This window comes from Cnephaeus nilssonii, assembly GCF_951640355.1.
Source record: "Cnephaeus nilssonii genome assembly, chromosome: 3".
Classification (NCBI taxonomy): Eukaryota; Metazoa; Chordata; class Mammalia; order Chiroptera; family Vespertilionidae; genus Cnephaeus; species Cnephaeus nilssonii.
The window spans coordinates 8,293,384-8,422,287 of record NC_137074.1 but is presented as its reverse complement, the minus strand read 5'-3'; the positions used below and the strand labels follow the sequence as shown (position 1 = coordinate 8,422,287).

Sequence of the window (128,904 nt, the reverse complement as noted above, 5' to 3'; positions counted from 1 at the left end):
GGGCTCCTCCTGAACCCCCAACAAGGCCCGGGACGGCCAGATGTGCGGAGTGGCCCCTGTTCCGTTGGTCCTGCCAGGACCGGGCGTTTCTGTCTCACCGTCTGCCAGGCTGGGAAGTGGAGGGCTGCTGACAAGCTTGTCTTGTCTTCACCGTGGCCATCACACCTGGTGTCAGGGTTACTGGGCTTTTCCTGTAGCGCCCGTTAACTTTGCCAACACCCATCCCCTGCCCTCCACCACACACACACACACACACACACACACACACACACACACACGCACATCACGCACATCCCACCTATGCACACACATCCCACACATGCACACATATACAATGCCAATCAAAATCCCAAAGCTTGCCTTTTTTTAAAAAATGTTTTTTTTTTTTTTATTGATTTCAGAGAGGAAGGGTGAGGGAGAGAGAGATAGAAACATCAATGATGAGAGAGAATCATTGATCAGCTGCCTCCTGCATGCCCCCTACTGGGGACAGAGCCTGCAACCCAGGCATATGCCCTTGCCCGGAAATGAACCCGGGACCCTTCAGTCCGCAGGCCCGACGCTCTATCCACTGAGCCAAACCAGCTAGGGCCCAAAGCTTGCATTGTTAACTAATGAAGTGATCTACAGAGCATTTCAAAGAATTCACAGGCAGAATAAAATAAAATAAAACTTTGAAAAAATGAGGGAAAGCTTGGCCTCCAGGTATTAAATTATACTAAAATTAAACAATTCAACCTGATATTGGCATAACCTGGTAAAGTTAAAGTTACAGATACTGGAAAGCAAAAGGTTCTAGAATAGATTCCCGCCCCCCCCCCCCCCACCTCCCATTTGAAGGAAATGTTTTACCTTTCTAAAGGTGAGACAATGGAAGAAAATGAAAGGGAAGGTGGAGATGACAGAGGGATGGTTGCATATCTGTCGAGCATATGCTGTTATGTTAAAACGTAAGTAAGTGGAGGTGAGGCGCCAGCACAGATGGGTGACGCTATCGGCACACCCAGGGCTTGATTCATTCCGTCAGTCCTCGGTCTGAGGAGCCCTAACAAACACGGGAACCAAGGCCCACACGGGACCCAGAGCAGAGGGCGTGAGCAGACATTCCCAACAAAGACATCCCAGCGATGAAAACAGACTTAAGTTATGACGAGTTCCAGCCACAGTCAAGGCCCCTTATGAGTGTCACAACAGCAGGCGCCCCTGGGCCGGCGGCCGCGGTGACCAGGACCTGCCTGGGTCCTGCACGGGGGCTGCTCAACCGTTAAAATGGAGCCAGGCACTTCCTCTTGGTTTGCGACAAGAATGCCTCAGGGAAAACCGCAGTCTTGGCCTCATTGTTGTGACGTCCAGACCAACAGACTGATTTTTGAAGACGACTTCTCAGCTCAGGGCAAAGACAGGAAGCTTGGCAACCACTCTGAACCCTTGGTCCAGTGACTTCTGCAGGGGCTACAGAGAGACCGCAAAGCACCCGGGGGGGGGGGGGTTGGTGGGGAGCGGGGTCCAGCTGACCACCCGCAGGGCGACCCTCTGGTCAACATCACTAATTCCGAGATCTCCCACAGAGAGACCGCAGGACCCGGCCCTGGCGCCCAGAAGTGGGCGCAGAGAGGGTGGTAGCTGAGCCAGAGACAGTGGGGGTGCCGAGGGCTCTCAGGAGCAGGACAGCAGGTGCCAGTCCAACGGGGGCACCTCCAGCCCACCCGGTGGATGGGGAGGGTGCCCTGGTGGGGCCTGGCAGGGCAGCACCTGAGAGCTGTGCTGGAGGGCCTGGCCTAGCTGCCCATCCTGCACGTGGCCCCCTCGGGGAAGTCCAGTGCAGAGGTGACCGCTGCTGAGACGCCGCCGGGCCCTCGTCACTGACCTTCCGGAGGTCTGAGTGTGTGCGGTGGGCAGGGGTGGAGGGAGGAGGGCGGCAGGGCTGAGCAAGCGTTCTCATCGGTTCCCCTGCCCCGGGCTGGCCCGGGGGGTGGGAGTGGGTGTGACTTCATGTGATAAGACTTCAGTGGCTGACGACTCCGTCTCCTGACTGTCTGGGGATTCGCCTGCCACAGTACAAACGGGGTGAAAGAAGAGTCACCACGTCCGTAAATAAAATCACTGCGCTGGTCTCCCTTCGGGGTTTTCTCCAACTTCCTGCCTGGCTGCTGACGTCTGTCTGCTGACGTCTGTCTGCCGTCCACGGCTGCCTGCTACACCCCAGCTCAGCATTCACCAGCTCCTGGGACCTTGGACAAATCATCTCACCTATCGGTGCCTCAGTTTCCCCAGCTGTTAACATGGCCTCCGGAACCAGCTTTCCAGGGGGTGGCCACTCTCCCCCTACTCCCTGGTTTCTCCTTCGCTGCCTCTGTGGCCCTTCCTCCTCTCCAAGAGCAGCTGAGCTGGCAGGAAGGTCAGCCCGGGGCCTGTCACTCGGGGATGCTCTCTCCGCCTCTCTTTGCACAGAAAGCAGGCCAGCATTGTCAGCTGCGCCTGGGAGTGGGGCCTGATAGCCAACCCAGGTCCACTCCCTTTCCTGCCCGTGCTGTTGCCATGGTTACAGATGCAGCAACCCAGGGGCTCAGATGCAGCATCCCAGACTGGACTGTGAATCCGGCTGCCCTGCCTCCCGCGCTGGCCCCTCCTCGGTCTGAGGCTGAACCGAGGACTCACCTCCTTGTGTTGATGATGCTCCAAGGCTCGTGTTTCCTGAGTGAGAACTTGCAGGCCCAGACGTCAGAGGGCGGATTCCAGGCCAGCTCTGCCCCAAACAAACCGCCTCCTGACTCGTCATTCCCCTTCCAGTCCTCACAACCTCGGATTGAACATGGAAATACTCTCTACCGTGCCAGGCCACTGTGAGCGTGAGCCGAGGCCCCTTATGAGTTAGCCCGGCCCCGGGTGTGCTGTCCGGGGACTTCACGGCCGCTGCCCCCTTCCCAGTGGACGGCCGGCCCGGGGCCACCCTGAGGTCTGAGAGCGGCTGCTGACGTCCCTGCTGTGTCCCACAGGGTGTGCGTTTGGCCCCAGCCCCTCACGCCACGGGCTCGCAGGTCTGGCTCCGCTGCCCGGCCAGGTCTGCAGTGAAGGCAGGTCTGCAGGAGAGGTCTGGGTTGGGGGCGTGGGGGCCGCAGAGGGGCGGACAACAGAATCCTCTCCAGCCGACTGAAGCACAAGGAGGTTTATTGAGGGCTCAGAGAGTGGGGAGGACAGTGGAATCAGACTTTAGACGGAACTTCCAGGAGGAGGACTCCCGGCCCCACTCCAGGCTGCTGCCATGGCCGGGAACTGCCTCAAGTCCAGAACATTCCACCTCCCACGGCCTGTGCCAGCAGCCCTGCCTCCCCAGGTAACTCAGCCCAGGATCAAAGTCCCTGCAAACGCCTCTGTGAGGACCCGCTGCAGGAGAGCCGGTCAGCAGGCAGGGCCGGTGCCCAGCGCTCATGCGGGTGCCCAGGAGTGCCCAGGGGCCTCTGCTCACTACACCCCTCTACCCCATGAGGAACCCCAAAGTTGTCTGGCCTGGGCCCCCGGGCCCTGTGAAGGGCCTGTTACCTGGATGGCAAAGAGAGCCAGGGGCCACTCTGACCTCACTGCCCTCCGACTGAAATGGCCGGCGGAGGCACCCCTTTTGCCATGTCACCACCATTGTCAACACTGGTCCCCTGGACGGGGCCAGCCTGACCCCGGCCTCTACAGATGTAAGATGGGGTCAAACACTGGACCCGATGGTGTGGGGTGGGGTGGGGAAGGCTGCGTCAGCCCAAGGACCCAGAGGGCACCCAGGGGCCCATACTCAGTATGGCAGCAAAGAATGTGGGGGTGCAGGCAGGGCATCATCCTAAGGGGTTCCTTGAGGGAGAGGAAGGAGGCGGGGAAGAGGAGGAGAAAAGAGAAGAGGAGAGGGTTGTGCCCTGAAACAGTTCTCATGCACCAGGGCTGGGAGCTCCGTGAGCAGGAAGGAGCTGGGGGTCTTGGAGTTGAGGTCCTGGGGGTCTTCCTAGAGGGAGGTGTCCTCCCCTGGGAGACTCCATGAGGGGCGAGGACTCCAAAAAGGCTGGGGGTGGCAGCCCCTGACGGCTCTCGATGCGAGGGAGAGGGCCCTTGAGTGCTCTAGGTCCTCACCCACCTCCCCGCCCCCACAGGGTCCACCCAAGGGAAGGGGGCCTTGGGCTGGGGGCCAGCAAAGGGGTGGGAGGGGGAAAGCCCACCTACTCTCCATGCACCCCCGGAAGAGCCACGTGTGGTGGCATCCAGGCGCTGTCTGCTTTGGGGGGTGAGAGAAAATGGAGTCCCTCGCAGCAAGGAGGGGCCCCCCAAAGTGCTAAGACTGGTGGCGCCCATAGGACATGAGAGGCCTTGGCAGGACCCTGACACTCCCCTCTACCCCTGGGCCCGTGCTGCTCTCTTCCCCTGACCCAGGGGTCACATCCATCAGGGAGGCCCACAGGAGGTGAGCTCCCTGTGGGGTGGGACCTCTGTCCCCACCAGTGCACATGGGATGGGTGGGGAAGGGGACCCAGATCACCCAAGGAGGCTATGTCCTGCTGGTCACAGCCTTTGTCACACACGTGGACAGACTTCTTGGTTTGAGCTGTCACTGGAAAGGTGGGCAGGGCTGTGGGCTGGCGGCCTGTGGAGCAGCAGGTGGGCATTGATGGCCACGTCAGCCCTGCCTCCCATGCCCACTCTGGCCCCTCTCTTTACCCTTCACGTGCTGTGCACCCCCCCACCCCGCCCCCGTGAACACAGGCGCAGCGCCTTAGGGTGTGGGAGGGTATCTGGAACCTCTTGGCGGGTCCTTGTTAACACACCGTGGCTGAGAAGTCACAGCCGTGTTCGGACGAGCCTTTCGGGTCTCTGGTGCACGGCTGGGTCTCCGGATCAGCGTGTAAATGCGGCCCCACATGCGTTGCCCACGTCAAGTCACTCGGAACTTTCCAAGTACCCACCACCCGCCATCGTTCATCGCTTCTGAGCTTCTGCTTGATGAGGCTCCTGTCCTTCATCCCTTCAGTTCATAGCGATTTATCCCTATTTGCTTCCCCCCCCCCAAAAAAAATATTCAAAATAGTGTAAAATATAAACACTCATCAAAAGACAGTAACCTAAAAATGGGAAGATGAATCAGAGTCATACAGGTGGAGGGAACGTCTACCCTGGACGTGTAGCTATATAAGAAAACCGAGCACTCAATGAGCTCTGAGAGTCCTGGCAGCAAAGGTGGAGAGAGAGAGAGAGAGAGAGAGAGAGAGAGAGAGAGAGAGAGAGAGAGAGAGAGGAGAGGGAGAGAGAGAGGAGAACTTGTTGTTGGAGAAAAGGAGGAGTCCCGTTGATTGGCCTTGAAACATCCCTCATCAGTCCTGCCCTTTGAAAGGAGCTGCTTTAGGTGTTGGTGAGTAGAAAAGCAAGGCACGGCGGCGGCCAGCGATGACCGGCGTTCCCACAAGCCAGGCAGACAGCGGTGGAACTCAGGCAGGCCGAGCTTGTCCTGTGGAGTGTGTTTTGGTTTCAGGTTTGGGGTGTTCCCCCCCTCTCACCGGACTGAAGTTTGGGTCCAAGTGTTATTCCTCACCATCATTCTGAGAATAAACACGGTTGTTCCCTCCCTTCCCTCTCTAGCAAACCTGGCCTCTCCTACTTGGCTCTGGACAGATTCTGTGGTCCAATGGGTTCAGGAAATACTAGGGGGGCAGAGGCGAGTCCGTCCCGCAGTGTAGGGCCACCTGTGCCTTTGACAGGTGAATATGCACCCCACACTCCACCGGGGATATTCGTAGTCATGAACACGACAAGCCCTTCCCTCTCTGGCTGCGTTCACTCCCACGGGCGCCACACGGGAGAGGCTTGCGAGTGGGAGGGACATCTTGGAGGCAGCCCGGTTTTAAGTCCCGACCGGATTGTTTCCTGTGTCATCACGGGCAAGTCGGTCCGTCCTCTGAGCTTTCGTGTCTCCCTCCATCAGCGGGTCTGATGGGAGCATTCCCTGGCTCGAAGGGCGTTGCGGTGACTCAGTGCAGTTGGAGGAAGTGTTCGGCCAGTGTGCACTGCACAGAAGTAGCTGTGACTGCCCCCTGGCCGGGGGAACACCAGGGGCGTGAGTCAGTCACCACCTGCCACAGGGTGATGGCACTCCGCGGGCACTAGGATGCAGGGCCGAGGGGGTCCTTGGACACGGGGGTGCTGGGCAGGGATTTCAGGTACTCCAGGTGTCTCCTGGCATCCTCCTGGTTCTGACGCACATAGTACACGACGTAGGTGATCACCATGGCGAACCAGCCGAACATGGTGACCAGCATGGCCACGTCGGTGGTCTTGTGGTGGGTGCTGCAGAAGCTGACGCCGGCATCCAGGGCCTGGATCAGCGGCTTCCCCACGTACTCCTCCTGCACGGAGGTGTGGCAGGCGATCTCGTCCACTGAGTCGGGGTCCAGCTTCAGCTTCCACAGGACCTCCTGCAGGGCACACTCACAGTGCAGGGGGTTGTGGGACAGGCGGATCTTGGCGTTGAGCTTGCTCAGGGCGTCCTTGGGAATCCTGCGGATGCGATTGTGAGACAGGTCCAGCAGCCGCAGGCCCCCCGCCAGGCCCGAGAAGGCAGCGGGGCCGATGGTCTCGATGGCGTTCTGGGACAGGTTCAGCTCTCTCAGCTGGCTCAGGTGCTGGAAGGCTCCGTTGGGGACGCGGGCGATCTTGTTGGCGTCGAGCTTCAGGAACACGGCGTTGGCGGGGATGTCCTTGGGGATCTCCTGCAGGCCGCTCGCGCTACAGTGGACGGCCACGTCCCCATTGTGGTCGGGGCACTGGCAGCTCTGCGGGCAGGAGGTGCCCAGGCGAAGGCAGAAGAGGAGGAGGAGGCAAGACCCTCCCATGGGGGCCGGCTCCGACGAGAGGCTCTGCTTGCCCAGGGGGCCCATCCTGACCGCACCTGGGGGCAGACGGCACGCTCCTCTGGCCCAGGGCTGTGGGCCTACATCCTTCCCCACTTTCCTGGACGCTGCTTCCGCTACGGACATAAACTCTTGTCCTCGCCTGCCAGGAAAACGTGTTTTCTTTCCGTTCTAAAACAGAGGAGCAATCGGCATTGTCCACGGGGTTCAGCTGGCACCCAGGCACACCTTGACTTTGAGGAGACACCCACAGGCAAATTGAAGCCTCTGACCAGTGGGGAGGGGGTTCGGGGGGGGGGGTCTCTGTAACTTATTTCTGGGGACTCCCAATGCCACCAGAAGAGCAAGAACAGGCTCTACTCACCCCTGGTTGGGGGGGAGGCACCCATCAACACGGTGGGCAACCCTGCCACCTAAGCTGGACACACCCTCTAGACACCCAGGAGCCAGGGGCCTGGACAACACTGGGTGATGGCAGCCTGGGGCCCACCCCCTCCCCGGCCCTCAGGGTGGGAATCGGAAAGACTGAATGCAGAGCCCAAACCAACCCACAACCACGGGGAACCAGCGGCTCACCACTCCCGGCCAGGCTGCTGCAGAAGCTTAGCACTTTGCTAATTTTGACAACCCTTAAAAATCATAACAATAAATAAAGCTCTTCCCTATCCGCCCTAGCAGGAACAGCCACCCGACCCCTGCCCCGGGGTGGGCGCCTTTCATTTCCATTCTGCTTGGGAAGGAAGGAAAAGGAGAAAAGAGAAAAGCCAAGCCCTGGGCGCGCGCTGCGCTGGGGCGTGGAGTGGCGGGGCCGCGCGGGGCCTGGGCTGGAGGGGCTCGGACCCCGAGGACCCCGAGACCCCCGGGACCCCCGGGACCCTGGGAACCACGGGCGGGTAATAGACAGGGACGCGGTGTCCACACTCCCGGGAGGGGCGGGGGCTTTACCTGCGCGGCCGCGAACGGAGGCTGCTCTGAGCGAGGATCTCCGTGGCTCGGAGCCCGACCCGGCGCCACACCCTGGCGCGGCGGGGACCCCGAGGCCGGCACCCAGGGCTGCCTGGGCTCTGCCTGCACTTCGCGGGCGGGGTCTGGGGGCGGGGCCTCGGCGAGGCGGGGCAGGGCGGGGCCAGGACGACGCGGGAGCCTGAGTCGAGGGCGGAGCCTGGGGGCGGGACTAGAGGGCCCGATGGGGCGGGGCCTTGGGCGTAGCCTGTGGGAAAGCGTGGGGCGGGGCTGGGGTGGCTCTTTTGAGTGGGGGCGTCTCAGGGACTGTGGGCGGGGCCTAAGGGCGGGGCGGGCCCGTGAGCACACAGAGCCCCGCCCCTCCCGGGTCCACCCAGCTGCGCGCGGTGGGGAGTGGGGGGCGCGAATCCCCGCTTGGCGCTGACACCTGCAAGCAAGGGGCCTGAAGACCCCGGATCTGCGCGAAGCCCTTGCGGTGAGTCCCTCGGCCCCAGAAGCTGGGTACTGGGGTGAGGTCTCCACCCACCTGAAGCCCCTCCTGCCCAGGACTCTCACTCCACCCCCACCTTCTGTGTGTGAGGGACCTTGCACGTGGGCCTGGGGAAGGATAGGGAATGTGTAAGCGGCGGCATTTAAAAGCAGCTTTATTGTGGTGTGGTTGATATACAAGAAACCACACATCTAAATTTGGTAACTTTTGACATTTGTATACACTCGTGAAACCATCACCATAATGCACGCAGTCCATGCCCCAGTTCCACCCTTGGTACTCCCTCCCCTGCTTACCCCCACCCCAGGCCAGCACTGATCTGCCTGTCGCTGTAGATGGAGTTGGCATTTCTTAAAATGTATGTAAATGGAATCACAGGTATGTGCTTTTTTGGTCTAGTTTCCTTCACTCAGCATGAGTATGTGTTTATCAAGTTATTCCTTTTAGGACTGACTAGTCATTCATCCTATGAATGTTCCAGTTTACGTATCTGTTTGCCTGTTCCTGGACGATGGGGTTGTTTCCATTCGTTGCCTATTACAAATAAAGTGATACAAACATTGTGTCCAACCGATGTTTGGACAAATACTCATTTCTCTTGGGTAAATATCTAGGAGTGGAATGGCTGAGTCACCTGTAGCTGTAAGTTTAATTTGAAAGAAACTCACAGGATGATTGTACTAGTTTACATTCCTGCCCACGGTGTGTGCTCACACCCTCGCCGGCACTTGGCATGTCAGCCTTCTTAATTTTAGACACTCTGCTAGGTGTGTAGTGGAATCTCATTGTGGTTTGAATTTATACTTCCCCAGTGACTAAATGATGGTGAGCATCTTTTCATCTGTTTATTTGCCATCTGTCTTCTTTAGGGAAGTGCTCTGTTCAGATCTTTTACCCACCTTTAAACGGGTTTTCTTATTTTGAGTTTTGAGAATTCTTTATATATTCTGGATACAAGTCCTTTATCAGATACGTGATTTGTAAATATTTTCTGTGAGTCTGTGGATTGTCTTTTCATTTTCTTAAAAGCTTTTCAAAGAGAAGGTTTTAATTTTTATGAAGTCCAGTTTAGCAATTTTTCTTATATGGATGGTGCTTTTTGGGTCATATGTAAGAAATCTTTGCCTAACTCAAAGTCACAAGGGTTTTTATAGTGTAAGTTTTGCCTTTGGTTTTAATATCCAACTTGAATTAATTTTGATAAATGGTGTGAAATATGAGTCCAAGTTTATATTTTTGTGTGCATATGGATATTCAGTGTTCCAGAACTGTTTGTTGAAAAATTACTTTTTCTCTACTGAATTACGTTTGTACTTTTGTTGAAAATCAGTGATCCACATCTGTATGAGTCTATTTCTGTATGCTCTGTGTTCATTTGGTCTATTTGCCTATTTTTATGCAAATGTTCCAAGCTGTCTTCATAGCTGGATCTTTATAATAATTCTTTAATTCAGGAAGTATAAATTTTCCAACTTGGTTCTTTCATAACGTTTTTTTGGTCATCCAAGATGTATTTCCTCATCTTCCCAACTTCTTCTAAAAAAGCCTATTAGGGTTTTGTTTGGGGTTGCATAGACTCTATAGGTCAGTTTGAGAGAATTAACATCTTGACAATATTGAGTCTCCAATCCATGAACATGGTATATCCTTTCATTTATTTAGAGCTTCTTTTATTTCTTTCATCTGGGTTTTATAGTTTCTGATTACAGATCTTGCACACCTTTTGTCAGATTTATCTCTGATTACTTATTGTTAATGGCATTTTTGTTTCAATTTCTGGTTTTTAATTACTAATGTGTAGAAACAAAATGGATTGATCTTAACTTTGCCAAACTCGTTTATTAGTTCTAGTAACTTTTAAATAAACACTTCAGGATTTTCTACATATGCAATCATCTTCTCTGTAAATAAAAAGATTATGACTTCTTTCTCTACAGTTTGGATGTGTTTTAAATTCCTTTTCATGCCCAATTGCACTGGCTTGAGACTCTAGTTTAATACTGACCAGAAGCAAGAGATCTCCTTGTTCCTGATAGCAGGGCGAGAGCATTCAGTCTTTCACCATTAAAAACAATGTTGGCTGCAAGTTTCCTGTAGCTATCCTTGTCCCTGTGAGGAAGTGTCCTTCTATTACTAGTTTGCTGAGAGTTTCTATCAGAAATGCTTCTTGGACTTTGTGAAATGTTTTCTGCATTTATTGAAAATCTTTTTTTTTATTCTGTTAATATTATGGATTATACTGATTGATTTTCAAGTGTTAAGTCAACCTTGTGTTCTTGGGATAAATCACAAGAAATCTTTGCCTAACTCAAATTCACATCATGTACTATCATTTTATATGTAGAGATGGAACTTCTGAGGTTATTTTTTTCCTTGATTGAATGTTGATAGTTTGTATTTCTTAAGGAATTGTCCATTTATCTAAATTGTTGAATTTATCAGCATAAAGTTGTTCATAATATTCTGTTATTAATCTTTCAATGTAAAGTGATGTCACTTTTCTCAGTCCTGATATTGGTCACGTGTGTCTTCGCTCTTTTCTTTTACTCATCAGTCAGGAGAGAAATTTGTCCATTTTATGGATATTCCCAAAGAACCAGTTTTTTGTTTCATTGGTTGCTCTATTGTTTTCCCTTTTTTATTGACTTCCACTATGACGTGTATGCTTTCTTTTGCTTACATTGGGTTTAAGTTTCTCTTCTTTTTCTGGTTTCTTAAGGTGAAAGCTAGGCCACTAATTTGAGGCCTTCTTCTTTAGAACAGGCTACAAATTTCCCTCAAAGTCCTGTTTTCGATGCACCCCCGAAATTTTGGTTATGTTGTATTTTCTTTTTAAAAAAAATATATATTTCTTTTATTGATTTCAGAGAAGAAGGGAGAGGGAGAGATAGAAACATCAATGATGAGAGAGAATCATTGATCGGCTGCCTCCTGCACGCTTGGGGATCGAGCCTGCAACCCGGGCATGTGCCCTTGGCTGGAATCGAACCCAGGACCCTTCAGTCTGCAGGCCAGCACTCTATTCACTGAGCCAAACCAGCTAGGGTGATATGTTGTATTTTCATATTCATTGGGTTAAAAGTATTTTCTAATTTGCCTTTTGATTTCTTTTCTTTTCATGATCCATGGATTTAGAAGTGTGTTATTTTGTTTTCAGACATGTGGGTCTTTTCCAGAGATGTTTCTGTTTTTTACTTATTAATTTAAATCTATTTCTGTCAGAGAACATACTCTGTATGTTTTGGACCCTTTTACATTTGTTGAGACTGATTTTCTGGTCCAGAATATGGCCTGTGTTAATCATTGTCCTGTGTGCACTTAAACGTGAGTTCTATTGTTGCTCAGTGGAATGTTGATGAGGTCAAGTCTGCTGATGGTATGTTCTATATCATGACTTTCTGACCACTTACTCTATTAATTACTGAGAACGAGGTGTTGCCGTCTTTGACTCTGATTGTAGATTTATCTGTTTCTCCTTGCAGTTCTGTTTGGTTTTTTTTTTTTTTTTTTTTTTTTTTTTTTGCTCTATTTATGCATTTTGAAAGCCTATATTCAGATTATGTCCTCTTGATTAAATGGTCACCTTGTCATTGGAAAATGGCCCTTTTTATCCCCAGATTCTGTCCTGAACTCCTCTCTGACACTAACAGCCACCCCAGCTGTCTTTTCATTAGGTTCACATGGGCTACCTTTTCCCATTCTTGGGCTTTTAACCTCGAGTGTCTTATACTTAGTTTCCTTCGGGATTTCCATAGCATTCAAGTATCTTTTTTAATATGTTTGTTAACTACAAAGGTGAGAATAGTAACCTTACCGTGGAGAAACCCAGCAGAAACCACCTTACTCTGTGACCAAGGTCAAATCTCAGTAATAAGACGGACAGCCATCATGTAGCCTCTCGATGCGATGGCCTGAGACTCAGCAACGCTTTTGTGGTGTTCTTGCCCCAAATGCACCATCTGCCATCGTGAGAGCACTCCAGACACACGTGGAAGGACGGCGACCAAGGGACTGATCAGTTCGCTTCAAAAATGAAGGAAGCGGTCGTAAAAGACAAGAAAGGCCTGAGTCACTGTTACGGATTGGAAAAGACAAAGGAGAAGTAGCTAACTGCGGCGTGGGGCCCTCGAACAGACAAGGACATTCGTGGAAAAAGGAGGAACACGGGCTAAGGCCGGTCGTTCCGGGTCTAGTGCTTCCCCGTTGCCGACGTCCTGCTTCAAAGCTCATTGAAGGGATAATCGGGGCAGGCGGGCTCCAGTCTGTCTGCCTCTTTCTGCCCCTCGGATCCCTTGTCCTCTTTTCCCGACTTCCCTTGGATTGAATATTTTTAGTCCATTCTCTCTCCTTAGTTGTCTCCTGTCTGTAACAGTCGCTGTGTCGTTTCCTGCTTTTGGAGAGAGCGTCCAGCATCACAGTCCTTCGCCAGGCCACCCTGGGCCACTCGGCCAGTGAGCGCCCTGCAGCCGGTGCGCACCCCTGGGGCTGGGCTGTGGTCGCACGGTGTATGTCCACATGTGCGGGAACCCCACAAGACATTATTTCTGCCTTCCACAGCCAGCTGCCTTTCAGAGAGATTAAAATACTGTCAGCCAGGAAGCTGCTGGTATGTTATTTTTCTGGCAAATTATGGAACATTTTTAATATTTAAAGTAAACCAAGTATATGGCGACCACCAAGAGAAGTACAGTATGGATGCCAGTGAGTGCGAGGGGCCAGACACTCAGAGCTCACACTGTGTGTTTCTGTTTATGGGAAGTTCAAGAGCAGGTAACACTCCGGGGTGGTGGGACTCGGGATGGGATTCGGGATGGGGGTGGTGGGGGGCTGGGGATGGAGGGGGCTCCTGGGGCGGGTGTTACGGATCTGGATCTGGGTGCTGCTTGTTGACATAAAAAATCCATCGGCGGATCACACTCACGTGTGCAGTGAAGAATGTGTGCTCCGGACTAACGTGCGGAGCTGGCCTGCCGCTCACAGGGGAGCCCACGTGGGAATGACGTGCACATGGACGGGTGGGTGCATCTGTCAGTTCCAGGTGCCCGAGTAAGGCTGTCGAGCTGTCTCCCGGCCCTTGGCTCTTGGCCTCCCTGACTAGTGATGATGTCAGAGGGCCACCGCAGGCTCTGGCTGCCGGCCAGACCCAGGCTGCAGGCCTGAGAGCCTCGCTCGCTGTCCATTCCGGGCCGTGAGTCAGTGTTCCCAAACACACCAGCAACCTTCTGAGGCCATCCTGGCCACGTGCTCTGCCCACCAGGCCGCCCTTCTTACTGTAATTGGACTTCGGGCTGATTATCTGGCTTACCTATCCACCCGGAACCGGCTTCGTGGCCCCAGGGAGCGAATGCAGCTCTGCGGCTGGTTAATTGCCTCCCCGTCAGGGAGGCTGTTTTGCAGGGTGAGGTCTGAGTGCTTCTCTCTGGGGAGGAGTGAGGAGCCGAGCGCGGCATCGCCAGGGCCGGATGAAATCAGGCAGATGAACAAAACACCCCGGGAGGCCCAGACCCGCCCTCCCCACACAGAGACCCAACAGTGGCCGGGGGGGGCCCTCGCTGGGGCCACAGCCAGTGTCCAGGGGTGTGCTGGCTGCTCCCCCTCCTGCCCTTCCACTGTGCCTGGCTCGGCCCTCTGCTGCCCAGCCTCCACACTGTCCCCACCAGCCCATGGGACCCTCAGACAGAAGCCCAGGCCCGCTGGGCACCGTGAGGCCAGCCAGCACCCAGGCAGGGCTGGGGCAGCCACCTCAGAGGCAGGACAGCTGGCCGGGAACCCACTCGCTGCCTGGGAAGCAAAAAGCCGGGCCAGGGACCCCGCGCTGGCCCAGACCCTTCGTGGAGGGACTGCCTTTGGCAAAGTTGTCCCCAGCAGCTTTGGCCACACTGACCTCCCACTACATTCAGAGAACTCCTAGATCTCTCTGAATTCCTGGTTCTCTGCCTGCTCTTGAAAATCCAGACTGGAAACCCTGAAATAAGGCCGGCAAGGGTTCCCCTTCCAGGCTTCCCAAGAGCACAGGGCCCGAGCAGTGTCCCCCTGCCTGCACAGCCCCCGACCCCCCAGGTCCCTTCAGAACCACTGCCCCGTCCTGGCTGCCGTTCCCCTGCAGAGCAGAGGGCTGCCTTCACCTCCTCCCGCACTGCTCCCGGGGTGTCCAGGCCTGTCCCCTCCGCCGGCTCTCCCTGCACACACTCACACACACTCATACACTCACACATACATACACCCACACACACACACTCACACACACTCATACACTCACACACATACACTCACACACACACATACATACACTCTCACACACACACACACTCACACATATATACACTCACACATACACTCACACACACATACATACACTCACACACACATACACTCTCACACACACACACTCATACACTCACACACACACTCACACACACTCATACACTCACACACACACTCATACTCACACACATACACACACACACACTCATACACACACACTCATACAAACACACATACACTCACACACTCACACACATACACACACACACATACACTCACACTTACACACACTCACACACTCATACACTCACACATACACTCATACAAACACACACATGCACTCACACACACATACACACACAAACACACATACACTCACACACTCATACACTCACACACACACACTCACACACTCATACACACACACATACACTCACACAAACACACACATGCACTCACACACACAAACACACACACATACACACTCATACACTCACACACATACACTCACACTCATACACTCACACACACTCATACACACACATACACTCACACACTCATACACACACACATACACTCACACACACACTCATACACACACATACACTCATACACACACACTTACACACATACTTACACTCACACACACACTCATACACACTCACACACTCACACATCCACTCACACACATACACTCACACACACATGTTCACACACACATACACACACACATACACATCTATACATGTATACACACATATACTCACTCACACACATACACTCACACACTCTTACACTCACACACACACACACACTCATACACTCACACACATACACTCACACAAACACACATACACTCACACACATACACTCACACACACATACACTCACACACACACATACACTCACACATACTCACACACACTCACACATACATGTTCACACAGGCATATATACACATACACATCTATACATGTATACACACATATACTCACACACACACACATACACACACACATACACTCACTCACAAACACGCTCACACATACACACACTCATACATCCACATGTATACGCACATATACTCACACATACACACATGTATACACACATGCATACACTCACACATATATACTCACACACATATATACACTCACACATTTACATACATACACACTCATAAACACACATACACACATATACATCTATACATGTATATGCACATATACTCATACACACACATACACTCACACACATACATACTCGCACACTCACATATACTGTACACACATACATACACACAAACACATATCCACATCTATACATGTACATGCACATATACTCACACACACATCTACACTCACACACATAACACTCAGACACACATCCACGTCTACACATGTACACACACAAACACACAGACACAAACACACATCTATATACACATACACAAATATACACTCAAACACAATCATACGCACACATGTACATTCACACATGCCCACAAACACGGGGAGATGCCACAGGAGAGGCCCTCGGGCCACGGGAAGCTTGGCCGTGGGTTGGTAGAGGTTTCAGTGGCCCAGACACAGCCCCTGACCACTGCACCTCCGGAACTTTATTTGCAGGAGGCACCGAAGAGCTGGCCGGGTGGCAGGGGCGGCGGACTTAACGTCGGGCTTGACAACCTTCCTGGTCCTGATGCTCCTGATGGCTTATGCTGATGGTCTGTGACTCGCTGACACTAAACGGGGCGCCCCATCCACGCCCACGCTCCCCGGGCTCACAGGGAGGGACGGAGGGAGCGCGTGTGCAGGAGAGCTGGGTCCCAGGCCCTGCACAGGCAGGGACCCTCTGCGTCTCTGGGGAAGGCCTGCACTCACGGGCCTCCTGCCTCGGCTCAGCCCCGACGGTGGCCCGGGCTGTAAACTGGGGTTCCCACAGGGCCCGCCCCAGGCCAGGCGAGGGTCTGAGTCAGGCCACGGTGGAGGCCATCTTGGAGGCATGGGCCTGAGGAGGAGGCCACATGGGGACCCCAACGCTCCAGGGGACACAGGCCTTGGGCGGATGTACCTCCGGTGGGGGACCTGCTGCTCATGACAGCATTCCCAGGGGAGACTCGACTCCAGCCAAACGCCAAGGTTGTCAGGAGGCTCCAGCCCCTCAACCGGCTGCCTGCGGCTCAGGAGAGGCAGTGATGGCTGGCGGGGTCCCCGTGGCTACCACAATCCTGAGGAGATGCCGTGTCACCGGAGCCAGCCTGTCCCCGGCCTTGGTTCCCTTCCCAGGGCGCCTCGCCGGGTCACGAACTCGTCCAGTGGGGGCTCCAGTTGGCTGAGGGGTGGCAGGTCCCCAAACCCCATCACGCTGCGCCCCTGGCCTCCCCGAGGTCCACAGCTGCGCCCCCTGCAGCCTGATCTCCGAGGGGCTGGGGACAGACTGGCCCCGGGGGCCCTGGGCTCAGTAGTAGGCCCCGAACAGAGCGGCCACCTTCTGCAGGATGGCCTTGTGGTTGGCATACAGCGAGATGCGCTTGTCCACGACCTGCCATCGGACGGACATCCCGGGGTCGCCGGCGTGCAGGTGCTGCGAGGAAAGGCACATCCTGAGCCCGGAGTCGCCGCCAGCACCCAGCACCCCAAACGTTGCCCTGACCCCCATCTCTGGGCCTCCACTGGGCTGTTACCACACGGGAGCAACAACACCCACTTCGGACGCCCCTCGGAAAATGCCTGCAGAGCCCGGAAGCCCGCGGGTGAGCACAGAGCAGGCACCTCGTTCGGAGGGTCTGTCCTGCAGATAACGGCCTGGGTTTGTTCCCTGGGACCTCGTGGTCCCAGTTCTGGATTGGGGACATGGCGGGCTGAGCTCAATTCAGGGGACAGTATCCCCACAAAGGTGTACAAACCGGCCTCCCCCAGTGCGAGCCTGGGGGCTCCTGGAGGACCACATCTCAGGGTCCCCGGCAGCCCATCAGACCCCCCCCCCCCTACAGGCCCCGCATCCCCCCATCCTGGGAGCCTGCGGCCCGAGCCCCATACAGAGTTCAGCCTCTTCAGCTCCACGTCACTCTGGTCTGGGAAGTGGACACTGACGGCCACCGTCTCGATCCAGGCGTTGTCCGTGTTCCGAGGGTCGTCCACGTAGCCTTTGTACACCTGGGGGGCAGCGCAGGGTGAGCCAGACTCCCCAACCGACCCTGAGCCTGCCGGCTTCCTCCAGAGCAAGGGCCTCCCTGTCCCGAGCTCGGCCAGCCCTGGGACGCTCTGAGCACAGCTGCACGGCACCCAGGCCCCTGGCCTGGATCCCCGCTGCCTGTCCACTGGCTGCCACCCCAGCCTTCAGCCTTGACCAGCACCCTGAGGCGGCCCACGGGCTCACTCATGTCCCTCCTGGCCTCTGGCCTGCCATCCGGACCACCCCGCCCCCAGGACTGTCCATGGAGGGATTAAAAATGACAGTGGGCCTTGAAAATATTACAGTAAACCAGACACCAGAGACCACATGCTGTGTGCTCCACGTAACATAAATGTCCCGGACAGGCAAATCCAGAGACAGAACACAGATGAGGTGGCCAGGGGCTGGGGGAGGGAAGGAAGTGACCGCTGATAAGGTGCGGGGGCTCTTTTTGGGGTGATGGAAATGTTTCGAATTAGAGAGAGGTGATGGTCACACAGCTCTGTCAATGTACTAGATGCCACGGAACGGTGTGCTTTAAAATGGTTAATTTTATGCTGTTTGGATATCACCTGGATAAATAAGCTAATTATTTTTGCCCAGTAAGGAAACGGGAGATGGCAGTGTCCCGGAGGGAAAAGCATGGGACAGGGACGAACCTAAGGACCAGCTGGTGCAGGTCAGAGCCGTAAGTACCAGCCACCGCCTGTTTCATCCTGACCCGCGTGAAAACAGGACCGGTGGCAACTTAGATGCCACCTAGAGGACTGTTTAAGCAAAGCATGGCACAAAATATATAAAGTCTGCAAGACATTCTATAGTCGTGAAAAGCAAACCCTACGAATATAAACCTACAGCTGTGACTATCACCAATTAAGTGAAAAAGCAAGGTACAGAGAATGAGGCCAGCGGCCCGTGCTTACTGAAGACGTGTGTGCGTGCTCCCGTGTGGACAGAAAGCTGCAGACAGAGCCCGCACGGTGAACCTCGAAGCCACCTCTACCCTCACACGCCCAGGTGCCACCGGGGGCAGGAGAAGCAAGCAGGTGTCTGTGCCCAGTGGCACCTGGGCGTGTGAGGGTAGATGGCTCTGATGTTCACCGTTGACCGGGCTGCATTTCGGATGCTGTAGCAAACACATGTTGCTTTTGTAATTAAGAAAGGATTCATCAGCCCTAGCCGGTGTGGCTCAGTGGCTAGAGCGTCAGCCTGTGGGCTAAAGGGTCCCAGGTTCGATTCCGGTCAAGGGCACATGGGTTGTGGGCTCCATCCCCAGTAGGGGGTATGCAGGAGGCAGCCGGTCAATGATTCTCTCCCATCATTGATGTTTCTCTCTCTCTCCCCCTCTCCCTTCCTCTCTGAAATCAATAAAATATATTTAAAAATAAAAAAAGGAAAAGATTCAATAAAGCAAACAGGCCTGATGTGTGTGAGGACTCAGCCGCACGTTCCCGACAGGGCTTGGCGAGCACCCCCAGCCCTTCTGCCCAGGAGACACAGGTGCTGAGGGGCCCCTGGGAGCCAGCTGTGCTCAGGGCTGGGGTAAGTGTGGGAAGGAGAGGCCCGGCCCCACTGATTTAGAGAAGAAATGGGGACAGAGAGGGAAGGCGAGGAGGCCCCCAGCCACGGCCACGGCCACGGCCACGGCCCCTGGTCCCAGCTCCTTCCTCCAGGACCGGGGAGATGTGGGTCAGAGCAGGTTCCCTGTCGCCTGCTCATCCTGCAGCCTCACCGCCAGCGCCCCGCGGGCCCGGGACACAGAGAGCCACCTACCTCCGTGCCCTGCAGCAGCAGGTTCTGGAAGGAAGGCCAGAACTCTCTCTGGAGGACCTGCTTCAGCTTGCGGGGCAGCGTCTCTCCGGGTTCCCGGGAGCCCTGAGCAGAGAGGGAGGCAAGGCTCGTCCGCAAGGCCATCCGGGGACCCACCTCCACTGGCCACCTGCCCGGCATGGGCGGCCAGCCAGACCCCCGGAGCCGCAGGCCGACAGCGCCTGGCAGGCTGACTGTCTCGGGGCCAGAGTGACATTGCCCAGAGCCCACTGCCCACGTCAGCCCGCTCCACAGCAGGGGTGTGAGGCCAAAGGCACAGCCTTGGAGGAGTGCACGCCGGACACCCGTGCCTCTCGGCTCCCTGTGAGGGCGCCAGCGCCCTGACCTCCACCCGCTGGCCGCCATCGGGAGGACTGTTTTTTTATTGTTTGTTTGCATTCCTCAGACCCCATCTCTCACCTCTGTTCCCCATGCTGGGCTCCCAGCCACTCCAGAGACCACCTGTCCATGGACACGGCCCCTCCCTGCCCCCACCCACCTAGGGGACCCTGCTTGTTCGTCACAGTCCCTCACAGCCACGTCCATTCTGCCTCGGACTTCGGGACCAGTGCCGGCTCAGCAGACACGCCTCCGTGCCCGGTGCTCAGAGCCGCGCTCCCTCACGTGGGAGCCACGGGGCTCGGGGGTGCAGGGCGAGAGCTGCCCAGCGCCCTGGAATGGATAGGGGCCCAAAGACCTGCAGCACCGCCCAGTCCCCGGCGTTGTCATTAGGAACCAGGGACAGAGTCCAGAACGGCCGGCAGAGGCCGCAGGCGGGTGCCGTTCCGTTGGCGGGCGGATGGATGAAGGACGAGTGACGGGCATGTGGGCCGTGGTGGCTCACCCCTGGCAAGGCCCAGTGCTCTGCCAGGACGTGCTTCACCACCAGCACCTCCAGCACTTTCTTGATGCTTCTCCGGCAGATGGCTCCATCCTGGTTCCTCCTCCACCTGCAGAGGGACCGGCTCACACCTGCCCTCCCCGGCTCTGTGCCAGCCCCCCCCCCCGCAGCCTCCCCGGGGCCCAGCCCTGTGTCCTCCCCGAGGACCTGCTCCTGTCCAGCACCATCAGGGTGTCTCCCCGCTCCCGTGGAGAATATTTCTTAGGGACCCGGCTGGGCCACGTCTTGCCTATTTTCGGTTCGTCCGTGGCCGTGGGCCCTGGCCGCCTTGTCCCTCCTCCCACAGGCCTCTAAGGGAGGGGACCCACAGGAAGTGAGGGGAGCTCTGTTAGGAGGGGGAACGGGCCTGGGCTGTCCAGGGGGCCCCGACATTCCTGCCCTGTGTTTCGGGGTGCGTCATGCCGTGAGGCTGCCACCATGTACCCAATGGGAGTTGTCCTCAGGGCTCTCTGGGCGCATGGGGAGGGCCCCGGAAGTGAGTCCCTCATGCGGGGAGTGGGTGACCTCGTCCCTGGCGGACTCACCGAGTGACCACGGGCTGCAGCGTGTGGTTGGGTCCGAAGCAGCAGAGGGCCCCGCGCCCTCGCAGCCCCGTGCGGCCCATGGGGTTCCTGGGGTGGAGAGGGGTGTGCTCAGCCTGCCGCCGGGAGGACCAGCCCGTGGGGACCCCAAGGGGTGAGGGGGGGCTTCAGGGTACCATGGGGTCAGTTGGAAAAGAAAAGGGTGCCCTTAGGGGCCAAGGTCTGGCCCCACTGCAGATGCACAAGGTGTCCCAGTGGCCTTCCTGCGGCCCAAGGGCGCGGGACGGACCCATCTGCCACCCACACGTGTTGGGGGAGGGGGGGCGGCGGGGTCCCGGGCCGGGCACCAGAGGCGTCCAGTGGCTGTGCACAGGCCAGGAAGGGGTCACCAGCGAGGACCCCGCCGGGGAGACCTGGCCCCGGCACATGGCTTGTCCCTGCTCCCCGAGCCCAGGGCCCTGACACGGAGACCGAGCGTCCCCACTGGGCAGGGCCGACGCCTCCACCCTGCCCGGTCCTCTCAGAAAGAACGCATGCTGGACGCTGGGTGGGTTCGTGTGAATTCACCTCTAAAACAGGAGGGAAAGCCCATCACCCAGGTCTGACCGCTGTCCCGGTCCACGCGCCAGCCTGTCCTCCAGATCCCGGCCACCTTTTCCAGGACATTCCGCAGAGGCCGCCACTGCCTCCTCCCTCGGGGCCCGGATCCGCCTGCTCCTTGGGGTTCCCAGGTCCCCAGCCACCTGTCGTCCTCCTCAGACTCTGACGGCCCCCAGCCGGCCCCTTCCCCCTCCTCACCCCCCGCCCCCAGGAGGCCCTTCCTCCCAGGAGCCGGGCTGGCACGCGCCAGCCTTCACCAAGGGCTGCTGCCTAGTCGCCAAGAGAGGAAACCTGACCCCAGAAGGAACGCCCGGAAGGCCCCAGCGAGGCGGGCACTGTGGGTGGGGACAGGGCCGCACTCACAGGGGGAACCCGTCCTGAACCGCGTAGCTGCCGTGGAAGCTCCGGCGGTCCGTGGGCCCGTCCACGGCGTTGTAGGTGATCCTGGCCAGAGGGTCCAGGGCGCTGGGAGAGGACAGAGGAGCAGTCAGGTCCCGGATCAGAGAGGGCGCGAAGGGAGGGCAGAGGGCTGGGTGATCACACCTGAGAGGCATCGGGCAGAGGACAGGAGGCCCCACAGGCCGCAGGCGCCCCCAGACCCCTGCCCCTCCCAGCACGTCCCAGCCCCTGGGGAGGGCCGTCCTGGGGAGGGCCGTCCAGGCAGGCAGCAGGCCCTCGCCCTGGGGGGGTCCCGCCCTCCGGCCCTGGGTGTGAGCGAGGGGAGGAGCGCACACTCACTTTCCCACGGGGTCCACCAAGTCCTTGTCCTTCCTCTCGGCCGAGTAGAAGGGCGGGTCGTAGATGAGAAACTCTGTCTGCACAGAACAGGGGTCTCTCTCAGACTGTCCCCCGTCCATAGCTCAGGCCCAGGCACCCAGAGGACTGCGGCGGCGGCTGCTCCTCCAGGCGCACGGCCGGGGACCCGAGACCACGCCAGGCGCCCGCAGCACCCTGAGCTGGGCAGACCTGAGGGTCTTGCCACTCGGGGACCCAGGCCCGGGGCTGGAGACAGAACTGGTGTCCAGGGGAGGCTTCCCAGGTCGGGCGGGGTCTGGGCTGGACCTGAGAGGTGAGGATTCCGACTGGCAGGGCTGGAGAGAAGGCAATGGAGGTAACAGCCCGGAATGTTCCGGGAGGGCCAGGGACGAAGCCTGCGGGTTGGGGTGGATGCCATTACCTACGTCTCCCTCTCGTTCCCTCTCTCAGATGCTCCCGCTCACCTGGCACTCGGGAAAGGGGGCACTGACCATGCACTGGGGACAGTGGGACCTGGCTAAGTGGGGCGACCAGAGGTGAGGGGCGGTCGGCTCTCTGTGGATCAGAGGCTTGTGGGGCTCCCCAGGCTCAAGTCCCAGCTCTGCCACCTCCAGCTGTGTGGACCTATGCCTCGGGGGCCGCATGTGTCATGTCCCTGTGACGCTGCGTGGGCTGGGCCAGCCCCCCTGGTGCCCGGCCACGCCAGAGGGTTCAGGCCGGACAGCTCCTCCCAGCACCCCGGCCACCGAGCCTGGTGGGGGTGCAGCCAGGACAGCACTCACCTCCCAGGGCACCTTCTCGTTGGGCACAGGGAAACGCACGATGGGGGAGTTGGGGTAGAGCAGGTGCCGGGCGTTCACGTGGTGGGCGTCGCCCAGGTCCTCCGCCTTCTGCCTGCCGTCCAGCTCCGGGTCCTGCCCCTCCGAGGCCGTCTGGGAGGCTGGGGGTGGCCACACGAGCGTGGGCAAAGCTGGCCAGGCTCGGGCATCTGGCCCACAGGCCGGGGCACCCTCCACAGTCCTTCCTCCAGGCCCAGCAGGAGCCCTGCCCGGTGCCTCTCCTCCCCACAGTCCCCAGACTCAGAAGAACAGCCACCCACTCACCCAGGGAGGGGGCGCCCTCGTCCGAGCCAAAGCCGCTGTCTCGCAGGGTCTTCACGACCCAGTGCAGCGCTCTGGCTGTCTGGGCCACCTGCAAGGAGGTCCCACACAGCATCCGGTCAGCGCCTGCCCGCACAGGCCACCCCTGTGGCTGCCGCTCCCCGGCGGCCAGGAAGCCAGCAGAGCTCTGCCAGGAGGGCCAGGGCTGGGGCGATTCCCACAGCCCCCCAGGTCGGGGGACAGGCCGGAGGAGGCCGAGGAGGGGACGAGAGTTTACTCCTCAGACCGGCCCCTATGTGGTGCCGCGCAGTGCAGTGTGCTGGAGCCCAGCCAGGGGGCTCGGGCGGAATTTTCCAGAGGGAAAAGGAAGTGCTCTTCCCATGAGGAACAGGTGCCCCACGTTCCCCACCTCCTCTTGGTCGTTCCCAGGGTGCTCATTCTCAAACCAGCCGGGCACCACAGCCAGGCCCGTCGGATCTGTGCCCCAGAAACACAGGCCCCGGCCCGAAACCCACCTGCTTCTCCAGGGAGGCCAGTCTCTGCTCCATGGAGCCCGAACCCTTCAGCCGGTCCATTTCCAGCAGGTCCACCATGGTGTCCACCCTGAAAGAGTGCAGAGCTGAGCCTGGCAGGCCTGCCTGGGGCCTGGGCGTTGAGGCGGCACGGGGCCAGCTTGCCGATGGCGGCCTCCTCCGAGTCAACAGCCGGGGCTCTGTCGGCCTTAATTTCAGGCGTCTTCCTCTTAATGTGAAGTGTTTATAGTACATGTTTCTGTATAGACTGCCTGGTGCCCAAGGAGGGAGATGTCTTAGCCAGCCGATGCCCCAGGCTCCCACCGCCACTCCCACTGCCCACAGAGCATCCTGGCGGGAGATGGTGTGAGGTGCACCCACAGCCGAGCCCCTCCCCTAGGCCATGAGCTCCAGAACCTAAGTCACACACAACAAAGCTGCCGCTGGGCGCTGCTGGGTGCCTCGCAGTGCAGTGTGCTGGAGCCCAGCCTCCAGGAAGGAGGGGCCGTGCTGTCATTTGGGGAACAGTTGCTTGGATTCTGTCTTATTTAGCTACAATGTGGGAATCTCACCCAACGTAGGCTGGCTGTGTATATGGGTGAAATAATTCCACAGCCCAGTCCACCCAGACTCTGGCTGTTCATGGCCAGAGGTCTTCACTTCCTGTCTCTTCTTTAAGAACATGGGCAACCCTTTTAGTGACACTGAACCCTGAGCTGGGCTGCAGCCCACTGTGAAGGTTATCAAGGGAAAGGGAGACAGTTATCTCACTGAGGGCCCGGGAGTTAACTTGCGCCCTCGCCAGGTATTGCTTCATTTCTGAAAAGCCACGTGACTGCTCGGCACCCTGTCCCCGGCCAGCCTTGTGCGTGTGCTGCCTGGCTGCTGGAGGGAGGGTGACAGCGTGCGATTGGCTGGCTGTGACTCAGTCCCTACGACAAGCAGGAACTGTCCCCATCACCAAGGAGCCCCCTGAGGTGTGGGCGCAGCGGGGGCAGGCTCAGCCCGGGTGCCATGCTGCCTCTGGGCCTGGAATCCCTCGCCCGACGCAGGGAGAGAAGACGCCCAGGTAGGGGCACCATCACCATCACTCCTGTGCAACGGCGACATAAAGCCACACACAGCCGGTGTGTGCTGGCGTGTCTCTAGCCCAGGAAGTGCTCACGCTTCACACGTGCTCCCATGTTCTGGAAGTGACTCCAGGCGATGGATACTGTCACTGTCACCCTTTCACAGATGAGCCGAGAGATGGAGAAAGGCAGGTGCCCGTCTCTAAGGAGAGGTGGGGGGCGGGGGCATGCTCCCCAGGACGCCCTCTCTACGGCCTGCGGGAACCTCTGTGCCAGGCCAGGAGCTGCCATGACTTCATGTCCCCATGCCCCCTCCTCCTGGCCCACAGTGACACACACATAAGACCAAACTCTTCCACGTCTGTGTCCCTGGCAGCCAGGCCCTCTGGCGCCCACAGGGCTGAGGGGCGGGGTGGAGAGAGGGAGGGAGAGACCTTTCCCCCAACATGGACCTGGCACCCTGGAAGCAAGTGGGGTGGGAAGAGCTGAGCAGGAACTGAGGATGTGCTGAGTGGGCCTGAGAGTCGGGCGGGCTACCCAGGCCCTATGGCAGCTGCGGCGTGGCCACATGCCAGCGCGCTCACTGTCCGCCCTCCAGGCCTCCAGCTGGCCTCCGGCGGGCCCACCTGCCCCTCCTCCAGCCCACCCCACCCCGGCTTTTCAGGGTCAGCCCTGCCCACAGCACATGGCCTTCCCAAGACCCAGAGAGAGGGCTGTGGGTCAGCTGGAGGACCGAGGTCCAGTGCTGGTAGAATTGCTCAGGCCACGACACTGAGGTTTCCCGTCCCAGGTGACCAGTTGCTGGGCCTCCCCCAGGAGGGCCATGTGCCCGGTATGTCTCAGAACCAAATGGCCTCCCGTACCTGTTGCTAATATCTTGGATCTTCTGCTCTGTCCTCTGCTTCTGCTGGTACTGCTGGTTCTGCAGGTAGTTCTCCTTCAGGTAGATCTCCCAGGACAGGAGCGCGGCCTCCTCATTCTTCTCCAGCTTGTTCTCTGCGTGGGGAGGACGCATGAGGGGCTCCGGCCCACTCCCAGGCCCTCCCGGGGTCCTGCCCCTGAGCCACGCCCATCCCCGAGGGGCCTGCTGGGAGCTCAGTGCCCTGCACGGTCTGCGTTCTTCCCAAGCTTCTAGGACTCTAGAAGGAGTCGCCATAGCCACCCCAAGCCCACATGTGGCCCCAAGACCCCTGAGGACAAGCACTCTGGGAGAGCGGAGGGCGGCTCACTGAGCTGCTTGTGCCGCTTGGCGGGGATCTTTAGGATGACCCTCTTGATGAAGAGATGCAAGTGGCTGAGGAGGATGAAGGGGGGCGGGGCCGGGGGCCTGCCCTGGTACTCCTCGATCAGATCGTGGCGCTGGAACTTCCAGATCTGGTCCGTGTGCTCCTGGACCTGCTGGAACGTGTAGCTGGCGGGAGGCAAGGGGCACGCCAGTTACAGAGAAGGACCAGATGCAGTGCAACGAGGCAAGAACAAGCACACACCCATTCACTGCCCTGGGGGCCGGTGACGGCCCATAAACACACACACCTCCCAGGGTGACTCTAGGGGCAGAAAAAGACAGCCGAGCAGCCGGACGCAGAATTCACTCCTCGTTGGTGATAAAACAAAGCAGACATCGTGGGAGATGGACCCTGTCTTGGCGTTGAACTCTAGAAGGAGTCTATCAGTTCAATCCGACAAACAGAAGGGACAGTGTCTGCAACAGGCAGACACATTTACTCAGAAAAGCACATGCGCCCTAGCTGGTTTGGCTCAATGGATAGAGCATCGGCCTGTGGACTGAAGGGTCCCAGGTTCCATTCCGGTCAAGGGCATATGCCTGGGTTGGGGGCTCGATCCCCAGTAGGGGGCATGCAGGAGGCAGCCGATCAATGATTCTTTCTCATTATTGATGTTTCTATCTCTCTCTCTCCCTCTCCCTTCCTCTCTAAAATCAATAAAATATATTTTTTTTAAAAAAGTACTTGCTTTCCTTGCTACGGGACAGAGCCCCTGCCCGCTGGTCCCCTTTGGCCTCTGTATCAGAGTTCCAGCACATGTTCAGGGTCTGTCCCAGCAAATCAGAGTGACAACCTCAGCAACGTAGCTGATAAGGGGAAGGGGAAGGGTGCTGACCAAGCCAGGGCCCCGGGTCCCGGAGCAGCATTTTCACCAAGTGCTGACACGCACTCCTCCACAGCGGGAGGGCCTCAGACAGCCGCTGCCCCGTCCAGCCGTCCCGCGTCTGCACTTGGGAGCCTGCACAAAAAGGCTCCCACCCCCGGGGTCTTATTGCATGGACACCAACAACCTGCGAGATAGTGTTTTCTCCACGAGCACCGAGGCTGAGCGAGCGCCCTGCATGCGAATCCCGCTGCCCCCTGCATATGGCTGTGCCCAGCCCCTGGGGGAGATTCCTTGACCATGAACCTGGAGTCCACCCCCTACAGCCCCACTGACCCCAGACACAGGGAGGAGTGAGCCTTTGCCGGCCCCCAGCCACCATGTCCTCCTCCAGCCTGGCTCACGGGCTGAATGACCAAACTGCTGGTCCCCAGCAGCAGTGCCCTGGACAGATGCAGCAGTGCCCTGGACAGACAGATCAGTGCCCTGGACAGTGGCCAGGGAGAGTGGTTGAACGGGGCACCTCAGAGCGCCTGTCCCGGCTCAGGGTCCACTGGCACCGATGGTGGTGATGGCGGGGGAGAGGGGGGCAGCGAGCTGGGCCTGGACGAGCCCCCAGCAGCACTCACTTGAACATGGCGATGAGCAGGTTGAGCAGCAGGATGTTCGTGAAGAGCAGGTACAGGCAGAGCAGGATGACCGTCAGCCACTCGGGGAAGATGGGCCGGTGCCGGGTGGCGTCGCTCTCAGGGCACTTGGGCTTGTAGGGGTCGGTGCCATTGGGGCTGCACTGGTCCAGGTTGAAGTTCACGCCTAGCATGGGGAGGGGGCAGGGAACAAAGAAAGCCATGCAGGCACCAGGCCTGGACACCTGCACATCTGGGTGACCTCGGCTGGCAGCTCAGCCCCAAAGAGAGGCGTCCACCTGCACCCAGGCACCCCCTGGGGGCAGGACGTGCGGCTGCCAAGGGAAGCCCCCCGAGCTGGCCGCCTCTGCAGGCTGGCACAGGACCCTGCCCAGGACCAGCCATCCCCACCAGCATTTCCCAGCCCGGGCAGGGCTGGCTCCGGGAGGGCTGCCGTCACGGCTAACACACGGGTCCCAGCCTGGAGAGCCCCATGCGGTGGAGAGGATTCAAAAGGAGGAAATTAACAACTAGTGAAGAGAGAAGGAGGCATGAGAAAACAGGGCCACGCTGGTCGAGAAGAGGACATTTCATAAAGCATAAATTTCAGTTGTGCATGAAAAAATACCTAGGGAAACACACGAAGTTGTTAATAGTGGTTAACTGTGGGATGTGGATCAGGGACCACGTTTTTCTTTGTACTTAAGCTTGAATTTTTAAATTTTTTCAAAAATGATTATGCACTGGTTTTTTTGTAATCGAATATATTTTTGAAAGTGTTACTAATTTTCTGAGCTAGAAACTCACTATCATAGTTATAAATACCTACACTGAGTGGCCAGATTATTATGATCTCTGAACGCATAATAATCTGGCCACTCAGTGTGTGTGTGTGTGTGTGTGTGTGTGTGTGTGTGTGTGTGTGTGTATTAGAGGCCTGGTGCATGAATTTGTGCATGGGTGGGGTCTAGCCAGCCTGGCCAGGTGGAGGGGACATGGGCAATTGGCTGGCCTGCCTGCTGGTCGAACTCCTGGTCGAGGGGACAATTTGCATATTAGCCTTTTATTATATAGGATATACACTAAGTGGCCAGATTATTATGCGTTCAGAGATCGTAATAATCTGGCCACTCAGTGAATGTTAAGAAGAAGAGCTCAAATTAATAACATAACCTTCCACTTCAGTGAACTAAAAAGAGAAAAGCAAACTAAATCCAAAGCAAGCAGAAGAAAGTAATAAAGGTCAGAATGCAAATAATTAAAATAAAGTATATATTTTTAAAAGCAAAGAAAATGAACAAAACCAAAATCTGGTTCTTGAAAATGAGCAACAAAATCACAACCCTCTTTTTACACTGGATCGGGGCGGGGGGGGGGGGGCGAGAAATGGCTCAGATTACTAAAATCATAAATGAAAAGAGGACATCACTACCAATGTTACAAAAATAAAAAGAACTATAAAGACAAACTACAAAAAATTGCATGCTAACAAATTAGATCACTTAGAAAAATGGACCTATTCCTAGAAAGACATAAACTACCAAACTGAAGAAGAAATAGAAAATACAAGCAGACCTACAACAAGTAACAAGACTGAATTCTTAATTTTAAAACTTAACACACACAAAAATTCAGGCCCAGAGGGCTTCACTGGTAAAGTCTACCAAGTGTTTAAAGAAGAATTAAAGTAAATCTTTCACAAACTTTTCCAAAATATAAGAAAGGATGGAATACTTTCTAAGTCACTCTATGAGGCCAGCATCTCCGGATACCAAAAGAAGACAAAACATGACAAGAAAACTACAGACCAATACCCTTTGTGAATACAGATGCAAAAACCCTCAACAACATGCGAGGAAACTGAGCCCAGCAGCATATAAAGAGGATATACACCGTGATGCAGTGAGATCTATCCCAGGAACCTAGAGTTGGTTGAACATCTGAAAATCAATGAATATAATAACATTTCAAGAGATGTGGAAAGGGCATTTGACAAAATCTAACAGCCTTTCATGATAAAAACACTCAAGAAACCAGGAATAGAAGGGGACGTCTTCAACCAGATAAAGGACATTTCCAGGAAACCCACCACATCATACTTAATAGTGAACGATGGAAAGCTTCCCACCCCCCAAGATCCAGAACAAGATAAAGAGGTGTGCTCTCAATACTTAGACTCAGCATTGTACCAGCGATTCTAGCAGGATAAGTAGGCAAAAAAAAAAGAAAGAAAAGGCATCCAGATTGGAAAGGAACGAGTAAAAGTGTCTCTACTTGCAGATGACATGATCTTTTATAGAGCAAATCCCACACAACCCATTAAAAAATCGACTTGAGCTAATAAAGAAGTTTGGCAAGACTTCCAGATACAAAATATAGTATATTTCTATACAGTAGCAACAAACAAAACAAAATTAATAGGACCATTCCATTTACAACAGTATGAAAAAAAATAAAACAATTAGGAATAAATCTAATAAAAGTAGAACGACTTATACACTGAAAACTACAAAATGGTATTGAAAGAAATTATAGACCTAAGTGAGTGGAAAGACATCCCAGGTTCACAATCAAAATCCTGGATGCCTTTCTTTCTTTTTAGAAATTGATCAGCTGATCCAAAAATTCATATCCCAGAGGCCAAAACAATCTTGAAAAAGAAGAACCAAGTTGAAGGACAGACTCAAGCTTCCTGATTTTTAAACTTAATGTAAAGCTATAGTAACCGAGAGAGTGTTGTACTGGCACAAGGACAGACATACAGATCCATGAGATGGATGGTATCCATATGTAAAGAACTCTAACAACTTAATAAAAAGACAACCCACTTAGAAAATGGGCAAAGGTTAGGGATAGATGTTACTCCAAAGAAGATACAGAAACGGCTCCGTCAGTACATGAAGAGGTGCTCAACGTCATCGGCCGTCAGGGAAATGCAAACGAAAACCACAGTGAGACACACTCCACACCCACCGGAACTGCCGGGATAAGAAAAGCCGGCCAGGAACAAGTGTTGGCGAAGAGGTGGAGAAACTGGAACCCCGTGCACGGCTGGCAGAATAAAAATGGAGCAGGCGCTGTGGAATACAGTTTGGCAGTTTCTCGTGGAGCTACCATTAACCCAGCAGTTTTGCTGGTAGGTATATATCCAGGAGAAGTAAAAACATTTCAACACAAAAACTCGTAACTGTTCATAGCTACATTGTTCACAGCAGCCAAAGAGTGGGAACAACTCCAATGCTCACCCTCTTAGGAAGAAACAAAATGTGGTCTATCCACACGATGGAATATTATTTAGCCACAAAGAGGGAGTGAGATACTAATACAGGCTACGATACGAACGAATCTTGAAACAATTATGCAAGACACAAAAGACTACATGTTATGTCATCCAATTTATAGGCAGTGTCCACAAAGACACTCTATAGAGATGAAAAGTAGATTGGAGGTAGCCTATGGCTGAGCAGAGGAGGGAATGGGGAGTGGCTGCTAATTTGTCTGGGTGTCTTTTTGGGGTGATGCAACTGTTAAATTAGATTCTCAATGTAAGTGGGTATCTGCAAATGTAAAATTAGATCCTAAATTTTAGATTCTAAAATTAGCAAATAAAGGCAAAACTCAGTATGCAAAAAGTGTTCTTTCCATCTAGGAAACAGGAAGTTATTTCTGAATGGGGCGGGGAGAGAAGGAATAGGGTGGCACTAATGCTGGGGAGGGGGTGTCACTGATGCCCAGTGCCCCAGGCCACAACCTTGATCCACCCAGATCTCAGCCGAAGCTTTGAGGTACAGCTCAGCACCCATCCCCACCCCGGCTGACACCTTCCTCGCTCAGCTGGACAGTGTGTGCACCTGTCATTTCTTTCCCCAGGGGAACCCCGGGAGTTCCCACCCAGGAGCAGTATTCGGCAGGTGGGGAATGCCCACCCCCCTCTCCTCACCCCGTGAGCTCCCAGGACCCCTGCTGGTATGCGGGCTCCTTTCCCACAGTTGTCAGGACCTCGTCTTACCGTCGATGTAGGCCGGGATCTGCCCGAAGATGGTGAGGTACGACTGGTACACGACCCCCCGGAAGATCCAGTCCACCCGGCTCTCGTTGTGGATGAGGATGGCCTGCTTGGCCACCCCGAAGGACACGACCCACACGGCCAACAGGAAGAGGAAGAAGAAGACGTCCTTCATCTGCAGAGACAAGGCGGCCCGGCTGCAGCCCCACACTCGCCCTCATCTCCCTGACCGCAGGTGGACCCCACCCTCCCTGCCCGTCTGTGAACCCCGCAGTGGAAGGAGAAGTAGCCAACACCCACGCTGCAGGTGCTCTGGGGACGCAGCCCTGGGGGGCTGCTGCCATGTCCCAACGGGGTCCTGAGCACACCCCCAATGTGTAGGAGCGGTTGGATGTGACTGTGACCCACAGAGGGGGTCAACAGGAGCTGTAACAGGGATCAGGAATGCGCTGTGGCAATCAGGGAGGGCTGCCTGGAAGAGGTGATGTACGGGAAAAGACCTGAGACAGGTGTGCCAGGAGGTGAGAGCCCAGGGCCCAGCAGGGATGCGGGGCGCTAGGTGTATGCGTAAGCCCTGGTGCGCCTCACTTGCAACTGGCATCAGGCCCCTCATCTCCTTACCATCCGCTTCACGATGATTATCTTGGGCCCCAGCGTCTTACTGATGGTGAATATGTGCATCAGCCGGAGGCAGAACATGATGAAATCCAGAGAGAGGACAATGCGCCCGGGGTACAGCAATGCCGGGATCAGCCTGGCCCGGGGCAGAGTCAGGGGCCTCAGCTTGCTGCTCCCACAGCCTGACCCCAGCCACCCGCTCACCTGCCCATGCCCATGTGTGGGCCCTGGAGGCAAAGGGCTCTAGCGATTCCTGGGCCCTGAAGTGCTAAAAACTGGGTGTGCGCTCAGGGGACAGAGTCTCCAGTGGGGTGTAGTGCTTATTCTCCAGAAAGATCTAGAAGCCCAGCCTCGGGCAGGTAGCCAGGCTGTGCAGGTATCCTGGGACAGGAGGCCTCAGGGGTCCCTCAGCTTCATGGAGAAAGGGGACCGTGCACGTGGCAGCCATCCCCAGGGTGGGCAGGGTCGCCCCCTGGACAGACGACAGACTCATTCAGAGGTAGCTAAGTCCCCGAGGGTGGCCGGCTCTGGTCCAGTCTCGAGCCCACCCCTGTGGGCAGGCGCCGGAGGGGAGAGGGCCGCTCACCGGCAGGTCAGGCCCGCTATGAAGAGCAGGATGGCAGCGATGTCCAGCTTGTTCCAGAAGTCGCTGAAGTACAGGAGCGCCATCTTCACCAGCCCACACTCGTCAGGGTCGTAGAGGAGCTGCGAGAGGATCGTTTTGGGGGTCTGGCTGCCATCGTTCTTACCTTATCAGTAAAATGCTCGCTCCCTCCTGGAGAGCGAGGCTACTGCGGAGGGGACGGATTCCCACCACCATGGGTCAGCAACAGCAGGAGGAGCCCGGGCAGGAGGTGCCACTGAGCACCCACCTCCAGGTGCAGGACCTCAGCCCTGCCCAGTATGCAAATGAGTGTTGGGGACACCCTCCCCACCAGCAGGAGCCCCCTGGCCCTCCAGCTCCCTGCAGCTCCAAGAGGAGGGGGAGACCCTGGAGTGACCATGAGGGCCTGGCAGGGGTCCCCACACCCTCCTCTGGGTACCAGGCCCCAGACCCAGGCAGCTGCAGGGTGGGGCAGGGGGCCCCCTGGGAACAACCAGGTCCCTCATGGACCACAGGACTGACTCGGGGAGAAGGGAGTGCCCTCGGTTGTGGGGCGGCCCCTGTGGGCCTGGCCCCTCCTGGAAAGGTCTGGCTGCAGGCGGCCGTGAGGGGAGGAGGGCTGGGGGAGGCTGGCAGACAGGGCGGCAGCACCACGTGGCCCGCACCTTCCATTGCTCAGGTCCTGACAGGTGGGGACGTTTACAGCGTGAGCAACGTGAGACAGTGACCGTGGCGGGTGGGAGGGGACCAGTGGGCAGGGAGACACCACCCCCCCACCCAAGGACGGCGAGGGAGGGGTGGGACGCACCTGCCTCAGCTCCTCGCAGACCAGGGAGAAGAGCCAGAGGTAGATGAGGCGCTCGCACCAGGAGGGCGAGGGCTGGAAGTCCACCATGAGCACGTAGGCGAAGAGGCAGAGGAAGGAGAAGTAGGACAGGATGTTCAGGTGGAAGATGACCACAGGCGCGTTGAAGAAGGCGCGGACCCGGGCCAGGCCCCGCACCGCCTGCAGCCTCCTGTCCCTGCGGCGACAGCGAGGCCGTGAGGGGCCTGGCAGCCTGGGGACCTGAGCCACCCTGCCCCAGGCCCGTGTGCTCAGGGCGCCCCTGCATGTGCTCACACCATGTGGCAGGGAAGGCGGACACAGCCTATAGCCCTGCACACACAGCTACGGCAGAGGCCCCACCAGACACCCTGAGAGCAAGGACCCCAAGAGCCTGCAGCCTGTTCCATGGAGCTGTAACAGCTCCTCAGCCACTCAGCGCAGGTGGGTGCCAGGACCGATGGGTGCCCGGGGCAGGTGGGTGCCAGGACAGATGGGTGCCCGGGGCAGGTGGGTGCCAGGACAGATGGGTGCCCGGGGCAGGTGGGTGCCAGGACAGATGGGTGCCCGGGGCAGGTGGGTGCTCGGGGCAGGTGGGTGCTCAGGGAAGGTAGGTGCTCAGTGCAGATGGGTGCTCAGAGCAGGTAGGTGCTCAGGGCAGGTGGGTCCTCAGGGCAGGTGGGTGCTCAGGGCAGGTGGGTGCTCAGGGCAGGTGGGTCCTCAGGGCAGGTGGGTGCTCAGCGCAGGTGGGTCCTCAGGGAAGGTAGGTGCTCAGGGCAGGTAGGTGCTCAGGGCAGGTGGGTGCTCAGGGCAGGTGGGTGCTCAGGGCAGGTGGGTTCTCAGGGAAGGTGGGTCCTCAGGGCAGGTGGGTGCTCAGGGCAGGTGGGTCCTCAGGGCAGGTGGGTGCTCAGGGCAGGTGGGTGCTCAGTGCAGGTGGGTCCTCAGGGAAGGTAGGTGCTCAGTGCAGATGGGTGCTCAGGGCAGGTAGGTACTCAGGACAGGTGGGTGCTCAGGGCAAGTGGGTGCTCAGAGCAGGTGGGTGCTCAGGGAAGGTAGGTACCCAGCGCAGGTGGGGGCTTTGCACAGGTGAGGCCCTTCCCTCTGCCTCCTTCCTGAATGCATCCCCACCATCTAGGATCCAGTCACAGCCCTGAGGATACATGCAACTTGCCCCTGGTGAGGGCATTCGGGATCACGTGCAGCCCTGCAGCCCCGCAGCCTGCAGCTCCACAGCCCCACATGCCCGCAGCCCCGTTGCCCCGCAGCCCCACAGCCCCACAGCCCCACATGCCCGCAGCCCCATAGCCCTGCAGCTCTACAGCCCCACATGCCCGCAGCCCCATAGCCCTGCAGCTCTACAGCCCCACATGCCCGCAGCCCCATAGCCCTGCAGCTCTACAGCCCCACATGCCCGCAGCCCCATAGCCCTGCAGCTCTACAGCCCCACATACCCGCAGCCCCATAGCCCTGCAGCCCTGCAGCCCCACAGCCCCACATGCCCACAGCCCGAGCCCTGCAGCCCCACAGCCCCACATGCCCGTAGCCCCGCAGCCTGCAGCCCCACAGCCCCACATGCCCGTAGCCCCGCAGCCCCGCAGCCGGGTGGCACCTGAAGGAGACGAGGCCGGTGGTGAGCAGCGGGAAGGCCAGCATGCACAGGATCACCCGCCAGAGCCCGTTGTCCACGCAGAGCTGGCCCCACCACACCTTGGTCAGGAAGGCCTGTGGACAGAGGGGCCAGCTTTAGGACAGTGGGCCCCTCACCCCATCCTCACCTGGGCTCCCTGTGCCCCACCCCCGAGGCGGGAGTCCACCCGTGAGGGGGAGTCCACATGCTCCAGCACGGTGCCCTTTGGACCCCCCCCCCCCGACCATGAGATTCAGTGGGTGGCACAGGGCAGCCTGCCACCCGCCAGCTGAGGAGCGGCTCCGGGTGGGCCAGGCTGGGCTCTCCCAGAGGTAAGGGCGGAGAGAGGGGGCCCTACCCTGGCTTCTGGCTCAGCGCCCATCCTCCCTGGCTCTCACAGCTGGCCCCTCTGAGCACTGTGTGGAGGGGGGGGGGGAGGGGCGGGGAGAGGGAGTGGTAAAAGAGGGGACAGGACTCCTCCCCACCGTCTTCCCAGGCCCCAGCACAGCACAGGGCATGACAGTGCTCCATGGACATGGTGACAGCACAAAGCGATGCTCAAGGCAATGCTGGTGTTCTGAAGGCACCTGCCAAACTCCAGGCTCCGGAGCGCGTGGAGGAGCTCCCTGCCCTCTCCCAAGGCCCCAGGTGGGGATGACGCCTGGCTCCTGGGGCCACGAGGGCGGGGGGGGCGGGGGGTGTTCCAGGTAGGAACACCCTGTGTGGAGGTGACTAATGTCCTGCCTCTCATTTAGCATCAGTTCCCTTCCCCATAAACAAGGAGGAGGAGGGCCTCTGGGGTTTGCACCATCCCTTGTCCAAATGGACCTGAAACTGGTGGACACGTGCGCCCTCTACTGAGCGGAGGCTGCATCTCCACGGCAGCTCCAGGGCGGCTATTCCCGGAAGCAGGCCGCCTGCGGTCACCTGGATGCCCCCGTGGGACACGAACTTCATGTCCTTGGCCTCCAGGGCCAGCTGCAGGCAGGTGGTCTTGCCCCAGGCCTCTGACACCCGGGTGAGCAGCTTCTGTGCTCTCTCCTCGTCCTTCCGGTAGCACTCGGTGAAGACGCCTGCGGAGAGGGGGACCCTGTCACAGCAGCCGGGTCCCCACAAAGGGCTCCCTCCGGACGGCACAGATGGGACAGGAGGGGAGCTGAAATCTGGGCAAGGACCTCAGAGTGACGCCGAGGGGCTGGGACCCTGGGCCAGGACCCTAGGGCGTCTCGGGGTGCTGAGCGAGCGGGAGGCCCGGGCCGTCGACTCACCGATGGCTCTGTGCTCGTACTGGTCGGCGAGCGCCAGCATCTCCTCGGAGCTGTCCGTGTCCTCCTCCTCCTTGGAGAGCTCCTTGAGGATCTTGCTGCAGGCCAAGGCCGCGGCGATGCAGTCCTGGCTCTGCGCCAGGGGAGCCACCGTCAGGGCCCGCCTGGTCCAGCCAGGGAGCCACAGACACACTGCCCGGGGTGATGAAGGCAGAGACCCCGGGAGAGCATGGGCCCCTGGGCATTGCTTGCTGTGGCCCCTCTCTTTATAGACCATTTGGGTCACCCACATCAACACAGGTACCATTTCTGAGGCCCGGCCTTCTGCACGGGCCAGTGGAAGTGGTCTGCTTCCCAGGCAGCCCGCCTGCCCACCCAAACACAAGCTGGACACAGGGCGCCAGCACAGCACTGCTGGCAGGAGGCCCAGCTCCCAGGGCATCTGGTCAACCCCAGATGCGGGGCTGAGGGTCAGAGAGCACCAATGGGGAGAAACAGGACCAGGCCCTGCAGGTCTCCGTCCAGGCTCAGGGCTCCCTGCCTCAGTGGCACCGCCAGCCCAGGCACCAGAGGGGGACTGAGAAAAATCTCACGGAGGCCCTCAAAGCACAGCCCGGAGGTGCTGGGTGCAGGAGCAGTGCCGGCCCAGCATGAGGGCTGGTGTCAGAGCCTGGGAGTCTGCGTTTGGCCTTCCACCCCCAAGCCCCACAGAGCACCTGAGGCCACAGTCAGGCCCGGCCCAGCGCTGACCACCCTGCCCCTGGGGAAGGACGAACCTCCCAGGACCACCACCAATGCCACGCTGCTGGTGACAACTGGGGAGAGAGCTAACTCTTCGAGAGCAATTCGGAAATGCCAGCGCTAAAAACAGCGGCCTCTCTGAGAAAAACTTACTAAATTTTACTTTCCCTTAAAGAGGAGAATCAGCTGGAGCCAGGCTAAGGCAGGGGCACCAGGGCCTGCTACCAACCAAGTGACAGATGGTCTCCTGAGAACCCCAACAGCCAATGGGGAGACGCAGCCCCTCCCGGGACAGAGCCTGCCCTGCAGCCTCTGAACAGAACGGCCACAGCTCAGGCGCTGACCCCCAGAACCCACGGGGCCCACGGAGGATGGCTCTTCCTGGCCAGCCTCCTCCCCGCATGGACCTGCAGGAGTTTGTGTGTCTCACCTTTTAAACAATTATTGTCTTGCCTAGAGCTAAGCCCTCTGTTCTCAACACCGGACACGCCGAGTCCCTTCAGATGTTGTGATGCCCACTGCCCTCCCTCCACGGCTCTGGCCACCCCACCTGCTGTCAGTGCTGGGCTTGCAGGCCAGGCTCCCTGCTGGAACCCTGTCATTGGCCCACTCACAGCCACATATCTGGTTACCTGAGCCCAAATGATTTCAGCCAGCTCCCGGCGGTTCTGGACGATGGCCCAAATGAGAAGATCGCGGACCGGGTCCATGGTGAAGGTGACCTGGCCTGATGAGCGTTTGTAGAGGGACCGGAGACTCACTCCCTGCACCTGTGAGCGGTGGGCAGTCAGAGCCCCTGCCGAGGTCCCCACTAGCATCAGGTTCCCCAGGGGGCCTGGCGGGGTGAAGGTCCTGAGCGCAGCCCCCATCTTCTCAACCTCTGCCCCTGGGGGACGAGCCCTGATACCTGCGTTTTCAACAGCACCATGAACACCGGGGTTATAAACCCATCACTCTGGACACACGTAAAAACATCCAGAAAGCCGAAACCGGTTTGGCTCAGTGGATAGAGCTTCGGTCTGCGGACTGAAGGGTCCCAGGTTCGATTCCGGTCAAGGGCATGTACCTTGGTTGCGGGCACATCCCCCGTAGGAGGTGCGCAGGAGGCAGCTGATCGATGTTTCTCTCTCATCGATGTTTCTAACTCTCTATCCCTCTCCCTTCTTCTCTGTAAAAAATCAATAAGATATATTTTAAAAAAAAACAAAAAACATCCAGAAAGTAGGATACCAGTGGCTCCTGCACCAACATTTGCAGATCCTGTGACATTCCTGGCCACTCAAGGTTCCTCAGTGCTACCCGACCCCATCAAAGCCCCTGTCTATGAAGAAAAATTCTAACACAGAGCCTGTTGCCAGAGCCATGGCTATGAGCTCCTCGGGGGCCCGTGCCGTGTCTTGTGAAAGAGAAAGCAAGCAGAAAAGGCTGCTGGGCAGACACTGAGGGTCTGTGAGAACAGGAAGGTACTGGGCGGCAGACACACTCAGGCGGCAGAGGGACACAAGGCTTCCTGGCCGGTCAGTCAGTAAACACATACTCAGCCTGGAAACAATTCCCAGAGACAGAGCTCACATCCTCCATCCCACACACAAAACTGCACTTTCTTTAAGTGGTTCTGGAAGTTTCCCAAATGCCCATCTTTATAAAAAAAATTATCTTCTTAAATTACAGACATGGTCAAGTGTGAGGTTTTCTTTTGGACTTTCTAAAGTACCTTCCCGCTGGGTATCCTAAATACACTGGGATCAAGGAGAGCAGAACCGCAAACACATAAAACTCAGCCACAGCCACGTCTTTCTCAGGGGTCAGGCAGAGCTTGCCTGGGACAACGAACACATGCAAAAACCTAGAAGAAGTGGGTCATTTTCTAGCAGGAAAAAAACCAAAAAATCCAATCTGGCCGAAACCAGTTTGGCTCAGTGGATAGAGCATCAGCCAGCAGATTGAAAGGTCCCAGATTCGATTCCGGTCAAGGGCATGTACCTTGGTTGCGGGCACATCCCCAGTGGGGGGTGTGCAGGAGGCAGCTGATCGATGTTTCTCTCTCATCGATGTTTCTAACTCTCTGTCCCTTTCCCTTCCTCTCTGTAAAAAATCAATAAAATATTTTTTTTTAAAAAAGAAAACTGCAATCTTTTTTTTTTAAAAAAAACAATCTGATCTTAGATTGCAGGACCACCACCAATGCCACAAAGAAATCGTCAGGATAGAAAATGAAGAAGTTATCAGAGCTTCTACCCAGAAAAGGCCCCGGGCCCCGACGGACTCACAGGGGAGTCTGCTGAGCTTGTAAGAAGCAGTGAATTCCAGCCACATAAACTGTTCCAGAGCAGAGAAAGAAGGAAGGCTTGTCAGCGGATTTTACAAAACTAACACGGAACTGGTACCAGAACCTGACAAAGACAGCCCCCAAGATAAAAGTACAATCAAAGCCTTAAACATTCTGATGCAAAAACCCTGAAAATATTGGCAACAGAATCCAGTGTCATATTAAACACATTTTACACTGCCATCAAGGTGAGAGTCAAAACAGCAATAAAAACATTTCACTATCAGAAAACCTATTAAAATAATCCCTCAAGGTCAGAGAGCAGTTCAAGTTCTCAAAGGGAAACTGACAAAACGACACTGAGGCTTGGCTTATAAAAATCTTAATGACGGGACGAATACTCCCTGATGATACACCAGCGCCATGCGTAACACAGATGAGGATGAGACTAGAAACACCCCCTCCTGTCCGGTACTGGGCACCTCACACAGAGATGAGTGGAATATTCTGACCTGACTGTGAGCCCACCCAGAAAGCCAATTACATCTGGTGAGCAGGACTGGGGGTCCAGGGCACAATGGGAATCATTTTCCTTACATAACCTTTTGTATCATTTGAAATTTTCAGAAAGTAAGTTATGGGCTGAATTATGTCCCTCCCCAAATTGATATGTTGACTCCCCAAATCCCAATGTGACTATATTTGGAGACAGGGTCTCTAAGGTGGTGGGTGGTTGGGGTTAAATGAGGTCATATGGGTGGGGTCCTGGCCCAACAGGATTAGAGTCTTTCTAAGAAGAGGAAGCAGCCCTAGCCAGTTTGGCTCAGTGGACAGAGCGTTAGCCTGTAGACTGAAGGGTCCCGGGTTCAATTCCGGTCAAGGTCACATGCTTGGGTTGCAGGCTCGGTCCCCAGGAGGGGGCCTGCAGGAGGCAGCCAATCAATGATTCTCTCTCATCGTTGATGTTTCTATCTCTCTCCCCCTCTCCCTTCCTCTCTGAAATCAATAAAAATATTTTTTAAAAAAACATTTCAAAACAAAGAGAAAAAAAAAGAAGAGGAAGCAGCACAGAGCACTCTCTCCCGATGGGCACAAGCAGAAGAAAGGCCATCTGCAACCAGGAAGGAAGGCCTTACTTTTGCTGTGTAAGCCCCAGTCTGTTGTCCTTTGTTATGGCAGCTGAGCAGAGGAAGGCAGGAAGTGTATTTCTCTTCTAATAAAAATGTAACCTAAATGTTTTTTCGCAAAGTGTTAAGGACACAGGCAGTGGCCCAGCATGCAGGCCACGCGGAGCGGGGGCCACGTTACCAGCACGCACGTTGAGCTTGATGTGGGGCACGGGCAGCAAGAGCCGTGGCCGGTCGCTGGAGCGGGGCCGGGGGTACAGCAGCTGCGTGGAGTCGCCCAGGAGCTCCCGCAGCACCTGCGCCACGTGGTGCATCTGCACGGCGGGCAGGGCGGGCGCGCAGGCCACGCGCTCCGGCTCCTCGGCCAGCACCTTCTGCAGCTTGCAGTGGAACAGGCAGGAGGGGTCCAGGTTCTTGTACAGGTAGAGCAGGGTGTCCCACGTGACAAACTCCTTCAGCCGCAGCCCGTTCTCCAGGAAGAGCTTCACAAACTCGGGCTTGTTGGAGATGAGGGCGGCCGTCATCATGGGGTGCAGCTCTGAAGGCTGAGAGAGAGTGCCGTGGGGGGGCTGCATCTGGACATCGCCCCCCGTAACCCGGGCTTCAACCCCCTTGGATGGGGACAACTGTGGTCTCCAATTTAGGGAGGAGAAACTTGGCTGGGCCACCCTCCACACCCAGGGGAGGGCTGGATCTAGACAGAGGCCATCCTGCTCCCGCGGCACGATTCCTGTGGGCCCAGCGACACCCCCTCCCCCGCCCCCAGGGCAGCCCCGAGAGGCCATACCTTCCACTGCCGCTCATCCGTGAAGATCTCGCTCCGGGCAATGTCCACACGGTTCCACGCCACGGCCAGCTTCAGCTGGTGGTCCCAATTCTCGTGGCCAAAGTGGTCATGGCTCCGAGAGGCTGCAGGTGAGAAACCCAGCATCCCAGGCTTCAAGCTGCACCTCAAAGCCACTGTCCATCAGCAGCCCTGCCCTCTAACAAAGCCAGAGGCCGGGCCGGGCACCAGCCTCAGCTCTCAGTGATTTTAATTCAATGAGTACAGGGCTCCGTTGCAAAGTCTGCCCGCCCCCCCCTCCCCACCCCCCACACACACCTTTATACAAGCTTTTCCTTCCACTGTTCGAACCAGGGAATCTTGGGTTTTGGTCGCCATCTGGCTCCCCGCAGCTCCCCTGCCCAGCCCACCTCCTGGTCAAGCCCTAAGTTGTAGGAACACACAGTCTCCAGTCTCCAAAAGGCGGGCCCTTCTACGTTCGCGTTAAAACGTCACCGCCACGGAGCTGCCACCCTCCTTCTCAGTCTTGATTACAAAACCACCACCTCACCCAGGTCATGCAAGTATTTTGCCCAACTAGTTTATGTTCTCTCTTTCGGATTTAACATTTTAAAACACAGGGTGTTGCTTGGGGAAGAAGAAAAAAAGAAGAAGAACTCTGACCCTTACCTCACACCACACACAAAGTTAACTCAGGTGGATCATAGACTTAAGCATAAGAACCGTGCCCTCAAGCTGCCATGATGAACAGAAGGAAGTATTTGCAACCATGGGATGGGTGAAGATTTCTCAGGGTGCAAAGAACATGAACATGAAAGGAACAAGTTGGTAAATTAAAATGCCTTAAAGCTTAAGCCGTCTGCTCTTCAAAGACACCCTGAAGGAGACATAAAAGCAGACCAGGAGCCAAGAGAAAATGTCCCAGCACCTACCTCTGACAAAGGATTTGTATTAGAATCTATCAAAGCTCTTACAACCCAAAAGTGAAAAGACAAACAACCAAGTGAACATGGACAAGTAGTCTGGAAGACACTCCACCAAGATGCTATCCACACGGCCAACAAGCCCAGGGAACGATGCTCACATCGTTAGTCATCAGGGGACCACAGGGAGAGGTCACCTCCCACCTGCCAGGGTGGCTGCAGCCTCGGACTGACAATAGATACCACACGTTGGCAAGGCTGCAGAGAGGTAAACTACCGTTTTTTGGAAAACGGTTTGACAGTTTCTTACAAAGTTAAACATACTCTCACCCTGAAGAACCCGTCATTCCACTCCTAGACGTGGACCCGAGAGAAATGAAAACAAATGGGCGTGTTCAAACTGGAGGCAACCACAATGCCCAACAACAGATGCATGGACGACAGAATGCCGCTCCTGACGGAATAACACTCAGCCGCAAAAAGGAGCCGAGTTCTGACACCTGTGACAACATGGAGCTATGCCAACATCACCTTGCTAAAGCTTTTCGTCGAGGTTAACGGAATTGTATAGTGCGCAAATCTTAAAAGAATAGCTCGACAGCTTTTTACTCCATCAACACCTGCATGACCACCACCAAGATCAAGACGGGACACTCCAATCCCTGAGGCTTGCTCACGCCCCTCCCACTCAGCACCTGCAAGAGGGGACCACGACCACAGCGTTAGCTTTGCTGCCTCTGAACATCGTCATAGGCTGCCGGGACTCGGTGCCCCACGTCCCTGGGGTCCATCTTTTTATTTTTATTCTTTTATTTTTTTTTTCAGAAAGGAAGGGAGAGGGAGAGATAGAAACATCAATGATGAGAGAGAATCATAGATCTGCTGCCTCCTGCATGCCTCCTACTGGGGATTGAGCCTGAAACCCGGGCATGCGCCCTGACCGGAATCAAACCCGAGACCCTTCAGTCTGCAGGCCGGGACCGTCTATCCACTGAGCAAAACCAGCCAGGGCCCTGGGGTCCATCTTGAGCCACGAGTAGGGTCCTTTCTCTCCCAGCCGGGCACTGATGGTCAGACTCAATGCCCCCCCAACCACCTTTGTCTTGGCCTTTGAAGGCCACAGCAGCCTGGGATGTCCCCAGGAATGAGCTGCCTGGTGTCCCTCTCTTGGACCTTTGGTCCCGTAAGAGAAGGCAGGGAACAGACAGACGAGATGCTTCCACGGCCCGTCTGTGCTGGGACACCCTCAGACCCGCCTCCACCAGATAGGCAGGCAGAGAGTCGCGCCTCCTTATTCCAGCCCCACACGTTGGCCTGCTGCCGCCAGGACGGAGCAGCTCTGATTCTGTTGGACCCGCTCTCCCCGGTTCTTCTCTGTTCCAGCAAGAATCTTCCTGGACGGAGGCCTTTAAACCGAAGTCTCCAGTCTAAGGTTAACCATCTCGTTGGTTAGGTGAGGTTTTATGGACAACATTCAGTCCTTCTGTCACGGAGGGGCACAGAGTGGACGTACAGAAAAGAGGTCACGTTTGACACTGTCTCGTGGAAGCTTCTGCGTCAGAGTCTGTGTGGGGTGTGTTCCCAGCACAGCCACGTGGAGCCGGCGGACAGGGAGGACAGGAGGTACTCACTTCCTCGGCAGAGGGAGAAGAGGGACGTGTGGGCCTGGGAAGAGTGGCCAGAGGGCAGAGGCCAGACCAAGGGGACTGCCCAGGGCTCTGTGGTCAGAGGACCCGCTGCGTGTTGACTCTGCTGTGGGGGGCAGGGAGTTCAAGCATGGAACCAAGTGTGGGGAGTCAGGAGTGGGAATTCCAAGCTTCTTTCTTTTTACCCTGAGATTTTATGAGAAACCAGGATGGCCACAAAGAGGTAAATGACCATGCTCAGATTTCAGTTAAAAAGACAAGTTGAGAAAGGCGCCTGCACCCCACCGTCGGCAATGGGCACCCACCTGCCAGCCGCCCTCCGACCAGTGTGTCCGACCGACCAGAACTCAGGGCCCGAACACCCTTGTTCTAGCTTCTCCCCGTGGCCCCCACCGTGCCGGCTCCTCACCTTTCAGCAAGGCCTGCAGGATGGCCACGTCCACGTCCTGCTGGCCATCCTTGCCTTCCCGGAAGATGGTCAGCAGCTGCCGCCTCCGAACAATGTCTTGGATCTGCAACAAGCATTCCCCAAGTGGGGTCCCAGTGATGAGCGGGCCTCCTGCCTCCTCCTGGGGCCCCCGGAGAATGGAGGCCCCGGACTCGGAGCCAGAGCAGGAGTCCTGCCTGCCTGTGTGGCCGGGACCATCAAAGCTCTTACAACACAAAAGACTCCCCATGCCCTGGACAGTGAAGATGAAGATGCTTAGGTACCAAATACGTGATCTTTGCAAGTGGTCTGTGGTGTAGAAAACACAGCTACAGTGTAAAGAGTGTCCACCCTGCCCATGAGGTGGTGCTGCTTAACTTAAGACTTCTCCCTTGGTCCTCCTGCCTGGGCCCTGCCATTCCTCGCTCTACCTGCCTGCCTACCTACCTACCTATCTATCCATCCATCCATCCAATTATTCACCTACCTATCCATCTATGAATCCACATATCTATCTGCTCACCCTACCTGTCTACCTACCTACCAATCTATATGTCTATCTACCTAGCCACCCTATCTATCTATGTATCTATCTATTTATCTATTCAGCCAATTCTCAGAACCCACTGTTAGATTCAGTTCTGAGAACTGGCTGAACAGATACACAGATAGATATATACCAGACATATACCTATCATCTATCTAGCACCTGTCTGTCTATGACATCATTTCCTGCCTGCTACCCGTTGCTGCTCCCCGTAACCCCTTCACCCTGAGGCCAGCGTTCACATTCCACGGGTCCTTCATGGCCCCCAAAGCTTCAGGCACTACCCCCAGGCCCTCAGGCTGACCACACCCGGCCTCCCTCCTTCCCCCTCCTCGCCCAGCCTGTTGCTCATGCTTCCAGACCCGCCATTCCCCACCTAGAAGGCACCCTCAAACACCTCACCTCCACCCCTAAAACCCCAACCTTCCCCATCCCTCAGGGTGCAGCTCTCAGGGCAATTCCAAAATAACCCCTGGCCTCCCAGTCCCACCGTCTCCCAGCTCAAGTGTCTCCTGAACTTAACCCGCCTTTGGTTCACATCACAGCTACCATCTTTGGAGTGCGCATGTGGAGACAAAAACTAAGCACTCTGCATAAAGGTCCTTGTCCCGTCCTCCGAGTTTCAGTGCCATTGTCCCTATGTGACAGGCAAGAAGAGCAATGGAGAGAGGGCGAGTGTGTCCTCCTGACACAGTCCTTCGGTGCCGGCTGTGAGCCCCGGGATGAGAGCCGTGGCTGGTGTCCCCGTGCACAGTGGCAGCGTCTGGGGGAGAAGGCCACCTGCTCACCCTGCCGCCCACCACGGTGTAGACACAGCTCGAGATTTGCTGAGTGAAATTACTGGGTTTTGTTTGTTTGGTTGGTTTTGTTGTTTTTAATCCTCACCTGAGGATATTTTTCCATTGATTTTTAGAAAGAGTGGAAGGGAGGTGGAGAGACAGAGAGAGAGAAACATCAATGTGAGACACATTGATTGGCTGCCTCCCACGCGCCCCTGACCAGGGCCAGCGATCAAGCCTGCAACTGAGGTATGTGCCCTTGACTGGAATCGAACCCGTGACCCTTCAGTCTGCGGGCCGATGCTCTAACCACTGAGCAACCGGCAGCTCTGAATTACTATTCATGACCATGAAGCTGGGGGTCCCCTCCTTCGAACCAGAGTAACAATGAGGGGCCACCCCTGGATGGCCGAGTGCCATTACATGAGTGCCATTTTCAGGGCCTTGACTCACAAGGAAGAGTGGAAAAAAACAGGCACCTCTGGACAACAGTGGGTTAGATTCGGTTCTGAGAACTGCCTGAATAATTTATCAACTAACCAGGAAAGGCCCTGGGCCTGCCCGCCCATTCCCCGTGGCTCCGTGGGGAACCCAGCTGATGCTCACAGCCGACTTCAGAGTCTTCACAAACCGGCCTGCACACACGGCAAAAACAGGCTCCAGAACATCCACGTCGAACAAGCTCACCCGGAGACCAAGGAAGCGCCGACAAGAACAGGTCCCTGCGCCACCACAAACACCCGAAGCAGGGCCTGCTCCCATCCACAGAGAGCTGGCTGCCTTGGCCTCCGCCCCCGCCAGGGCCCAGACCCCCAGCGTCCCCCTCCCCCACCCCATGGCTCCTGAGGGGGCATCTTCCTTCACTTGGTCCCCTACGAGTGTCCCTGTGGTCTCTGGCTGGTGGGCATGACCGCCCATGTGGCCTGAAATTGGACATAGTGGGGGCTACGGTGCTCCACAGACTTGCCCTGGAAGGTATACATCAGGCACTTAAGACGGAATTTCCAGGAATGTCTGCAGCCTGACCCGTCCGTCTTCCATGGAGCTGGATAAAGGATACAGACCCAGTGACTTTGCAGCCCCACCTTGCTGTCGGGGAAACGGGGATCAGAGAGGTGCTGAGTGCCCTCACTGAGAATCCTGCCAGGAGACAGGGACCATGTGAGCTCAGGATGGCGGACCCCCCAACCCCGAGACAGCAGTCAGCATGACCAGAGGAACCAGGGTGCAGGGGGCTCTCCCCTGAGCTCACCCCGCTGGCCACGGGCTTCATGGGATGCTGAGGGCTGAGCCAGCCACACTCCCTCACACTCTTGGAGGCTGGGGTCATGGCTGTGGGTTTGTTGGGGCGCCCTGAAACCTGGATTGGGGACATGGCTGCCTCTGAGTCCACTCCAAGTGACGCAGGGCTCCCAGTTGAGCCAGACAGCCTCCAAATATTGGAGGACTCCTGCCCTACAGTCTAGAGTGAACGCCCCACCCCGTCTGTCTGTAAGGGGTCCTTGAAGCTTCTCTGCCCATCTGTAGCTCCCTCCCAGGCCTTGCAGCCTCCCAAACACTCTGGAGGGTACCCTGGAATACTCACTAAACCTGAAGATCCCCAGGAGAGGCCCATGCCCACTGATGCCTCCGAGGAAGCATGGAGGTGCCTCCCAGATTACCTCATGGGGTGGGAGCCAGGGGTGGCCCCCATCTATACACGCTCTGCCTGCCTCCCTGTCCGGTCAACCCCAGAGCGCCTCTATGAACATACCGAGAGGCCCTGAGCCCCCCAGGCTCGGGGTGGGCATGACCAGGCAGCACCTTGGCTGCCCTAATCTCGGCTCCCCATCCCTCTGCCCCCCTCCTGGCCAAGCACCAGCATCCTGGCCTCCCACCCAGGAGCTCCTGACCTGCAGTGCGCCAGCCGGGCATGGAGTTCTGTGGGTGACAGGTTCCAGGCACGCCCTCTCGGCAGGACAGCGTGCTTCCCCGGCTGAAGCCCGCCCGCCTGCCCCGGGCCCTCTGCCTGCCCAGCTCAAAGCCCCCACCCTCTGCAGATCACTCCCGTGACCACCCAGGCCCCTGGGGCTGTTTCTGGATCGCTCATGCCCTGGTCCTGTGTACCAGGCCACCGGCACCTGGGAGCCAGCAGCTCCCGGTGACCACCGCGCCGGCCCGCCTCACCTTCTTGGTCCACTCCACGATCGTGCCCTCGGTGAAGGTCTCGAACATCTCCTGGAAAAACACGGCCAGCTTCTGCTGGATCAGGGCGATGGTGATCTCGGAGATGGGCAGGCCGGCCACCTGCGCGATGACGTCCGCCACGCGGCCCGAGCCCTCCACCACCACGCACGGGGTGCCGTGGGTGATGGCGTTGTAGATGGTCTGCAAGTCAGGGGCCGGCCGTGAGCGGGACCTGATCCCTCGCCACTCTCACACTTCCCGAAAAGGAGAACTCTCTGACGGCATTTAACGCCTGAGCTGAGGGCTCTGGTGAAATTCACTGAACATGCTGATCGGTGCCGCAGCAGCCACTGCTCCGAGGGGAGAGGCGGCCAGTCCTGAGACGCCGGGGAGTGTACAGCTGACACACCATCTCCTCCGGACCTGTCACTCAACAGCACCAGAGCAAGAGGACACCAGAGCATCTCCAGAGACAGGGTGCTGCCTGGGCCAGACCTCACTGAGGCTCGGGGTGAGACCAGGACGACGAGGGATGGCCCTCAGGGACCCAGTGTGATCGCAGCTTCGGGAAGGGGCCCCTCACCCAGCGGCAGGACGCCTGCCCAGGAACAGATGCTGTGCCATGAGCGGGAAAACCACGAGGAGGAGCCCGAGAATGGCGGGTCCCCATCTGGTCCCCATCTGGTCCCCATCTCCCCAGGAAACCCCAGAGTTTCATTTTCACCTCCTGGGGTGACTGAACGTTTAACGACATTTTCTCTGCTCCTGCCCCAAATTGGCAGGCTGGGGCGTCATATGCATCCTGCACGGAGGTACCAGAACGAGGTGAGCCACACACTGTGGAGTGGGTTCTGAATAAAGGTCCGTGGGCAGCACGTTACCACCACTGAGGAACCTCCGTGAAGGTCAGCTGCCACACCCATGGCTGCCCCAGTCCTGGAAGCAGGGGACCGTCACCCCCATCCTTGCTGCAGTCCCCTCTGGAGCCCCTCTTACTGGTCCATCGCCCAGGGCCAAAGCAGCGCCCCGTCCCCCCTCAGCTGGAGAGGGCCCTGCCGCACGGGGGACTGCCCCTCCTCCATCTCCTGGGGGCAGCTCCTCACCCTCTCCTGCCAGTGACCCAAGAGGATGCTGGGAACAGCGCTGGGTCAGCTGTCCCACCTGCAGCAGGACTTGACCCCCAGGGGCCCCTAACCACTGGCCAGTACTTACATGCAGCGTGCCAGGTCCTCCCTCCAGCACCACACAGACGATGGGGATCTTGATGGCCACACCTGGGACGAAGCACAGAGCCCCAAGGAGGGAACGTGGGGCTCCGCTCCACCTGGGGTGCTTCCCCGCCCCCTGCAGCTCCAGGCTAATAGCGAGGAAGCGTCACAGTGCTAAGCCGCTTTCAGAGGCTGACACTCTGGCCCTGGCTGGTTTGGCTCAGTGGTTAGAGTGTCAGCCTGTGGACTGAAGGGCCTCAGGTTTGATTCCGGTCAAGGGCACATGCCTCAGTTGCAGGCTCGATCTCCCGGGAGGCAACCACTCGATGTCTCTCTTTCACATCGATGTTTCTCTCTTTCTCTCCCTCTCCCTTCCACTCTCTGAAAAATCAATAGAAAAATATCGTTGGGTGAGAATGAACAAAAAAATTAATAAATAAAGGCTGACGCTGTGGAGCCACACGTCATCTGCTTGTCCTACGTAAGGGAGCAAACTCAAGAGCCTCGTGATGGCTCCTCCCCGTGACCGCCCTGCTTCTCTCTGCAGCCCATTCCTGGCGCCTCGAGTCTGGGCAGGCCTTGGGGCACCTCAAGCAGGTGGGCATAACGCACCGTGTGGCCCGGGAGCACAGCATCAGAACCACGGGGACCAAACCTCAGTCCTCTGTCCAGACGCTTGGCCCCACCACGAGCCTTTCCTCAGCCTGCAGCCAGGGGTCCTGTTAGAAATCTCTTTCCCCAGCAGCAAACCTGCTCTCAGAGCTGCCGCAATCACACTGTCCCCACACACTCTAGCCTAACACTCCCACCAGGGTCAGGGTCTCTCAGTCCAAGCAGGGCCCCGAGGGTGGCCCCGACCAGCAAGTCAGTGTCACCTGGGAGCCTAGAAGCAGCTCCTGCCCACCTAGACCTGAGTCACAGACCAGGGGCGGTCCCCGGGGGGGTGATTGACAAGCCTTCCAGGGGACTGTGATGTGCAGCAAAGCTTGGGAACCTCTGCTCTCAAGGTACCTGATGAACCCAGGGACAGAGCCAGAGCCTCCGTTATCCCGGCTCCTGCCCGCATCCCGAACCCTGTCTCTGATCCCCATTGTCCGAGAACCCATCCCATCCCATCCCACCCACAGGGGAAAAGATGCCAGGGACCCCAAGGCACACTTTCTTACTTCTGACCTGAGGTCGAGCTTGTAAAGTGACCGCAGGATGGTCTCTGACCTGAGAGTGAGCAGAAAAGCCGGGTCCTGCCCTGACTTCCTGCCCCTGGCTACACGGGGCACGAGCAGATGACCTCCGGGCTAAGTGTAAAGACATCCAGATGTGCTCAGACTGTGCCCTAAGCGCCCCGCCTGTGGGACGTCCCGATCGCCGCCAGCTGGGCCCCCGTCACCGAGACCAGCCTGCTCCCCTCTCCACCGCAGCGCCCCGGGGAAGCGCACTGCCTCACCTCCTCTCTCCTTCGTCTGCTCCGAAATGAACTTCTCCAGCTTGGACCTCAGGGGAATCTCGACCCCATAGCGGCCGTGGGTCCCGTCGTCCACAAGGATGAAGTGGGAGTGGTTGCTGTCCAGGCAGGTCAGGTGACCCTGCCCTTCCTCGTCCATGATGTACTCGGCAGGGAAGCCGCCCTGGGGGTGGCCAAGGAAGAGTCAGACACGTGGACAGGAAGTTCTATATGGTGAATGCTAGAAGGGGGGGCTGGGGGGCAGGAAAAGAACCCCTGGAGGACTGCAGGGGAGCAGGAAAAGAACCCCGAGAGACTAACCCTCCTGAACCTGTGAATGTGACCTTATTTGGGAAAAGTCTTTGCAATTGTGACCAAGTTAAGGGTCTTAACGTGGGAAGATTATTCTAGACTGTCCAGCTGGGTCCTAAATGCCACCATAACCATCTTCAGCCTGTGACCACAGAGGCAGAGGCTGGAGTGATGCGGCTCCAAGCCAAGGAAACCCGTCAGCCACCAGGAGCTGGGAGAGGCAGGAATGGCTTCTCCCTACAGCCTTAGGAGGCAGCATCTTGATTTAGGCCAGTGGTCGGCAAACTCATTAGTCAACAGAGCCAAATATCAACAGTACGACGATTGAAATTTATTTTGAGAGCCAAATTTTTTAAACTTAAACTATATAGGTAGGTACATTGTTATTAACTTAATTAGGGTACTCCTAAGCTGGCCTGTGCTAAAAACTCAAGGGGCCAAAGAGCCGCATGTGGCTCGCACGCTGCAGTTTGCCGACCACTGATTTAGGCCAAGTGATGCCGATCTCAGAGTCCTGGTCTCCAGACTGTGGGGGAGGCCATTTCTGTGGCTTTAAGCCATGACATTTATAATCACTAACTGTCCACAGACAATGCAGGTGCTCACCCGTGTGATCTTGGCCCTGCCACTTCCTTCTGCTAAGTCCAGTTCACATCCGGGCAGCCGTTAAGGTGAGCAGTGGTGGCAAGTTAGGGACCTTTTATGAACCGATCCTGGAATCTTATGGCGGGAAACCAGAGTCCAGCCAAGTCAGCTACTTGTCCCGGGTCACCAGGGTCTGTGGTGTGGGGGACTAGAGCCCGTGTCTCCTTTATTCCTGCCCAGCCTCTTCCCTCCATGGTGCATTTACTCCAGTGCCGAGATGATGGCCTGCCCACTGCAGCACCCTAAGACCCTAGCAGCACCCCCTCGGAGCCTGCCCCCCCCCCCAGGAGGGGCCAAGCGCTCACCATGGGGTGGACCAGGCCCTCTCGGTTGTGCACGGTGCCCCACGTGGCAATCCCAATGGTGACGACTTCTCCTTCGCTGCAGCTGCTGCTCAGGCTGAAGTCGCGCACGGCCTCGCCCACCTGCTTCATCACGCCAGTGTGGGACCCCCCGGTGATAATCCAGGCCCCTGGGGAAGGAGCGGAGGGCAGGCAGGCCCCTGGGTCCTGGTGTGCACCCTGCCGTGCAGGTACCTGACACCTGGACCTGTGCTTCTGACGCTCACGCCCGCCCCTGCAGGGCTTTCAAACCCATTTTCAGGCGTAAGTTCAAAGAGACTCTTTGACAGAGACGCTTCACCGACACCTCACGGTTAACACAGACTCCTCCGGCCTCCTCTCCATGCCCAGCAGGCACCACCATCAGGTAGCTGCGTGGAGCCACGTCTGCCCCATTGAGCAAGCCCAGGGATGGCAGTAGGGGGTGAAGGAAGGTGCTTCAGGCAGGTGAGGTTGGGTGAATCTGAACAGACACTTCTCCACCCGCCAGGTATGGCCTGGTGTCCCTGCCTACCTGTGGTCTGGCCTGTTTTCCCCACCTACCTGTGGTCTGGCCTGTTTTCCCCACTTACCTGTGGTCTGGGCCACCTTAACCAGGCCTCTGCGGAAGACGCTCTTCAGCCGAGGCTTCATGTTGAAGTCCTTGGCCCCGCCCGTGACCGAGATGAGCAGGTTGGGGACATCCAGGCCCCAGTGCTGCGTCATGAGCTGGTAGGTCACACTGGAGGGAGTGTCCTGGGAGAGGCGGACGTACTGCAGGGGAGTGAGGAGACAGCAGAGGAGCCCCCGGGTCAGCGGGCACCACCCAAGCCCCCAGAAACCCCACACCAGCCATGCCCGCGAGCCCCTGCCCGGTGGGGGAGTGCCTCACACCTGGGTCTGGGTCCAAGAGTATAAGCGGTCGTGCCCAGGCAGGACTCAGATATAGAGAGAAGAGGGAGGCCAAGGCCGGAGGAGAGGCCAGCGGGAGTGACAGGAGCCCGAGGAGCCAGCTGTCACCCTCACCCCTCGGCCCAGCTCCGCAGCTGGGGGCCACAGCACCCTCTCCTCTCACTCCTCCTCGGCCCAAGGCCCCTGGTCCGGATCCCAATGTCGCTGTAGAGCCGCGGCTACCGCTGACTCCTCTTAGGTGACACTGGAGTGTCTTCCCTTCTCCTCACCCAGTGCCACCTCCCTCACGGCAGCACCCTGTCCTGGGTCCCCACATCGAGCTGTCATGTGAGGTCAGCTGTCCTCAGACTCATGTCCAGACACCTCGCTCTTGCTCTGAGCCCCCCCGATTCTGTGTTGCCGAAGACCCCCCACCCCCGGCTCCTCGGGGACTCCTCCTCCTGTCGGGGTAGAGGCTGCCAGCCTGCAATCACCCTGGGAGCAGCCCCAGGGGACAGGGGCTTGGGGTGCACCCACACACGGCGGTGCTGATGCAGTGCAGCTCTGGGGCTGAGGACACTGGGGCCAGTGTGACGCCACCCCCAGCACTCTCCTGGTCCCACCTCCCTGGCCCCGTGGGCAGGGCCTCAGCAGCTCAGAGGAGCTGGTATGAGGTTCAGGGGTTCCAGAAACCCGACTCAGAACCCAGTGGCTCCACCAGACCCCACAGGGCGGTGGTGCCCAGGAGCTGTGGCAGAAGCCTCCGGAAGGCTGGTGAAAACGCAGGTGAGTGGCTCCCAAATACGCAAGTCTCGGGTGCAGCCAAGAACCTGCTTAGTGATGCTGCTGGTCCAGGGACCACCCTGAGGTCCGAGGTTCCACTGGGATCCCGCCCCACCCTGTTCGGCCTCCTGGTGAAGCTCTCACCTCTGCTACCAGCCTCCCCAGGTCCCTTCCCACCTCCTCACCACCTGTGCCTGTGCCCAGGTGCCCCCCTGCCCTCCCAGGCCTGACAAACCTCCAGGCCTCCCAGCCAGAAGTTACGCCACTCCCCTGGCCGCAGCCCCGGCCTGCTCTGCAGTGACCAAGGAGGCTGAGAGCAGGTGTCTCCTGCTCGCCCTGTGAAGCCCCCACGCACCCCGTCCCTTACATTGGGAGGGTGCTGTGCCCCCAGGGCTTTAGCCAGCCTCCCCACTCCCACCCCAGACGTCTGGCCACTGTGGGTCACCACTGGCGGGCTCTGGTCTACAGAAAGGGCAACGGGGTGATGGAAACCAACCTTTCCCACCTTCTGGCTCAGGCCTGTGAAGACGATGTCACCGAAGGCATCCGTCGGCATCTCCTGGACGTGCTTTTTGGGGTCCCACTCGTTGCCCTGGAAGGCCTGGGGCCTGATGGCCTCCTCCAAGTGCTGCTCGCGGGTGTAGCCGCACTCACACACCACCTTCCTGCAGAGACGCCGCCGTCACCACAGGCCCCGAGGTGCCCCCTGCTCCCCGCTGAGGGTGTCAGAGGGGGCCCAGCGGAGAGCGAGCCAGAACTCTCACCCCCACCCAGCAGCCAGAGGCCCCAGCCATGGCCACGGTGTCAGTGCTGGCCACGTGGGGCAGTAAGGAGGCAACCCTGCCCCACCCAGCCAATGACACCTTGTTCAACTACAAGTCCACAAATGCTCTAGATTCCTTCTTTCTGATCATTAACAAATGACCTAAAAGACTAGACACAGATGAGACCAAAAGAAAGTCTAAAACCTGAGCCGGACGATACTGAGAGAGACTACTGGACCAGGAGAAAGAAGACAGATGTCTGGCCGAAACCGGTTTGGCTCAGTGGATAGAGTGTCACCCTGCGGACTGAAGGGTCCCAGGTTCGATTCCGGTCAAGGGCATGTACCTTGGTTGCGGGCACATTCCCAGTGGGGGGTGTGCAGGAGGCAGCTGATCGATGTTTCTCTCTCATCGATGTTTCTAACTCTCTATCCCTCTCCCTTCCTCTCTGTAAAAAATCAATAAAATTTATTTAAATAAAAAAAAAGAAAAAGAAGAAGACAGATGTCATGACACTCGCTAAGCGTGTGATCTTAGGTGCTTTGAATTTCAGGCCCTCCATCATTAAATGGGAAAAATAATACATTCCTGATACCAACCCTGCAAAACTTGTGAAGGTCCAATGAGGTTGTAGGTGGGCAATCCTTTATAACGTTATTTTTTTTAAAATATATTTTATTGTTTTTTTACAGAGAGGAAGAGAGAGGGATAGAGAGTTAGAAACATCGATCAGCTGCCTCTTGCACACCCCCTACTGGGGATGTGCCCGCAACCAAGGTACATGCCCTTGACCAGAATCGAACCTGGGACCCTTGAGTCCGCAGGCCGACGCTCTATCCACTGAGCCACACCGGTTTCGGCTATAACGTCATTTTATTAATGCAAATGAACTAACCAGGCAGAGAACCAAGGGTGGTTCCGAGTGCCCCCAACCCAAGTGTGCTGGTCCCCCAGCTGTCCTTCCACTGCTTGTGACGTGGGCCCTGGCTACCCGTGTTTCTGCTGCTCGTGTGTGTGTGTCGGGGGGGGGGGGGCCCGGGGCTGTGAGCTCAGGCCCATCTGACCCTCCCCTCCAACCCCTTCGGCAGACGCAAGGCACTTTCCGACTCGCAGGGACCTTTGGGGACACCTCGTGTGGCCTCCTCGACGTATGGGCCAAGGCAGGGAAGAGAGGGTGAGGACCTGAGCTCCCCATCCTGGCCCCAGGCTGCCCCACATTGTCTTGGTTTCTAACCATCAGCCTGTGACAAGCTGCCTCCGTCCCCTCCTCTGACCATTGCCCTCTGATGAGATGAGAGAGTAAATCTACGTGGCGTTTCCAAGCCTGACACGGTGCAGGAAACCACACGGAAACCGCTGACCCAGAAATCAGTCAGAATGGCTCCCAGCGCTTGGCCTAGATGGGCGTAAATGGGAACATCTCTGCTAGCAGCCGTGAGAGGCACACCTTCCCCCCATCGGGGGCCCTGCCTGCAGTCTGGCGAAGCTGCTACAGGCAGACACACACACACACACACACACACACACACACACACACAGCCTCCCAGGTAACACCTGGACCAACAGGCCACGGCATCTGTAATCTCCCTGTAGCATCTTCTTGCATCGAACCCCATATTAATAAAGGGGCTTCTGGAAGTTTTCAGAACCAGACGCATACTGAGCGCTACTTCTGCAAAGTGGACAGAAGCACCACAGGAGCAGAAAGCCCCATTTCTGCCTCAAATCCAACCTGCCTCCCCCCAGCCCTCACCCGTCAGTATGTCTCCACTGGTTCAGAGTTCCGAGGAAAGAAGGGGCCAGGGTTCCATCGGTGGCACCCCTGAACCCTATAAACTGGAAACCAGATTACAGTCTTCAAAACGTTTTTGAAACCTGTGATTCCTATACGGGAAGCCTTCCTGTGTATCACAAGTTCCCGCCCAGGCTATTTTTATAAGCCTGTTTTAAAATAACTAAGACTGGAGAACTCAACGCAAAGCCCGCAGTCTGTTGTCAGGATGTGTGGTAAACCTGAAACTCCGACCACACGCCAAGTATATTCAAAGGCACCAGCCACAAGCTGTCAACTGGAGCTTGGTGGCAACTTTCCCTACCTCAGTGTCTGCCCTAGGACCACCTGGGAGAAACGAAGCTCTTATCTGATGAGGAGGAGCCAAGCCAGGGTGTAGACCCCCACACAGCCACGGGGCACTTTTAGTGACAACACCCTGGGCAGATCACAGCATCCCAGAAACCAGTGATCATTCACATCTGATTCCGAGTCATAATCCTCCTCTATCTTCTCCACGCAGGACACGCCTCCTCCCATATCATTCAGCAAATGTGAGCTGGATGCTGACTATGTGTCCATCATGGGGAGTAGGAAGTGACTCTGTCTTGGTCAGAGGTCAGGACTCAGAGAAGACAACTACACAGAGTGTGGTGGGAGGAAGAAGTTACTCCCTGGGGAGTGGTCAAGGAGGGCTCCCTGGCAGAGGTGGCATCTGCATCAGGCCTTGAAGGATAGATAGGAGTTCTTCAGGTGACAAGAAGAAAGAGTGTGGCCCACTTGTGGCACAGCACAGCCTACGGTGTGTCTGGAAGGGAGACACAGCCTAGAATCTATGCTCTGTTCGTCCTCAAGGAATACCAACAGAGAAGGGTTTCTGGGTCATATGGTGGCTCTGGTCTTCAGTTTTGGAGGAACTGTTTCCCACCGTGGCTGTACCATTTTACATTCCCACTAGCAACGGATGAGGGTTCCGTTCCTCCTCGTTCTCACCAACACCTGCCTTATTGAAAACAGCCCTCCTCACAGGTGAGAGTTTTGATTTGCACTTTCCTGATGTTTAGTGACATTGAGCACCTTTTCATCTATCTATTGGCCACATGTACGTCTTCTTTGGAAAAGTGTCTGTTCAGATCCTCTGCCCATTTTTAAATAGGATTGTTTGTTTTATATGGTTTTGTGGCATGAGCTCCTTATGTATTTTGGGTATTAGCTCCTTATCAGAGGTATTGTTTGCAAATCTCTTCTCCCATTCGGTTGGTTGCCTTTCTGTCTGTTGATGGTTCCTTTCGCTGTGCAGAAGCTTTTTAGTTTGGCTGGTCTGTTCGTCTGTTTTTTTCTTTTACTTCCCTTGCCTTTGGGGTCAAGTTCACAAAAACCCCTCTGAAACCATAAGCTTAGTGCCCATGTTTCATATAGACAGTGGAATATTACTCAGCCATAAAAAAGATAAAACTCTGCCACATGCCACAGCATGGATGAAGCTTGTGAATATCATGCTAAGTGAAATAAGTCAGATGGAAAACAACAAGAACCATATGATGTCACTCATACATGGGATATAAAACAAAAAAGGAGCAAACAATGTAAAACAAACTCACAGACACGGACAACAGTACGGTGGTTCCTAGGGGGTAGGTTGAAGAGGGTAAAAGGGGTCAAATACACAGTGACAGAGGACATTAGATTTTGGATGGTGAGCACACCATAGAGTACAGAGATGTCAAATTATAAAGTTGCATAATACCTGAAATTTATACAACGTTATTAACCCACGTTATCCCAATAAATTTAATAAAACCAGGGATGCCACTCCAGAGCTCCCAGGAACAGGAATGTGTGGGGTCCCTCCCCAGATGCCCTCAGGTTTACACAACTCAGGGGCACCCTGCTGGGGAGCCCTCGGCCGGGAGAGCAACTTCCGGCAGCTCCGAGGCAAAGCGGCCACTGTGGGGGCCCACAGCGGCGGCCTTGGTGGCCTTACCCATGCCCACTCGCCTTGAGGCAGGGTGGGCCGGTCTGCCAGGGCCCTCCTAAGTGAGAGGTCTGAGCTGTGGACGTTCCCCGAGGTCCCTTCCGGTCCCCGAGCCCCGTGACACTATCCAGAGGGACATGAGCTCTTCTCGAGGTGGGCAGCGTGGAGCCCCAACCACAGTGGGTCCAAGCACCGCTGCAGAGGAACCACAGTCTGACCCTAAACAAGCCCCCTAAAATCTCTGCCAAGCAGGACGGGGCGAGCCTCCTTCCCCACGGCAAGCTCCAGGGGTAGATGGGAGGCTCCGGGCGCCCCGGGAGCATACGGGGACTGTGCCCGGCTGAGGCCCTGGTCAGCCTTGCTCTCACCAGCCTTCCACGTGGGGACAGAGAGGCTCCTTACCCAGCATCAGACAGCTTGGAGCTTTCCACGAAGTACATGCATTCTTTCTTCTTGATGTTTTCCGGGATCCACGAGCTGAGATTTTCCTGCTGAGGGTAAAAAATGATTCTTGGAGATCCTTGGGCATCTAATCAATAGCACTTATAGCAGCACATCCTACATCTCCCTTAGACCCGGATGTTCCCAACCCAACAAGCTCCAAGGGGCGCTTTTCAGAAAGGGGAGACCCAGGCCCTTCCTTGGCGCTCAGGTGTGCGCTCGGACGGAGGAGGGGACCTGCGGAAGTGCTTCCTCTTGGGCCCAACCTGAGTTTGCACAGCACCTCACAGTCTATGTCAGCATGCCTTCCTGGGAGCGCCTCGGAGTGGTGGGAAGGTGGGGGGTGAGGGGCTGGACACCTGCCCTGGTCCTGGCGGGAGGGCAGGTTCACAGGGGCTGTGACAGGCACCCGTGCTCAGCCCACACGGTCTTGTCCAAGGCCTGTGAGCTGGCCCAGGACTAGGGCTGTGCTTGGGGCTTCCCAGTCAGATGGAGAATAGGAAGTCACTGCACTGCGAGGTCAGGGTGACAACTTCCGGTGCACCCCAGGGCGGCAGCGCTTACCCAGCGCTTCCCAGTCAGAACAGGAAGTGATCGTGCACCCCCTAGGGGGTGGGATGGGGGGACAAACGGGCACCTGCTGTTCTCTCCGGTTCTCTCTCCTCCGGGGTTTTCTGGGCTGCAGCCCCCAGGGCAGGAGTCTCTGCCCAGCAGGACGCCCCCCTCCGTGGTCACTGGGCCCCAGAGGGCTCTGGGACCCCCGGCCCCTGGAAGCCTACCTTCTCACAGCTGCTGTAGGGGTACTGCGACCTCCTGCTCCTGCAGAGGCTGCTGCTGCTCCGCCGGAGGCTGGGGACCCGGCCCAGGTCTGCCACCCTCCTGGGCTGCACCCCGAAGCCGTCCTCCTGCTTGGAGCCAGCTTTCAGGGCCGAGGGCTCCATCCTGACGGCCTGCTCCGGCCTCCACGGTCTCCCGCCTCCCACGACGGGCTCTGCTCAGCCTGGCTCGGCGGAGGGCTCTGGGAACACACACAGGGGAAAGAGGCAGGGGTCCTGAGTGGGCCCGTCTGCCCGGAATGCTGTCCCTCAGTTGGGGTGCCTGAGCCGTTTGGGAGCACAAGCACATCCCCAGGCCCCAGTCTCCGTTCACACGGGCTCAGGTCACTGGGAAGGGCCGGAGAAAGAGCTCCACCCTCACCCTCCACTCAACATGTCCAGCAACACCCAGCAGCCGGGCCCCAGAGGGAACTGGCCGGTCATGCGGTGCACACACCACATCCTGTCGCCATGCTCCTGACGTCTGTCCACTGCTTTCATTTTCCAAAAGGAAGAGACCCTACTAAGTACAAAGAGGTTTCAAATTGAGGCACAGCTGTCCATGCACAGGACAAGTCCCTAAAAGGAACAAGTCTCCTTTTCTCAAATCCTTTGCTCCGAGTGCTAATGCCACCGTCGCCATCGCTGAGGCCACAGTGAGCAGCGCAATGATTTCCTTAAAGCCATGATGCTGGAGATCACGTCCTAGAATGTCACCCCCAAGTCACTCAACATCACCCCACAACAGCACCCCATGTCACCCCACAACATCACCCACATGTCACCCCACAACAGCACCCTATTGTAGGGAGCGGTTATAGGGTTAAGCCTCGGATTGACATGCTGGCAAAGTCGCAAACAAGTCCCTGCTTGGAGGGCACAGTCCTCTAAGCATAATTAGGCTTGATCTTGTGACTGCTCCCTAGATCTTTCCTGGGTAGCTAATGGGCTGTGGGAGGTGCAGCAAGTGCTGCCAAAACAAGCAAAACTTACAAGAACATTGTAAATTACCTTGTTTGCCCCTGACTATAAATAAAGCATCAGCTTTGCAGTCTGGATCTGTTCTGTGGCCTCAGCAAGGCACAGAAGATCCACCTAGACCCAGCTTGTTCTCTTGTCTTTTTCTTCATCCTTCACCGGCCCTCCCTCAGGCTCGCCGAACCCTTGGCTGTGCTGGCGCGGCACACCCCATGATGTCACTCCCCCACCCAGTGGCTCTGAAGGTGTGCAAGAGGGCCTCCTGGGGCAAGAGAGTCACAAGGGCTCACCTCCCTCTCCCACCTGGAAGCCCCTTCTGGCCACATCGCCTCCCATCACACAAGATGGTCCATCACGGACAGGCCTTCCCCTGTCCATTCATCCAGCTTCAGCATGTGGTCACTGTGCTCTGGGGAGGTGCGAGGGACCTGTCAGGAGTGAGGGCCCACCCAGCCCTCACCTGGCTCAGCCCAGTGCTAGGCACTTGCGGTTCAGCCACCTGGCCGCTGACCCTGGGAAAATGCTCAGTGACATGGAGGGCTCCAGCCAACCCTCACCTCTGCATCCCTCTCCCTCCCCCCGCCCCTTGGCCAGGCTCACTCCCAGACCCCAGACCTGCCCAGAGGAGGCCCACTTCCCTCCCATGAATGCAAAACACTGGCACCAGGAGTGGGTGCTGCTGTGACAAACCATACACAGATGGACGTAGCCTTAAAACGGGATGATGGGCAGAGGCCGGAAGATTCTGGAGGTGGTGCTAGGAAAAGCCCGCGATGCTGCGTGCAGAGTGCACAAGCCTGGGGCACCCAGAAGGATGGGGGCACCCAGAGCTTCGGGAACATGGGCCCAGGCAAGGGACACGGCAAGGCCAATGCCCAGTGGAGCCGTAGGGGCAGGCAACCCAGACCGGCAAAGCCCCAGGCACGCAGTTCCAGCCCAGGCCCCACCCCAGTGGCTGTCCTTTGCCTGTCCCATCACTGTATTGTGGAAGCACATGACTTGTCTGGTTTCACAGGTTCACAGCTGGAGAGGAACGGAATCTGCCTCAAGTCTCACCCACATCTGACCTATCTATATATTGATTGGTTGGTTGGTTGATTTCAGAGAGGGAAAGATAGAAACATCAATGAGAGCAAATCATTGATTGGCTGCCTCTAGCACAGCCCCCACTGGGGATCAAGCCCGAATGTGTCCTGACTAGGAATCAAACCATGGCCTCTTGGTTCATAGGTCTACCCTCAACCACTGAGCCACACCAGCCAGGCTCACCCACATCTGATTTAGATAAGGTTTAGATGGGAACTTGGACTTCAGAGTTGTTGCTGGAATGTGTTAAGACTTTGGGGGCTGCTGGAATGGAATGAATGTGTTTTGCATGTGAGAAGGACATGGATTTGGAGGGGACAGGAGTGGAATGCTATGGTCTAAACCTGGTCCCTTAATGTCCCTGGTCTATTCAATACCTAACCCCCAGGGTGATGGTATTTGGAGGTGGGACCTTGGGGAGGTGAGGAGGTCATGAGGATGGAGCCCTCATGATGGGATTATTGCCCTTATAAAGGAGACCTCAGAGAGCTCCCTGCCCCCTCTGTCATGTGAGGTCACAAGGAGATGTCTGCACCCCGGAAGGGAGCCCTCACCAGCCCTGCCGGCACCCCGATCTCGAACTCCCAGCCTCCAGAGCTGTGAGAAATAAACTTCTGTTTATGAGCCACCCGATCTGTGGGTTCTGTTACAGCAGCCCAAACGGACAGAACAGGAACCAATGCTGGCCCAGCGGTCCCCCAGGTCCTGGCCAGCACTCATGTGGAGGTGACGCCTTACCCCTGTGTGGCCCTTGCAGGGCTACCGGCTACCCTATGCGGCAGCTCACCTGCCTCACAGCTCGCTTCTGAGGGACGCAGGTGAGCTAGGAAGGTTTCCAGCTGCCAGAGAGGAAAATGAGCGCAGGAATCTCACAGGCAGACAGCTCCTCTGGGGGGGGGGGGGGGGGGGGAGAGAGACCTGGGCTAGAGATGGCTCCCGCCCCCTCTCCAGGGCTAGGCCCGCACAGGACAAGGACACAGGATGGTAGTAATGACATGGGCCGAGCAGCAGACTAAGTATGTGCCATGAAGGGCCTCTAAGAAACTCGGAAGTGCTCGTTCACGCATTCTTCTGGCAGTTGCCCATCTCAGCAGTGTGATGGGGCTCTGAAATGACTGGGTCCAGGAGGGTGGGGGTAGATGGTGGGTGCAAACACAGGAAGAACCTGGCATACAAGATGCACGCCCTTAGATGTCACCTGGCAAGAGTGTGGAGCTGTTGCCATCAATGCCCAGGTGCGGTGAGTGGCCGATTCTGAGCTCTGCACTGAGCAATCCCACAGGAACAGAGCCCAGGCGCCTGGGGAGGGGCCGTCCACACGCATGGGTTTCAGCTCAGAGCCTGAGGTTCCCGCGTCCCAGGTGTGGGGGGTGGAAAGTCCTCATCCCTGGTCCCTCGGGAACAGACACCAAGGCCAGAAGAATAAAACTCCTGGGCACAACTTTTTACAGCTGCCACGTGGACCCAGGACCGTGGGAACTCAGAGACAGGAGCTCAGTGTACCCCACCACCACCACCACCACCACCACCACCACCACCTCGGCCCCAAAGACAGGGAAACAGAGCAATAGCATTACATGTGGGGCCGGCCCAGGGCGCACCCGCCAGTGGCTGGCAGTGCAGCCGCCTCTACTTCTCCGCCTAAACCGGGCAGACCCCCTTTCCGGGTCTTCTCAACTCCCGGTGAGGAAAGCATTTCGAGATCACGAATTGCTACACCCACCTGGGGCGGAGGAAGTGGGTGCTGAGGTCTTGTCCGGGGTCCAGAGCAAGAGCCCATCCCCCCAGCTCCCGGGCGAGGCACTGCATGTCGGGCAGACCGTGCCCCGTCCTGTCGCAGCGCCCGCGACACCGCCGCACGGCGCGCCGGCCCGCCCGGACCTGGACCCGCATCCTCCCTGCGTCCCGGCCGCGTCCCGGCCACGCCCCAGCTCGCGCCCTCGCCGGCCTGAGGCCAGGTCCCCGCAGCCCGCCGCTCCGCACGCTAGCCCCGCGCCCTCTCCCCCGACCCGCGTCTCCGCCAGCGCCGGTCCCACCACCTCGCCGCTGCCGCAGCCCGATGGTGTGCACCCCGTGAGAGCGCGTACCTGCCGGTTACTCGCGCTGCTGCGCTGGACGCGCGCCGCCCCGGCAGGGCTGCCCGAATCCCGAATCCCGAGCCGAGCGTGCACCCCACGCCGTCCCGCACCTTCCGCGTGGCCCGCAGCGCGCTCTGCGTCACTCAGCCGGGAGCGCAGCCTGCCGCGTCCCGCACCGCGGAGAGCCAAGGACAAGCCGCTGGGCCAGGCCCACCCCAGACTCCTGACCTGCGGGTCTGGCCTCCCCAGAGGCCCCTGGACAGCACGCGGGCGAGAGCTTGCCTCCTAACGGGCTAGTGGCAAGTTTCTCAGTTAAAAGAGTTCTCAAGCTCTACTCTTGGGAGGAGGGGGGAGGGGGAGGCGGGCCAGGGGGAGGGGCGTGAGACCCCAGTGGACCTGGGCTGGGTGAGCCCCTCCCACGACGGCCCCCTGCCAGACCCTGCAGCTGCCCTCACTCACGGTGGCAGGTGCCCGCCCCGGGGAGCTCTGCCCCTTAGGGGGACTGGCAGGCGCTGAGTTCTGATTCCTGAAAAGCTGACCCGGCTTTCCAGACCACGGTTCTCTCACCCAACACAGGTCCTCTGCCCTCCCCTTCCTGGCTGCCAGCTCCAAATACCCCATGACCACTCCTGGGCCCGCTCAGAGTCCAGGGAAGTGAAGTGTCCTGTAGCTTCTCCAATCAGGGCCTGAGGGCTGCCAGCTGACGCCTGGCTGACCAGCTCCCCCTCGTTTCCTCCCCTGAGTTCACTGATGCGGTGCCCAGACTCCTGCCCAGAGCGCCCTCTGGAAGGCCCCTACCCTCCACCTGCCCCTGCTTCCCCACGAAGGAGCCACGGGTCCACGGGCCGGCTGATGTTCCCCTGTCTCACTGTCCCGCCATCGGAGGTCTCCAGCAGCTGTGGGGAAGGTGCCAGAACCCACCCGAGCCCCTTGTACAGGGCAGCACTTGATGGTTTATTCAGACACTTTGGGAGCACCGCGGAGTAGAACAGGCAGCAGCAGGTGCGACGGGACGCGGTGGCTCTCCTCTGCTGGACCACACACGGGCAGGGCACAGCCCTCCGCCCATCACTGCTGCGTTCTCAGGGCCCGGCCACCCGTTAGCACCAGGAGGTTGCCTGCTGCAGGAGAAAGCTCGCGACCACCGCCACAGCCCGGAGAGGGGTCTGAGACCTGCCTGAGTCGGCAGCTGGGTGTTAGCAGCTGCGTCCAGACCCTCATCCAATTCACCTTCCCTGGGGGGCCATCTCATTGACCAAAGCATGCTGGGGCTGTTAATATTACACGAGACAGCGCTCATGGCAGAGCTGTGTGATGGACAGGCACACCGCCTTTTTTTCCAACTATCCCAGGCCCCCATGGGAACCTCGCTTGAGGTGAAGTCGTTCAGGAAGCGGGCTTCTGACAAAACATCTGTGCCCACGTTGTCCCCGAGTGGCCCCTTTCCGACGAGAAAACCACACATTGCACAAGAAGGCCCCGTGCCGTCTGCCGCACACCACTGCAAGAGCAATTATGAAACATCCTTCCCATAAAAATAAAGAGCGTGACTGTAAAGCAGGAACACAGCACGTCCTGGTCTTGATTGAGGGTTGTTTCGAGTTCAGATAAAGGCAGTGCCAAGCAGAGGGCTTTTTCGCAGCAGGAACATCTTGCCCAAGATAAAAAAGCCCCTTGCTCTGGCAGCCGGAGGAAAACCGCAATCAGGGAGCAAGCTGGCAATCTGACCGTGTGGCATCAACATGGGCTGGCTATGAATAATACACAGGAGCAGAGCGGAAGGCGGGAGGGCGAGGGGCGGGAGCCGGCACCCAGAGCTAGGGCAGCGGCTGCAGACTTTGCCGCACGAGGCCGGGTGGTAAATATTTCAGGCTTTGCAGGTCCGTGGTCTCTGGACTCAACTCTGCCACCGCAGCCAGCAAACAGCCATTAGCAAAAACGTGGACGGGGATGGTTGTGTGCCGATAACACTTGATTTACAAACACAGGCAGTGGCTGGTGCTGGCCTGTGGGCTGGTTTGCTGACTCCTGGTCTAGAGAGAGAGAGCACACAAGAGAAAAGTGGGCTTCATGCTGGGGACACCGTCCTTTTTCTTCATCTCTAAAGTCAACAGGTCACTTGCATTCCAGAACCATCTTATCACCAAAGACTTCCCGTGAAATGCAGAAGCAAACGGAGCCAAGGCGCTGCACAGGGGAGGTGGTGTGGAGACTGAGGACACGCTCCTTGCTGCGTGCCTGCTCAGGACACTCTAACAGGGGGTATGTTTCCATAGCAACGGTGATGGCCATGGAGCTGGAAACGACCCCTCACCTGTGTAAGCTCTCAGGACACTGAGTAAAATCAGTAAGCCAGGTCACTCTTCTAAAAGTCTGTTCCGGGTCTGGATGCAGGTGTGAGCCTGTTGACGGTCTGCTGTCCTTACTGACCTCCTTCCTGACCTCTCAGCACCAGCCCCAAGGTCCTTGGAGGAGGTCACCGCTCACACCCTCCCTGCCAGGCACCATGCTAAGCTCCCCATGTCTGCAGTCAACTCCCTCATCCCCTGTTCGTTGTGAGAGAGCTGTGGCTCAGGGAAACTAAAGAACTTGCTCAGGTGCCGAAACCGGTTTGGCTCAGTGGATAGAGCGTCGGCTTGCGGACTGAAGGGTCCCAGGTTCGATTCCAGTCAAGGGCACGTACCTTGGTTGCAGGCACATCCCCCGTGGGAGGTGTGCAGGAGGCAGCTGATCGATGTTTCTAACTCTCTATCCCTCTCCCTTCCTCTCTGTAAAAAATCAATAAAATATATTAAATAATAAAAAAAAAAGAACTTGCTCAGGGACCACCCAGGGGACCCGCCCTCTCTCTGTCCCTCCCCCCACCAACCTCCTCACTCACTCTGGCCTCACTCACTCGGGGAGGACCTGTGATGAAAGTAAAGACCCCACTTGGGAGACCCCACTCAGGGTGTCAGAGACGGCCGCCCGGCCCACAGCTTGACTTCACGGGAGGCCCCGAGCCAGGCCACCGAGCCCGGGTGCTCCCAGACTCCCAACCCTCAGAAACTGAGATGATAAATGTCCGTTGCCCTGAGCTGCTAAGTCTGAGGCAGTTTGTGCTACAGTCACCGATAGCCCACCTGTACAGCCGGAAAGATGAGATGCTGTGGCCTGAACTAGGTCACTTTGGATGGGAGTGGGGAGTGTGGATGGAGCAAACAGGAGGCCCAGGTCAGGGCCTGGGCTGAGGTGAGGGCAGGGGGCATTGTGTGGTCAGAACGTCTTTGCCAGCTGGGCCCGAGTGGAGCCCTCTCCCGGCACCAGCACCCCTGGTGTGACCGCTGGAAACACCCTTCCCACCACTGTAACCCCCCGGGAGTGTTGGACCCGCCCACCTGCCGAGAGCAGAGTTCTCACTTCAGCAGCTCCAGGCTGTGTCCCGCCACACCGGTGCTCTCGGGCCAGGCGGCCCACGGCGCTGTGCACGCTGAGCCACAGGGGCCTGCCTGCCTTTGTGCTCCTCCCAGTGATTGGCAGAGGGCATGCCCTCGGGCAGCAGAGAGGAGAGCAGGCCCTTCCCTGCGTCCACGTCACCCCTGCTGGAGCAGCACCATCACCAAAACTGCACAGCAGCCCAGAACCCTGTGGACCATCTGGCAGCAGGAAGCGCCTTCCATCTCCGTGATCCCAAAGTCTTCAAAGAGCCAGTAAGGAGGAGCCGCAATAGGTATACGCACAGGAAATGCTGGTTGCGAGGCTTGGGGGAGCCAGGCAGGTGTGGGCACCTGGCGTAGGCAGAAATGAAGCTCATGACTCAGTTAAATTAGAACTGGACTCAGCACGGCCTTTGGAGATGCCAAATTACTTTTTTTTTTTTAAGAGAGAGAGCAGAGATCATGAGGGCCACAGTGACAACCCCAGAGCACCGCCCATGTGGGAATTCTATGAATGGGACCCCCAGAGTGACCACTGGGAGGGGAAAATCACTGGAATATGCAGTTTGAGTAGGGGACGCGAGGAAAGGGCGTGGAGGTCACCTTTCCCAGGGTGACCAGAAGCAGCCGCGGTTTCCCCTTCTTCCTGGATGTTCCTCGGGGTCTCCTCCACTCTCGGGCCAGCAGTCGATATTGCACAGCCTGCCGCAGCCACAGGTTCCAGGTGGCATGGGACCCAGGCCAGGCCACTCCCCAAACTTCCACCTGGCTCACTGGGAGAAAGCATTCTTTCTGCTGGACTCGCTGTTAGCGTACGGCCTGGACGGAGGGTGTGGAGAACCTGGATGTGGCCATCGGAGGGGTCAGGGTGGATAGAGGCCCAGCCTGATCATGAAGACCGAGACCCCAGATCAAGCCGTGCTTGAAGCTGCACCCTTGGCTTCTGTTATATGAGCAGATGTTTCGGTTCTGGTTTAGGGAAGTTTGGTTGCACTTCTGTCTCTCGGGGTTCATTTTGGGGAGCAAAACCGCTATGAGAATGATGAAATACAACATATATTCTAGTAACTTGACTTTACACAACTGTGGGAGGAGCTAGGGACTTGCACATTCAAAAGAAGTTGGAAAAGGGGGTCACTGAGCAGTACCCCCAGGCAGGGCTGCTGTTGGGAAGAAGGACACATGCCACAGGGAAGACCCCATCACCCATCTCATCCGTCTCCCATATCTGACCATCATGGTCTTCAGGGAGCTATGACCACGCCCCTCTCCCACCTTCCGAAGCCCAGGCGTTTCTCTTTGGGACAAGTCCTCCCGGAGCCACACAGGGGAGGAGTCCTGGGAAAGGCGCAGTGACACCACTCACACCACCGCACTTGTCCTTCCTGTGCAGAGTCCTCACTTCACAAACGTCACCTGAGTCACCAGGGCCTTCAACTAATTCACACCCAGCCACCTTCTCGACCAGCCCACGTGAGCAATTCTGTGTCTCCCTCCTCCCCTCTGTGAGGAGGCCTGACAGGAGCCCGGCCCCAGCTTCAGCCGAGAAGAGGAACAGATGTGTCCTGCCAGATGCCCAGACCATCCGGACTCAGGGGAAGTGGTCCCTGCTCCCCAGTGATTCCTCTGTGCTGGAAAATCACATACCCTGAATTCGAGTCCTTGACCCACTCCGAGCAGGCCTATGGGGTCTCCACACCCCTCTCCCTCACCCCCATCACCTATGCAAAACCCTCCAGGCGCAGTCCTCTCCCAGGGAGGCCCACCCCTTTGGGCACTGCCAAGGGACAGGGGGCAGATGCCACTTCTCATGATTGGCAAGCCTAGAGAGTTGGGGTCCGGGCCAAAGCCCTCCCTGGAATGGCTTGCCCCAAACCTGACTGGTCCCTTTGCCTGGGCCACACCAGTCCATGTAGAAGGAGGAGGGGCCCTCTCAGGCAGGGGGGCAAGCCTGGGACCAACAACCCTAAAGCCTTTTTCTCATCAGCTGCCAGCTCAATGGCATCTGTCACAACGTCTGACACCCTATCACACGCCTGCTCGGCCTCCCCCAGAACCAACTCCTGCACATGCTTGCTTTCTTCCGTCGGCCAGCAGCATCCTTACCTGTGCCTGGAACAGTGGGTGCTTCTGCACCCCCTCCTGGCCCAGCCTGCTCTCCGCAGTTCCTGGCAGCCCCCGCTTTGTCCCTGTCACTTGGTGTGGTTTCCCAGTTGGGACAGCCAGAGACCCTCTGCAAGCTCATACAGCCTGGGCCTGCCAGGGGCTTCCCATCACTCTATGTGTGGCGGAGCCCAGTGTCAGTACCTTTCTTAGCTCAAGCCTCATTAGTCAGATGGTTCTCTGCCTGCTGGCCAGGTAAGAACTTGGAACGCACTGCTCTGAGCTGCCCTATTCTCCAAAAACTTACACTGACCCCACAACCACTCATCCCCACCTGAGCACGGCATCCTTCCTCATTCTCCAGCCTCCAGGCCATCATATATACCTGGACCATTTCCTCCCTGTGCTGGACCCACAGGGCCCCTGCAGACCACCACCAAAACCTTGGCTCTCTGTGACTGCAGGCTTACAAGAGCCATCCTCTCCTACAGATACCTGGGGCAGGTCCCCAAGACGCCAAGGCTAAAGCCGATGTCTGTTTGAAAGCTCTGACTGGCAGGCCAAAGCCAGGAGAGGGACCTAGTGGGAAAGAGGTTTCAGAGTTTGGTCTTGTCATCCCTAACTCATCTGAGATCCCAAAAGCCTGTCTTAATGTAACTTGCAGCCCAGGTAACCTGGAATTTCTAAAAGGTTTAAGTACTTGTGAGGTTTCTGCTAGGGCTGGCCCCACGTCTTTGGCACCCACCTCGTTTCCTTAAATGCTGAAAGGGAGGGAGGAAGGAAATCAACACACCCTAGACTGTTCTGCATGCCTTATTTCAACAGTATAAATTGTTGTAATTCAGGAGAGTTAAGAGAGCATCGCGTCTAGTACTCGGGGCTGGGACTGGAGCTGAGGGCTAGGGCTCGGGACTGGGGGCTCCGTTGGGGGTGGAGGGGTTTGGGGACTCAGGAAGGAGGGATCAGGGGTCGGGGTTAAGCTCAGGGCTCGGGACTGGGACTCGGGGCTGAAGAAGGGTTGCCAGCTCGGGTCGCCGAAAAATGACGTCAGCGCCCCGTGTTCCCACGCTGCGCCTGCGCAGGACCGGGCGCTGGGCCCGAGGGGCGCGAGAAGACGGCTCCACTGCGCTGACGCGGCCCCGCCCACTCTCCGAGAGGCCAATGGACTCGCAGGACCCGCCCCTGACGACGCGGGCCCCGCCCCCTGGAGACGCGCCGCGGCGGAGCCAAGTCCTCCAGGATAGCGGGCTGGTCCAGGGCCGGGCTGGTGGTTGGGGTCCCGGCCACCCATCGCCATGAAGCTAACGCGCCAGATGGTTCTGTCCCGGGCCAAGGCCTCGGAGCTGCATAGCGTGAAAAAGCTCAACTGCTGGTGAGGCCCAGAAGCCGGGGGCCTCCCCGCTGCCCACACCCCTGCCCTGGAGTGGGGACCCCTGTCTGCCACCTCCTGCCCGGGATTGGGGCCTCCCGCTCGGCACCTCCGCCCTAGAATGGGGCACTCCGCCTGGCACCTCCGCCCTGGGTTGGGGCTTCCCCGCTCGGCACCTCCGCGGTGAGATGGGGCTCCCGGCCCGACAGCTCTGCTGTGGGGCGGGGCCGAGAAGGGCCTCTTTAGGAGCCGGTTGGCGTGGACGAGGGCGCCTCCAGCCTTCAGGCCTCCTGTCCCAGACTGGCCTTCCGGGGAGGGCCCACAACCTCTGGGAGGGGCTGCCACAAGCTCAGGTGGCATTGGCTACGGTCATTCCAGAATTCTCACACCCACACACCCCACCCTTCCCAGTGGTGGTGTTTCAGACCCAGGCTCCAAACCTGCTGTCCTTGCTGGAAACAATTGAATTACCTACAGAACTGTTATGGGCCTTCTCCATAGCTTTAGTGGGACAGCTGGCTCCCTCTGTGGACGGTCTTGTTTCTGACATTGCCAGTCATTGGGAACCAAGTCTACTAACAAGGTGGGAGATTAAGGTGGTTAAAACCATTTCGAGGAGAAAGTAAGAGAATTGAGACTCTTCAGCAATGATTTAGCAGTCCTTTCTGTAACTGAGTCCTCTGGGAGAGGAGCTGTCCCCAGGTGACTCACTGTCTGGGAGGTGACAATATAGGTGCTGTGGGGTCAGTGCAGGCTCCAAGGGAGGGTGGTCTGCCTGGGCCACGGCAGGACCAGAAGCGCTGCATGAACTCCTGAGAGAGATACAGGTGTTCACCAGGGACTCAGAGGGAGGCTTCACATGTGACTGTGAACTGGACGGTTCAGGTGGGAGTAGGACGCTCAGCCAAGAGGAGACCTTCCTCCCGCTGGTGCCAGGATGCTGACCGCAGAGTAGGAGCTCTGCTTGTTCATCAAAAAGCTCTTCTTGCTCTGGCACATGTGCTGCTTTGGCCACAGCATCCCGTCATTCCTTTTCAATAATGCATGTCCTTGTTCTGCACGGGGTGGTCATCCTTTTCTTTAAGCAGCAAGAAACAACAACTCGCCTTCAGGCTTTCCAAAGTGTTTCATAAGTTGCATGTTTAGCCTTTGACCTTGGCCTCTTATGAAGACGCCCTTGTTTGTTTACATCGCGAGGGAAATGACCCTCTGCCACAGCCTTGAGAGGCAGTCCATCCTGTGTCCTGCAAGCGGGACAGCCTCCACTGCTCCTCCGGCCGAGAAGCTGCCCTCAGGCACCGAGTCTGTGCCCCGTGGTTTTGTTGACAATCCACCATGAAACGAGTTTTTTGTTTGTTTGTTTTTGGTGGTTTTTTTTAAATATATTTTATTGATTTTTTACAGAGAGGAAGAGAGAGGGATAGAGTTAGAAACATCGATGAGAGAGAAACATCGATCAGCTGCCTCTTGCACACCCCCTACTGGGGATGTGCCCGCAACCAAGGTACATGCCCTTGACCGGAATCGAACCTGGGACCCTTAAGTCTGCAGGCTGACGCTCTATCCACTGAGCCAAACCGGTTTCGGCAAGTAACGAGTTTTGACACCTTTGTCAGTTGTCTGGGCAAGCTTTTACTGTCATTGAAATCATGGGATGTTAAAATTTGTAAGCATTTATTGTTAATTTTTGGAGTTATTTCTAATTTTTTTTAAATTAACCTTGAACAAAATTAACGTACATATATCTTTTCTTTTCCCAGGGGCAGCCGCCTCACAGATGTAAGTATTTAATGCTGATCCCCGATCCCAGAGTTGTAGCCTCTTCCACAAGGGAGTTGTTAAGCTGCCGAGCTGCACCACTCAACTCAGGCCGTAGTCTGGTGCTTTGTTCACTTAGGAGTTGTTGTAAGGCAGAACCACTAATAAAAAGTAACATTCTCTAGCACCCACGTTTATTTTAAATTCCTTTCAACATCTGCTTTAAACACGCCGCTGAGAGGCTCCTGTGTCCATGCGGGTCTCACAGAAGAGGGAGCAGATCCCAATGCAGTCCTGCTCGGACCTAGGGAGGAATCCGGGGCCTGGGGGTCTCTGTGGGTTCCTGGACTTCATGTCACTGAGGAGGAGGTTCCTCACTTCAGCTTCTGCTCTTGGGCACGTCCAACTTCACGCTCCCCACCAATGGCAGGAAGAGATGGGGTGGGGGTGGGGGTGAGGGCAGTACACAGAGCTGAGTGAGCTGTGAATCTGTGAATAGATTTCTTCTTTTCTCTCTCACCCCTAGAATGAAACGACCCAACTTGCACAGAGTTTGAGTGCCAGTCATTCCGTTCTTATCTACTTTTGTAACTTGAACTGTGCCTTTCCTTAAAAACAAAGTTTGAATGTTGCTGAGCCACTGGGCTGTCCAGAAAAGCTGATTCCACCTCAGGCAATAGCTGAAGAGCTGCATATTTAGTAGAAAGAGCACACACACACACACACACACACACACACACACGAAACCCATCACCATTGCAGCAGAAGACAAATCCGTTGCACTCTGAAGCATCCTGACCAGACCATGAACTTGCTGTGGTCAGGGACCATCTGGCTTCATGCCCAGTGAATGGCAGACACTTAGACACTTGGCGGCTGTACCACTCAACAACCTGACAGGTTAGGGAGCTTGATGGACCCGCCTGAGCCTCTTGCTGCCCTTTCCCACTGAATCAACAGTGTTGATACCACGGAGATCCCGTTTTCAATCCTGTCTCCCTTTTGGGCCAGGGGTGTTGGCGAGAAGGGGCGTCAGTGCTTTTCCTGTGGGTCAGGGGCAGCAACAAGGAAGGTTCTCTGTCCAGCTCCCAGCTGTCCTTGGAGGCTTCTAAAGTTCGGACTGCTCTGTCTTGGCTTCCGGCGGTGTTCGATGGCAGGCTGTTTGAAAGCTTGGGAGAGAACGCATGTTTCTCCTCCAGGCTGAGGGAATATCTAGGCTGCAGGGTGGGGTGGAACGCAGAACCCACGTGCCCTCGCATCGTTGGTGCCAGGTGAGGGGGAGGCCACTCTACTTAGGCCCTGGAGGTGGAGTTGACTGTGGCTCCAACCTGTTGGGCTGCTAGACGTGATGCCACAAGGCCAGAGCCAGCAGTGTTTGCAACCGCCTTCTTTTCCTCCCTAGATCTCCATATGCCGGGAGATGCCCAGCCTGGAAGTGATCACCCTCAGGTACCTGAATGCCTGCTGTCACTCTGAGTCACAGGGGCTTGAAAGAGGAGGGGAACCTAAATGACCCGAAAACCCCAGGAAAATATGGGAGGGCCGCTGGCTCCTTGGCTCCGCCCGAGCTCCACCCTCCTTTCTGGCCTCCCCCCTGCTGCGTCCCTGCCCGCCCTCTCTGCAGGTCAGTGGGTACAGCCCCCCAGTGATGAGCAGCCACCCTCAACGGTGGCCACATCTGCCCCCAACAGCCCCCAGTGCCCCAGCCTTTTCTGACGCGGTTCTATCACTGCTGGGAACTCGGCCAGTTTCTCTGTATCACATGCTCTGTCATCGATGACTTACCTCTTTTTGCACAATCGGCGTTTTAACAGACTAAGGAAACCCTGCATGAACCAGATTCTGTCATTGGGGTTCCAGGCAGCTGGGGAGCTTGGAGGATGTGCCCTCAAATGCCCCCCTGGGGCCCAGGGCTGCAGCTGATGCTGGGGATCCCTGCTGCTCGATGCTGGAGCGCTTTCTGCAGGTCCCCCTGTGTAAACCTGACAGGGGAGACAGACTCCCCCTGTATGGCAGTTCAGAAGGTTCTGGAACTATAGGCCCTGGGTCCATGCAGGCTCCTGTGACTTAACTTTCTGATCACAGGGCTGGCCACGCTATTTGTCCCTCCCTCACCCTCTGCTCGTCCTTTGCACCTTCCTCGGTCACCTGGTGGATGCCTGTGCTGCCCACATGCGCTCACGGCACCCCATCCCTGGCCCAAGCCTCTTTGGTTGGTGCCTTCTCGTGGGATGAATGAGCGAATAATGGGCTACAGCTGTGCTCAGGCTAAGTCCTAGCTCTCCCACCTGGGGCAAGGTTCAGACCCCTGTGCCTCGGTTTCCCTCTCTGTAATGCAAGGTAATATCAGGCAGATGCTCACGGCGCTGTCTCTGTAGCGTCAACAGCGTGTCGACCCTGGAGCCCGTGAGCCGGTGCCAGCAGCTGAGCGAGCTTTACCTGCGGAGGAACCACATTGCCAGCCTGAGCGAGCTCTCCCACCTGAAGGGTCTGCCGCGCCTGCGGGTGCTGTGGCTGGCCGAGAACCCGTGCTGCGGCGCCGACCCCCACCTCTACCGCATGACCGTCCTGCGCAACCTGCCCAACCTACAGAAGCTGGACAACCAGGGTAGGTGTCCACGCCGAGCACGCCCGGCGCGGCCTCCCTCCTCTGCCCTTTCTGCAAAACCCTGCCCTCTCCGGACCTCCCAGACACCTCCTCCTCTAGCGTCTCCCAGCAGGACCCCCGGGCTTGTCCCTGTGATCCATTACGGGGTGCAGCCCCACATGCAGAGCGCAGGATCTCTGGTGAACCTCACACAGCTTGTCTGCCCCACTGCCGACACGCACTGGGTTGCCACCCACTCACCCACATGTATGTGAGGTGCCCTGGCATATATGTGAGGTTTGGGTGGGCCGAATGGCGTCACTGCTGGTCCACGGGGACCCACGGTGGTAATGCCCCTGAGCTCCCCGCTTTGGCTTACCTGGTGTTGGCCTCTACCTGCTGGGGGTGTGGAGCTTCGCCTGCACCTCCATGGCCCACAGCAAGCCGCCGCCCTGTGCCAAGGGCGCCTTGTGCTCCGCGTCCGGTTCCGCCCGTCCCGGGGCTGGACCCTTTTCTGGGTTGTCCGCCTTCTCTGTGTGCTGGCTCCTAATCCTGTCTTATGGGCAGTTATTTTCTCCCAGATGAACAATTTTAATATAAGTAAACTCCAGGGCAATTAAGTCAAATGGAATAAATGCAGTGAATGCTGTTTCTTTTTAAATTTTAATTTGAGGTTTTTTAATGAGTATTTGCTTTTGGGAAGTGCTGAAAGTCAGGTTCAAAAGCAGTCACTGGCGTTCTGCCATGTGTCCAGCTCATGCGCGGGCTGGGGCATGGCTGTTGGGGTGGACAGACAGACACCTCTTTTCTAAGGCAGACTGCTGCGTGTCGCGGCGTGGGGCCTGCATGCAGGGTGGCCGCTCTGATGCTTTTCCCCTCCTTTCCCCTCGAAGCTGTGACTGAGGAGGAGCTGTCCCGGGCATTGATGGAGGGAGAGGAGGTCACGGCCCCCAGCAGAGAGGGCACGGGGAACGGCAGGCCCGAGCTGTCCTACGCCCTGAGTGCCATGAACGCCGCTGCCGAGACCCAAGGGGACGCGCTGAGCTACGGCGAGGAGGAGGCGAGGTGCGCAGGGGGTCTGTCCGGGTTCGCCCTCTTGAGGAGAGTCAGCAGCCATGTCTCCCATCTCTGGGGAGGGAGGGGAGCGAATTGCCCTGGGTGTTCTTTCTCACCTGCCCTCATGGCCTGGAGAATGCTCCAGGCACAGCGAGTGCACGCGCGGAACCAGCCCTTCACGGTGGCCTGGAGGTGGGGCTCGGTGAAGGGGATTAGTGGGCGCCGGGGGCCAGCTGGTAGAGGGAATACCAGCTGGAGGAGCCTCCAGGGCAGCGGAGGGGCCCCGGAGGACAGTGCTCTCATTGTTGTAGAGACGGTGGTTTCCGTGGGCTGCCAGGCTCCATGCACAGCAGACGAAGCACCGTCTCTCGCATCGTTGTGTTTAGTCCCCCCACCCTTGACCCGGGGCAGGAGCCTGGGCACAGCAGGGCAGCCCCCAGGGAACCCGAGAGACATGGGTGCTGGAGCACCTTCCCACCCTCGGTCGGGTGCTGTGTCCCTCCAGAAGTGATGGCGCGTGGTGGGCGTTGGGCTTCGTACTGGTGGGTGGGAGAGCCACTCTTAGGCATCTCTTCCTCACTTTGGTCTGGGCTCTGGGAACTGACTCTGCAGAAACGGGCCGAGTTGCTCAGCCCTCACGCACTGTCGTCACCCCCACCAGCATACAGGGACAGCTCGGCCTGAAGCCCCCTGCCCGGGACCGGTTTCCTTCCTTCCCACAGAGGGAGGCTGTGAGCAGCCGCAAGAACAGGGTAAGTGTGATGGGTGGCCGTTGGCTGCCTCTGCCCAGGGTGTGGAATTTGTGGTGGGAGTGGGACGGGGGCTGGAGACACCACAGGGACTAACAAAGCCAGGCTCCAGGTGCGGGTCGGAGGTGGGGGCTCCACAGAGTCCCATCGTATCCTCTGAGCTCACCGTCTCACAGCGCAGTGTGCTGAGCCCACGGCCATTCCCATGGGCATCTCATGGGAGGAATCAGCTCACATAGTCCCCCGTGTGCAGAATATCCCCACATCCTCATAGCAGACATGGCAGTTTCCCTGCTTGAAGGCAGGTAGAAACTGAGTACAGACACATTGACACACACATGCGTCACACATGTTTGAGCACGTGTTACTGAGTCGCCCTTGGCCGCTTCTGATTCCTGCTCGACCACTGACCAGCTGTGTGACTGCGGGCCAGTTACTCAGCCACCCTGGGCTTCCGGGCTGTGAGCATGAGAGATGGCATGCAGGGAGCTCCCAAGGCAGTGAGCGCCCCCCCAGAACTGCAGCTGGCACCTTAGGCTGCACGAGTCTCCCTCTAGCCATGTGGTTGTTGGTTGTATGGAAGGCCGATCCCCCATGACGTGGCTTGCTGCTGGCCAGGGCCCTGGGCACGTTACGGTGTGGGCAGCCTGGCCTTGCCGGGTGTGGCACTCAGCCAGGAACTCTGTGCCCCCAGAACAACGTCCTCACTGCCATCCTCCTGCTGCTTCGGGACTTGGACACGGAGGGGCTGGAGGCCGTGCACCAGACCGTGGTCAGCAGGCTGCAGGCTCTGCACAGACAGGAGCTGCAGGAGGACATGGAGTGACCCAGCGGGGACCCCGCACTGCGGGACCTTCTGCTGAAGTCCCAGCATCTTTCCGAGCACCTGGGAGGTGAGGCCGATTGCCACAGCTGCGGGCTGGATCCTAGGCCAGGTCCCAGCACCTGGGGCTCGGTCCTCGGGAAGTCTCAGCCCACCCTGGAAGGCCGCGCTCTTCGGTGGCACCCGGAGAGGGCAGGAGGGGCGTCAGGCGCTGGCTGGGCAGACCCCGCTCCCTCGCCCTCCTGTGCAGGACGCCCTTCTCCCTAATAAACATTTTCCGAAGCCCGGCCTGGAAGCAGGTTTCCTATGATAGGCACGGCCTTGGCACTCTGTGAAGGTGAGAGCGGCTCCGCATTTCCCGCAGGCTGTCTCCGACTCGGTCATGGGGTGCATTTCTGGGCTCAGGAGCCTTCCAGAACTATGGCCTCCCTGCAGACAGACGCCCTCCTCAGAGTCACAGCAGCAGAGGGTTTGTGCGGACCCTGTGACAGGCCTTGGAGGGACAGGCCTGCGCGTCTGCTTGGGGATCCAGATGCGGCCACAGGTGGAGCCGCTGGGCCGGTAGGACGGCCTCTGGGAACTGCATCTAACACGTGTTCTTCCTCTGGGAACTGGCAGGCCTTTCCCTGATGCACAGTATGGGGGGGTGGGGGGAGTGGTGATGCTGCAGCCCTGGGGGCCTTCCTGGTGCCTCCAAAAGCTGAGGAGGCCTCTCCGTGGAAGGGGAGCAGTATGACCCCCTCCCGCCCCCCGCCCCCCGCCCCCGCCATTAGAGACAAGCCCGTTCTTGCTGCTGTTGAAACGACGGGGCTGGAGAGGGAGACAGGCCCTTCCGCTGCCCCCTCCCCGCTTTGGGGAGGGACGGTCTGCATCCCTGAGAGCTGAGCCGCCAGCTTGTGTGAGAGCCACACAAACCAGAGGCAAGAACCACGTGACAGCCAGCGAGGGCGGACGGCGTCTGGAAGACCGCGGCTTTCCTTGCTGAGGCTGCGCCGTGGGCCAGCTCTTTTCAAGCCGCTGAAGACCTCCAAACTCGGACTGGCGACGACCAAGCAGAGGCGGTGCCTCCTCTGTGGCTCTTTTGTAGTTTGTGGGGACCAGGGGTGAGCTCTGAGCAGTGGGAGGCAAGGGGTCACTGCGTGGGGTCGTCTGGGAGGGTGGCTGCAGGGCCGTGCGTGTGCCTTCTCGTCATTATGGGATGTTGCTCTCAATAAATCTGTGCCTTGGTTAGAACAGGCTGGGTGTGGTTCTGTTGCATTACGAACATCCTCCTGTTCGCCCGCTCACACCAACGTCCCTCACAACCTGGTGCCTCTCACTCGGGGACCCTGGAATGGGACTTGTCGGGATGAGCTGCCCGCCTCAGCCCTCAGCCCTCAGCCCCTCACTCTTCACCGCCCACGACCATGGTCCACCCAGAGCAGAGGCCAGCTCACTGGGCCCCACTCCCTGCCACCCGCCCACTCGGTGGCCTTCGGAGCCCTCGTGCTGGACCCGGGGCAGCACATTTACCCACGGCCTCTGGTCTTCAGCAGGGCGCCCGGCAGCCCCCACCCTGAAAGCAGGGATTTCGAGCCCAGCAGGCCTTGGCATACACCCCGTGTCCTGTTAGCCCCCGTTAACGTAGGACAGGAGGCCCAGGAGGGCACGTCACTCGTCTGCCGGGCATAGCCCACACGGCAGGCGGAGCAGACCGAGGCCCAGCCCAGAAATGAGCGCCCGGGGGCTCTCAGGCTCTCGGGCCAACGTGGTGAGGCTGGTGTGGCCCCGGCACAGGGCCAGTCCCCCCATGCCCGCTGTCCCCCCGGAGTGACTGAGGCTCCCCGCCAAGGCCTGACAGTACCTGAAGGCAGCCGGAGGGATGAAGGGCCCAACCTGGTTCCTAGAGCCACCGAGCCAGGTCCAACCAGGAGACCTCTGCCCAGGACCACCCCCCCGACACATATGGCCTGTGGGCCCCCGAGGCCAGGGCCTCCCCACAAAACCTCACAGGTCCCAGCCCCTCATCCTGAGCCTCTGCGGGCACTGAGGGCAGGAGCGCAGGCCGCAGCATCCCTGGACGAGGTGCCCAGGTAGCCGCTGGGGGAAAAGACCTGGACAGTGCAGTGAGCTCAGGAGTGACAGGTCCCGCCAAATCGTACCTCGGTGTCGTCAGCTCATCCCCCCGGTGCCAGCACCATGCTGCGGATCGAGGCTCTCGCTGCCCCGAACTGGTGTGATCAGCCTACAGCCCGTGGTGGTGGTGGTGTTTCTGGCCGTTCCCCCCTCCCACTGCCCCCCCCCCCACCAGGGTCTCCCAGCAACCTCACTCATATTAGCCACTGCCCTGCCCTGGCCGGGATCCCTGGCTCTGCTTCAGAGACCCCAGTCCAGGCTAAGTCTGGGGGACCGTTCAAGGTCAGACTTGGAGCCCAGGAACCAGGCTCAGAAGTCCTCATCCTGGGGGGAGGCCAAGCATGTCACCTTTCAGGACAGGGCTGGGGGCACACAGGTTACCTCAGAACAAGGCTGAGGGGCCTCAGGTCACCCCCTAGGACAGAGGTAAGGGGCTCAGGTCACCCCTCAGGATAGTCTGGAGGGGCTCAGGACAGTCTGGAGGGGCTCAGGACAGTCTGGAGGGGCTCAGGGCAGGGCCAGTGGAGACTCAGGTCACCCCATTGGCAGAGAGGGGCCTGCTGGTCCTGGAAAGCAAGTGTCGCTCCTAGGAAGGGGGTGCATGTCTTTGAGACCCAAACTGGCCCTGGAGCCAGAGGACAGCCCCGAGCCAACCCCCTTGCCGACCACCAGCAGGCCCGACCTCCCTCCAGTCCCACGGGCCCTGCTTTGCAGAGACGGAGCATCCTCTGTTGGGTGACTTTATTCCTACAAAAGATGGCAGGCTCTGCTCAGCCAGTGTCCAGTGCACAGGAGCAGGGTCTCAGCAAGGCCCATGGGGACAGGCTCCCCTTGGCACAAAGACGGCGCTGGACCCGAAGGGCCGGTGAGGGTGAAGGGCCACCCTGAGGAGAGACTCAGGACCATGCAGGGGTCCAAGGAGGAAGGACCGTGTTGTCCAAGCTAGGACGTCCCATGTCCCCCTGGAATGGAAGGTGGCACCCGGGGTCCTCTGTCCTGGAGGCTGGGGCCGTGATCCCCCAGGGCAAGGCTGAGAGGCCACAGCCTGCCCACTGCCTGCCTGCCCGCAGGCTCCAGGGGCAGCAGCCTGGCGGGGAGGGCCGGGCATCGGGAGGTGGGGCCTCAGAAGCCCTTGTCGATGCTCAGGGTGCGGCGGGTGACGTGCTCCAGCTCCCCGGACACGTAGTCGGCCATGCTGATGCGGTAGTGCGCCAGCATCTTCAGCATCAGCCGCAGGTTCAGCCACCACTGCTCCCGGGGCATGCGGTGCCTGGGGCCGGGCGGGACCGGGTCAGGGCACCTCCTTGGCCAGAGCCCGACCTGGGACCGCACCCCCTCCTCGGAACCCTGGACCCTGCCCAGCCCCTGACATGAGTGGCCCATGGCAGTGGTGGCCCTCCGGGGCCTGCACCCAGGATGGGCTCAGCACCAGGGACAGAGCGGGCAGCCTGTGCACTCGGACCTGGCAGTCCGGCTGGCCCACCCCAACCCTCCCCCGTCCCGGCACACCAGCCCGGGGAAGTCGGGGCCCCGTGGTCCACCCTCCCTTCGGAGGGACTCACTCGAAGTCCGTGTCCTTCTTGAGCTCGGTGACAGGGCTGAAGGCCACCGCCTTCTTCTTAAGGCCGATCACGCAGGCCGAGTCGGGGGCGTTGGCGAACACCCGCCCTGTGGACACAGGCATGTGCTGCAGCCACCCCCCAGGGCCTGGCTGAGGCAGGTCAGCCGAGCCGCCGCCCCACGTACCGTTGCGGTAGACGGCCCGAAGCTTCTCAGACATCCAGAGCATGGCCTTCACCCCCAGCTTGGTCCCGTAGTTCCGGTCGAATGGGGTTGGAGCCCCGCCCTGCAGACACAGTGGGTGAGACTACCGTCCAGCAGGGATGTGACCCAACCGAGGCAGGCCTGGTCCCCACAAGTCCCAAAACCTGGCCCAGCTGTGACCTCAGGTGAGCTCTCCAGGCAGTTTCTGACACGCGATACCCTCTGCCTGCAGCACCCCTGGTCCCTCTTCCACCTCAAATCTGGCCTAAAAGCCACTCCGAGAGGCCAAGGCAGTGGGCTAACGAGTCACCAGATGGGGATGACGCTGTGGGACTACGCATTCGGCGGTAGGCAGGTCCCCGTGAGCAAGGAACCCCCAGGAGAGAGCAGCCTCGGGGTGCACACAGCCCTCGCATAGGGCTGGGAAACCCCACAGCCCCAGCTCCTTGCAGGGCCGCTAGGAGGCTGATGTAGGGTGGGGACTTGGCGGTGGAGGTGACCACAGGGGTCCTGGCCCTGGCCCTTCCTAGCTAGGGGGGAGGCCTCAGCAGACAGGAGCCTGGTCTCCCCACCTGAGTGATGGGATGATGAGCACCTTGCCCGGGGGAGTGAGGACGAAGCAGCCAATGACCTGCACCCAGGCGCCCCACAAAGATGTACACAGAGGAGGGCCTCAACCTGCTGTGTCCTGACCCCCTCGCCCAGGTACAGAGGGAGGCAGGGGGCCAGGGGCCGCGCTCCCCACGCCGTACCTGCTGCAGGTGGCCCAGGACATTGGTCCTGCAGTCGAAAACGCCCTTCCCCTCGGAGGAGTAGAGGTTGTACAGAAACTCCGTGGTGTAGTGATCGTGGCATTTCTCGTTTCTGGGGAGAGGAGGAGGGGGCCTGAGTGAAGTGGGGGCCGGCTCAGGCCTCGCCCACTGCTGAGCCTGCTGGGCCAGGCCACGGGCCTCTGGGAACGCTGACCCACCCACCCCTCTCCAAGGCCACCTCCACCTTGTTGACCCCACAGCCAGGGTCTGGGAGCACCTGCCAAGGCTTGGGCGGACCCTCCCCCTGCCGGGGCCCAGGCCCACCCGCAGCCTCACCGCAGCACCAGGCCCCTCTGGATCTCCGTCTTCATCTTCTCCGTCATGTGCTCCACATTGGCCTGCGGAGCGAGTGACACGGTGAGCCGGGGCCGGGGCAGCAGCCAGCACTGCCCCCACTGCAGCCTGAAGGCAGGCTGTCTGGGCAGGAATATTCCAGACCGACTAAAAGCTGGAGCCAGCGTGACCCAGGGGTGGGGGGACGGGGGCCTGCAGGAGGCAGAGGGCGCTGAGAGGTATCGGTTGGGCCATGAGGCCACGAGAGCCACAACATGGACACAAAGTGGGAGACTGCAGGAGGAAAGGGGTGCAGGGTCACGGGCCAGCCCCCCTCACAGGCAGTGAGCCCCCAGCCTGCTGAGCCGTGGCTCCTTGGCCGGGCCCAGACTCTGCACCAGGAGGGGACCTGGCTCAGCCCCGCAGAGGGAGGAGGCTGAGGCTCAGCTCACCTTTAAGTCGTGGATGTTAAAAGGGTCTTCGAAGATGTAGGCGGCGTCAGCCCCCACGGCGATGCCGGTCACGGTGGCCAGGTAGCCACAGTAGCCGCCCATAGTCTCCACGATGAACACCCGGCGCTTGGTCCCCGAGGCCGACTGCTTGATTCGGTCACAGCTCTGGGGGGCGCCAGGGGTGGTCAGGGTCCTCCCCGGTGGGCAACCGGGACCCGCTGTGCTGCGGAGACCAGATCTCCCCGCAAAGCTGACTGAGGGTCACACGAGGCCGGGACAGTCCCACACCCCACGTGCCCAGGCCACTGCAGCCCTCACCACAAGCTTTCCATAGGCCTCAACCGGGGCGATTCTGCCCCGGGGACGACAGGGGTGCCACTGGCATCGACCAGGTGCAGGCCAGGGGCATCGCTAAGAGGTCTTCCCTGACCTGTGAGCGGGGTCACTGCTGCCAGTGTAGGTCGCTGTGAACAAGGGACCGGGGGACACGTGCCCGTGGATGCCAATGGTAATGTGACATCATAACCCTAACTCCGAACAGTTCAGAGCGTGAAAGGGAATTATAACATTACATAGAGAATGGAGCAAAAGGAAATAGAATACACAGGTTACTGGGGTCTGGACCATGAGGTCTACCTACCTCCATGGCGGCATTGACGGCGGTGTCGGAGCCCAGGCTGAAGTCTGTACCCGGCACATTGTTGCTGATGGTGGCTGGGATGACGCACATGACGATGCACAGCTCCTCATAGCAGCCGCGGGCCTCCACCAGCTGCAGCACCCCCTCGTAGGCCTGTGGGGGGCGGGGGCTCAGAACCAGAGAGGCTGGGCTGGGCCAGGGGGACGGGCCCCACTCAGGAGCTCTGCAGCCCCTTGGGCCAGGGAAAGTGGGGTCCAGGGAGGACAAGAAGGAGGCCTGCAGGGGCTGCCCTGACTCCGGTCCACTCCCTGCAGTCTGCAGGGGGCTCGGGCTCCTCCGGGGAAGAGCAAGGATGTTGGCCAGTCACGGGGGCTGCAAGCACCCGTGTCACACAGCCGTGCCCACTGCTCAAAATCCACCCAAGACCACCCTGTGCACGGCCACCACTCCTGCCCAGAGTGCCCCACCCCCACCTCAGGGGCCAGACTGCGAACTGCTCCGTCCTTCAGCCAGAGCTGCCCCTCGGCCCTCCTCCCCCTGCTCCTGCTGCCCCCACCCCAGCGCCTGGGCTGCCAGCTTTCATCTGAACTGCGAAGCCTCAAGAGAAGGCAGAAACCCTCCCCAAACCAAACACCACTTTCCTGGGACCCTGCCAAGAACCTCCCTGCACATGGGGTTCCTGGAAGGGCCACCTCAGCACCCCAGACGGCACCCCTGCGGTGGCCTCACCTCGAAGCCTCCGATGACCAGCAGGGCGTGGATGTTGTACTTGCGAATGTTTTCCACGATTTTCTCCATGTAGCTCTTGGGCAGCGTCCTGCCGTGGCAGACAGTGAGACAAACACTCGGTGTCTGCACAGACCGCCAGGCCGGAAGAAAGCACACACACTGCACTGACCTGCACCTGACCTGCACCTGACCTACGTCTGACCTGCACCTGACCTGCGTCTGACCTGCGTCTGACCTGCACCTGACCTGCGTCTGACCTGCACCTGACCTGCGTCTGACCTGCACCTGACCTGGTTCCAGGAGGAAGCAGAGGCTCAGTACCTGAGGCATATGGGGCAGGAGGCCCGCCAGTGCCCTGCCAGGCACTTGTCAGGTGATGGAGGAGCCCCTCACCCCATGGCCTAAGGGAGCTCTTAGCTGACGTGGGGCCGCCCAGCAGCCTTCCCCTGCGCAGGGGAGCCCTCAGCCAGGAAGCCCAGGCAGGGAGCTCTTTAGCATGCCCTGGCAGGTCACCAGCCAGAAGGGGGACCTAGCCCAGGGCCCAGGGTGGGTTTCCCCATTCAGCCCCCCATTCTCCCTGCTGAGCTTACACTCTGGATCTCCCAGCTGCCCATGGTGGCCAGCTGCCAGCCACTCACCTCTTGGTGCCCAGCATGGAGCCTCCACGCCCCAGCCAACCTGCCACGTCGTGCCAGCCCACCTCTTGCACCTGCAGGAGGGAGGCACAGCTTCAAGGGGACAGGCCAGAGGTGCTAGCGGATTCCACCTCAGGTGACAGGCCTGTGCTCAGGGACAGCGTGCCCACAGGGGAACAGAGCAGGGTCCCGGGAGCCTGGGCCAGGCAGCTAGCATGGACCCGTTCCCCTCCCCGGGAGCTCACCCCTCGCCCTCATCCTCTGATCTGTCTTCTTCATGGGCCTGAACTGGCCATTCCCTGCGTTTCGGCATCCCGAGCCCCTGGTTTGTTTGTGAGCAAGCTGGGGGGTAGGGGAGGGGTAGTAATCAGCCAATGACCAGGACACCCACCACCTGGCACCTACCTGACCCTTGGCCAGGCCTTCAAAGCCGTCGTGCACCACATACACTGTGTGACCCTGGCAAATGCCGGAACGCACCGCTGAGCGCACGGCCGCGTTCATGCCAGCCGCCGGGGCCCCCACGTTCAGGATGGCCAGGGAGAACTGGGTCTTCGGAGAAGGGGACAGAGACAAGAGCATGAGCTTGGGCTGGGAGAGACGGCTGACCACACAAAAGTCAACGAGAGGCAGCCGCCCCCCCAGGAGTGACAAGTATCCGTCCTCAGGGCGCCACGAGCTCCTGATGAAGAGCAAACAGGCTGCAGTGCAGGCCGCGCTCAGAACCTGCGGGCCCGGCCACGGGCATGAGCAGGATGTGGTCGCTACGGGGCCAGCGCCCCTGCGGTGGCAGCAGGGCGGGTCAGGTCAGAGTCCACTCCTGCCCGAAGCCTCGGCTACCACCCCACACTCAGGAGTCAGCATCCAGCACCTCAAAGTCCTTGGTGAGTGGTACAGAGGCAGAGAGAGAGGCCACAGTAAGCACAAAGAAGCGGGTGACACTACTCGGGCTAATTTAACCTGATGTAGCCAAAGTAGTATCTCCTCAACCTGCAATCACTGTAAGAAATTACTAACAGGCCCTAGCCGGTTTGGCTCAGTGGAAAATGAGTGTTGGCCTGTGAACTGAAAGGTCCCAGGTTCGATTCCGGTCAAGGGCATGTACCTTGGTTGCGGGCACATTCCCAGTGGAGAGTGTACAAGAGGCAGCTGATCGATGTTTCTCTCTCATCGATGTTTCTAACTCTCTATCCCTCTCCCTTCCTCCCTGTAAAAAATCAATAAAATATATATATATATTTTTTAAATTGCAGGCAAATTAAAAAAAAATTTTTTTTTAATTTTAAAAAGAAATTACTAGCAGGCCCTAGCCGGTTTGGCTCAGTGGATAGAGCGTTGGCCTGCAAACTGAAAGGTCCCAAGTTCGATTCCGGTCAAGGGCACATGCCCAGGTTTTGGGCTCGATCCCAGTGGGGGGTTTGCAGGCAGCAGCCGATCCATGATTCTCTCTCATCATGGATGTTTCTATCTCTCCCTCTTCCTTCCTCTCTGAAATCAATAAAAATATGTTTTAAAAAAACAAACACAAATGTGTTATAAAAAAAAAGAAAGCAGTTACTAACAGGCTCTTTCACATCCATCTCCCACACTGTCCTTGGAACCCAGTCTCATGCCGAGTGCCCTGTGGCCACACGTGGCCAGGGCTTCGCCAGGCAGCGTGGCTCCAGTGGGCCCTGGTAGCGCCCCCTGTTGCCCCAGAGGTGGGCGCACCCCAGCCAGTCCCGGGAGGGGACGTGCAGCCCACTCTGCTGTGTGGGGCCTGGAGAGATGGACCCGAAAGGAGACGCGGAGAGGGTGCTGAGCACCCCAGGCTGGACACACTCTGCAGGGGAGCCCTCAGACTGGTGACAACATTAGTGACAACCCCACAGGCATTTACCAGCCCCACGGCCTCTGCCGAGAGGCAGCGGCCACTCCGTGTCGGCCCCCGCATGGCCGAGGCTCCAAGGGCAGCAGATCCAGGACCCCACCCTCCAACACTGTGGTAAGGGGACCCTGTCCTTGCCCCCCAGGACTTCCGAAACAAGTCCTGCTGTCATCCTCACCTTGAGGAGAGGCCATTCCCCAGGTCTGTAGTTGTCTTGAAGGGGCTCATGAATGTCGGATCCCTTTTTTCCTGAGCTAAGTCTATGGGCCTGACTTAATTTCTTGCAACTGTCTGGTAAGCGACTGGCCGCCATAATCCCCAGGCCCGGACACTGGCTGTCTGACATCTGCTGGTCCAGCAGAGGCCGAGCCTGACCCTCCCAGCTCACAGTTCAGACCCTACACAGGAGGGAGGGTCTCCATGGGAAGACCCTGACCCCGCAGGCTCTGCCGCTCACACCACCTCACCTTCTCTTTGGAGACCTTCTGGTGTGCAAGCAGCTTGTAAATGTTCCAATTGTTCTCAAAGCTCCTGGAACGAAACCCAGTCATGCACCATGAAGCCCACAGCCAGAGCCCACAGCCACAGCCCATGATCACACAACTAAGCATGAGGAACTGGACATGGTGCACCCCACCTCCTCTCTCTTGTTCCCCCAAACCTGGACTGGATGCCATCACTGGACGGTGGAAGACCCCATAAAACACACAATCCCTCTCAGCTAAGCCAGGACTCACATCCAGCCCGCCCTGAGTGGGCAGCTCTAGCCCACCCCACAGCCTGCCTGCTTCCCTCCGCAGGGACCACTGAGGCCCCGTTGCTAACTGCAGACTGCTTGGCCACACACACGCGGAAGGAAGGGTCTCAGGAGATGCAGAGGCCATCTCTACGGCTCTGATGTCCTGCATGCCGGGGGCTGGCTGTGTGCAAGCTGCCAGGAGTCTGCGTGGAGCGAGCCCACGCGGCCCTCACCTGCCACGGAGCTGGATGGCCTCGTCAAACCGCTTCTCATCCATGGCCTTCTGCACCTCCTTTGTCTTAAAGAAAAGGAAAAGCACAGACTGAAGGAGGAGCCTGGAGCATACACGGCAGCCACCTGACTCGGTGGGCCTGTCCCAGGCCTGCCCAGCAGCGGTCACTGCCAAGGCCAGCAATCAGGAAAGCTGGCCGAGGCCAAGCGGGCCCTACCTGGCCTGGCCAATGGTCCTCCCTGGCCACCCTCGCTCCTCCTCAGCCCCTGGGGCCCCACCAGGGCCTTGGGAATGGAGGCTGAGGCCCATCTGGCCCCCAGGCCCCCAGCCAACGCCCAGCCTGCCCAGCAGCAGAGCTGGTGGAAATCATGGCAGGAGGTTCTTTCCAGAGAAGCATCAGGGAGGCCCAGTCTCCCACTCGTGCGCCCTCTCATCCCACCCTCCCCTGGCTGCAGGGCCCCCCAAACCTGTGGAGCCAGGGCGAGAGCCCCACACCCAGCCTCTTAGCCTCTGCTCTCACCTCCCACTCTCTCTTCCAGTGGCCCCCACTCCAGCCACATCGAATGTCCCCACCCCGTCGGCCAGAATTTACCCAGTGGCTCCGGCCACTCACTCCTCCTCCCTCCCATCTTTGCCCCAAATGCCTACCCCCAACCACCCAGTTTGCAAGGTAGGTCCATGGCCACTGGCTCTGGGAAGCTAAGTGACCTCAGCTTGGCTCCCCCCTCTCTCAGGGCTTGTCCCACGCTGGGGCCATGCTCATTCCCCTCCCCAGGACTGCAGGCTTCAGACACCCTGAGGCCTGCTTGGGGGGGATGGGGAGCACACCCAGACGGCCGGGACATGTGACCCATGAGGCGGCGAGGCTGGGAAGGGGCCGTGCAGGCAGCCTGCTGGAGCCCTGAGAGGCCTAGAAGGACAGGGAGCTCTGGGGGGAGGGGAGAGCCAGGGAGACCCCAGGCCGTATACTCACCACCTGCACGCACTCCATGAGGGGCAGCCGCACAGACTGGTTCCCTGACAGGCTGACCACGCAGGCCGGGGTGTCCGGTGTGCCCTCCAGCAGCGCCATCACCGCCTCCATGCCCATCTTACTGCTCTGAGGGGGAGGAGTGGGGCTCAAGCAGGCGCAGTCCACACTCAGAGTGCACACACGCACACACACACACACACGCGCGCGCACACACACGCACACAGACACAAGCACAGGCACGTGCACAGGCACGTGCGCACACACATGCACACACATACACACAGACTCGCTTGGCCCTTCTCCGCTCTGAGGGCCACCCTGAGCCAGCCCCCACACCACGTACAAACCCTCAATTTTCAGAGCTCCCCAACACACACACTGGCCAAAGCTTCTAGAACAAATGGCGACAGAAACAGTGACTTCGTATGACCACCATTCACAACAGCCCATCCAGACCGCGCTTCACGGGGTCTCACAGAGCCCCGCTAGGAGGGTGTGGCCCTGCCCCCCAAGGCTGCAGCTCGGCCGGGTGGGAAGGGCGAGGATCGGAGCCAGGTTTCCAGGGCTCTTTCTACTGTGACGAGGTTTTTGATGGGGCGCCTTTACGTCAGGGCTTTCCTGAGTGCGTGTAAATGAACATGAGCTGGCGGTCTGGCCAGCTAAACCACTCAGGGGCTGTCCTCCTTGGGGACAAATCACAAATGCGGGTCCTGGCACAGCCAACAGGGACGGACAGACAAGTGTGCAAGAAAGCAAGGCAGAGCTCTGCTCCGTCAGATATGGCCGGCTGGTCCCTGCCTCCCGCTGCTCCCACAGACACTGCCCGGGTCTCCGGGTTTCTGCACGTCTTGGGAGCCAGTCTCCAACTGCTCGGGTGTGTTTTAGGAACAGCCACGGAAGGAAGTTCCTGTCCCCCTCAGGAGCAGCACGCTGCAGCTCGTTAGGGAAGACTGGGGTTCCCTGAGCTCAGGCGTCTCCCCTACAACTGGACACAGTGTGCGTGCAGGTGTCACCCTGCAGAACTGGGCTCGGCGACCAGCGAAAAACGCTGCCACTCTGGCTGCGAGAACAAACTGTCCTTCGTCCCGGACCCAGGCATCTCGCTCGTGTCTCCCACAGGCTCCCACGACATGCAGCCAGCCTGCTCTCCTGCAAGCCGGGGAGGCCCCAGACCCACCCCGGCCATCTCTGCTGCCCAGGCTTGGTGGAGGGTCAGTGCCTGGCCCTTACGTCCCAGACCCCTCAGGAGACTGTCCTGAGTGTCCACAAGGCCTCACGTAGAGTGCAGAGGTGCCTGGCCAGGTGGGCAAGGCCCTCCGAGGCCAGTGTCCCCACTGCTGTGGGGGACTGAGGAGGCCATGGGCTGCTCAGGGCAGGACAGCAGCCTCAGCCCTCCGAGGGGCAGAGCAGGAGATCCAGCATCATGCCAGCACAGGGGCCCAGCCCGCACGTACAGGCACGTTACCCCCCATGGGGCTGCCCCTGGCCAGGCCCTGTCTCCAGTGTCTACAAGGAGATTCCCACTTTGCAGAGGACAAGAGGGACCCAGCAGTAATCAGAATGACAATGGCACCCTCAGGCCAGAATCCAGCCCCTCCCCTCCTCCCCAGGGCCCCGGTGCCCCCGGGATAGGGACTATGCTATGGGCTGAACTCGGAACCACCAGCCTCAGACCCCAGGAGGACCCTGCGCAGGCCTGGCCCCTGCGCACCCTGCCCTCCTCTCCCAGGGATCTGCCACAGCCGTTCCCAGGAGGGCCGGGAGCTGCTGACTCAGCGGGCAGGGACGGGCTGGCCAGGAGGCAAGGTCCCCACCCAGGTCTACGTTTCCCCCTCAGAAAAACGGAGGGGCCACACCTCGGTCTCACCCATGAGCCCCGGCACAGAGAGGAGATGCTCACGCACACCACGCATGCAACTCCGCCCCCCACACACACTGGGACCAGAGCAGAGCCCCACCTACCAGGATGCGGTCGAACGCCGAGGGGGTCCCTCCCCTCTGCACATGGCCCAGCACGGTCACACGCGTGTCGAAGCCCAGCCTCTGGACCACCAGCTATTCATTGGGAGAGAATGAGGGGGTCCTTGGGTTTGCTGCCCACCTCCACTAGCTCACCACCCCACAGACCCCAAACCCTGGTCCCTGTCCCTCCCCACCAGGCCTCAGGGATTCCGGCATGTCAGGGTCCCCAGGGTTCATGCCCACAGATGTGTTTCTGTGTACGCGGGAGGATGTGTATGTGTGTTTCTATGTGTGGATGTGTTTCTGGGTACACGAGTGTGTGTTTCCCTGTATACGTTTCCATGTGAGTGTGTGGATGTATTTCCATATACAGGGTGTATGCCTGTGCATGTGTTTCCATGTGAGTGTCTGATGTATTTCCGTGTACGTGTGTTTATGTTACCCGTGTGAGTGTGTGGACACGGAGTCCCAGGCGGGCCTGGCCTGCAGGGAATATGTCTGAAGACTGCTGCTGGTCGGTGACGGCCAGGCCCAGGCAAGAGAACTGGCCTTCAGCCTTAGGAGCGGAGGTCAGTGAAAAGCAGCCAGAGGGCGGGGGCGCCCAACAGGTGTGGGGAAACCTTGGCCTCGGGCCAGGCTTCTCAGGGAGCCCAGACACCCCCCCCCACACACACACACACACACACACACATCTGTTGTCACTGAGGAAGCCCTCCAGGAGGGGAAGGAGCCCAGCAGATGCTTGGGGACAGGAGATAAAGGGAGCCCGACCCGCTGAGCCCCACCCCTATCCCACCCACACGATCCAGGCCGCTTTGGGGCCCCTCCTGCACTCACGTCCTTCACGTAGCGGGAGGTGATAGGCTTTCCATTGCGGTCGATGGCGCCCTCGGCGATGATGATGATGTTCAGCCGGGACCCTCGGCTTCGGGTCTGGGTCAGAGACATCCGGGAGCTCAGCACCCTCAGACACCTGTCCCGACACCCACCCTCCCGGGGTCCACACCGCAGGGACCACCCCCCAGTGAGGAGGGGCTGACAGGGACCCTGTGGCCCTCCTGGAGGCGGGGAGAAGCAGGTGGGGGGGGGTCCTTGCCACAGGCTTGGGAATTGGGGGGCAGCAAGGGAAGAAGGGGGACGAGGCAAATGGTACAAGTGAGCACGCCCTTCCCACTCACTTGGCCGAGCCTCTCGCACATGCAGTTCTCCCAGCCGTCCTCGGGGGGCGCCTCGGGGATGAACAGCCAGTCGGCCCCAGAGGCCAGGGCGGACACCAGGGCCAGGTACCTAGAGGAGCGGAGGGGCCACCTGCTCAGGGCTGGACCCAGCACCTGGACCCCAGACCCGAGTCACTTGAGCCTCACCTCCTTTGTCCTCCCTGCATCCAGCCCCAGAGACACTCCCACCCCCCAGCGCACACCCAGTGTTAGATGAGCACCTGCCCTGGGCCAGGGGCCATGGAGCGCCACCCCCTGGCTCCTGCTCCCTGTCGCCCCACACCCCCAGCTGGCCAGGGCCCCCTTACCCGCAATGCCGCCCCATCACCTCCAGCACGAACGTCCTCTGGTGGCTGTGGGCACCGAACAGAGCAAAAGGTCAGTGTCGAGCCTCTGGGGGCTGAGCTGCAGGGCCGGCCTCACAGGCCAGCAGAACCAGCCTCCCTCGAGCCACAGGGGCCAAGCCACGCTCCAGCAGCCCCGTTTCCCCTCGGGGGTGCCCGGCGACACTGGACCCCAGAGCAGCCGGACAGACCACTCTTCTTATTCCCATGGTGGTCACGTGTCTGAGCAAAACGTGGCCTTGGGTTCCTGACCAGCCTCCGCGCCGGTTTTCACTGACCTCTGCTCCGAGGGCTGAAGGCCATTTCCCTTGCCCGGGCCTGGCCGTCACCCGTCAGATGACCCCCCTGTGGGATGTGCCAATCCCCAGGGCCCCTGCTGACCCTGCAGAGGGCGGCCTCGCCCCTCCCAGGAGGACAGGATCCCCAGCTTGCCCGCCTCGCTTGCCCGCCTGGCAGCCTGGCCGGGCCAGTGGGGGCTGCGGGCCTCGCTCACCTCTGGGCGGTGGTGGTGATGGCGTCGATGACCTCCATGATGCGGTGCAGGGCCGAGTCCGTGCCGATGGTCATGTCGGTGCCACAGAAGTCATTGTCGATGGAGCCCACCAGCCCCACGATGTTCAGGTGGGAGTAGGTCTGAGCCGTGCTCTCTGAGATCTTGCCTGGGGAGGAGCAGCGGAGGCCAGCTGAGGCCCCTCTGGCCACGATGGGGGGGCAAGAAACCCCACCTCTCACCCCCCCGTCCACCAGGCAGTGTGGCCCAGGAAGGTGCCCAGGCTCAGCTCCCCCTACCCAGGTCCTGCAGTGGGACTCCCGGGAGGGAAGGGGGCCACTGAACCCCTAATGCCGAGTGTGGACTCATCACCCCGAGCAAGAGACCTCCAGGGCAGTCTTCGAGTGACTGCACCCCATTTTCAGGCTCCACACGAGTGGCACAGACTGAACTCCAAGAGGTCTTTCCAGCTGGCAACCTTGCAACTATGTGTCTTGGGTGTTACCAAGTGTTAACTCTTACACTTCTGCAAACTATCACAACGTCCGTAACCCATGTCCGGAATCAATTACAGACAAGACCTGTCCACACAGCGTGGGGTGAGTCAGCCTGGGACTGCTGTCCACCCTGCCTGGGGGTCCCTGATGCTGGGTTCCAGGGACCCCGGCTCAAACACTGACCTCACTAGCAGCCAAACCCAGCCAACAGCTTCTGCAGCTGCCCAGGGTCGTCTGACCTTGGGCTGGGCCAGGCCCACTCCTCCGGCCAGCAGCCAGGCAGCATCTCCCCCGCCCCCCCTCGTCCTGCCTATCCCACTGCCCACCAGCAGCGAGGCAGGTGCTGCGGCCTCCGAGCCACCCCCTCCCCCCCACTCCCCTCCCAGCCGGCTCTGGCCGCTGACCCACCTTCCTTCACCAGCTCCTCCAGCAGGCTGCCCCACTCGCTGCGGAAGATGTTGGCGCCTGTGAGGCTGCCATCCCCGCCTATGACGCACAAGTTGGTGATGCCGCGATGGACCAGGTTGTAAGCCGCTGCCAGGCGTCCCTCCCGCGTGGTAAAGGCCTTGCAGCAGGCACTGCCGATGATGGTGCCACCCTATGCAATGGATACGGGAGCCTTGGCCAACAAGGCAGCAGAAGGGACCTGGGACTGGGGTTTGTGTGGGGGGGATGGGGGGACTGGTGGACCCTGCAGAACTGAGAGGGTGAAGTCCAGGGCCTCCTCCAGAAGCCTGGGCAGGGGTCCCCCTCCCCGGGCCTTCCTCCTGGAATATACCAGGAGGAGGAGAATATCCACGTGTCAGTCTTGGGAGGTTCCAGAAAGGTAACCAAGGGAGCAGGCCCCACTGCCCACTGCACCCACCGACCCATTTGTGGCTCATGATAATGACCGGCCACTTGAATAAGCTGGTGTCGCCTGCTGGCCTGGGGCAAACAGGCGACAAGTGCCTGCACCCGCCCCAGCTCCGTGGGAGGATGAGGGTCTCCCCACAGAGACATGATTCAAAAACCACCACTCCTAGGAGTCCTGGTCCAGCAAGGTGCCCGCCCCTGCCCTCAGGCAGCTGGAGGGAAACCTGGGCCTTGGTCCCTGGGCGCGTCAGAGCGGTGATGAAGGGGAGGCTACGCAGATGCCGCGCCGGGCCTCGTCCAGTGTCCTCTCCTCCCTGCACCCTGAGCTGGAGCTGAGAGTGAACGCTTGTAGAGGAGGCATCCCAAGGCCATTGCCACTCCACAACCCACGGCAGCCAGACGGCTTGGTGAGCCTGGAGCCAGCAGCCCCTGTGGGACGGGTACGCTTCTGTGCACAGTCTCTGTGTGCGTCTGTGCGTCTGTCTGCCTGTGTCTGTGTGCGCGCACGTGTGCTCGCAGGTGGAGGGGGCTCACGCAGGCCTTACCAGCTGGATGATGTTAGAGACGCTGAGCCAGTTGGCTGGCTTGATGTTCTCGCCTCCTTCCACGAGGCCCTCGTAGCCCTGAAACCGGGGAGCACAGGCATGAGACAGGCACCCACAGCCGCCGGACAGCACCCTTGTCCACGAGCAGGGGGCTGGGAACCCGGCCAACACCCCATCCGGCAGGAAGCAGGCTCCTGGGTCCTGTCCACCGAGGCCCCGGGGCCTTGGATGATGAAGCCGGGGGTGGCCAACAGTCAAGGGGAGAGGCCAGGGCACCAGCTGGGCCTCCCGGAACCTCTGCAGGGCTGAGAAGCTCCGTGTTACAGAGTGTGACTCACAGGTAATGTGCTCCCGTCACAAGTGGCCCACCTGGTGAGAGTTCGCGAGCCACACCCAGGGCTGTGCCCAGCAGCGCTCTGCCCTTCCAAGACCACCCCTCCCGGAGGAACCCGCTGTCCTGCCTCCTAAGGGCATCGCTTAGATGTAGAAGTGACAGCAGTGTCTGCTCTGTGTCTGGCTTTCCCTCAACCTGGTGTCTCCGAGGCCCCACATCGCCATGCACAGCCGTGCCTCAGCTCACTCTGTACCCCAGGCCACTGTTGTGTGCCCCAGTCATGGTCCGTCCACCAATGACGGACATGGGGAAGGTCTCCCGCTTAAGGCTATTAGAAATAAGGCTGCTAAGGACGCACACATCTCCTGCGAGAGGGCTCCTGAGAGCTGGGTGTCTGAGCAGCTAGCAGAGGCTCACGTGGCGCCCGCTGTGCTTTGCTGACCTCCTCACCCGCCAGCCACACAGCCGGGCTTCTGGGTGCCCCAGCCCACAGTGCCGGCCAGGCTAGTCTTCATCCCGGGGTCTGCCTGTGGGTCCCTGCAGTTGGCTGTATGTTAAATTTCCCTAGTGACCACTTACTGTTTTTCTTTTTTTTAAAAAATATATGTTTTTATTGATTTTTAGAGAAAGAGGGAGAAGGAGAGAGAAATGGAAACATTGATGAAAGAGAAACATCAATTGGCTGCCTCCTGCAATCCTCCTACTGGGGATCAAGCCTGCAATCCAGGCATGTGCCCTGATTGGGAATTGAACCAGTGACCTCTTGGTGCATGAGTCAAGGGCCGAATCTCAACCACTGAGCCACACTGGCCAGGCCACTTGCTGTTTTTCTATGACATAAGCCACTGATCGTCTGGACCACGTCTCTGAGAAGTGCGTGGTCAGGTGTCCTGTCTGTTTTCTCTATCACATGACTACTCCTTCCTTATCAGTAGGAGTTCTTTATACAGTCTGGATAGAGGACAGGTGCGTTTTATAAATGGTGAAAAGACAGGGCACCACCAGGCTGAGATGAGCAGGGCCGCCTCCTCCAAGCAGTCCTCCAGTCCCTCCAGTGAAGTAGTAGATGAGCCACTGCCCCTGCTTGGGGCTAGAGCCCAGCTTGGCTCTGGGCATCTACCTCCCCTCTGTCTCCTCCCTTTAGGCCGTCCCACCCTTGTTCTGTCACCTATGTCTATAGGGTCCTGGGCAGCGAGGCCCGGGAGGCGGTATGGGGCACGTGCTCCCACCCCTGGGGGTGCAGGTGGAGCGCTACCCAGGACAGAGTGCAGGGAAGTCCCAGGGAGGAATGTTTCTTCAACTCAGGACATAATAGGTTCCCTCACCAGCCCCACAGCCAGTCGGAGCTGGCAGGGCAGGTGCCCATCCTTCCAGGAACCAAAATTAGAAGGTTCTCGGGGCCACAGGAGGAGTGAGACCCCCAGGCTGGGGACCACCAAGCTACCTTCCTTGGCTTAGGCCAGGCTATGTCCTTCCCTTCCTTCCCTCCTTCCCTGCCCCACCCTTTGGTCAGGTATTTGGCCACAAGGATAGGAGCCAGCCCTGCCACCACCAGCCCAGCACAGAAAAACAGGAAAATGACCTGAAAAGCCACAGCAGGCACTGCCTGGAGCAAGCAGCTACAAACAGGCAGGTCTCAGTCTGCAAAACCCAGGGTCAGGCACAGAGCCGAGCACAGCGCCAGCCTGGCCCCTGGCCCCTGGCCCCTGTGCACCAGCTCGAATCCAAGTCCCACACACACAGCTCTGCTGGAGCTGAGACAGCAGCGCTCGTGGTTCCAAGGCCTCGGAATCAGACTGGGAATGGGACTTGTACCACCAGCTTTCCTGGCTCTGCAACCTGCAGACGGCAGATCGTGGGCTTCTCAGCCTCCAAACCACACGCCTGCGCTAAGATGGCGTGAACAACAGGAACTGAGACGACGTCTCCGTAGGGTTAGCCTGGGCTACCCTCAGCAGGGCAGTCTCAGAGCAGCTGGACTTCTCCTAGGCCAGCTGGCTCCCCCCAAAACACCCATTCTAAGAGACCTGGGAGAAGGTTTTAGGCTTCTTTGGGGGTAGCCCTGTAAGTTCCAGAATGCCACTTCTGCTGAATTCAGAAGGCAGAGGACAGGGATGACAGCTTCCGGTCCAGATGGCGGCTAAGGCAGATGCGGTCCTCGCCTCCTCCCACAACCACATCAGAATTACAACCAAACGACAGAACCACCATCCCTCAGAACTGCCTGAAACCTAGCTGAACAGAAGTCCTACAATTAAGGATATAGAGAAAAAGCCACATCAAGACTGGTAGGAGGGGTGGAGACGCTGAACGCTGGTCCCACACCCAGATGTGGAGGCTAAAAATCAGGAGGGTGCCCTGGCTGGCTGCTCAGTGGTTAGAGCAGCAGCTCAAAAGGTACCAGTACATACGGGGGTTGGGGGTGGGGGGACTGAATTGTCCATCCAGGGCTGGACGAAGGCAGCTTTCTCCCTGACAGAAGTGCTTGTAGAGGCCATTGTTCCTTTGCTGAGCCCTCTGACCACAGAGCCGGCAGACGGGCAGCATATCTGAGTCTCCATCAACCTGGTTAACATTGTTCACCCCACCCTGGTGATTCCCTATGACCCCACCCACCCAGCTTTTGGGCCCTTTGAAGTAATTTCCAGTGACTTTTCCATACAAAGGCCTGTCGTGGCTCATGCTTCAGATTTTCCTAAAATCTCTCAAACAAGCAGCATTTGGCCTAGGCACACCTCTTGCTAAGTGGCCCCAGGCTAGGCGCTAGTGGCAGTCAGCCTTGGTGCACAGCTGGCCTCTCCCAAGCACCTCCAAGCCCAGCACAGGTAGCAGCCATCTGCAGATTATTTTGTAACACATGCTGGGGGTTCCCAAGCAGGACACCGGCAGTGGCTGACCTTGGCCTGACCTCCCAGGTGGCCCTGAGCTAGCGCACCCAGTGGACAGCTTCAGACCACATCAAAGCACCACCCAACCACCTCCACAAGTGCAGGCTCAGCAGACAATAACACTGTGATAACTATGTAGGGTTCAGATGGGTCGCTTTATCAGGGTGGTCATTTCATAAGTTATATAAGTGTCTAGTCACTCCTGCTCTACACCTGAAACTAATATAATACTGTATGTCAATTATAACGGAAAAATAAAAAAAAATTATTTACAAAAAAGTCTCACAGACACAGCCCTCCTCTTCTAGCCTTGGAACCTTCTAAAATGTCTCTCTCATCCAGCCGGCGCGGCTCAGTGGTTGAGCATCGACCTATGAACCAGGAGGTCATGATTCGATTCCAGTCAGGGCACATGCCCAGGTTGTGGGCTCAATCCCCGGTGTGGGACGTGCAGGAGGCAGCCGATCAATGATTCTCTCTCATCATTGATGTTTCTATCTCTCTATCCCTCTCCCTTCCTCTCTGAAGTCAATGAAAATATTTAAAAAATAAAAATAAAATGTCTCTGCACACCTCCGCCCACTTAGTGTCGCCTCTCCCTTCCCCACCCCCAGGGCAGGCGCCCAGGCAGCCCAGAGCTGGCTGCAGGCCAAGTGCACTGCTGGCAGCTCTCCTGTGTCAACTTTGAGCCCACGGGTCCGGTCTGGGCTCCTGGGTGAACAAGAGCCATTCCCATTCACGGAGCCCTTCTCGCTGTCGGCTGTGAAAAGCGCTTTAACTCACAGCATCCGTTAGCTTTGTGCCCCAACATCCCCACAAAGAATGAATTGGTATCCTCACTTAATAGGAGAAGACACTGAGGGTCAAGGAGGTGAAGGAACACACCTGTCACATGTGGGCAACCTCAGGCAGGGCTTGGACCCACCTGCCCCTGTCTGGAGGCCACAATCCGAGGCCACTCCCAAGAGTCTCCCTTGTCCTCCAGGAGACTCTACACCATCATCAGGGCATGGGCCCCACATGCCCAGCAGCTGAGACTCAGGAGACCTGCTTCCCAAAGACAACCTAGGGCTTTGCAGGGTCCCAGCCCCCCAGTCCTGGGCTGAGGGTCAGAGCGCTGCAGGAGGCAAGGGCCTACATATTACTGTTCACTCATTCATGCAGCCGGAGCTGGGTGTGGCCCGGCCCAACCTGGGGCCAGGGGAAGGGGCAGGGACAGCCCACAGCGGGGAGAGGGAGGCATCGGGAGAGTGGAGAGGCTGGGGTTCGCTTCTGGTTGCCTAAAAAGTGAAAACAAAATAACACAGCGCCTCCAGAAAACCACAAGACAATGGAGGAGTTCCTCCGTGTGTCTGTGATCACGTCAGCCCCAAATGTGACACAGGGATTGGGGGTCGGGGGGCATGAGGCGAAGGGGGCACCAATTTGGAGAGAACAAAAGAGAACAATACTCTGCCACTTGTCCAAGGGGGCTGTTTGCCGCTGTTACCTGGGTGACCCACACGGCGTTTGTGTGTAAGGGGCGCGGGGGGCGGGAGGTAGGAAGGGGACCGGCTGGAGGATGACAGGTGGGGGCTGAGCTCCCCGGCCTCACAGGAGGAGGACAGCAGCTTTATGCCCTCCTATCTCCCAGGGACACGGCCCACGTCACAAGCACCCAGACTGGGGGGAAGGCTCCTCACCCCACCCCCGAGCAGGGGCCCGGCTCCCTCCCATTCTGTCTCCTCATCACCCTCGCCTCCCTCTAGTGACCACTGTGAGACAGGGAGGTGTCCCCCACCCTCCCCCCGACTCCCCGCTGAGCACAAAGCCCCACCAGTGTGGGGCCTGGACCCCGCCCGGCCTTACCTCGTAGATGAGGAACACCTTGGCTCCCACATAGATGCCCATTCGCGTCACGGCCCTGACAGCGGCATTCATACCTGGGAGGGAGTCGGGGGGACATCGTCAGTGCACGGATGTCAGGACCCTGGACCACCCTCTTCAGGAGGTGCCGAGCCCGGAGTGGGAGGTCCAGCCGCAGGTCACAGGGTGAACCCCAGTCACTTTAGCTTTGGAGCATTCGGGAATAAGCTGCCCAGAGTTAAGCCAGGAAACTCCCCATCAGGCCTCACACAGCCTGAGTGTGGGCACCAGGTGTGTGCAAACATCCATCACTTCAGGCCTCATCGAGCCCCTGCTCCCCCCACAGTCTCCACTATGACATGATCCTGGGGCCAGCTCAGGAGCACCCTGAGCATCAGCCCCTGCCCCAGGCCCCAGGGCGTGGGCTCTGTGAAACAGGAAGAGGGGAGCGACCCGAGGGCATGGGGTGTTGGGGGGTCGGCAGTCTCAGGCAGTGTGGCTGAGCAGGCTGGCACTCAGGCCCTCGTGCCCGCACACACACAGGGGAGCTGCCAGGCTGGGGTGGCCACCCCGCTACCGTGTCCCCGTAGCCTCGCTCTTGTGCCTAGCATTTCCCCTGCAGATTAGGTCCCTGGAAAGAGGGACATTCATGGTGCCGGAGGAGGCAGCACGTGGGGATGCTCCGAGCCCAGAGGAGCCTCAGCCCCCTTCCCTCACAGCCGGTTCCGAGGAGGGCAGAGGTGTCCACCTGCGGTCCCTCCACAAGGTGCAGCCTGAACGAAGCCCTCACGGGAGGCCCCTCGAGAGGCACAGAGCACCCGGAGTGGCCCTGCGTGACGGTCCCCCTTCCATGTTTTGAGGGCACTTTGGGGCCTTGCCCAGGGGACAGGCCTCCAGGTGGCCAGACAGCCAGGACTGTAGGTGCCACAGGCCTGGAGCATGCCAGGTCAGGAACCCCGGTCACTGACCGCAGTGTGGGCATCCTGAGTGGGCCCAGCCCCCACACTGACCAAAACCTTCTTTACCAGGAGTCCACGCCGCAAAGGCTCCGAAAAAAGAGGCAGACAGGGACCCTATGTCTTCAGAGAGAAAGAAAGAATGACGGCAACGACCCTGGCCGGTGTGGCTCAGTGGATAGAGTGTCCGCCCACAGACCAAAGGGTCTCCGGTTCAATTCCTGGTCAAGGGCAGGTTCCATCCCCTGCCCTGTCAGGACCCACACTGGAGGCAACCAATCAATGAGTCTCTCTCACATAGATGTTTCTCTCCTCCCCCTCCCTCCCTTTCTTCCACTCTCTCTAAAAATTAATGGGAAAAATATTCTCAGGAGAGGATTAACAACAACAACAAAGAATGGTCACCACCCAGGGTCCCGTCCTCTGACTCTGCGTCCAGGGCCAGATCACAGGAGACCGGTGCTTGGTCTCCCCAAGGACCTCTCTGTTCCGCCCCACCCTGAAACCCCTCCCCACCCCCACCCCCACCCCCCGCCTTTGTCCCTGGCACCGAGCCAGAGCACACGGGCTCATCCTGTGGTCTGACCCTAAGCTTTCAAAAGCCTATTCCCTGAGGCCTATGCAAATGTCCATGTGGCCAGGCCCCCCAGGCACCCTCCACCTTCCCGGTCCCTGAAGTCATGGAGGCTGGCGGTGCCCATCTGCTCGGGCATCCTGCAGGGGCACCATGGCCTCCAGGGTCCCGACACCATGTGTGGTCCACACGGTGACTCCAACGTGAGGACTCCCGACCTTCACCCTGTCACACCCATCTCCCTGGTCTCCAGGTCTCCAGGTCTCCAGCCCGGGAGGCAGGGCCCAGGGGAGCGAGCAGGAATGAGACAACGTGGGGGGCCTCACAGCACCTCAGGAGGACCCAGTGGACAGGCGGGGCCCCTGCAGGCTCAGGACCCCAGGCTCCTACAACAGCGACAGGCATGTGCACCGTCCCCATCCACAGATGAGAAGCTGGGGTCTCCGAGGGAGGTGGGGGCCTGCCAGAGCCCCAGCAGATGGGGGCACCAACCCCTCCTGGGGCACAATGAGCCGCCCTGTGCCCACCCACAGCAAAGGCTCCCACGGCCCCACATCCAGTGCCTAGGACTCCTGGCGTGGGGCACCCAGACGCCAGGGCAGGCAGAGCACAGAGACCACACTTGCAGCTCCCACACTGGGGTGAAGTCAGAGAACCCCAATTCTAAAGAAATCGTGAATGTCTCATGTGCCCCAAATGCATGGAACTAGGATAGCAGAGGCTGAAGTTGGGGGCAGGAGCCCAGAGAGCACCCCCCAGACAGCTGGGGTGCCCCAGGAACCTGGATCAGAAGTTGCAGCTGAGGTCGGGGGGGTCCGAGGGCTGCAGGCTCCCCTGCCCCCTGCCTTCTCTGGTGGAGTGGGGGGGACAGAGGAAGATGAGACAGCAGTAAAGCTTCCTGCCCTCGCCCCCAACCCCCGCCCCAGGGGGCCCTGACCGGGCAGCAGGTGGTTCACTCTAGGCTATCTGCCTCTCCCAGCCACCTCGCTGGTGAGGCCTCTGTGCACCCACTGCAGGCTCAAGGTCCAAGCCCCACCTCTGGCAGGAGGAGGGGGCCAGCAGCTGGAACAGGTGAGGACAGCGGGTGGGGGTGGGAGTCAGTAGCCAGGGACTCAGTCCCACCGTCCAACCCAGATGTCTCTCCAGTCACCCACCCCTGACTTGGCCAGCAGCTGGACAGGCCAGCCTGGGGCCAAGGCCATCTCACTAGCCAGCCTGGTAGACACGAGGGAGCCCAGTGTTAGGGTAAGATCTTCAGCCCTCAGAGGGGAAAACCAGACAATGTTAAGTGAAAACTCTCAGACGTTAGCCCAGAACCGGATGCCATGGAGACGGCAGCCCGAGGGCATGGATTATCCCTTACACCTCCCTGTATGTAGCCTTCTTAAAAGGCATTTTAAATGATCCTTTCATCTGCTTTTTGTCCTCAAAATAAACCCTGGGCCAGTGAGAAGAGTGGGCAGGGGAGTAGCTGGGTGTACTGGCTGAAGGGGCATGCGACCCACGCCCCACGCCCCTCGCCCTACGCCCCATGCCCCTCCGAGAGGGCCAGGCAGGCGCATCCCATGACTTCCTGTTGGAGGAAGTCCACGATGCAACCGGAGTGACTTTGTCCCAGTCAGCTCCCAGCGTACAAGAGCGGGATCATGAGACAGACGCCGGGCTCAGCAGGACGCTGCATGGCCAGGTGACAGGTGACATGTAGACAGAGCCTGGCTGGGACATACGAGATGGGCGGGGACTCAGGGAGCGAAATCCTCACCTGCAAGTACAGGACCTCAGTGTCCTCCTGATCACCAGACAGAGGCAGGTCCTGACTGTCCTTTGGGGGCTGGGAGGGGGTGCCCCACAGGGGGCGACCGAGGGGTGGAGGGGTGGACAAGCCGGGCTATTTTACAAGCCTCTAGTTCCTTCTGCACAAAGTCCTCTGACATCCCTGAACAACTGCTGTCCCTCCACTTACTGACACTTCCTGTGGTCAAAAGAGGCCCCGAGCGGGCAGAGGACGCCACTTCCAGGCTGACTGGAAGGAACCTGCCAGGTGGCCTGGTTTGCCGCCTCCTCCCTGTTTACAAAAGGGGAAACTGAGGGCCAAGGGAAGTGCTTGGGTTGGGCCACAGGGCTGGTCAACGTCGGCTCAACCAGGACCCAGGTGTGGCCCTTCGCTCCGTGAGGCTGGCTGTTTTGCATACATTCCCACCAAAGCGGACGGTAGCACCTGGGAGGTAAGCTGTCATCCACCCCAGCTGCCGCCAGCCCAGCGCCCACGAGGGAGGCCACCCAAAGGACAAAGGAGGACAGACAGAGAGAACATACCCGGGACCCAGGAAGGCAGACACCCTCCTCCCGGGATTGCAGAGCCCTAAGCTGGGGGCGTCTGTGCGCCTCCTCCGTGCAGCTCCAACCAGAAACCATGGCTACCACGCTGCCAGTGGAGAGAGCACACAGGAGCGGGGCGGAGGCTGCCAGGGCTGTGGGGGAGAGGTGACTCTTGCAGAGACAGGCATGAGGTCAGCCAACAGGTGCACCGACGGCCACACTCCAGCCGAGTCCAGGAAGCACTGCCCGTTCTGTGTGAGGCACCAGGGCCACCACTAAGACTTTACACCCTGATCTAAACGCATGTCATTTATCCTTCCAACCCCCTTGGGTGCTGTTGTCTCCACTGTGCAGACAGGAGCCTGGGGTGGAGACCGCTCTGCCTGCAAGAGCCATGGGAGTTGGGGGCCTCCCGGGCCTCTGTGCCTGTCTGGCGAGGTGGGTCCAGCCCTCTCAGGGTGTGTCCTTGCTCGTGGTCTAATCTCACAGGATGATGCTTCCCCAAGGCCACCCTCCAAGCCCGCTCACCCCAGCCCGGCTCACTCGCCATGCTCTAGGGAGGAACCGGCAGCAAGTGCTCTGGCCACGAGGGGCCGTGGACGTGCAGAAGGGCACGCTGACTGCCAGCCAGGCCAGGCCCTGAAGGTTCAACCTGAATCTGCAGGAGGGCCCCTTGCAGGCAGGGACACAGACAGAGGCCATTCTTTCTGCCTTCCCTGGCTTGTGAACGCCTCTTCTCCCTTCTGAGTGGGGAATGGGGAGTCGGGGGGCTGAGGAAGGGATGGAGGTGTGTGTCTGCACTCTAATCCGGAGGGAGACAGGTCAAGCCCAACTGTGCAGCTTGAGGGTGCTGGCTCTATGCCTTTCAGTCCTGCTCCTGATCTACGTAAGGTCTCTCCTGAAGTCCAGGCTGTATTCCTGGCTGTGGTGGCTCAGGGGATTGAGCATCGTCCCATGGACCAAAAGGTCCCAGGTACGATTCCCAGCCAGGGCACATGCCTGGGTTGCAGGCTTCATCCCCAGTAGGGGGTGTGCAGGAGGCAGCCAGTCAATGATTCTCTCTCATCATTGATGTTTCCATCCTTCTCCCTCTCCCCTCCTCTCTAAAATCAATAAAAATACATTTTTTTAAAGTTCAGAGTGTAGCCACATGGTCCAGTACAACAGGTGCCAAACTGGCCATCCCAGGTCAGAGGCGCTGAAAAGCAGTAGTCAGGACAAGACCAGGCTGCCAGGAGGGGGTGGGGGGAGATATACTGGGATAGACCCCCCGCCAGGCAGGGCACCCGCTCAGCTCTGCCAGGCCCCAACTGAAGGACCTTGGCAGGCCACCACCTTGGGCTTCCCCTGTTCAGGGGGTGAGAACAAGTCTGAGCTAAAGGAAACTCCCTAAGCCCCAGACGGCGCACCTCCCCAAGGTACCCTCTTCCCCACTAGGCCTCACAGCAGAGTGAGGAGCTGTTCTGTGTAGGCATGCCACCCACCCCTGCCAGCCCGGATGGATGGATGGGGAGTGAGTGGGCGGGGAGGGGGGCGGGCGTCAGAGCCGCCCTGGAGGCCTTGGTTGGGGGAATGGAAATGTCCCCAAGTCGCGCTGCAGGAACCAGGAAGAGCCCGGCTCTCAAGGTACGCGGGGACCTGCACAGCTCAGCGCGGCCTTCAGGAAAACAGGTCTCCGGAAAGGTGCCACCGGGGAGGGGCGCGGGGGTCTCCAGGTCGGCAGGAGGGGCGCCAGCGGCCAGCCCGGCGCCGGCCCGCGCGCAGTGTCCCCGGGCCACGCCGGCGCGCGGACACGCCTCCGGCGGGCGCGCAAGGGAGGGGGCGGAGCGCGGAAGCCGTGGCGCGCGGCACGTACGCGGGCGACCGGGCGCGTCGGGGAGGATTGGGGACCGGAGGCCTCGCGCGGACACGGGGAGCCGCTGACCCCAGGTCCCGGGAAGGGTGGCGGGTGCGCGCGGAGGGGCCCCGGGACAGGTGGACGCCCCCGCCCGCCGCCCCGCGCCAGGCCCCGCTCCCCGCCTACCTTGCGCGTCGCCGCCGCTGGTCAGCACCCCGATGGCCTTGCCGGCCCCGCACATCCGCAGCTTCTCCAGGTCCACGGTGGCCATGGCGGCGCCAAGACTGATGGCTCGCTCTCCGCCCTCGCCGCTGGTTCTCCCCGGTCCCGCCTCCGCCCCGTCCTGGCCCCGCCCCCGCGTGAGGTCACCGCTGCCCACGCCTGGGGAGCGGCCGAAGAAGGGGTCCAGCGCCCCCGCTCGGAATGTGTGCACAGCTGCCCCCTTGATTGGCGCTGGGCACCCGAGCCCCCCAACAACTTAGCCAGAACCCCACGAGTGGGGATCTGCAACCTTGGGGAACCGCGGTCAGCCGTTCTAAGTTTCTAAACCGGTTCCACCTCACCAAGGTACCCGTTTGTTGAAGGTCTAATTCCGTAATCATCCAGGTGCCGTTAAACCCAAACCCAGCCTAGAGCTTTTCAAGGCGTTAGAAACAGCTTGACCTCAGCATAGCCAGACATACACACATATATTCTCTTTTTTACATATGTTCTCCCTTCTCTCTATATACAGGGTGGGGCAAAAGTAGGTTTACAGTTGTTTGTATGGAAAATAATACAATAATTAATAAAACAATACAAGAATAAACTGTTTTGAGTACTCATAAGTGTAAACCTATTTTTGCCCAACCCTGTATATATTCTCTAAAATATACACACATACTTTTTCCTAATAAGTAGATAGACTAAGTATATACACCTCTCTGCTTCTATATGTATGTATGTAAATATAAATATATATACACACATACTTTTTCTTTATACATAGGTAGATAGACTACTTACACCTCTATATATGTATGTGTACATACACACAGCCTATATGTGCATACATATATATTTAAATAAATATCATGTAATACTTACCTATGTTTACCCATCAGGCTTGTGCTGTCATTCTTATTGACTGGATAATACCCCAGTCTGGCCGAAACCGGTTTGGCTCAGTGGATAGAGCGTCGGCCTGTGGACTGAAAGGTCCCAGATTCGATTCCGGTCAAGGGCAGGTACCTTGGTTGTGGGCACATCCCCAGTGAGGGGTGTGCAGGAGGCAGCTGATTGGTGTTTCTCTCTCATCGATGTTTCTAACTTTCTATCCCTCTCCCTTCCTCTCTGTAAAAAATCAATAAAAATATATATATTTTTAAAAAATACCCCAGTCTTGCCGAAACCGGTTTGGCTCAGTGGATAGAGCGTCGGCCTGTGGACTGAAAGGTCCCAGATTCGATTCCGGTCAAGGGCATGTACCTTGGTTGCGGGCACATCCCCAGTAGGGGGTGTGCAAGAGGCAGCTGATCGATGTTTCTCTCTCATCGATGTTTCTAACTCTCTATCCCTCTCTCTTCCTCTCTGTAAAAAATCAATAAAATATATTTAAAAAAAATACCCCAGTCTGTGGCTATAACATTATTTCTCAAAACGTTCCTTGAATACTGGACGTTTATTTCATTTTCAAAGTCTTATTCACTTATCCTGGCAGTGCTTGCCAGTGGTCCCTGTGCCCGGCTCTGGTCGGCCTGGGCTCTGCACTGTCAACAGAACATACCTGCCTCCGGGGACAAGGTGTGGATTGGAGGTGGAAAGTGAACAAGTAACTCCACAGCCCTAGCCGGTTTGGCTCAGTGGATAGAGCGTCAGCCTGTGGACTGAAGGGTCCTGGGTTCGATTCTGGTCAAGGGCACATGCCTCAGTTGCAGGCTCCTCCCCAGCCCAGGCCCTGGTGCAGCAGGCTCGTGCAGGGGGCAACCAATCGATGTTTCTCTCACATCGGTATTTCTCTCTGTCTTTCCCTCTCTTCCACTCTCTCTAAATATCAATGGGAAAATACCCTCTGGTGAAGATTAAAAATAAATGAAACTCCTCAGAAGTTGAAAGTTGGTCACAAAGGGACTGTGCCCTGCAGGGATGGCGAGGAGGCTGTCGCCAGAAGGCAGGAGGCTCCCTGGGACTGGGGAGCAGCTGCTGTGTCACTTAGGGAAGGGCTTCCTGTGTGGATGCAGCTCTCTATGGGGCTGAGCAGCTGCAGCTGGGCACACAGCGCATTGTGGGACCAGGTGATTACCCACCAGCTTGGAGTCAGGGTGCAGGTGGGCCGCTGGGGTGAGCAGAGCAGCCTTTTCCACACTGAGCAGCCTGTGCCTGGGAACCTGGGAGACCCCTGTCCCCTCAGGGGCTGCCACCGACCGCCCAGAGGGGGCTCTCGGAGTCCTGGGGGAATTAACGATGTGCAGCCTCTCAAAACTGTCCTCGGGGCACCAAGTCTACTGTCATGTGCCGGGAGCTCCAGTTTCAGGGCGGCATGTGAGGCGTGCATTCAGCCCAGTTCAGGTAACGAGCAGAGAGCCAGGCCTGCCCGCCGCCTTGAGCATCGCTGTGTCTGAAATACTGTCTTTTCCTGAGCCCACTGGCACGTCCACATGGACCAGGTCCTTCGCCTGATTCTTAGCAATGACCCCACATCAGCCAGTCCCTCTGAGTCTCCAAACGGGACCAGGTGCTGTGGGGCAGGGACCCAGCACAAAGTGCAATTCATAAACTGTTTATCATTTCAAAAACAGTGACAGCTGAGCCTCCAACCTGTCAACGGGCCCTCACACTTTGAAGGCTGTCTCCTAAAGAGAAGCTAAATTTGAGGAAGTAACCCTGGGCCATCAATGGGAGCACGGAGCTCCCTGGGGACGGCCTCCATGGACTTGTCTTAGAGGGGTTCTGATGAAGCTGGGGTGTCCAGGGCCCTGAGACCCACCCGGTGAGACCCAATTGTGCCAGGGCCGCACTGGGCTGAGGAGAGGGCCGGACCCAGCAACAGAGGATTTCCCGGTGAGGCTGCCCTGGGGGAGTGTGGACGCTGATGGGCAGGGAGTCCGTGGCATCTGGGTTGCCCTGGTCAGCTCCCCAACATGCACCCCACTGCTACGATGCCCACTATGCCATTCCCACTGGCCTCTGCAACCTTCACCCAGCCTGGTTCACTCTGGGGGTGGGCGCAGGGCTCAGCAGTGCTGGGATCTCAGGTGGGCAGGGCCCTGTGAGATGGGGAGGGCTCCCCACTCCACTCCCTCCTCCCCTGCTCTGGGTGAGTGAGCCTGTGCCTGCTGTGGCTGCTCCCTCCCAATCCTCCTGTCTGGACCTTTAGGGGCAAAAATAGGATACTGGGGACTAGCTATGGTTATGGGAAATATTAATCATGCTCTGTTAACCATGACTGCCTGCCTGTGTTGGTTAAAGAAAGGACATTCTGACCTGGCTGGGAGTTGTATGCCACACCCCTCACTCTACCCCCACCCTCTGATGTGGGAGACAGACAACCTTGGACCTTCCAGTCAACCTTGGACCTGCCAGTCAACTTTGGAATGTGGTCCATTCACATTCAAGAGCTGCCTTTTATCATGGAAAGATTAACAATCTTGTTGTCCAAACAATGGAGTCCCACATTGCCTGCATACCCAAGCCTGCAGTCCTTACTTTCCCATTCCTGCAATCCCTACTTCCCCGTGTAATCCTTGTCCTACCCTATATACCCGGCTGGCTTATGGGGGCTGCAGAGAAGGTTTTTGTGGATGACCAGCTGCTCTCCCATGCTGCCGGCAGAATTGGAATAAACACTCATATATGCTTCAACCCTGTCTCTGCTTAATTGGCTCAAGTAGTGACAGGCAGCGCGGACCCATTGATTGTCTGGTTACAGTCCTTCCCTTCTCGGTGTCTCTCCTTGTCCAGGACCCAGCCTCCAAGCTGGGACACTCCTAGTGCATTCACGGCTCCTTCATCCGCTCCTGTCACTGCTGTCCCATTGCTGTCTGTCCCATCGCTGCCTGCCTGACCCAGACTGGAACAGCTGCTCAACCAAGAGGTATGGGGCACTTACCCCACGCTGGTGGGAGTCAGGACCCCTCCAGGGCTAAATAGACCCTAAACATGAGCTGTTCTAGGGGGGAGGGCTGCCCCTCCCTCGCCCCACCCTGCAGGTGCTGCCTAAGGAGCCGTGTACAGGCAAAGAAGGGTCCCCAGAGGGGCTGTGTGAGCCAGCCAGACCCAGAGAGGCCGAGGGCTGTGAGTCTTGACTGGGACCCCTAATCCTGCTGTCACTCCCTGCCTGGGCCTCCCTGGGTGGGAACAAAAGCCATGTCCCACGTCAGCACAAGTCCTAGCTTTGCTGCCCACTCACAGGGAGGCCTGTGGCCGCTTCCCTTCCTCCCAGGCCTCTGACCCCCATCTGGGCCTTCTGTCATGGGTTCCTGCGGTGAGGGAGCTAGGACAGCCCTGCCATCCCCCTCCACCAACACTGACCCAACAGCTGTGCCAGGCCCTGGGGACATGGCCAAGAACCAGGCAGGGCCCCAGGGCCCCCCGCTGCAGTTTTGGGAGACAGACACAGCTAGGAAGAAGCCGACCAATCCAGAAGCCGGCTCCAGACCGTGGCAGTGGCCATGAGGAAAATAAGGGCAGAGGGGGCTGGAAGCTCCATCAGGGAGCCTTCCGAAGCCACCTGGTCCTTTAGGGCCCCTGCTCCGAGGCTCCTGGAGCTCAGTCCGCACTCCGGCCCTGACCCCACTCTCCCCAGGGCTTCCTCCCAGAAACCTGGAGCCTGCTGTATTTGCCTGCCCCACTGACCTTCCCTGTCATTCACTTACTGCTTGGCCTAAGGGCTGGGGTGGGGCTCTCACATGACTTATTTACAGCGGGGTGTGTCTCATTTCTTGCCCCTCCTGTGGCTCGGGTGCTGGCTGGCTTGTGGGTGGGGGTGAGGGGGAGCAGTAAGGACAAGGTGGAGGCCAGGTGATGTGTTACCTCGTTCAGTCAAGTGTGCCCTAATCACACGACCTCCGATTTGCACGGACACACTGGCCCCTCCACTGGCATGCTTCTACCCGCAGACCCCAGTCCTGCCTCTGTACCACAGCAGTTACCCCATGTGAGGCCACCTTCCTCTTGTATGTGGTCCATCCCTCCACTGGAATATCCCACGGCTGGAAAAATGCTCGGTGCATAGAAAATCTACAGGGAAGGGTTCTTGAATGAATGGATGAATGACTGAATGAGTGAGTGAATAACTGAATGCATGAGGTGGCATTGGAGCTGAGCTCTCAATGCTGAGAAAACAGACTGCAAAGCATCAAGGGAAGGAAATCTGGGCAGAGGGAGCAGCCCTGCAAAGGCCCTGGGGTGGATGAGCTTGGCCCCTCAGAAGCAGAGGCAAGCAGGAGACAGAGGTGGGCGGGGCCAGGCCCAACGTGGAACCTGGACTTTCCTCCCGGGCCAAAGGCAGCACCGGGGCGCTGCCGGCAGAGGGCAGCGTGGAGCTGCTCGCTTCTCCCTTGGATTTCTGCTCACCGGCATTTCTCTTCCCGTTTCCGTGAGTTTCCAGCCAGCCAGCTCCACCTACACTTCGGGCACCAGAAAACACAGGGGTTCGGACCCCCGAAATAAACACACCCCATCCACTGGAGAACATGTTAAAACCACACAGACGTGACTTTAATTGTAGTGCACATGATGCTTTGTGTTTACAAAGACGGGTTGTGTTTATAAGCGGCATTGACAATCCTTGGAACTTGTCCGTTCCTCTCGGCTCTAACCTGGACAGGACAGCTCCAGGATTGAGGGGGCTTGTCCCTCTGTCCCTCTCAGAGCAGAGTCGCCATGGGCACAAGCAAGTGGGCACTCACAGGTCCACCGATGCAGGGCTGGGAGGGTCCGATCTCCCTCAGCCCCTTCCCCTCCCATGCTTCGAGGCTTGGGCCCTCCTGGATCAGGAGGGGAAGGTGGGCACCTCGGCCAGCGGGCGGGACATGCTCTGGATGGCCCACTGCAGGATGCCGTCGAAGGAGTGCTGCCGGACAGAGCAGAACCAGGGCACTGGGGCCCGGCCAGAACCTCCCAGGAAAGGTATGCCCCCCCCCCCCCCCCGCCCACATCTGGCCCCCTGGGATAGGGGAATGGCCGGAGGTGTTGACCTCCTGTCCAAAGAAGATAAGACCCCTAAAAGCCACATTTTCTTCCCTGCAAACCTAGCTGCTCATCTTCAGCAGAGAGGCCTGGGTCCGGAAGAGGAGGGAGAGAGCCACAAACAGCAGAGCTCCTGGGCCCCCACCCACCCTGGGGAAAGGCATGGCCTCCAAGTCAGGTTCTGCAACCCCCCACGTCTGGGCACCAGGACCTGCAAGCCAGCTAGAAGGGGGAGCAGCTCAGGGTCCCCTTGTTGCGTTTGTGTGCTCACGTGCATAGAGGGGTCAGGGCCATGCTGGAGCATGTTGACCTGGGGTGCTCGGAGGGCCCAGAGCCGGGACTCCTTGCCCCTCCTGTGGCTCGGGTGCTGGCTGGCTTGTGGGTGGGGGTTAGGGGGAGCAGTAAGGACAAGGTGGAGGCCAGGTGATGTGTTACCTCGCTCAGGAGGGACTCCAGGTCATCCCTGTGCAGAACGGGCTCGTGACCAGTAGAATTGTCCCCTGTCTGGAACCCAGGAAAGGGAGGTCACCCCAATTTCCACACCCCAGTTAGGAACATCCCCATGGAAACAGTCCCTGCAGAGGCATCAGGGGCTGGGGGTGGGTGGCAGTTGCTGGGGGGAGGGCTGAAAACTGAATTCTAACACCCAGCTCCTTCTGGAGGCAGTGGGCACAGGCAGGGTAGACGTGAGTGAGCTGGGAGCTGCCTGCCCCAAGGCCCCAGATGTTCCTGCCTCCACACGCTGCGTGTGGCCCTCTGGGGAATGTGAGGTGACTTAGAGAACCCCATCTCTGATGGAAAACTGAAGTCCAGAGAGGAAAGAGCCTGGTCTAAAGCCAGCCAACCATGCCCCTGGCAAAGGTGAGGGAATGAGGTTCTGGCCAGGAGGGGAGAAGTCCCTACTGAAGGGGAACCAAGTGAAAATGCCCAGCTTGTAGCTCAGAACAGGAAAAGCCAGCATTCCACCTGGGTGGGTCTGATAAACAGGCCCAAGCCCCAAGGTGTGCAGGAGCTTTCAGGAAATGGTCTGGGGCAATGGGAGCTGCAACTTTTGACTCCAAAACGGCATGACATTTTACATCACAATGAAAAGAAACCGGCCTTTGCTGTTAAGAGGAAAGAAACCAGGTCTCAATAAAGGAAGCATATTCTGGAGGGAGGCGTCCCCTCCTGGGAGACCTACCCCCCAAGGCTGCCTGGAGGCAGTGAGCTGGCTTGGGCACACCCTGTGCAGATGGGTGGGGACAGGCAGCTGTGAGCCCTGCTAGGTGGTCCCAAGAGTCCCTTCCTGGGCGGGCCGGGATGCTGTATGGGCCTGGATGCGGGCAGGACCCCTGGGGCCCCCAAAGATCCCTCCAGGCCAGGGATGTGGTCAGGGAGGCCTCTGCAAAGGTCAGCTAGGGCAGGAGGCGCCACCCTCTGGGGGCTCCTGACTGGGGGACAACGGGACACCCCGGATTCTGAGGGAGTCCCAGACGACTGCTGCTCAGCTGCTAGGGCCTTGGCTGCATCTCCTGGACAAATGAGGATGGAGAGAGTTACCTCTCCCCACGGACTCCTGGCTGCAGGATGGGGCTGGGAAGGGTCCCAACCCAGGGCTGCTGGAAGAGTGGGGTGTGCATGGAAATGGGGTTCTATGGAAAGTTCCTCACAGGGCGATCTGATCATCAACTCCTACCTAACCTGGCAGGTCAGAGGCATAGAGCTCCTTTAGTAAAAGGCATTTCTTTGCCTTAAAACAGTGGTCGGCAAACTCATTAGTCAACAGAGCCAAATATCAACAGTACAACAATTGAAATTTCTTTGGAGAGCCAAATTTTTTAAACTTAAACTTCTTCTAACGCCACTTCTTCAAAATAGACTCGCCCAGGCCGTGGTATTTTGTGGAAGAGCCACACTCAAGGGGCCAAAGAGCCGCATGTGGCTCAAGAGCCTCAGTTTGCCGACCATGGCCTTAAACCAACCCCATCCATTGTTTCTGTGCATCTAGTTAACAAGCCTTTGAAATGCCCTGTCAGACTCCTCCTTCTAAAGTGTGACCCCCTCTAGACAGCACACAGTCTTAACTATCCTGTATCCCACCCCAGCCTTGCTTTTGCCACCTCCACCCAGTCTTCCCTGTGGTCCCTCCTTAACCTCAGTGCAGAGAAGAAACTGCAAGCTTTATTCTGGGGAGCATTTTTCTCCGTCTGTTGAGAGCTTGCTTCCAGGCTTATCCTATTTTGAGCCAGATAAATTTTTATAAGTCTCTACAGCCCTCGCTGGTTTGGCATAGTGGATAGAGCGTCAGCCTGTGGACTGAAGAGTCCAGGTTCAAGTCTGGTCAGGGGCACATGCCTGGGTTGTGGACTCGATCCCCAGGGTGGGGCGTGCTTTTAAAAAATTTAAAAATGCTTTTAAAAAAATGCTCTAGCCAGGCCCGTATGGCTCAGTGGTTGAACATCGACCTATAAACCAGGAGGTCAGGGTTTGATTCCGGTCAGGGCACATGCGGGGGTTTAGGGCTCCACCCCCAGTGTGGAGTACACAGGAGGCAGCCAATAAGTGGTTCTCTCTTATAATTGATGTTTCTCTCCCTCTCCCTTCCTCTCTGCAATCAATAAAAATATATTTTTTTAAAAATGCTCAACAAGTTTGGACTTCCTTTGTGGAGGCGGGGGTGGTTCATCCTACATCATCCCGTGTGCATGCTCACCCCACCGTGGGGTCTCCTTTCCGCTCGCCCTTCACCCATCCCGCCCCTCACCCCATCCCACCGGGCACTCCCGGGCTGGGGAAGGGCACGGGGGCCAGGGGAGCTCCGGGCACAGACGTGATCCAACCTGGGACCATCGCTTAGGCGGGCTTCCTTTTCAAATAGATTTAAGTTACCAAAAAGGAGTCTCTTGAAACCAAACCATTGCATAGAAATAAGGAACCCGTGATGAGGGGTGTGATGAAAACCCGCGAAATCGGCGCCAGAGCTTCTTCTCCAGAGGCGCTTCCTTCACCTCTCAACCCCGCGGGGCCCCCTCCCCCCACCGGGGGCACTCACCTTGGCAGGCCCGGGAGCCGGGCGGGCGGGGCTCGGGGCGGGCGCCCCCTCCCCGGGGGCCGGGCCGGGGTCTCCGGAGCAGGATCTGCAGCGCAGGACGGCTCTGCGCAGAGCGGAGGACAGGCTGCGGGGCTACCCGGGCTCGGCCGGGGGTTGTGGGGTGTAGGAGGGACCCTCGCGGAGCCGCTGGGTGCGCCCCACCCCCGGGCCATCGCACTCACCCTGGCCGGGCGCCGGCGGGGAAGTGGCAGAGCCAGTGGAAGGCGGCGGCGCAGTGCGCGCACCGCAGCGCGTCCGTGCCGTCCCCGCACACTCCGCACCGCGCGCCGGACGCCGGGCCCTGCGGGGCGGACGGCGCCGTGACGGCGGCCGGGAAGGCGCGCTACCGATCCTGCACCCCCCTATCCCAGGGACCCCGCCGGGGCTGGACCGCGGGTGGGGCGCGCGCAGGGGAGGGGTGGTTTGGGGTCCCAGCCCCCGAGGGAGGGTGCCTTGCACCTTTGGGCTGCAGCCCGGAGAAACCGGGCGCCCCCACCTCGCTCCTCCTTGGTGGGCCTGGGCCCCCTTCCCGGCTGCAGGGGTCTCCGAAATGGCACTCTCCAAAAGAGGCATGAAGAACTGGGGTACATGGGGACTCCCCCAAATGCCATCCCAGCCCCTTTTATTGTCCAGCCTCTTTTAGGGCTGGGTGTTTCAGGAACAATAAGGATGCCTCGCCCTGGAAGGAATCCCTCCGGGAATCCTCTCCCCTAGTCCCTCCAGAGCCCCACCCCCTGTTCTGGGTGCTCTCCCACAGCACCCACCTCCTATGCCTCCTTCCAGCTTCTTCCCACCCGCCCTCCCCAGGGTCAATCTGGCTGCTCCTGGCAGAGTCCCTTTCCCCCCCTCCCCAGCCCTGACTCCTAACCCCCTTAGACTCCTGCCCACTTTCCCCTCCACTTTCCCCTGTGAGTCACTTTCCTGCCGGCCCTGAGCACCCCCAAGGCAACACCAGACCCCAGGGCCCTCGCCCCCTCACCTGCTGCCCCTCAGGGCCCACACTGAGTAGGGGGCGGAGGGCGGAGGGGTCCAGGATGGGCAGGGGGGGCCCCGACGGTGGGTTCAGCAGGTGCTTGTAGGCAACAGCAGTGTCCATACCAGCGGGGGGCTCCCTGAGCGGTCCCTTCACCTCCTCTCCTGAGGACCGCAGTCCCAGGATGACCTGGAACCAGGGGCTCGGGGCTCAGAGGGGCTGCGGGGACCTGCCCAGCACCACCCAGGGCGTCAGTGACTGCTGGGAACTGGGGCTGGTGTGGAAGCAATGCCACGTGGCTCAGAAAGGCCGGGGTGCCGTCCCAGCTCTGTGGCCCTCTACCCTTCGCCCTTGCCCCATCTGAAGATGGGGTGCCCAGAGGCCTCAGGGACTGTCGAGGTAAACACTCCATCTACATCCAGGCCTGTGTCACATCCTTCATGTCTTTGCTGCATCAGACACGAAACCATTTTTGGGGTGAACATTATCAGTGGTCAAAGCACATCCCTTGTGTTGGGATGACAGAGCCGAGGCACCCCAGTTCAAGCACTGAGAAACGGGGCCACTGTAAGGGCAGCGGCCCAGTAGCTGGCACCCCTCAGGCCCTGCTATAGAAAGTTGAATGGATGTGGCCAGGCCAGGGTGGGGGCACGTGGTACAGCGGCTGGGCAGGCCCGACCCCAGGAGTGGCCCGCGGGCAGGGCCTCCAGGAGGACAAGGGCCTGTGCTTACCGGGGTCTCCGCAGGCGGCTCCTTGGCCCCAGGCAGGTCTGGCTGGGCTCCTCCCTGGAGGCAGCTGGAGCACCTCCAAGTACCACTGTCGTGTTGTCACCGGCCGGAGGCGTGCAGAGCAAGGCAGAGGCTTGGCAGCTTCCCAACCCCCAAACTCAGGGAGGCCTGGGGGCTCCTCCAAGCCACCCTTCCCTTTCACAGATGGGGAAACCGAGGCAGGAAGTGGGCAGAGCCACAGCGGAAGGGCCCGCCCAGCCAGTCATCACGAGAGCCAAGGATGCCCAATATTTGCCTCTGGTGGGATGGACCTCACCAACAAGATCAGTGTCCCCGTGGTGCTTCTCGAATGAGCCCCAAGATGCCCAGCACCCACACCTGCAGCCGCCTGTGCCTGTTGTCAGGGGCTTGGCCTGCAGGTGGGGCCTCCCGGGGCTGGTGTTTATACCCTGGCCCCACCACGTGGTTAAGGGCAGGAAGGAAGAGAATGGAAGAATGACGGACAGTCAGTGTCCGGGGTGGGGCAGCTGGACAGTGACCTGGGCCGAGCCCCCTTGTTTTAGTGCAGAGGCAGCTGAAGCTCAGAGAGATGTGACCCGGTCAAGGTCACACAGCGAGCAGGGGCAGAGCGGGGGCTACAACTCCTCCTAGGCCCTCCCCGCAGACCACCATGACCTGTGATCAGGGGTGGTAGAGGGCAAGGCTCTCCTGGAGGCTGGGGAGGGTGCACCAGGAGGTAGACCATCCCTTGGGGTGCAGCTTTGTGGCCCAACTTCACCTGGGGGTGGAGGGGTCAGCTGCTTGTGGGGGTTTGCCCGGGAGTGTGGAGTGAGATGGGACAGGCTGGCCACTCTTTGCTTCCGGCATCCATTCTGCTTCACCACCCTCAGCGCCCTGCTGGCCAGGCTGGCCAGGCTGGGGACAGTGTGAGGGAGGTGGAGTGGGAGCAGCCCAGGGCCCAGCCCCCACTGCCCAGTGACCTGAGCCAAGGCCACCCTGAAGGTGGGCCTCACTCCCCACCCGTGGAACCGAGAGACATCTGGGAGGCCTCCCACTCAGGGGCAGTGGGTGGAGATGGCTGTGAAGCCAGGTGGGGGGTGGACGGGTGCTGCGGAGGTGACCAGCATGCCGGGCTCACCTGGGGATCTCCTGGAGCGGCGGGGACAGGCAGGCCAGGTGGAAGGCTCGGGGGCAGCCGTCACAGCAGATGAGCTCCCCGCCGTCCCGGCACACGGCACACTCATCCTCGTTCTTCTGACCAGAAAGAGAACACATCCTCTGGTGGACAGGGGGTGGGCCCAGCCTCCCCCAGAACGGCTGCACTGCAGGTTCCCCAGGGGCACCCCGGTCCCCTGGCCCGCTCCGCTGCTGGCCAGTGCCTGCTCCCCGGGCCTGCCCACGACCCCTTCCATCTCTGAGACTCTAGTCCCTGCACACCCGCCACGTCCATCTCTCTTGGGAAGAACCTTTAGAAAGCGGGTTTCTCCCAGGCACCTGTGCTCCAGGTGGTCCCAGGCTGCACGCCCACCCCCATGCTGCCCCTTCCTCACAGGGCAAGGCGGGGTAGGCCCAGAGGTGTTCCTGTTCACCCGGGCACCTGATGTCCCCTCTACCTGAGGCCTCCAGTCTGCTTGTGCCCTTGCCTGCATGTTCCCATGATGCCCTCCTGGATGCCACCTCCTCCAGAAGCCCCCTGAACTGCCAGGCTGGCAGCCATGCACAGCAATGAGCACACTCATTGTAACAATCCTCCCAGACCTGCCAGCCAAGAGCGGGCATGGGTCCTGCTGGATCCTGGGGCCCAGACAGGGCCTGGTGTGGGGGGGTCGGGATCTGGGACTCCTTCTGCCTCAGTAAGAAACGCTGCTGGGAGCCCAAAGATGTGCTTGGCACTAGGGTTCCTGGCTCCCAGTAGGGGCAACCACCATCCACAGGCCAGTTTTGAGGCGAGGGGCCGCTGGCATCTGGACCAAACATTTTTAAAAGCCCGGCAGGACTCACTTTCATTGGCTTATTTGAATTTTTACCATTGTGTGTTATCAGAAAAAAGATACTATTGAAAAAAAGAGTTCCCCCTGTGAACAGGGGCATAAGCCTGTCCTGCAGTCACTGAGTGAATGCCCTGGAAAACTGGCAAGCCCTGGCGTCATGGGGATGAGGGCACCACCCCCACCCCCACCCCCCCCACTTCTGGGAGTTACCTGGTGGAGCTGGGGCTCACTGGGGAGGGGAAGGGGGGCCGGGACCCTGTCCTGCTGGCCTGCTCTCGGGTCCTCTCCAGCCTGCCAGGGAGAAGACAGGGTCACCAACAGGGGAGACAGTCAGGGCGGGGAGCCCCCGCAGCCACTCTGTGTACTGGAGGTGGGAACCAAGTGGCTGTCGGGCAGCGCTTACAGGGGCAGCAACCTGGGGACCCTTTGCTCGGACCAGGGTCTTCAGGCCGCTGCCACTGCGGGCTTTGCTCTTCCCCCCGCCGGGGTCTTCAAACTTGCTGGGAGTGTAAACACCGCCAACCTGGATGCACTTCTGGGTGCCACCTGGGAGGAGATGCTGACTGGCCCGGCTGCCTGCCCAGGTGGCCCTGCTCAGCGGCATGCAGGCCCCGGCCAGGAACTCTGCAGCCGGATGCTCCTTCTCCCCCACCCGCCCCAGTCGGGAGGGTTCTCTGCTGGGAACTGTATTGTGTGTCCCCCATATCCATGTCCTGGGAATGTGGGTATGGGACCTTATTTGAATGTAGGGTCTTCGCAGATGTAATTAGTTAAAATGGGCTTGCACTGGATCCTGTGTCCAGTGACTGGTGTCCTTGTGAGAAGAGGAGAGGACGCAGAGAGACAGGGAGGAGGCCCCATGACAATGGAGGCGGAGGCTGGAGTGACTAGACGCCAAGCCAGGGAACCAGGGAACCAGGGAACCAGGGAACGAGGATCTGGGAGAGGCAGGACGGCTTCTGCCCTCGAGCCTCCTCGAGAGTGGCTTTGCAGACACGGAGAGTTTGGAATTTCTGTTGCTTGACGGCACCCAGTTAGCGGTAATGCGGCATAACAGCCCTGAGAAACTACTGCCGGGTCCTGGGTCCTCCCCGGTGAGAGACCAGGGCCTCCAGCAGCCCCGAGGGGCCAGCTGGGCCTGGCTGTCCTCTGTGTCCTCAGCTGGTGCCCGGCACAGTGGACGGAGTAAGGAGGTGCAGAGAGGGGGTGCTGCAGGCTGTCCTGCAAGAGAGCAGCCCCTCCCCGGAGGTCTGAGCAGCACAGGCCTCCCACAGACCTCAGACTTGTAAGCTGAGGACGTTCAAGGACGTGAGCCCGTGATCCTGAAGAGGCCCGTCCGAGTGGAGGGAGGTGATCCAGGGTGTGGCCCTGGACCGCTGGCCTCGCAGAAGTTCCCCCCCCCCCCCACTACCACCACCTCGGGGAGCCCTCGTGCCTCCCACCCTTCCAAAGCCAGAACCACTCGGGGGACGCTGGCTGCCTTGTCCACGGTCCTGCCTGCTCTGGGGCCACCGGAGAGTTAAGGGGGGACGTGGATCTCAGGGGCCAGCACCGTCTACCTGACTCAAACACCTGCTGGATGAGGATCCCCTCCACAGCCCCGCAGGCTCCTGGGACATCCCCAGACGACACAGCCACGGCTCTCTGGACCGAAGCGGACATAGTCTGAATTCCTGGGGAAGGGAGCACCAGGCGGGGGTCACCCATTGGGAAGATGGCCCCTGAGCACCGCCTCCATGCGGGCAGTGGGGAGCAAGAGGCACCCGGGCGGCAGAATCCTCCTCTCCTTCCGCTCAGGACAGGCCTTGGAGGGGGCCCAGCCCCTCCACACACACACACAGCCCATGTGTCAGAGCAGAGACTGTGTGTGTGTGTGTGTGTGTGTGTGCGCGCACAGCGCGCGCGCGCGCGCCAACTGGACATGGCAGGCAGGCAGGAATGATCAGGTTCCCCCAGAACATGGCCCTGGGTGGTGCTGGGAGGAAGGCATCAGGTGACCACAGAGGGTCTCGAGGCCCTGTGTCTTGAGGCAGATGGGACAGAAAAAGGCCAGCTGAATCCAGCCGAAGGACCAAGGAGGCTTCTCTGGAGGAAGCAGAGGAGAGCTGCCTTGCAGGATGGGCACAGGATGGGTAGCCCGAGGCGTGCCCTCTTTTCTGGGTGCGGCTTTGGGGTGAGATGCCATGGTTCCAGGTCCCAGGACGGGTCCTAGAGGACAGCCCCCTCCCCAGTCCACCTGCTGGACCCCACACCCTGGCCCAGGAGCAGGGGGGCCTTGGGCCTGCTCACCATTGCCCAGCGGGAGGCCCTGTGGCTCTGCGCTGCTCTCCTGCTTCTTCAGGTGCTTGGCCTTCACCTGGGAGCCTGTGGGGGGAGCGGCCGCAGCCGGCCCTGCTCTCCACTCAGGGGCCGGTGGGCGGGCAGGGTGGAGCACTCCGGTGAGCGGGGGTGGTCTTCCGGCTCCCAGGGGTCCCCTGGCTTTACAGGGCTCTGGTGTTCACATCAGTGAGAAGGACGTGCCACCCGCCTGCCCACTTCATGGGCACTGGGCCACCTCCAATGTGCCCACCGCACCTAGAGGGACCCTGCTGCCCCCCAGGCTGGCTTCTGCTGATCGGGTGGGACAGATGCTCCCAGAGCAGCTGGGGACAAGGTGTGGGGGGACTGGGGTGCCGGCCTCTCAGGGGATCTATGGCCAGAACTGCTCTGCGGACTGCGTACCTGGGCTGGAGGTGCGCCTCGGGGACAGGGCTGCGGGCGGGGCGGTCCGGGGCTCCTCCAGGGCCCTCCTCTTGGTGGGGGGTCTGGGCAGCGGCGCTGGGGCCTTGGGGCCGGTGGGGGGCTTCCTCCCCTTCCGGGGCTGGCTGAGGTCCACATCTGCAGGGCACGGGCAGAGGCGGGGCCAGGCCTCAAACCCAGAACTGACCTCTGGGCAAGGTGGGCGAGGCCTGGGCCTTTGCCTCCTGGAACTCAGGGCTGTTCTGGGTGATGTCCAGAGTCTCCCTAACACCCCCCCCCCCAACTTCTTCCCACTTACAGTCCCACTGGGGCTCAGCGACAGGACTCCAGGCACCCCAGCCCCCAGCCAGGCCCCACCTTTGGGGAAGCTGTCCAGGACGGGCTGCAGCCGGGCGTATCTCTCCAGGTTGTAGTCCTTGAAGAGGACCCTCCAGAAGTCCAGGATGACCGCGGCGTCTTGGGTCAGGAGCCAGGAGAGGAGCGCGTGGAAGGCCTGCGGGCAGCCCTCCTTCTCCTTCAGACGCAGTGTCTCCTGAGGCGAGAGCGGGGAGTGGGGGCCCTTCTGTGCTCCCCCAGTCCCCCCTCCTCCCGCCTCCACTGTGGGCCTAGAGGGCGGAGGCCAACCCAGAGGAGTCTGCGGGAGGCCTGGGCACCAGCTCGTTCCCTGGCTGGGGGCGGGCGTGAGGATGGCATGGGATGCTGGTGTGAGGGGGGCTACTTGGCAGTCATCTTAGGGGACCCTGCCCCTGGCTGGGACATAGGCTTGGGGAGGGTTGGGAGGGGATTGGGGATCTGCGTTGGGGGCACATCTGGAATTTGCCCTGGAGACCGTCCCCCAGGCTGGTGGCTGGGGCTTGGGGAGGGCTAGGGCATGGGGGGAGGGGCCAACCTCTAACTGGTCCTGGGGGCTGTCCATCTGGCTCGTGGGCGGGGCGTGGGGGCGGATGGCTGGGGGCCTTGAGAGTGGCGCTTAGAAGCGGGAGGGGCCGGGCGGATCCATCTGGGACTTTCCCCCCTGCCCCAACCCCCCGCACTTACAGGCCCCTGGGCGGGGCTTGGGAAGTCTGGGGGTGTGTGGGGCCGGAGTTGGGGCTCACCTGGAACTTGTCCTCGGGGACCACGTCGTGGTCGGCCAGCGCGTGCAGCAGCGGGAAGGCGCTGTCCACGGCCACGGCGATCTCGGTGCGGTGCAGCCTCAGCAGGCGGCGCAGCGCCGCGTCCCCGCCGCCGCGGGCCTCGCCGGCCATCCTGTCGTCCGGGCGGGCGCGCGGACCTGGGGGCCCCCTCTCCCCGTCTGGGGTCCCGCGGCCACGGGGTGCCGCCGGGCTAGTGGGGCGTCTGGGCCGTGTCTGCCTCCCGCTCTCCCAGCCTCGCCGGACACCTGGGCGGGCACCTCCCTCCGCGGGGCTGAGCGCTGGGGCCGCGGGGCCCCTGTTATACCGACCGACGCCCCGAGGAAAGAGCGAAGGCTGTGCTGCCCCGAAGCCAATCAGGGCCCGGGAGCTTCGGGGGGGCGGGGGGGCAGGCCTGGAAACTTCCCTGTAACCGCGTCAGACGCGCCCCGCCAGCCCCGCTCCGCACCTGCCCGCAGTCGGTTGGCCTTTCTTTTCTTGGCAAAGGAAGCTTCTAGATCAGCGCACGCAGTCCCCAGTCCCCTCACTCACGTGGGCCCCTGTTCTCAGGAAAGCAGAGCCACTCATGTCACATCTAATGGCACTGCCAGGCCAGCACGCAGGAGTGCCCGGAACTGAGGCTTTCGGGGTGACCCTTGAGCATTGCCTCCAGCAGCTCAGCGCCCCTCTCGTTTGAGCATCCTCCTCCTCCAAGGTCACCCTGCACCCCACCCCAATTGGCTGAGGGACCCTTAGCCGCAACACAATGGTTCCAGGGAATTAAAAAATGTCCTCACTTCACTTTTTTAAAGCCATGAACCCCTCGCAGGTGCACCTGTGCCTTCCAGCCGAGCCGGCCCCATGCGGGCGTCACCCAGCCACTTGGTTGGAGATTAGCAAAGAGACTCTTGTAGAATTCTGGACTTTCCGCCACGTGGGGGGTTCCCTGACAGCCCCCTCCTGCAGGTGGCCTGGAGCTGCCTGCAAGCGTGAGGGTGGCCTGCGTCACCCACAGAGGGGAGAGGAGCCTGGCCAGGGACTGGGTCACTGCCTTGTGGGGCTGAGCCTCAGTTTCTCCAGGAGGCACTGGGTGCAGCGACATGCCTGCTGCTTGGTAGGCCACCTCTAGGCCTCTGTCCTCCCCTGCAAGTTCCTCAGTAAGTTAGCATAGAGCTACCCTATGGCCCAGCAATTCCACTCCCAAGTGTACACCCCAAAGAATTGAAAGCATGTAAAAACATGTATATGCATGTTCACAGCAGCACTATCACAACAGCCAAAAGGTTGTGTGTGTGTGTGTGTGTGTGTGTGTGTGCGTGTGCGTGTGTGGAGGGGGGAAACAACCCAAATGTCCATCACCAGGAGAATGGATAAGTAGAATGTGGTCCAACCATGCAATAGAATACATTCAGCCAAAGAAGAGACGAAATTCTAATACATGCTACAACATGGGTGAACCCTGAAACATGCTAAATGAAATAAGTCGGACATAAAAGGTAACCTATTATATGATTCCATTCATATGAAATGCCTAGAAGAGGCAAATCCATAGAGAGAGAAAGCAGATTATTGGTTTCCAGGAACTGGGGGGGGTGGGGGAAAAGGGGGGCTGCTTAACAAGTATGGGGTTTCCATCGGGGTGATGAAAACATTTTGGAAATAGTAGTGATGGTTGCACAACATTGTGGTGTACCAATTGTTACTGAATTTTAAACTTTCAAATGGTCAAAATGGCAAATTTTATGTTATGCGTATATTACCACAATAAAATTAATTAATTTAAGAAATCAGCTCTTAAATTAATTAGTTCTTAAATTCTACTTATTTTTAAAAAAAAATAGTTTATTGATTTTTAGAGAGAGAGGAAGGGAGAAGAGAGAAACATCGATATGAGAGCTAAACATTGATCGGCTGCCTCCTGCACACCCCCTACTTGGGATGAGCCCAAAACCCAGGCATGTGCCCTGACCAAGAATTGAACCAGCAACCCATCAGCCCACCTCCTCCTTCTACCAGGTCAGCATCCAGCATGGAGCTTTCCCATCCAGCCTTGGCCCTTCACCCAGAGCCCAGGGGTCAGCCAATAGGGCACTGGGAGGACACCCATCTCTCCATCACCATGTGGTTCAGTCAGCACCAGGATTGTAGCAGGAGCTCCCACTGCCAAGGGGGCTGAAAACAAAACAAGCCACAAATAGTTGGCACCCAGAAAAGCCTGGAGCAGAAACACAGGACATTGAACAAAGAGCAGAATCACAGAGCAGCTGGGGTCTGGCTGGGGCTTGCCCAGAGCCAGCGCACCCAGTGGGCAGCTTCAGACCATGTCCGAGTGTCACCACCCAACCTCCTCTACAAATGACACACTCAAGGGGTGGCCTCAGAGGACACCAGAGCCCCACTGAAGCAAGTCCTGCTCTGTGGGGTGGGCCCCTACACAGCTGATCCTCCACAGTGGTCGGTGGTCACAGCCAGTCCTTGCAGCTGATTAGCCTACGGGTAAGTCCCTCCCATTGATACGCCAACAGCAATCAAGTTTCAACTACAAGAGGAGGACTAATTCCACACGGGGGTGGGGTGGGGTGTGTGTGTGCACATTGAGGGCCCAGCTTGGGTGATTAGAAAGGCTGTGCCACTGGACCCTACAGAACACCTATGACATTGGGCCACTCTACCAAGCCTGGGAGACCTAGCAGCTCTACCTCATACACAGAAACAAACACAGGGAGGCTGCCAAAAGGAGGAAACAAAGAAATATGTCCCAAATGAAAGAAGAGAATAAAACTCTAGAAAACGAACTAAACAAAATGGAGCAAGCAATCTCCGAGATGCAGAGTTCAAACACTGGTTATAAGGATGCTCACTGAACTTAGTGAGAACCTCAACAGCATAAGAAGGATCAGTTAGAAATAAAGGATACACTAACTGAAATGAAGCATAATCTACAGGGAATCAACAGTCAAGTAGATGAAGCTGGGATCCAAATCAGCAATTTGGAATATAAGGAAGCAAAAAAAAAAAAAAAACAAAAAAAAACACTCAATCAGAACAGCAAAAAGAATAAAAAATATAAAAATAAAAGAAAACAAGAATAGTGTAAAGAGCCTCTGGGACAACTTCAAGTGTACCAATATTTGCATCATGGGGGTGCTGGAAGAAGAGAGAGAGAGCAAGAAATTGAAAACCTATTTGAAAAAAAAAATGACAGAAAAATTCCCTAACCTGGTGAAAGAAATAGATATACAAGTCTAGGAAGCACAGAGTCCCAAACAAGATGAACTCAAAGAGGCCCACACCAAGACACATCCTACTTAAAATGCAAAAAGTTAAAGACATCTTAAAAGCAGTAACAGAAAAGCAGTTAGTTACCTACAAGGGAGCTCTCATCAGACTGTCAGCTGATTTCTCAACAGAAACCTTGCAGGTCAGAAGGGAGTGACACAAAATATTCAAAGTGATGAAAAGCAAGGAGCTACAAACTAGATTACTCCACCCAGCAAAGCTATCATTCAGAATCAAAGGACAGATAAAAACCTTCCCAGACAAGGAAAAACTAAAGGAGATCATTACCACCAAACCAATATCATATGAAATGTTAGAGGGTCTAGAAGAAGAAGAAGGGAAGAAGATGACGGAATATGAACATTAAAATGGCAATACGTACATATCTATCAGCAATTGAATCTAAAAAGCAAAACACATAAACAAGCCGAGCAGAAACAGACTCATCGAGAGCATTTTGACAGTTGCCAGAGGGCAGGGGGGTTTTGGGGTGGTAAGTGTAAAAGCTGAAGGGATTAAGAAATACAAATGGGTGGTTACAGAATAGTCATGGGGATGTTAAAGTACAGCCCAGGGAATATAGTCAATAATGTTGTAATAACTATGCATGGTGCCAGGTGGGTGTGAGATTTATCAGAATGACCACTTAGTAAGTTATGTACATCGTGTCTAATCGCTGGGGTGTACACCTGAAACTAATATAATAATGTATGTCAACTGTAATTGAAAAATTAAAAACAATTCAAAAAATAATGAATAAAAAAGTTGATCAAGAAAAAAGAAACCTGCAAAACGTATTCTCCAGAGCATTTGGGATATTGCTCCCTGGCATATGTCCTGTTTGTCTCAAATAAACTCTTACAAAAAAAAAAAAAAATCTCTTCCCTCCACTTTTAAAAAATAATGAATTAGCTTGACTATACATTCTAAATAATTTATATATATTATATCATACATTAAGTACAGTATGTATTTAATATGTATTATATAAATATAGTATATATTTAAATATATTTATGGGTTGAAAGAGTTAATATTGTTATAAGCATCCATACTATCCAAAACAATCTGCAGGTTCAATGCGACCTCTATCAAAATTCCAATGACATTTTTCACAGAAATAGGAAAAACCATCCTGAAATTTGTATGGAACCACAAAAAAACCCAAATAGCCACAGCGATCTTAAGAAAGGAGAACAAAGCTGGAGGCATCATGCTCCCTCATTTCAAACTGCATTTCAAAGCTTTGGTAGTTACAACAGCGTGATATTGGCATAAAAACAGATACAGATTAGTGGGATAGAACAGAGAACCCAGAAATGAACAAACACACATATGAAACAAAATGAGTGAGAGAAGATGTTTACAAATAATATATGTGATAAGACGCTAATATCCAAAATACATAAAGAACTCATGGGGAAAATCCAATTAAAAATAAGCAGAAATACACGGAAAACTACAGGACACTGAAAAAAGAGATAGAGGAAGACGTAAACAGATGGAAGAATATACCATGTTCATGGATTGGTAGAATCAACATCATTAAAATGTCCATACTACCCAAAGCAATCTATAGATTCAATGCACTCCCCATTAAAATACCAACGGCATATTTCACAGACCTTGAAAGAACTCTCCAAAAATTCATCTGGAATAAAAAAAGACCCCGAATAGCCACAGCAATCCTGAGAAAGAAGAATAAAGTAGGAGGGATCTCAATACCAGATTTCAAGCTGTATTACAAAGCCACTGTTCTCAAAACAGCCTGGTACTGGCACAAGAACAGACATATAGATCAATGGAACAGAATAGAGAATCCAGATATTGACCCAAACCACTATGCTCAATTAATATTTGACAAAGGAGGCATGAACATACAATGGAATAAAGACAGTCTCTTCAATAAATGGTGTTGGGAAAATTGGACAGATACATGCAAAAAAATGAAGCTTGATCACCAACTTACGCCATACACAAAAATAAACTCAAAATGGATACAGGACTTAAACATAAGACGGGAAACCATAAAAATACTAGAGCAATCCACAGGCAGCAAAATGTCAGACATATGCCAAAAGAAATTCACTGACACTGCCCCTAGGGCAATGGAAGCTAAAGAGAAAATTAACAAATGGGACTACATCAAAATAAAAAGCTTTTTCACAGCAAAAGAAACCATCAACAAAACAACAAGAAGGCCCACTGCATGGGAGAACATATTTGCAAATGGCATCACTGATAAAGGTTTAATCTCCAACATCTACAGGCAGCTTACACAACTTAATAAAAGGAAGATAAATGATCCAATAAAAAAATGGGCAACAGACCTAAATAGAATCTTTTCAAAAGAAGACAGAAGGAAGGCCAAGAGACACATGAAAACATGCTCAACGTCACTAATTATCCGAGAGATGCAAATCAAAACAACAATGCGGTACCATCTCACACCTGTCAGAATGGCTATCATCAACAAATCAACAAACGACAAGTGTTGGCGAGGATGCGGAGAAAAAGGAACCCTCGTGCACTGCTGGTGGGATTGCAGACTGGTGCAGCCACTGTGGAGAACAGTATGGAGTTTCCTCAAAAAACTGAAAATGGAACTCCCATTTGACCCAGTAATCCCACTCCTGGGAATATATCCGAAGAAACTAGAAACACCAATTAGAAAGGATATATGCACCCCTATGTTCATAGCAGCACAATTCACCATAGCTAAGATTTGGAAACAGCCTAGGTGCCCGTCAGCAGATGACTGGATCAGAAAACTGTGGTACATCTACACAATGGAATACTATGCTGCCATAAAAAAGAAGGAATTCTCATCATTTGCAGCAACCTGGGAGGAATTGGAGAACATTATGTTAAGTGAAATAAGTCAGTCAATGAAAGAAAAATACCACATGATCTCACTCATTTATGGATAATAAAGAACATTATAATCTTGAACAAAAAGATAGATACAGAGACAGTAAAGCATCAAACAGACTGTCAAATTACAAGGGGAAGGTTAGGGAGAGGTGGGGGAGATAAGAGATCAATCAAAGGACTTGTATGCATGCATATAAGCATAACCAATGGATGCAAAACTCTGGGGGGTGGGGGCATATATGGGAGGGGGGTGTGGGGAGGGCAATGGTAAGATATGTACACATATAATACCTTAATAAAAAAATTGAAAAAAAAAAAAGAAAAAAAAATAAGCAGAAAAATGTAAATAGACATTTTTCCAAAGAAGACATACAGATGGCCAACAGGCACATGAAAAGATGCTCAACATCACTCATCGTCAGGGAAATGCAAATCAAAACCACAAGGAGCTATCCTCTCACACCTATCAGAAGGGCTATTACCCAAAAAAGTCAAGAAATAAGTATTGGCAAGGATGTGGAGAAAAGGAACCCTCATGCACTGCTGCTGAGAATATAAATTGGTGCAGTCACTGTGGA

At 58.0% G+C, this 128,904-nt stretch overlaps 5 protein-coding genes across 12 annotated transcripts; 1 reads left to right on the top strand and 4 right to left on the bottom strand.

The window, feature by feature from the left end:
• Positions 1 to 3,026: 3,026 nt before the first annotated feature.
• LRRC3 (leucine rich repeat containing 3) lies at positions 3,027 to 7,955 on the bottom strand. Of its 3 annotated transcripts, none has more exons than XM_079767344.1 (2): positions 7,821 to 7,955; positions 3,027 to 7,103 (listed from the first exon to the last, which is right to left on the bottom strand). In XM_079767344.1, exon 2 carries the CDS (start codon positions 6,999 to 7,001, stop codon positions 6,129 to 6,131), a length of 873 nt encoding a protein of 290 aa, XP_079623470.1. In that variant the 5' UTR covers positions 7,002 to 7,103; positions 7,821 to 7,955; the 3' UTR covers positions 3,027 to 6,128. The 3 variants fall into 3 exon arrangements, with proteins under 3 accessions (XP_079623470.1, XP_079623468.1, XP_079623469.1); XM_079767342.1 differs by having other exon boundaries at positions 3,027 to 7,046; positions 7,821 to 7,954; XM_079767343.1 differs by having other exon boundaries at positions 3,027 to 7,108; positions 7,821 to 7,947.
• An 8,147-nt stretch (positions 7,956 to 16,102) lies between these two features.
• On the bottom strand, positions 16,103 to 64,212 carry TRPM2 (transient receptor potential cation channel subfamily M member 2). Of its 4 annotated transcripts, none has more exons than XM_079766595.1 (33): positions 64,093 to 64,212; positions 59,456 to 59,694; positions 58,638 to 58,726; positions 54,222 to 54,390; positions 52,645 to 52,825; positions 52,037 to 52,203; positions 50,778 to 50,958; positions 49,338 to 49,399; positions 48,126 to 48,326; positions 44,616 to 44,718; positions 41,641 to 41,762; positions 41,045 to 41,398; positions 38,090 to 38,227; positions 36,720 to 36,849; positions 36,379 to 36,524; positions 35,434 to 35,546; positions 33,810 to 34,023; positions 32,984 to 33,102; positions 32,401 to 32,533; positions 31,783 to 31,954; positions 27,777 to 27,960; positions 26,268 to 26,449; positions 25,902 to 26,034; positions 23,972 to 24,059; positions 23,460 to 23,547; positions 23,139 to 23,296; positions 22,339 to 22,415; positions 21,964 to 22,065; positions 21,004 to 21,090; positions 20,423 to 20,528; positions 19,543 to 19,644; positions 17,634 to 17,750; positions 16,103 to 17,178 (listed from the first exon to the last, which is right to left on the bottom strand). In XM_079766595.1, exons 2-33 carry the CDS (start codon positions 59,615 to 59,617, stop codon positions 17,053 to 17,055), a joined length of 4,506 nt encoding a protein of 1,501 aa, XP_079622721.1. In that variant the 5' UTR covers positions 59,618 to 59,694; positions 64,093 to 64,212; the 3' UTR covers positions 16,103 to 17,052. The 4 variants fall into 4 exon arrangements, with proteins under 4 accessions (XP_079622721.1, XP_079622723.1, XP_079622722.1 ...); XM_079766597.1 differs by having other exon boundaries at positions 54,231 to 54,390; XM_079766596.1 differs by having other exon boundaries at positions 58,638 to 58,723.
• A 6,155-nt stretch (positions 64,213 to 70,367) lies between these two features.
• Positions 70,368 to 79,301, top strand: CFAP410 (cilia and flagella associated protein 410). Its single transcript, XM_079767099.1, has 7 exons — positions 70,368 to 70,524; positions 72,282 to 72,300; positions 73,682 to 73,728; positions 74,658 to 74,887; positions 75,760 to 75,931; positions 76,584 to 76,674; positions 77,366 to 79,301. Exons 1-7 carry the CDS (start codon positions 70,448 to 70,450, stop codon positions 77,495 to 77,497), a joined length of 768 nt encoding a protein of 255 aa, XP_079623225.1. The 5' UTR covers positions 70,368 to 70,447; the 3' UTR covers positions 77,498 to 79,301.
• A 1,041-nt stretch (positions 79,302 to 80,342) lies between these two features.
• PFKL (phosphofructokinase, liver type) lies at positions 80,343 to 105,707 on the bottom strand. Its single transcript, XM_079766470.1, has 22 exons — positions 105,575 to 105,707; positions 99,706 to 99,779; positions 94,636 to 94,713; positions 93,644 to 93,833; positions 92,742 to 92,907; positions 92,213 to 92,257; positions 91,866 to 91,974; positions 91,525 to 91,620; positions 90,688 to 90,780; positions 88,726 to 88,851; positions 87,754 to 87,818; positions 87,249 to 87,312; positions 85,320 to 85,466; positions 84,918 to 84,988; positions 84,280 to 84,367; positions 83,551 to 83,703; positions 82,911 to 83,075; positions 82,462 to 82,523; positions 82,126 to 82,237; positions 81,356 to 81,455; positions 81,172 to 81,277; positions 80,343 to 80,879 (listed from the first exon to the last, which is right to left on the bottom strand). The coding sequence occupies exons 1-22, from the start codon at positions 105,657 to 105,659 to the stop codon at positions 80,732 to 80,734; spliced, it is 2,343 nt and encodes a 780-aa protein (XP_079622596.1). The 5' UTR covers positions 105,660 to 105,707; the 3' UTR covers positions 80,343 to 80,731.
• Positions 105,708 to 111,106: 5,399 nt separating this feature from the next.
• AIRE (autoimmune regulator) lies at positions 111,107 to 122,431 on the bottom strand. 3 transcript variants are annotated; one of them, XM_079763089.1, is made up of 14 exons: positions 122,159 to 122,431; positions 121,419 to 121,593; positions 121,044 to 121,199; positions 120,612 to 120,686; positions 119,882 to 119,995; positions 118,726 to 118,868; positions 118,533 to 118,613; positions 117,470 to 117,585; positions 116,335 to 116,419; positions 115,609 to 115,791; positions 114,812 to 114,930; positions 114,591 to 114,693; positions 111,992 to 112,060; positions 111,107 to 111,440 (listed from the first exon to the last, which is right to left on the bottom strand). In XM_079763089.1, the coding sequence occupies exons 1-14, from the start codon at positions 122,306 to 122,308 to the stop codon at positions 111,360 to 111,362; spliced, it is 1,650 nt and encodes a 549-aa protein (XP_079619215.1). In that variant the 5' UTR covers positions 122,309 to 122,431; the 3' UTR covers positions 111,107 to 111,359. The 3 variants fall into 3 exon arrangements, with proteins under 3 accessions (XP_079619215.1, XP_079619216.1, XP_079619217.1); XM_079763090.1 differs by having other exon boundaries at positions 117,470 to 117,582; XM_079763091.1 differs by having other exon boundaries at positions 118,738 to 118,868.
• Positions 122,432 to 128,904: the final 6,473 nt, after the last annotated feature.

What these genes read in the sequence shown, in the direction of transcription:
- LRRC3 (XM_079767344.1), bottom strand. Translation starts at nt 7,001, where the DNA reads ATGTCCGTAGCGGAAGCAGCGTCCAGGAAAGTGGGGAAGGATGTAGGC.
- TRPM2 (XM_079766595.1), bottom strand. Translation starts at nt 59,617, where the DNA reads ATGGAGCCCTCGGCCCTGAAAGCTGGCTCCAAGCAGGAGGACGGCTTC. An exon ending in GATCCCGGCCTACATCGACG is followed by an intron (nt 27,961 to 31,782) that starts GTAAGACGAGGT and finishes TCCCCATGCTAG; the next exon opens with GCGTGAACTTCAACCTGGAC. An exon ending in ATCCAAGATATTAGCAACAG is followed by an intron (nt 24,060 to 25,901) that starts GTACGGGAGGCC and finishes GCACTCTTTCAG; the next exon opens with GGTGGACACCATGGTGGACC.
- CFAP410 (XM_079767099.1), top strand. Translation starts at nt 70,448, where the DNA reads ATGAAGCTAACGCGCCAGATGGTTCTGTCCCGGGCCAAGGCCTCGGAG. An exon ending in CTGGAAGTGATCACCCTCAG is followed by an intron (nt 73,729 to 74,657) that starts GTACCTGAATGC and finishes CTGTCTCTGTAG; the next exon opens with CGTCAACAGCGTGTCGACCC. An exon ending in ACAGAAGCTGGACAACCAGG is followed by an intron (nt 74,888 to 75,759) that starts GTAGGTGTCCAC and finishes TTCCCCTCGAAG; the next exon opens with CTGTGACTGAGGAGGAGCTG.
- PFKL (XM_079766470.1), bottom strand. Translation starts at nt 105,659, where the DNA reads ATGGCCACCGTGGACCTGGAGAAGCTGCGGATGTGCGGGGCCGGCAAG. An exon ending in TCTCTAACATCATCCAGCTG is followed by an intron (nt 93,834 to 94,635) that starts GTAAGGCCTGCG and finishes TCCATTGCATAG; the next exon opens with GGTGGCACCATCATCGGCAG. An exon ending in ATCACCACCACCGCCCAGAG is followed by an intron (nt 92,258 to 92,741) that starts GTGAGCGAGGCC and finishes CGGTGCCCACAG; the next exon opens with CCACCAGAGGACGTTCGTGC.
- AIRE (XM_079763089.1), bottom strand. Translation starts at nt 122,308, where the DNA reads ATGGCCGGCGAGGCCCGCGGCGGCGGGGACGCGGCGCTGCGCCGCCTG. An exon ending in CCTGGACAGCTTCCCCAAAG is followed by an intron (nt 121,200 to 121,418) that starts GTGGGGCCTGGC and finishes CGTGCCCTGCAG; the next exon opens with ATGTGGACCTCAGCCAGCCC. An exon ending in GTGAGCCCCAGCTCCACCAG is followed by an intron (nt 117,586 to 118,532) that starts GTAACTCCCAGA and finishes CTTTCTGGTCAG; the next exon opens with AAGAACGAGGATGAGTGTGC.